We start from the raw sequence: 115,831 nt of genomic DNA on the forward strand, positions 1-115,831 counted from the left end.
ACGAATCTAAAATAGATATGCTCAAAATATCAAAGAGGGAAGAAAATGAAGACCAAGTAGTTCCTTCTAAAGAAGAAGCACCTATACCTAACTAAAACTGCCAAACGTTTAATGGATGTAGGTAATTTCATCTACTAATCGCCAGGTCATATTCGCTGAAGGAAAGTTCCTCACACATTACCATCTATCGTAAAATTCTATGGAAGTGTATCGTTATGCTTCGACCCTAAGGCGGCGAAGTGTTGTCGTGTCGTGGACGTATATATCAGCTGGGAGACGCAGCATGAGGCCAGCCAGCGGGATAATGTGGCTACTTTAACATTTCTGCGAAAATATACCTAGATTTGTCAGGCGATCCACCTAAAATGTCTGGTTATATTGCATTTTCTAAATAGCTGAGGTATTGTGAGTTTGAGGTTTCGAAAAATGCTTTAATGTGTCAGGAATTGGGGCCATATTTGGTGTCTTGTCATCTATTATTTACACAAACTATCTTAAAGGAAATACATTGAAATAATAATGATAATTACGAAATGGCATCTAAAAACTCCTCATCGTTACCGTACAAGTTACAAGAGAGGCTGGCAGCACTGCCACGTTGGATGGCAATGCTTAATTTTTAACCAAAATAAAAACCAGCCCTTTTGTTACTTGATAACTATGTTAAAATACAGAATAGAAAAGCTGAGTAGGAAAATTCCAAACTTTTTACAATAAATACCTACCTACCACATTAATTCAATTCCTAAACGCGTCTCCCACATTTACCTACGCACGTTTGGCAAACGCTTTAACAAAAGCTGTCGTGAAGCGAACACGCCGGGACTGGGGGTCATAATCTCACAAAGTGACGTCACAAACAGCTCCTAGGGTCTGCCTCTGCCGTCCGTAGCTTTTGATCCGCACAAAGGGCAAAGGGGGTACGCTATAATGCCTGCGAATGTAACGAGTTCGTAATTAAATTAAGTGCTCTTTTTTATATGCGAGTTGTTTGCTTTGTTCATTATTTTATTGCGGTCCTAATCAGAAGGACCAAACCAAAATAAAAGGACCAGACAGTTTGTTACCTTTTATTTTTGATATAGTCTGATATAGATAAGTCTTTATGGGTAATGTTTTAACATTATTAATTTTCTTCAGAAAATTCGCTGGAAAATTAAAAATGATACATATTTTTTGTTATATCATATCATTTTTATTTACATTAAACATTCACAATGTTATTTACTCTACTGTCATCACAAGCCTCCTCTTCTGAGCTTCCCTGATCTATGCTATCACCTTACCAACCACAAAAAAAAACAAGCAAGCCCAATAAAATGACCACATTTTTATCGTAAGAATCTATCGCTAAAGCAAACAAGCCTACATATCTGTAATGTTGGCAGCCCAGCATGGCTTCGCGCTCAGCATGGCGCGAAAATTATAACCTCTCGCGGGCCGGCTCGCACAAATCAATTTGTGCCGTTATGTTATGTTAACGCAGCGGCGACACGGATGCACGGCTCCTTGTAAACGTCTTTTTGTATTTAAATAATATGCTAATGATATTTAGAGATGATTAAATTATGGCTTTTGTTGTAATGCTGCACAATAAAAACGTGGTTACAATATTGCGATATTGGTAACAATGTGATATTACTGCGTTATTAATGGAATTAAACATGTAAATACTTTATTTATTTATTTATTTTGCAAAATACTTCTAAACGACACGGTGGAGTGATGACTTGCGCAAGACGGCTGGCAGGAGCTGGATGCGAGAAGCCGAAAACCGATCTCAGTGGCGTGCACTTGGAGAGGCCTATGTCCAACAGTGGACTGCGATAGGCTGATGATGATGATGATGATGATACTTCTATAACTGCAGTAGGTACCTACTTAACTTTTCGAACTAAATCTGCCGATGTTTCGAATTTTATGCCTAGAACTAATAATACATCAGTCAGAATCTGATTTGCCTTTGCAAGTACTTAGTCAATGCTACTATCGACAATATCTCAAGCAGTATAACAATCTATTACAAAACCATTACCCATAACGATGTTGATTTTAACTAAAAATCGCGACATCTGGCCATAACTTCTCCACACCATAGTGTTTGCTTTCTAAAAGTACTAGGGCGCCACACAAGACAGGAGGTCGTTGGAACAATACTGTGTACAGAGCGCGCAAAGGCACGACTAATGACTGCTGAATAATTTAACGGAGAAGCGGCGCGACTTGCGTTGCCGACTGTACCTACGCTCTGAAGAAAACGCCGGAGATTTTTCATATTTTTTTCCCCAGTGTTTTTACATCAGTTTGATACCTAGAAAAAGTATGTTCATTTTCTTCCATATGCTGCATTACTAAAGTTCTGGTTAAAGTCTTCTGATGCCTAAAAGGTCCTAAAAATTTTTTTCTGGTCAAACATAACCACGAGTGCAGCTACGATAACTAAGCAAGTTTCACTTTCTTATTTTTAACTGGAATTCAAAACTTAAATACTTTACCTATCGTTCTTCCCGTTCACGATGTCAACAAAACTTTTTTTACCTTCGAATAAAGTTAAAGTATAAATAAGTTACTCAATGTGAGCAGCCAGTGTTATGATGCAGCGGTCTTCCTCATTCGTCACGCTATTGCTTCGCAAAACTTCACAATGAACCACTTAACCTACCACAAAGAAAAACATTCTAAAAACATCCTTTTTATTGTGAAAAAAATTGCAAAGGTTTTTTTTTCTGGCACTCCAAAAATGCAAAGATAAACACACTCCATTTTTGAATTTGACAGAATAAACACCCACGCATTAACAATGGTTATTTTTTTATTGTCGATGGTATTATGCCCATTGATCCTCAATCGAATCGAATCGATAGATCGAGCATGAAATTCATTATAAGGGTTAAGCTACCTGAGTGTTATATTGTCGTTTTAGTAAGTGTAACATTAATTTTATTAAATGTGAGGTGTTTTTTTTTCAGGCTCTAATTAGACCTGTGTAGAGTACTTTTTTGTGAAAGTGCAATGGACAAGCAGACAACAGAGCTACTTTTGCATTTAAACTTACCTAATATTAGTAAAATTGTTTTGAGTATCTACAGAAAACTATATACATAAGTACTTAAGTTCCTCTAATTCTACAAAATCGCGCAGAAACGAATACACTTACCAACTGGTAATCGTCTAGGAGGAGTCAGATTTCGCGAAAAACACTACCTATTTATTCCGATTCGTGAAGTAGGCCGGAATCAAAATAGGTTTTTTTTTTTCTTTAATTCGCCTGTCAAGTGTCGAAATTTCTTCACATACACTTTGCTATCACAAAAACTAGCATGTAATCAGAATCCCCGTGGTAAAGTCCGCAGGTTGTACGAATCTAATGCATTTTGCACAAAACTCCGCATGTAGTAGGCGCGTAGCGAATTGTTGAGAGGTGTGCCGAATCGAGTGGCTAATGCCAATTTTGAAGATTGAATACAAAGTTGCAGGTATTTTTTTGTGTGTTATTTTTAAATAAAGCTTTAATGGATTGTATTTTTTGCCATTGCAATAAAGATTAACCTTGTGATTGATCCATACGTATGTAAGTATTAGATACGTAATTCGATTTTAGATTGTGAACGTTTTTCAAAAATACTTGTGCAAATACTGTGTCAAATTGTTAGAATTAAACTCGTGAACGGCGATGGTGCAATTAGGTAGTACTTACTGCTGTTTATGTTTGTTTAATAGCTCCCAAGAATTTCGCTGATAGTATCTAATATCTTCTCGAAACCATAAGAGTCAAGGATATACTTAAGAAAGAAAACCAAACTGCATAGTGATAGGTACATGTATAAAAATAAAATAAATTCCGTCTTTCCCTCTTGAAATAGCATCGTAAAAAGACAATATAAAATGCGCCTATACCTACACACTTACACAATACCGCAGTAGGTATACTTCAGTTCAAAGTATTCAGCAGGGAGGCCGAATCAAAACGGACTTGTTATTACAAATTATATTTTTTTTCTCAGGGGGAGGATGTTTGTACGATTCCTTAATAGAAACGAAACACTGGTCTGAAAGAAATCTGTATAATATTAAGAGTACACTGGAGACTTTAAGTCGGCCGATAGTTGGTTTGGGCTCTTAAATCAGTATGAAGATGAATTAAAGTGATGATGATGTCCTCTTAGCTAATTATCGGCTAGAACGGCTGTTCTCAATAGGTATGGAAAATAGTCTACTGCGTAGGACACATTATAGTGCACGAGCATTTGCGCAGACACAGGTGCACTCACTATTCCTTCACTCTCATAGACCGATGGGACGGCAGTCCGACACTACCGGAAAAAGATCAATCGCAGGACCGACATTTACAAAGTACACATATAACAACGATCAGGAATTTAACTGGTATCAGATCGACTAAATTCTAAATTTTCTAAAAAAAAATTTTTTTCTATCGATCAGGCCAACAGTCGGCCAACTGTTTAGTGTACAGTGTACGCGCAGGTTAAAGGATTTGTACAAAATTGAACTTTATTTTGATGCGAATAAGATTGATGTGGCTCGTTATTGTAATGTTATTTGAAATCTTCAGGTCTGGCAGCGACAGGTTTATTAATTTTCTTTTTTCTTCCTTTTTGTTTTTCTTCGGTTTTCGTTTGCCGAGTTTCCTTATTTCAGTTATTTCTTAATGTACTTTCCCTGTCTTTCGTGATTTGCATGCTAAACGGATGTCAGTGGTAGTGATATCCTCGATCTTCTTTTGGAGATAATCGAGGTTCTATTTGAACTAACTACTTTATTTTATCTGTTACTGTAACGATATTTGAACACAAATAAGAAGTAAACTAGGTTTATTTAATAACTCTTCTTGGCAGTCGGACGAAAAAGTTCCTTATCCTATAAATAATATATCTTTGAAACAATTAATTAAGCATCCCTATGTATCCATTTTGCAGCGACTGGCAAAGAATTAGACCTAAGTGTTCCATTCACTCCAACTTATTTTGTTTTGCGTCTATCTTTCAGAAAGATGTTATATCTCCTAAATTTTAAATTACACTTTGCAGCAATTAGTTGAGATTCAATAAAAGTAGCTATCCCAAATTACTTCTGTGTAACAAATTACAATAAAGCTATCTCTCAAGTAAATCGAGTAATTCATATCTCATCTATTGAGCTATCAATTGACGAGTCACGACTCACAAACTTTATGGTAAAACCTCAAAGCCCGATTTGCTAACCTTCCTAAATATTATATCCCACAGCTGCAATTCGCAAAAGCTACTACAGCAGCTTTTATAAAACTAACAACAAAAATATTTATCCATAAAACTTCAGGTATTTTTAAACGCAACCAAAACATCGCGCTCTCTGCAAAGAGATGTAACTGTGAACGTGTAGGTGTAGTTCGCAAATTTCAACAAAGCTTCCTCTGACAGCAATTCCGTTTTAGAGCCTTAATCCCGACTCTAGTACGAATAAAAGGCATATTTCGTTCGCCGACGCTCGCAAAATTGTCATCGCAAATAGCTTTTGCCTTGGGCGTTACAGTTCCCAACTCCAGAACTTTGTAACTCCCCAAAACTTGCAGCCAACTTTGAACTTTGAACTTCTGGTATAAAGTCTAAAATGTATCCCGCTAAACTCTCCTGGGCATTGTAACAATGAAAATGCCAGCATTGCACACGTAAATACAATTCGTTGGGACGCTTCGATCGTCTAGATTTAACCGCTTAAAGAATAAGGTCCACAATCGTTTGAATTGGAAATCTGAACTTGAAAATCGTCGCCTGCCTGACGCTCGATATCAAATAAACATTATTGTGGGTGCAAAATGCCTCAAGCGACGCGTTCTGTTTGAACGATTGTGAGCTTTATTTGCCTTTGTATAAAGATGGTAATTGAGAAATAATTTCATATTGCTAGGATTTTCGCCGGGGGAAGTAACAAGGATGGCCGGATGCGGGTATCGATAGGAGGAAAAGGGAGAGCAATATAGCTCGGAGCACTGTGATTGGTCAGGAAGGCCGCAGGCTGTGAACAGTAGCCCGCCCTATGTCTACTGTAAACGATGACGCAGGTGCCACAAAAAGACGTAACTGGACCTGAAGTGGCAACTATTATTTTTGTTTGTTCACTTTCATAACGTTTGATAGGTGCAGAAATGAATATGATTTTTAGCTGTGTACCGTATCAACATGAACATTTTGCAGTTCTTATAATTTTTGTTTTTATATTTCTTTTGCTGTTTTTGAGTATTCAAAACCACTGTAACAGGAGGTAACTTATAACAACGAACACCTGTTCTGGTTAATGGAAACCTTGAATATATGAATGAAAACGTACGTACATACACCTCTTTATGTACTCTTATGCACTCTTATTCGCTTTTGTAATTTTACCTTTCGATATTTCACATATACATGGCAGGAGGATGATGAAGTTTAATAATGTCTAGGTCCTACTAGACTTTGTGCTTGTAAAAACACGAAGTCTTCACAATAAAGTATCTTAACTACCTAAGTAAAGATTTGCGATGAATCTTACAAAACATCTAAGGAATGCAGTAACCCATCTATTCGGGAAAGCCGTCGCCGCCGGCGTCACCGAGGGCGCTCATAGCTCGGGGCGGGGCGCGCACACACACGCAAAAACACCCTCCGTACCTCGTACATACACGGAAAATCCTTTAAATGTGTGCGAATTCCACGCACATTCTTGCAATTTCAAAAAAAAATCTTCACAAAACCCGCGTAAGTACAAGGAGACTTATCTGTGTGAGTGAGCCTCCTATAGATACAATAGAAACTTTTTGGAGCAAATACATGAATCTTTTTATATTGTTCCACTCACACATTGACGTGGAGTTTTTTCCAAGATCTCTATTTCCCTGAATACAGATACTTATACATTTGTCGTACAAGCAATTTGGTTATATAACGGGGCTATGTAACGTATAGTTACTTTTTCAAATTAAGAGATTGTGATATCTGTTTATATAATACTAGCTTCCGTTAGCGGTTTCAGTCGCTTCTTGAGAAAGCTAAGTATTTCCCAGATTAATGTAGCCTATGTGGTATTTTGATGTATTTACCAAGTTTTATCCAAATACTTTCAACAAATATACACACATTCACAAACATTCGCTTTTATTAGGTGATTACAATAAAAAACTCGCTATGAACTTATGTTTTCTTCACGTCTGTCAGAGCTTTTAATATGTAGGTACCTACGTAAGCTTCTGGATGTTGGGAGTTACCTTAAGAGCTTTTGGCTGCAGTCTATGTAGAATTTTATTCTTGGAATGGTTCATGGGACTTGATACGGAATAAAGTAGTTAGTTGAACTTAAGTAAATAAGCAGGTGACACGTGTATTTACATAAGTAGATGATAGTTGTAGTTTTTACCCGAGTGCCCAGAAGAGATGTGTTTTGAAATTAAAATACCACTCGACAAATAAACAGGTTCAGCGTTATTACTTATTAGATAAAACGCTTTAGAATAATGCATTATCAAACAGTTTAAAAGTTTTGTAACTTCTGCAACAGATGTAGGTATTTACACGGAAAACCGCTTGGTATTCATTTAAAACCGATTGCAACAGAATTTAACCAACCTTCACAAAAAAACACTTCGGCACTGAAAAAGTACGTTCACATCGGACGAACAAAAACAAAATTCCGTTAACCTTACTTAAAATTAAATCCAAAATTTCAAGTACTTCATAATATTATCGATACAATTCACAGTATATGTAGTTATACTGCATTTGTTTCGCCGCTCCGTTAGTTTCAGCCGGGCCGTCCTGAAACGCGGCCATTGCGCGACGGCGACGCCATTTTTGTTTTATAAATAGCATTCTTTATTTGAATTTGCTTTCTCTTGTTTTTGTTTTTGTTTTTTGTAATTTGCAGTTGCGTGGTTATTCTTTATGGGTGTTAAATGTGTTAAAGAAATGGACGTGTTATAGGAACAGAAAAATATGCAGTTCACCATTAGTGAAAAGTCACATAACTATAGGTACATAGATGATATAAAATGTGATCTAACGTCGAAATAGCCGGTAATAACTGAAATAAGCTTATTTTATAGACTGTACTTATACCTATCATGTTTAGCTTTAACCGGTGATTAAATTTAGGTTACAATAATACATGACTAATAATAGGTATACTTTCACAATACCTAATATTTAATCCATAATTGGAAATTCCTGTATTTTCAACTGTGTGTAATGCGAACTCAGCTGCGTGTTAAAAATAGATTTAGGTACGTATTTCTTCTGCAAAGCATAATTTGTAGGTAATTATTATAAATGATGAGTGTATGGAAAGATTGAAAAGCCTGTGTTTTAAGCCGTTGGCGTTAGTAAAAGGATAAATAATAGGTTGTTTATTTTCTTCATGAGTTTCTACATTCTTTCTCTTTTCTAAGTATACCTATGAATTATAAATTGGCCTATGTCCAGCAGTGGACTGCGATAGGCTGATGATTACCTACTTATTTAAGAGCGTTCGCTTTGTTTGGATAAAACTTTTTACAAAGAGTTTATTATTTTTGGCTTTTCAGTGACAAGCATAGTTGTCACTATCTGCATTTGTGGAAAGTTCTCATCAATACCAATAATATAAGCCCAAACACGAGGTAGTTTACATATTTACCTAGTTGTCGAGTTCCTTCGACCTTCTCCGGTCTCCATCATTAGGTCAGCCCCAAACCTTCACAGTTGCAAATGTCTCGTCAATACAAATAATATAAGCCCAAACACGAGGTAGTTTACACATTCAGTTGTCGAGTTCCCTCGACCTTCTCTCGTCTCCATCATCAGGTCAGCACCAAACCTTCACTGTTGCTTAGTGTTATCAGACGTACACACCTTATTGTCAAGTTTATAAACTATGCACGCCTACAATTTTCGAAAGTTGCCCCGATTTCTCAGGGTTTCCATCATCAGATCCTGACCTGCTGATTATGGGACTACCTGGGAGGTATACTCTATAAAACAAAAAAAATTTTGCAAATCGGTCCAGGCGTCTTCGAGTAATCGGTGAACATACATAAAAAAAAAGATCCCGACGAATTGAGAACCTCCTCCCTCCTTTTTGGGAAGTCGGTTAAAAATAAGTACCTACATAAGTATTCATAATTAAAGTACTGAGAAGATTTTAAGGATATAAATAAGTTACTTCCATTACTAAATCAACGTTGTCCCTGAAGTTTATAGATATTAAGAGACATCTTTGAAGGCGCATTTACATTTCGCTAATTAAGCTAAAATCCCATGTCCTGTCTAACAAGAGAGCACAAAGGAATCATATACCCACCTAATTAAAAGTTCTACGAATTACAATCATATTCTAAGATACAAACACAAGAAACTTGAAACAACAGGCAAATTAGCGTAAAAATAAAAATTGCGTAGATAAAGCCAAAAGGTAATCATCGCTGCCAGTAATCTTGTTACACAAATGTTTGCCAAAATAAAAGAAGTATAATTATTTAAGAAATTCACAAAGGGTCGGTTCTCCCTCCCCTTGCCGACTGCTGAAAGGGGGGGCGCCATTGTAATTATTTTTCTTAAAAACTTTCCCGTTACGAATTTGCTTTTCAAAAGGGAATCGTTGGATGTGGTTCTCCGTAATTTTGTGTTTTACGAATAAATGAGGTTTATTTTTTTTAGGAACGAACTATTTATTTAAAGTACATTATGTAGTAAGTATGTGAGTGTTAATCTTTATATGCTTAAGTGTGGTTTTAGGTCATTAAATTAACATCGGGTACTTATGTACTTTAATGGTACTCTTACATCTTGTACCTATCTACCTTGTTCGAGTATACTTGCTTGCTACTTACTGCTACGTACGATTGTGTAAAAAATAATCCTCTGGAGGTTGGTACGTACTCACTGTTTACCCATACCTATGTAGTCTAATCGGGTTGATAAATCCAATAACATTTTCCCTAGACCTCATTATATTTCGTCATGTATTTAAAAGTAGCAGTAACTATTATATAATCTGTGGTAGCATTTACGTTAAACCTGAAAATAAGTGACAGCTGTAGCGTATGTACATAAGTAGGTAAACTTTAAACTATGGTAGTTAAAATACGAGTATGTGACATATTACACTATTTATTTAGTCCACGCAGGACGAATGTTATGTGAAACTTCATACTTGCTTATGTACAACCCACCCTTTTAACTACGAGTAAAATAATAGGGTTAAACTCAACTCAAATAGTGAAAGTTACGTAACAGTTTTAACTGTATGCTAACTAACCTAAATACTATTTTAGGCGCTTTTAATGTTACCGTTAGGCGCTTTTAACCGTGGAAACTCAATGTATTTCGTGTTGGAATAGAATATTGTCGTAACGAATTGTTGAGTTACTAGTTTGAAATTATTTTTTTGGGAAACACTTTTTATAGCTTTCTTTATTCGTGTCTAGACCAAGTTAACCTGGTTTTTGTAATTCCCTTATTATAGGGAAATATTAAAACTAAGTATCAAAATATTCATCCGCATCGCTGTCAGCTGGGATCGTGCCCAAAAGGCTGGCTGCATTGCCACGCTGGATGGCAATGCATATCCTTTGACCGAAGTATAGGCCAGCCCTTTGGTCACGAGTGGACTCCACTAATCGCTTTCTTTATTACTTGGTAGCTTTTTTCCAGCGGTTCCTCCGGTGTTCCGGGGAAACTGCTTCCCGTATCGGTAAATGTATCGGATAAAATATAGTAAATGTAACTCGAGGATAGTGTAGAAGATTTTTTCAAACTAGTAAAGTAGATCCAGAGCATAAGCAATATAAACAACTGAGAAAAGGCTAGGCAGAAGATGAAAAAAACTGATTATTTTGCTTCCAAAAACTTAATCAAAAAAGATAGTCCTATTCGATAATATTAAACATAGAAATAATCTAGAATCTTTCCTCTTTATGTAGTAAATAAAATAAAAATAGACAAGTAAATAAGTACAGAGTATAGAGGAGATGTAGATAAAGTAGGTATAGACTAGCCTAGTATAGATGTAGAAGAAATTTTTCGAGCGATATTTGAGGGTAGGTATTCTAAGTTCTCTATTTTCTCATATTGTATTCTTTTTCAGGCAGTGTTCTCTTATGAAGTGAAATAGACATAAAACTCTTTAGTGAACTTAGAACTATGGTTGTAATGGCGTGCAGACTGTATTGTGATGTGACTCCTCACGTGTGGACATTGTGATGACTTACCTGGCCCTGGAGAGTAACGGATGGCAGGTTAGTGTTGTCCTACTAACTTTATTTATTTTTTTATTTTATTTATTAATTAATTCATGGGAAACGTGAAGCGGACTCTTAGAAGAGAAGGCAGAAAATGAATCAGTCCATTCATATGAAACAAAAGAGATAATACCTATTTGCTAAAGTACCTACTTACAGCCAATTTCTTCATCAAAAGTAAAAGTCAAAGTAATGTCTAAAGTAAAAGTAACAGTCAAATTCGTTTTTTCTATTAGTTTTGCTGTCACTTTAGCCTTGAAAAAACAAATTTGACCGTTACTTTTACTTTAGACATTACTTTGACTTTTACTTTTGATGAAGAAACTGGCCGTTAATAACGATAAGAAAATCCGCATAGTTAGTTTCATTTTGGAATTCACAAGTTAAATTCATTTTGGAATGTACAGGATATTATGTTCTGGAGTCGTGAGATTGTAAGTGATAAGTAAAACACTTTTTAGAAGGAAGAAAAAAGATGTGCTTTTCTTAGAGTAGAAACGCAATCAAATATAGCAAAATTACATTTCCGAGGTCTTTACTCTAAATTGTTTGTAGTTTTGGCTGTGATAACGAATCGTACATACCTACATACGAGGTCCACATTTATTAAGTTCACATACAAACTTACTAAAAAAACCACGGAACTGTTAATATACCTTCGAAACGGCACATCGGAGAAACTGGCGTAAAATCACATTTTCCCACTGAAAACCTTATTTCTTCAGCGGAAGTGACGGCAAACTAAATAGTGGTGCCACCTGGCGGCCCGTGGCGCCGGAAGTGGGCTTTATTGGCGGAAATGGACCGTCCAACCGGATATAGCAATTTACACGGCGTTCGCTACAATTTACTCTGTTGACTTTGTAGGAAACACACTTTATTTTGAGTTTGTTAGCGTTATTTGTGCGCTGTTTATTGTTTGTTAAGAGTTTTTATTTGTTAGAAATCGTTGTTTTTGTTAGATTTGAAGTTTAAGCAGTTCACTGCCCACGGTACAGAAACAATGCGAATGAAATAAGAATCGAAGGAATACAGGATCGTGGGACAGATAAGTTATCAATTACGTGTACGAGGGTCAAACTGAAAGTTCTTAGAAAATCAGAAACTGATTACATTAACCAGTTATTAGTTTTATTATATGTTTTATTGTAGTGTTAGAACGTCGAACACAGCATTTGAGTCACCTCCGTTAAATCTTTCAATCATTTTACGGCACCAATCCACACTATGGAGTTTATGAGCCTCAGTCAAATTATGAGGTATCCACCGGGCGCAAAGCTTCCTGACCGCTAAATGTTCGTGGAGGATTTTGTGCACTTGACTCATAACGATGCCTAAGCTTGTCCGAATCTGCTGATAGGTCACTCTTTTGTCAGTCTCTATCATACGCCGCACAACACAGATGTTATCTTCAGTCGTCGCCGTAGAAGGCCGTCCCTCACGTAAATCATCAGTGAGATTAGTGCGACCACGTTTAAACTCATTAAACCAGTTGTAAACAGTCGCACGAGATGGGGCTTCATCGTGAAAGGCCAATCGTAGTCTATCATAACTTTCTTGTTGACTTAAATGACATCGAAAGTCATAAAAAATCATTGCACGAAAATTTTCTCGTGTTAAATTCATGTTGACGTGACACAGACAATTTTCAATTTGCCGCCAAATCGTAAAACAAATGACAAATGAATTAAATATATACTCAGTAATATTGGCAAAGAGTTCTATTTTCAAATTATAGAATTATTTTTTTATTATATTGTTTATAAGTGGCCAGTTCTAAGAACTTTCAGTTTGACCCTCGTATTCTAGGTATTAGGATAAGTCCTCATAAACAAAGATTTCTGTTCATTACTGATACTTACAAACCTGAAAAACATACACTGAAAATACAATTAACTTCGTGGAATTCCGTTAAACTATTCTTTACATAGGTATAAACAAATGGACACATGCCTCAGGCTTATAAACCTATCTCTTTCTACGATTCCTCACTTAAATGGAAGACATCTTAAATTCTTGACAGGTGTCATAAATGTCAAACTTTTTTTTTTATTCGAAATTGAAAGTTAACGGTCGTCAATTACTTTTCATTACCAGCCAGCTTCGTAATTAATTTAAAACTATTTTGCAGGACCTTTTTTAACACCATTAACCCCTCTGCTCGACAAGATTTTGACATATGACTATACCGTTGATTCGGCGGGATATTTTGAATCGCGACATGGAAGTCAAAAATTTGTACTAACTTTCAACACATGAATTCTAAGTCCGTAATGCCTGATTAGAAGTATTTTACCTATAACTTTAGAGCTCACTTATTTGACAACAGCGTGCAAAGGTCAAATGGGGTCAGTTAATTCAGAAAAATATAATAATTACGGTGTTTTTAAGTCTATCGAAAAGTTAGGCATTTCAAATTTGGTGAAAACTTACCAATAAATAATCGCATCACTTTCTCAAACACAACACAAACGTCATATTTATAACATTTTCAATCCATTGCAATACATTTCGTGCACTTATTTATGTTCAATAACTAAAAAATCAGCACATAAAATACACAATAAAAATGAACAATATTTACAAGATCAAAGTCACAGACAAGTAGAGTTTGGAATAGAGTTTTATTTTTTTTTTCAATCATCGGTGTGCATTCGATACCTAAATCGGATATTTATTATAAATAATCGAATACCAATTTTATATATTTTTTTTAATAGCAACTTATTTCAATTTTATTTATTAATTTTAAATTATAGGTTCAATTTGTTTTTGTTGTTAAGAAAAAAGATATTTAAGTTTTATGAAAGTTTTTAGCATTAAATTTTTATATGTATTATTTATTTTGGTGTTGCGTCATTCGTAATAATTTTTAACTTTAATTGAATTTTTATTACCTATTACGGAATTTTAATTTATTCTTATATTATTTCTGAACAATTCTAAGATTTTTGTTTCGGCGGAGGGTAAGCCTGCTCTTAGAGGTATTTAGCCTACTTCAATCGATCTCAGTGGCGTGCACTTGGAGAGGCCTATGTCCAGCAGTGGACTGCGATAGGCTGATGATGATGATGATGAGGGTAAGCCTGGTGTTCTGAAATATAATGCAATTTGTAACTACCAAAGTAATGTACTTATTTGATGATGAGAAACAATAATAATAATTGATTGATTTTAAAGTCACCAAATATTTTTAACCGAATCCCAAAAAGGAGGTGGTTCTCAATTTGGATGTTTGTTTTTGGTCGAAAGAGTATATTCCCCATATTTGTTATTAGGTCCAGGATCTGATGATGGAAACCTTGAGAAATCGAGGGCAACTCTCGAAAATTGTAAGCATAGATAAGGTTATAACTTGACACTCAGATGTATGTCTGATAACACTATGAAACAGTAAAGGTTTGGAGCTGACCTGATGATGGAGACCAGAGAAGGTCGAGGGATCTCGACAACCGAACTTCTCTTGTCTCCATCTCCTTCACTGTTGCAGAGGCCTCGTAAATACGAATAATATAAGCACAAACACGAGAAAGTTTAAATATTCAGTTGTCGAGTTCCCTCGAACTTCACTGGTCTCCATCATCAGTTCAGCTCAAAACCTTCACTGTTGAATAGTGCTAACAGGCAAACACCTGAGTGATAAGATTTCAACCTATGTATTTCTGCAACTTTCGAAAGTCGCCCTCGATTTCTCAAGGTTCCATCATCAGATCCTGACCTGATGATAACGGGACCACCTCGGAGGTATACGCTATCAAACAAAAAAAGAATCATTAAAATCGATAAATAAATGGCTGAGTAATCGCGTAACAAACATACAAAAAAAAACGGTCGAATTGAGAACCTCCGCTTTTTGGGAAGTCGGTTAAAAATAAGTCGGCGGCGGCCATCTTTCCATCTTGGACCAGCTTTCGATGAACAGCGAACTATTTGCCCTTTCAAACAATGAAATCGTCATAAAATTTTGCGATAACTACACCTAACTACGGCTCTCGTCAAATAGCTTTGCCGCTCAGTTAAAAAGTTGGAAGTAACGAATCGCCATTAAGTTTGGCAGGTCTACAGGAATCCTGCACATAAAACACCCGAAGAAATAAATAAGTCTTCATTTGCCGTCTTCAGAAACCCTAAAAACCGAAGATTTTTTTTATTCCGGCTACAACGTATTTTCTACCACTGATTTTCTAGCATTTTTTTCAAAATAAATTAAGTCATTTTACTTTTCCTAATTTATTTTCAGATTATGGTAAGTACCTATACAAAAGTGCAATTTAGTAATATTATAATATAAAATTATTAAATCGATTCTTTATTTTAACGAATCGGATCATTCGATGCAAAACTTCTATCACCGTCGCCATCTTGTCTATGCGTCTTCAAAATACTTCAAATTAAAAAAAACAACTAATGTAAACAAACATGGCGAGTTCGATCAGAATTCCCGGTAATTACGATTGGATTTTAAAAAGGTATATTTCTAACGGGATGCTAAATATGAAAGGTTTGAATGCGTAAAAATAATTTAAATTTATTTAGTTATTTTATTTAGTACTCACAAATGTGGTTTGATTGGAAAGAAAATAAATATGAGCGTAAATAATTAGGAAAGTGTATGACTGATTCGCAGACCCCAATTGGGGTCTAAACCGAGCTTACGGTGACATTGATGTTCAGACCCCGATTGGGGTCCGCTACGGATTTGACGGTTAACTCGATGTTCTTGCTAACGATTATCACCTTTTGACGTGTTCTTCAAGTGTTGCGACAATTTGTCAACTGTCATTTGTTTAGCTAGGCGAATAAATGACGGCTGTAGTTGATAGTGTTGGGGTGGTATCGGCAATTTCATAATCGGTAGTTGATATCTGACAGACAAGAGACGGGAATGCAGTCTGTTTTTTATTTAACTTGTACTTTGGTAATCAATTACATATAAAAAATGCGCTGACCGGCCCCATCATTTACGCTTTCTTTACTTTTTATATACTCTAAATAAGAAGATAAATGTGCCTTCGAAAGTCGGCCATACAATTTGAATATCGACGCGATTTCTCAAAAAATATAATTAAATACCTAAGCACCTTATGAGTCTTCACTGTTTGGGACTGGAGACAAAAAACTCTTAAAAAGTTAAAAATAAAGCAAAAACAACCCCTGCATTTTCAAAACGACCATGTGGATGTTAACCAGCAACCAAAAAACGACTATTATCACAAAAACATGACCAGTTAACACATCAAAGTGACCCAAAACTAACAGTGTTTAATCCCCCAACAATCGTAGATGTTATCGAATCGTATTAAAATCAAATTGCACGTTAAACTCAGCAATTTGTGGCGGCGATCAGATAGCGCCCCCTAGCGAGTGCAGGCGCGCAACCGTGACTAAACGACCGAAGGCACTGGTGATTGATGACAAATATAAGTAAGTACGTAAATATATGGAGTTAGTGGAGTAAGGAAAATCAAAGGTTAAGCAGCACTTGATGCAGGTAGTTAGTGGCTCGTGGCTAAGGAAATTCGAAGGTTAAGCAGCCCTTTGTACGGCCTGTCCAGGACTACTGAACATCTGCCTAGCTATTTTGCCAAACAAACCTTAGATACTACCAATGTAACGTGCTTTCCGATACACCGAGGAACTCGACCAATAATGGCATCCAAGGCCAATTTCAACCACGGCGGCTGTTCTCATATAAGGAGATCAGCCTGCTGCGTAGTACATACCTCTATTATGGTGCACGAGCATTTGTTTCGAGTTTCGACTAATACACAACAAATTATAAGGAATTTGTACTGTACCTTCATATACTGTGTCTGATGGTTTGATCATCAAAATTCAAGCAGCCAAGATCCGATAGTAATTTTACCCCTGATGCTGTAAAACCCCAATTATCCTCAAAAGGCGATCTAACTTAGCGAAAAATGCCATGCACATGATCTAATCTAACAAACTTCACAGCTTCCTTGCACAAAGATGTCTCTAAAATCAATTTGATAACAACTTAGTTACACTGACATCGAGTTTTCATTTCTGCGTGCAAGAGGCATGCAAAATCGCCTTAGGGGACGACCAGCTCACGTTGGACTCCCGCTCATTGAAAATGTGCTTTATTTAGAGAAGTCAAGGTTTATTTTGCTGGGTTGCAGGGTTCTAGTTAAGATGGGTGGTTGCCAGAAGATCATCAAGGTGTGTTTGTGGCCGTTTGGGCAATGCCACGGTTGGTATCCGCTGCTGAGGGTTCGTAATAGGCGAGGCAATGACGTTTTATGCTTACGCCGTTTCCATGGATACGGAGAGATATTGATTTTCGAATGTTTTGCTATTGAGCGATTGCTTGCATTTTAGACTTAGTTGTTGCTTAGAAGAGTTTAATATCGCATAGTTTCGCGAGGAATTTAAGTACCATGCATTTAAAACAATGAGCGTTTCACATAGATAGGTAAACTGTATTGTTGTTACAGCCTTTTTGTCGTCCCATTGCTGAGCACAGGCCTCCTCTCACAATAATCAAGGATTGAGCATTCACCCCGTGAGAGGAGGCCTGGGCCTGTAGGATATACGGAAGTAAAATATAAATAGGTCATGTAGCTACATTTTTCAATTTTGTCCTAATGTTGACTGCTGCCAAATATCAGGCCTAACATATGATAGCCTACCAAGTATTTGTAACTTACACAATACACAATAAATGATGTAGTTGTTATCGTTATGTATCACAAAAATTCCTACCAAATTGTCCTTCACCAACAACCGAGTACACAGACCACAAGCTTATATTATACATTTCGCCGAACAAAATCGCTCAGCATTAGCATATCCCTATAGTGTCCAGAGCGGTGCGATACCTCGTCGCAGGCGCACTACCCGCGCCTCGGGCGACGCGCGCAGCTGCCGGGACCGGTAATGAACGCACCCTGTATGCTGACGGCTTAGGAGTATAGGGGGTGGGGTCATATTGCGAGTGTTGTTTTTAGGGGGGAATTTGGTTAAATATGATATTTAGAAAATTTTAAAGAAATAGAAAAAGAGAGGTTACAAAGACTCTAAAAATCCGTCGTGTTTATTCGTAGGCCTCTTATGTACCAGGACGACGCGGGCGGTAACTCTTTCGAAAATCCCGCAGCCCTGGCAGGCCTTGGCCCCGCTGGGGTTTAGGTTACAAAGACACTCATTAGTTAATGCAGAATATGGTCTGGAGACAGCACAGATGTAAAGAAGGTTGGAAGGTCCAACTGTAACTACCACCACGTGCAGCAACTACTAAAGTCCGAGTGAAACTGCGAGAAACAATTGGTTCTTCATAATTATAATTGCAAATTACTTTGCCGTGAGCACATGGTGAACTGATGCATTCAGCTTCATTTGAGGTCTTGATCTAATTAACAACGGATATATAAAACTGTATAAAATTATTTAACCCTTTCCTACGATAGTTATGAACGCTAAATTATTTAATGGCATGTACAGGAAAATGTCTACATACACAATAAATTGAAAAGTCCTACAGTTATAGCTTCTCATTAATTCATGTCCGTCTGATGTATGAGATCGTTTACAAAACGGTAGTAATTCCTCTTCCTTCTATTAATTTATCCAGGTTTTATTCGTCGTTAAATTAATAATTATTACTGGTGGCACTAAACTTATGCCTTGAACTATTAATTTTCCAATGAGACTTAGCTACAGCAGTTGACAGAATTAGACGTAGTTAGTACCTATGGGAAATCAACTTATCTTTACTATTAATATGATATAGTCTTTGTTACATTGTATATTATATGCGAAGATGATTTTGGTTGTTTTATCGTTACGCTTTCACGGTCATAACGGCTGAAACAAGTGAGAAGGGAATTGAAACAATTGAAAGGTAATGTAAAGAAGTGGAACTATAGGTTTATCTGGTAATATAGTATGGGGTACACACTTCTATTACCATCTTAAGCACCATGCATTTCTTTAAATCTAAACATTTCACAATCTAACTCTCGAAAAACACTGAAAAACCAAACTCATAAGCATCAAACACCATGTGTTTTGTGTTCCAGAGCACATTACATATTCGTGCGCCATAATAAATGTATCCGCTTAATTATTATTTTGAAAATATCCGCGCCTCGGGCCGGCCGCGCGCCGCGCCGCAATCATAACTCTTGGAAAAATAAAAGTAAAATGTACCCATGTTCACTTGTTCGTGGCTACACTTGTAAATGGGACAAAAGTTTGGTAAGTTATGGAAGAGTATAGTAGTGGTAAAGGTGAAAGTTTGTGTGTACCTATGTTAGTGCTACAAGTGCAAAAGTCTGGGACCCGATTCTCCTAATTTTACTTAAGCGACATACGATTCATATTCGACTGCGATCCAATCCCGACTCAATTACGATTGAAGCGTATGTGGCAAAAATAGCGGAATCTATTTTTTCTTTGAAATAAACGTTTTTATCCTTTTTTGTCATTCGATAGTGAATCATTTTGTCTGCAAATGATTTACGCTTCCATATGATTGTAGAGCAAACTACCGTATAGACCAAAATCACCAAAATAGCAGACCTATCGCAAACCAATCGAATGTCGTTGGAATACGATTGGTCTTATATTAGTAGCAGAATGCCCGATATGGTTAAAACTTAACACTGCTATTGCGATCATATTGCGATTCGATTTCTATTAAATTTTGACATTATTAGATAACTTAGGAGAATCGGGCCCCTGCAAGCTGGCAATCTTGATAAATTATATCAACTTTGTATACGGCTTCAGGAGTGCAGGCTTTCCTTTGGGATACTTTTCTTATTTGATCGTTTCAGGCGTCCAAGTCTTCTGGAAGTCAAAGCTTTCCTATTTCTTACTCAATGCTCAATTCATCAAATCATTTTATACAGGTGTTGTATTCTATGATCTACATAGAAACAATATAGATGCGCAAGAGTGTATTGCGATGATAGGCACATAGATAATTAGTCATGTTAGAATGAAGACATTTTTAACCGATTGTACCTGAAAGAGTATCTATTTATATTCAAATTCATCCATGTTTAACTGTGTTCATTACCTACCTTCAATTAATCCTAAAAATTAAACATAACTAACTTAACATTTCAGTGAACTATTTGCTAGGAAATAACGAGGTAGGTACCAGGAGATTAGTTATTAAAGGAGGTTCCGTACAACGGAGAGCTCGCCTTGCCATATTGTAATGGCTGCCGAAAGGGAAAGGGTTGCTTAACCCTTTCAAGCATAGACTTAGAAACGAAATAGACGTGGTTACCTATTTTGTATTTATAGCAACTCATTTTATTTATTAGACTGTAGACTCCACTTAAGACGGAGGAGATAATGAAAATAAAAGCACTGGTACTCAGCTACATCCGGTTAGACTGAAAGCCGACCGCAACATAGTCGGGAAAAAGGGTCAGAGGATGAATTTAGATATACAGTACCATAGTATAAAGAATATACTATGATAGTACTCTATTAAAAGCCCGATAATCATGGATATTTGCACAGGTAACAACAAAATCCAGAGGCCTTTCAGTTTTCAGTGACTAAAAATTGCAAGCGACTGAACTTTTAATAGTACTTAGATACATACATTTCCACATTATTGTGTCGGTTGGGTCTGCCCATAAAAAAGTGTGTGTGTTTTATAAAATAAACAAAAAACATGTGTGTTTGACATTAAATTACAGTCGTAACCTCTTAAAAAATACTTTTACTGTCTTCTCTACCAAAATAACCTAACACAAGTCTACATCGCCCTCCGTACCGAGGGCATTGTTACCGATCAATAGCTCTCCCGCTTAAATAACAATCATTCATTCACTGGTTCCCGCTGCAGATCGGTTACATTCGTATTCCGAATTCAAATAGCTGCACAATGGTGCGTGGTTATTTTAATTTTCATTATTTTGTGGTAGTGGTCTTTTGAGGCCAGGTCTTATAACAGGAATTATGTTTCTGAAATGTTTTAATTATGTATAAAAAGAATTGGTTTTACATACGTAGGTAATTAAGTCAATAATTTGGAGACGAAAACTTTTTGCGATAAGTAACTAAAATGTTAAGATTTTAGCGAATTGAGAACTTACTCCTTTTTGGTCCATTTTCCGAGTGATTTTTAATCAGTCAGTACTAGGTAATATATTGTTGTCAATTGTTTGCTGTCGCGCGTATACCGACAGCGCATCTCGGAAAAATCGATCGGAAAATGTTTCAGTGTGAAAGACCTTTTTTGTGAAGGATTCTTACTTACAAAGTTAAATATATAGTAGATCGAAATATATATAGATATAATAATAATAGATCCGTTCTTATTCCTGCCGAGTGAGCTGCAGGTTTATTGTTCTAACAAGCCCTAGTGTCAGAGTTCCCAAATCCTCCTGACGGCCTCTGACATGGAATGCACACCAATTTATACTTAAATAGTGTACTTAGTAGCAAGCAAACCAAAATTTTAACAATATCTAATTTTTTTTTTTAATCTTTATTTAAAGACGGGGTTTTTTCTAAAAAGAAAACGACACCCCGATTATTGAGTACAAAATTAAAAACATAAAACTAAATTAACCCACCCGTAATCTACTACCCACAATAATAATATTAATAAGAATTCTGGCCTCATCCGACAGTGGCGAAGCCAGAATGCTATTATAGTAGCCTACATTATAATTGTTGACGTCAAAAGCGTGACGTCTTTGGGCGTCAATACGGCTGCACTCGCTGAGGATATGATGAACATCTTCGATCACTCCACAAACAACACAATTGGGGGAGTCCACCTTACGCATCATAAAGCCAAAGCTGTTAAGCGGGACATGACCGGATCGAAGCCTCAAAGCCATCACAACCTCCTGTCTGTTCATGCTGCTCATGTCGAACCAAAGCGTACGAGGAAGTGAGGGCTGAATGGTTTTGTACCAAATGCCTTTTGTCAGAGACCTTTTGTCGAAATATTCTGACCAGGACTGCAAGCATTTGCCTCGAACAGTTGGTATAAGTTCCGTGTGCCAGGGTAAACAAGTAAAAGGATCCCCATCAGATCCGGCTTCATTAGCGAGGCGGTCGACAATCTCATTACCCTTCAGTCCAACATGAGAAGGTATCCATTGAAGAACAACAGTTTTATGTTTAGCTACAATTTTGAAAATAGATTTTAAAATAGAATAAGCCAGTGGAAGCCCTCTGAATGGTGACGTGCATTTAATAAGATGAAGAAGCGCACTTTTTGAATCGGTAAGGACAACAAAGTAATCACCGTCTAATGATTCTATATAAGCCAAAGCTTCTGCTATAGCTATTAATTCCAAATGCATTATTGATAATTTTGACTCGATTTTGAGTTTAACAGAAGCACCTGTCTGAGAGTCATAGAAGGCTACGCCACAGTTATTTTCATGTTTTGAACCATCCGTGTATATACAATAAAAGCCACAATATAATGAATTAAGCGAATTGGTACAAAGTGATATAAGTTGATGAACATTGAAACAACGCTTTGGTTTATCAACAGACTCCAAAGTAGGTTTTACTATATTTGATAAGTCCATATTGCTGACCCAAGTATCCATGGAAAACATGTGAACTGTCGCACTACAGTAAATGAGTTCTCTATTTAGAACATCGTGAGCTGTAACAAGGAGGGGTTTTTTCTTATTTCTCCAATATATTTTGTTGCAGAGTTGATGTAACTTGTCCAGTAAATTAAGAAGAGGGTAATTTAACACTTAGATTTCACATAGAATTTACAAGCTAAGAATTGGCGCCGAATAAATAAGGGAGGTAACGACAACTCTGACTCCATCACGTGTATCGGCGTACTTTTGATGAACCCGCCTATCAAACGTAGACAGGTGTTTTGCAATCTATCTAATTTCGCCAAGTGTGAGTCAGCACTATTACTGAATAGAAAACTACCAAAGTCAATACGACTACGAATGAGAGCTATGTATGTCTTAATTGTTTTGGGTGAACACCCCATCCGGGGCCAACCAAAACCCTGAAGATGTTAACTAGTTTTAAGACTCGTTCACATATCTCATTAATGTGTTTTTTCCACCGGAGACCTCTGTCTAGCCATAACCCTAAATATTTGACATTATCAACTACCTGTAGTGATGTGCCGTTTAGTCGTATGTCTATATTAGGTACACGAAAACCTCTACTAAATAAACAAATTTTACTTTTATCCGGCGCAATATGTAATCCTACGTCTGTAAGTATACTATTGACAATATTGAGGGCAGCTTGGATTTTGTTTTGTCCCTCGCTTACAGACGAACACGTCACGTACATCGCGAAATCATCCGCGTACTGGCAAATAGACACCTGATTTTGAAGTTGATTACAAATGTTTGCCGTTATTATGTTAAACAACAATGGTGATAAAGGGTCACCTTGCGCTAACCCACTACCTGAATCTCTACTAATAAAACTATTACCAGTTCTTATTTGAAGTGTTCTTCTGTGTAAAAAATTCCACAAATAATTACAAATCAGGGATCCTACTCCATATTGGTCTAAAACATGAATTAAAACATAGTTGTTAACATTATTGTACGCACTATCTATATCTAAAAAACAGCCCATAGTTGTACAGCCCTCAGAGAAACCGGTTTGAATGGAGGATATTAAGTACGCTAGACCATCTATACACGATTTATTTCTACGGAAACCTACTGTGTTAACAGAAAAAACATTTAGTTTTTCAACAAACCACTCCAGTCTCCTAAATAAAATGTAATGAAATATTTTGCATATGCAAGATAACAAAGAAATAGGACGCAAGGACGTTACATTGCTTAGATCACGACCAGGCTTTGGAATAGGCACTATACAGATGTCACGCCACTGAGATGGAACAAACCCATGATAAAAGAATTTATTAAATAAAGTAAGCAACACCGATTTACCTACGTCAGGTAAATTTTTAATCATAGAATACGATATGTCATCGCATCCAGGAGATGTATCCTTAGATTTAATACATTTATTTAATTCCTGGATAGAGATCTCACATTCTAGTAATGGGTTGTAGTTTTTAACTGTAGGGGGCATTGGGGACACATAATCTGGTGTTAAAGAATATAATAAGTTTGTGGCATTCTGAGGGTCTACATAACTAGGAGGAGATCGGAAACCCTTTAACCATCTCATTTTCTGCCACATTTCACTAGCCGATGTCGTATGGTCAACTGAGGAGCAGAAATTTTGAAAGTCCGTAGCCCTAGCCTGACGGATTAACTTCTGTGCAAAGTGTATTCTGTCATTAAGAATATCGAGATTATCGGGGGTAGGGTTGCGTCTAAATTTTGATAAAGCTAGCCTGCGCTGTGGTACTGCGTGTGAGATTTCTGCTGTCCAATACGGTTTAGGTAAAAATTCTGAGGTAGGATTCTGGTTGAATTTTACAAACGGGATGAATTTGTTAGCAGCGTCATTTACAATAACTAAAAAACTGTCGTACGCCTCTTGCAGGTCACTCGGGATATCGAAACTACAAAAACGTTGTTCTAAATATTTATTATACGATGTCCAATCGGCTTTGCGGAAATTTCTTTTCTTGAGTGAGGGTAGATGAGAATAAGTAGAAGTTGAAATTTTAACGAGTAAATGATCACTACCCAGGTTTTCATTTAGAACAGTCCAATAAAAGTTGTGTGCAATATCCATAGATACCAAAGATATATCAGGAGAAGACTGTTGAAGGTAATTATCTACTAAACGAACACGTGTATGAGACCCATTGTTTAAGACGAAAAAGTTACTATCTAAAAGTGCGTCATGGATGAGTGACCCTCTGTGATCAGTTTTATATGACCAACTGACGTGATGGGCATTAAAGTCGCCTAAGATTAGCGTTTTGGATGAACATGACGCTAGCAAATTACTCCAATCTTGGTGAGTGGTTAAAATTCTGGAAGGGCAGTAGATTGCAACAATATTTTCAAACGGTTCACAATTAAAAACCTTAATACAAACTATTTCAATACCACTATTGTTAATGTGAATGAATTTCTGTTGCGCTTTAATGGATTTGTGTACGAGTATAGCTACACCGCCATATGAGTCATCTCTATCCGCACGATAAGCACAATAACTGTTTACTTTAAAATGACACTCCGGCTCGAGCCACGTTTCACTAAGGGCAGCAATATGAACCTTTTCTTGGCGCAAAATTTCGCAAAAGGAGATTAACTTAGGCTTAATACTTTGGGCATTCCACTGTAAGATGTTTAACTTAAGTCCCTTAGTAGCCATCACAGGGTCGTATTTATAAAACTAAACACAGATTTTATCCAAGGCCAATCTGAAACAAAACTAACGGAAACTAACATAAACCATTCTAGGCACAACTGTAATATGGATCTAATTTTAAAAGAAAGGTTATGCTGTTTGAGAAAAATTACTTCCTTGATTCTGGCCCAAAGCTCCTTAATGGACGGACACTGTTCCTTTTGGCCCTCATCCTCATCAGACGACATATAAATGTCCTTACTGCCTCCATCTGAATTCCAAAATGCCCAATCCTCCTCAGTGGATTTCTTGTGACGCTTAGATGACTTAATGTTAGGATTTTGGGGGCGAGGAGTAGTTTTAACTGCTGACTTGACTTCATGAACAATGGGTTTTGTTTTGACGGTTTCGGCATAAGTCAGTTGACTAGGTGGATCAGGACATATATTCTTACTTGGTGTCTGCTCCGTCCTAAGACGTGGAAAAGTGTCGCCACAGCTAGGTGTAAGTAGGGATCGTGTGACAGTGTTTTCGGGGAGAATGGGCCTTTCAGGTGGGACATACATTTCTAATGCTTTTCTGTAAGTGCATCCAAACTCCGCCATAATCTCTCTCAGCTTCCTTTCTTTTTTGTACGCAGGACAAGCCTTGCTCAAAGATATATGGTCGCCTTTACAATTGACGCAAGAAAACGAAGTGGTGTCGCAATTCTCATGATGACCCCCACACTTGGGGCAAATTACGTTTTTAGCAGGACACATTTTACGGGTATGACCTAATTTCCAGCATTGAGAGCATTGGGATACTTGGTGTATATAGGGGAATACCCTCACGTTTATGTCACACACGCGAACAGTTGCTGGTACATGGCTACCGTCAAAACATAGTCGAAGAGTTTCACTCGGGCACCAACCGCCTTCATCTCGATTCCGTCGATTAAGCCTATGAACTGATATAAGCTTTGTTGGGGCTGGACAAGAGATATTTTTAAGGATCTCGTCATCGGTGAGTTCAAGGTCAACATCTTTAACGAGACCATAGGAAACAGAGAGTTCCGTGGCCCTCTGCAACCTCCAACCTTTCGCTAGAAGATTCTCGCATGAAAAAAGACTCTGTGCAGCTGTTTCGCTGTCAAATTGCAGACGAACTTTAAATGGGCTTAAATACTTTACTTGGTGTACCTTGGTTATGTCATTTTCCTTTAAAATACGTGCCATCGCAAATTGTTTAGGAAGACGTTCTTTATGAGAAATGTAAACTTCATATTTCATTTCGTCCTTAATTGTGTTATTGCCACCGTATCGTGACTTCTTTTTTCCCTTTACTTCCCTCCATGTATCTTCATCCTCCGTACTACCTTCTCTTTGTCTCTTGGCTCCTCTTAACAGTTCCTCATTGGTCTCAAGGTCATCTCCATCATCAATAGCTTCTATATCGAGAGAATTATTCAAAAGGTTGTAAACATCACTCGTAGCAATCGGCGTAACTGAACGCGGTGATGCGTTAGCGTTATCAGTCGTATTGCATCTAAAACTCGGTGACTTTGCCTACAAATAAAACCCGAGAACGGCCGGGCGAACCGGCGCACACCGGTAATGTTGTTGTTGTTGCTTCGTAACAGCTGCGCGGGCGATAGCCAACGGAACGCGACGAAAACACGACTAGGCCGCGCGAATGCCGCTGCGGAACGAAAACAATATCTAATTTGTTAAAAATAATATTTGCTATAGCAACCCTCTAAATGAGAAAATTACATGGCAAAGGTGCGCTGCAATAATGCCTTATTCAGATGCAATTATTTATTCGATAAACTAACACAACCTCTTTGGAGGCTAATAACTTCGAACTTTATTTGCAAAACAGACGATTTTCAACCTTAAGTTGGTAGAAATAAGGGTTTTTAGAAAGGCAAAGTTAATTTTGTGTTTCCTAATAATAGGTTATCGATATAAAATAATAATAATGTTTGTTATACGACATATCGCAATATTATAGTCACGAAGTTCTGTTAGACTGTTATTTATTATTTAAATTATCGCCATTATGAAATTATTGAGGTTTCTTATCCTCAATCACGGATAGATTAGAGTAAAGATTATTTATTATGATTAGGTAATTATATGTTATTATTTATGTTAATAATGGCTATATGTATTTGACGTTTTAAGATGACACAATTTAACATTATCTGTGCTATTACTTGAAAAGTCAATACTGTTAACATTACACAACGAATAAAATGATCTGATTCTTAAGCTTCTTAAGTTAATTAAACAATAAAAAACACATTTTTACTATTTCTAAATACAAAATCAGACCGAACATATTTTTTTGCGATAATGGAACACTGACAGCCCGATTTTCGTTCTCAATTCAAAATCCTTCGAAGAACCTACACCGATTGCCTACTTACCTTTTATACAACGCGCGTTACCTGTTTGCATGCATACTCGTGCAAAGAGCTAAGGCTACAACCACAAACAAAAGTCAATGGTATCACATTATCAGTACTACATAACTATAGAGTATTGTGCGATGGTTAGTTCGCCATAAGCACCGGTGGAACGGCTTGGAAGCTGACCACGCCTTGAGACGCACACCTTTCTCTAACTATGTACTGTATGTAGCTTTGTATAGGGCACTGTACATTGTCGACTGTATGGTTGGTACATGGATAGGAACTTAGTTTGAAAATCGAATTAATAGTTGGGAAATGTGCAAAATATTTTGGGAGACTTGATAGGTACTGTGAATCCTATAGGAACTTCGTACCACCTAAAGAACGCTTAGCAAGGAAGTTGAAAATAAGCTTGAAGAAAACTTCGTAAAAATGTTGAACTTAGGTACATAAAGCGCTCAGGTGTAACCCGTATTTAAACAAGCTCTATTACAGAGTGAAATATTACCTTCATATACATATTATATACTACAGCTTATGGCATATGAAACTTTTGAAGCTTGCGTTATCGGAAAATTTTAAATGCTTTTTATTTTCCCGGACAGTTCCGTGTATAGTTCATAAACCAATTTATACGCAACGAATAACAACAAACACAAGTAACAGCAACTTTCAGAAATTACACACGGCAGGCTTGCAACATTACCCAGATGAGTGGGTGCTGCCAACTGCAGAGGCTTAATTGTGGCCCGGTGCCCTGTCCCAGGGCGGTCATGATCTAGCCACACGACTCCCCCACGGCACTCGCTAAATACAGCCAACATAACAACGAAAAAATTCCCCACTTTTAATTTGACGTTTCGTAAAATTCCCGCCATAAACGGTAAAGGATTGTTTCAATCGTGAGAGTTTTTCGTTCATGGAGAATGAAATGATTAGCGGAGGTGCTATAACGGAAAATTTACTAAGAAAGTAGCGCACCAAAATGCGGGTGTGCGGGGGACGAGGATTGTTACTGTTTTCGCCCTAACACGCTATCTTTGGACTCGATATTTTTTTGTAATATCTTGTTATAATGTAAAATTGTTGTCAGATGTCTCAAGGATACCGAACGCCTCGTTAGTTCACTCGTAACTGATCGTTTTGATCATACCCACCATACGAATTTGACCTAACAGAAGGCGCCTGACCTACCTGCATTTTAGCATCTCCGCTGGACTTTCCTTACTCCGTGGTTTCGTCAAATTCGTGAGTTTTTATTTTAGTTTACCGATGTTTTAGCCTTAGGGTCGGTAATTAGAAGGTCGATGCATGCATGGTGCATGTGACGGGAACTTCACGAGATCGTGATGCTGTTCATCAGGGATCGATGTCAATTGTAGGGATCGAATTGTTTTGGCTTAATGATGGCTGCATTCCAGACTAAATTGTTGTTACGTGGAAGTGAGGAGGGATTTTCGTTTAGCACGATTTTTTAAATGTCTTATTTGCGAATGGTAATAAATTGTTTCGTATACTCTGATTTCATATATCGCAAATTAATGGCATGTTCATTGGGCTAGTATCATGTGTCTAGCTACATGTTAATATATCCAAGCTATTCCTACGTACTTAAGTATTTTAATTTCGCACTGAAAATGATGTTAAATTTTAAGTAGTAGGTGCTTATTAATTTGTTCACAAAAGGTTTAAGGACTTACCCGTAAGAATGCGCCAACTGTACAAAATAATTGTAAATATGTAGATTAGGTAGGATATGTAGATAGGTAGAATATGTGTGTATAAATAGGACATAATATTTACTTACGAGAAAATAAATAAAAAGTCTTCAAAATCATTGTGAAAGATTTGAGACTCGTTTTTATTTCGCCCACGATTAACCACAGAATTAATAAAACCACGTCACCACAAGCCACGAGCGTGTTAGCAGACGCGTTTGTTTGGTCAGTGACGTGACAGCTCACAGCTAGTGGGAGATCAAAGACGCGACCAATGTGTGCAGCGATGCGTTCCGTGTCACGAAGGGGTGTCACTTATTACGAGACAATGTTCACTAAATGATTTCTAGGGTACAACGATGTTTGTACAGTGAATAGGTAGATGAATGATGAGAATGCACTGAAAAACCTTAATTATTTATTTCTTATTTTCTCTAAACACATAAGCCAGCTCGTGTAAACGGCGTCGCAAGCGTTTTTTTATAAAACATAACCTAAATCGTATTGCGAAGTATCATAACCGTTTTCTGGTACAGTCTTACTGGACATAGGCTTTTTTCAGAGATATTGTAAAATACGTCCGGTAACTTAAGAGATACACAATACAGACACACTTATAAATTAAAAACAATCATCTCTTCAACCTATTTTTGATAGCAAGAATTACAAAAAGTAGTTTACCTACGCAATAAGTCACCAGCGTGTTAGTAACGAGTTAGTAACTCGTGTGATTGCGCGTCGTTTGGACTATGACAGGCTGGAGATCAAAGGAGTGTGCTCCATTTTGTTATGTGCACTGACAAACGTGTAGGGGAGGAGATGGGATGCAGTTTCTATGTATCGATAGAATTGAATTAGGAAATACTGTGGAACGAATTAGATAAACTTGAATCACAATAATTTCAATCAATACTTAGTTCTAAAATATTTCGGAAAAAAATAAGACTTATTTACGTATAAAAAATGAAAATGTTATTTTAATTTATTTCTTCGTATCCACTTTTCTGCTATATCAGCAACTGCAAAATTTTTCAGCTAGGGATCATCGCAATATGCGACTGACTCAACTTTATAGTAAAAAAAAAAAACATACAAACAGCTGTCAAACACAACAATCGACATTAGTCACAGCACTATTAAAAAAGCCGAATGCACTGATAGAAATTTGTTTTTAATCGACCTCAAATTGGGCGCGAAATGACTTGGACCCTCCGGTGGGGAACGATGGCTTCATTACAAACGCAGAATTAATATTCTAAACATTTATCATGTTCGTTCCTCCTGCCCTTATACTAATTTCGTTGAGGGTTGGAACAGCCAGTCTTCTTCCATACGTGAAGTACGTAGTCTATTTCAGATCTTCTCACAACTACATCTTGCCTGCCAACCTTTCATGCCATATCGTCTACATACAAGCCATCAATAGTTTCTTTGGTTGTCCCCTTTGTCGGTATATATTTCCAACATTAGTAAAAAGCGGATTTTCTCATCAGTCTCTTTTTAGTACAAATACGAAATAACATTCGTAGCGTACAGATTTGAATTAAGAATTCCAAATTCAACATCATTGTTTCCCTCCAAAATCTGACAGCTCAATTACATTCGGCCTCGGACGACATTTGTTCAAATTGCCCATGTTTTATAGATATTACCACGTTACATTACCATTGCAACAAAAAACTATGACTCTTATGTGTTACCATATAAGGTTGGAATTACAATGACAATTACGTTTGTAGAGGTAAATACAAGTTGGTGAAATAGGTTCTTTTTACGTTCCATTTCGCGGTTAACACAGCGTGTAAATGAGTTCTTTATCATGGCGTGTTTTAAGCGGTTGTTGATAAAGTTTTGTTTCGGGTGACACCGGAGGGTGAATAAATTAAAATAAAAGCTATAATGTAAAGGGAAACGGCTAATTACCATGTAGGTGTAACTAAATTACTTTGAAGTATTTGTGGGGATAATATAGTGCAATGTTTGGATAGTATGCTTGCACCCTTGCACAAAGCTACCAAAGTCTTTAAATTTTTCTGAAAGACAAAGAGTAACTACATAAGCATTATTAATTATTTATGGATTATTCATCTGCCATCTGCCTAGCCTTTTCTCAACTATGTTAGGGTCGGCTTACAGTCTAACGGGACGCAACTGACTACCAGTGTTTTAGAAAGAGGAATTTTATGGATCATTATTAATTTAATTTAATTATTTGCCATAGGTACAAGTACATATCAACTTTAATTTAAATAACAAAAAAAACTATTCACAAACTGCTTCAATCGCTTTTGGACTTTCTCTCGAACTTTCTACTTACAATTTTTGTTCTACAACAATAACGCCTTGGTATAATTTGCCCACTTATATACAGTTTAATACATAAAGACATTTCTCAGTGGATACATACGTTCATCTTGCACCTGCCATTCAAATCACGCCTACAGCACTTAACAGCAATAATGCTAAAGCTAAAACAAGCGATTTTCAACCTCATCGACTGGCAATAAAGACTAAGAAATATTAAGCACTAGTAAAGTATTTGTCTTAGTAAAGCGAGTTACAGACAAAGATTAAGAATTCCATATATTTACAGATGGGCATTAAATAAATTGTTTCTAAACTTCAGGCTTCTTATTTATTAATCATGTTCCCCTTCCTAACTTGTATAGGTACTTATTCTCCTATTTATTTTAAGATTAATATTTTGTCTGAATATTGATTAAAAATCCCTACACCTTAAAACTCAGACCAGATATTATAAAACGTGGATTTAAAAAGGTACCAGCTTTTGAACCACCTTTAAACCACCGTCCCGAACAAAATTAGTGCACTAAAGCTATTACTAAAGCGGATACTTCTTAAAACCACGTTTTATAATAAGGTGGAGAAAGTTTAATCTTTTTTTCGCATATTGTACATCATAATTCTCTTGTGCATTTCTGGTAATTTGTGAAGTTATTAAAATTAAAAAAAAATCTAACACTTCTTATTCTTCTCTATACCAGAATCGATGACCTAAACCCAGTATATTCTATTAGGCACAATACATAACGCTATTGCCCAGTCCCATCTGCCCCACTCTCTGTCAGCCCGTGGCATACAGTTACCGAAGTGGCAGATCGCAAGCGAGGCCTGCAGGCATCACGGCGCTCGCTTCGTACGCAAACCGCATACGTTACTTGCCAGCTATGAAAAATATAACAATATCTGTATTGTTCAGTCAAGGTTAACTTTATTGCGCAAATTAGTTGAGCAGGTTATAGGAGAAGAGGTTTGACATGTCTTGTCACATTGGGCATTTAAAAATGAACCTCTAGTTACAAGAAACTGACAAGCTTTATTCTTCTTCCCACCAGACTTTTGGACCCCGCGTGACATCTGGGCACAATATAACCTATTAACGAGTCAAATCTACCAGACTTATGGACCACGCATGTGGTAGTAGGCACAAAACATCGCCTATTACCGAGTCCCATCTGTGGCACTCTCTGTCAGCCCGTTTTAAGTTTTGGTCTTCAAAAGAGCACTTGAACTGTTTGATGACGATAGGTGTGTGCCTAAATTATTTGAAACAAGTTTCATTGGACTCATTAAATTACAAATAAGATCAGCAGAGAAGGTCTTAATCATGAATGTAAATAGATAGAATAGGTAGGTGTATAAGTAGAGGATAAGGATGAAGAAAGAGACGATGAAATGGATGGCTTGTGGAAAAGAGACGGCTGGAAAGAATGTCACTTTTGAGATTAAATGAGACAGTGTGGAAGAAGATGATACTAAGAGCAATATAAAATCAGAATAAGAGCAGGATGATGATGATACATAGCTTATTAATAGGAGTCGGAAATAAAGTTATCCTGTTAACGAGACTAAAAGACAAAAGAAAGACCTTTATTGAAAGCAGTTCCAAAATTCTGAAAGGCCTATCCCAGAAATAGCTCTATAATAAACAAAGTCTTATTATAAGGAAAATTTTATTTTCAATAAGAACAATAATTTATAATGAAAAGCTAAACAGCTAATAACTAGTTGGAAATAGATTCCGAGAACTTAGGAAATTCTAAGACATTGTTATGATTCAGTTTATGAAATCATGGAAAAATAATAGTTAACTTCTTGATATAGGTAAAGTTATTCTTCGTAAACAATGTATTAAAAGACAATATGACTTGAACATTTGATCTGGAGGATTTTCAAACTTTAGTTATAAAACATGAGCCAGTTTATCACTATGGGAATCCACCGACTGTCGGCCACGAAAGCTGTTCCCTCGGAAAAGATCAGCCAGCTGCGCAGATCATATTATAGTGCACGAGCATTTGCGCAGACACAGATGCACTCACTATTCCTTCACTCTCATAGCCCGATGGGACGGTAATCCGACACGACCGGAGAGAGATCAGGCGCAGGACTAATACTTACGTGCTCTGCGTTGCACGGGTATATCACCACCAACTTTCAGACTGTATCTTTGCTCCAGACTGTAAAATGTTTTCAGAACAAGACTGACATACAGTTTCCCTAAGCAGATACGACACGCAAACTAAATCTTAAAATTTATTAAAACGAGACCAAGCTACTGTTACTCTACAATTGTTTTACAACATACAACTGATTTATAACGCTAGCTACATAATAAACACATCAGTACTACAATAGGGCAATAATTACGTATAACGTATTGTGGCGCAACTATTCAATAGGTTCCTCAAGTACTCTGTAGATGTTGACTGATGTTCCACTGTGTAGGCTGTACTAGGCTTTTGGCGTGGATTTCACTGACTAAAACTAATTTTTGGTTAGCTTGGTACTTTAATGCCTTGAGTGAGCGAATGAGGTCTAGTGTTAACATTCTGATTACTTGATTATTTTTGGTCCAAGTTTAATTTAGCATTTTATCGCACCCTCTTTGCGAATTCTTGCCGTCTAAGTTTTTAAAGATTATAAGTGTGTTGATTTGTGTATCAAACAAGGTGTAACGTGGGTTATTTTACATCCCATAACCATATCCAGGATATCCATATCCAGGTTACTACAGCCAGGCCCGAGTATTACAATACCAGATACACCATAAACGATATAAATACATAGATATAATCTGACAACAATAAGTAAGACAGAATTAGCAGCAATACCGTTGTCGTCATTAGTCAACCACAGCGGTGGTCTATTTACTAGTACACAGTACGTTATGTACTTACAGGTAATTTCACAATATCCAACGATTATATATTTAAGTAAATAGCACAGATACAGTTTATATTCTGCTGTACTGAGGAAGGTAATAGCCGGCGTTAGGGGGACCATGAGATGGGGATTTTTATGGAAAGTGTGGTCTAATTTTAATGACAATGGGTTTATTTTTTTAACGGAAAAAGCTTTATTTTATTGTAGAACAAAAACTTCAGAAATACATTGGTCAACGTTTGTAACACCTTTTATAGTGGTACACCTGTGGTTTGGTCAAGTCTCTCAGACTATCACATACCTACTTACTTTGATTTTTTAACTGTTTGCAAACTGCACATAGTTAGATCGAACGAAAAGCTAACATAAATCGGAATGTCGGGCGATTCTGTTCTGTTTTTGCAGTCCCAATAACCACTTTCTAAGATTTTCACTCAATCATCAATCTTTGAGTTACAGTAATTTCAACACCTCAAAACTTCAGTACAAACAACCATACCATTAATTCGAAATTTTCCTTAACATAACACCTTAGTTCTATCTTAAAAACCTGTCAACCATTTTTGCACTAGAAAGTCCATTTCAATATTCTTTTCTACCAACACCACAGTCCCAAAAAGTCCCACATCTCCTTACCCCATGGTATCCCCACTCCGCAATAGTGTAGGTACAGTCAGTAGGTACGCTAGCCGCGGGCTGTCACGATGAATGACCCGCCACGCCGCCCATACACAATTTCACTGGACTGCGCTCATGAAAAACCTTTTTTTTTCTTTCAACCTTTTTTGTAGCATGATGAGCTCCTTTTTTTTAGGTTCGGATATTGTCTGTGCCTGTTTTGTCTTTGGTTCGGGATGTAGGTGAAATGTGTTGGGTTAGTTTGTGCTACTTTTCTAGTTAACTGGTTTAGATTTGGTAAGAAGTGATAAATGGGTCTACTGGTTTTGCGAAAGATGATAGAGATACAGAATATGTTTCCGTGAAATACATCAACAAAAGAGAAGTACACTGGTGCCTTTTACATATTTTCTTATTAGGTACTATTAGACTGACACGTAAATAAAGCCTCATTATGTTCGCAATTCACTGTAACTGAACATAGAAAATGATAAAGTTCCTTGATCTGATAGTGTGTCCTACAAAGTCCATCTGGGAATCCAAATTTAAAAAAAGAGTGTGTCCTGTAAAGTCTATTTGTGAAATTCAAATTCAAAAATTCTGAATTGAAACGTCAATACATCAAATCCGCAAAAAAACGACAAAAACAAAACGCAATCACGAAAAATCAATCACCACATGCGCCACAAAGTCTAAACAACAAACACACGAACAAAATAAACTATTCTTTTAATAAACTAGCTAAAAAACACAAAAGGGGACCTCCTTAGACCCCAAAATTATACCGTGGCCCGACTATAATCACCCTATCTGGGTTTTTTATCTGGGACCCACAAATCTAATATGAATAATGACAGGATCGCAGTGGACGTTACAAAGCGCCTATTTGGTACCCCTAGTGTCATATCGACGATTTATATCTGCCGTAATAATAATGATTCAAGTTTAATGTAGTTGTCGAACTAAATGTTATGATTTTGCTCTCTATTTGAGTTATGAGGAAATCGTTACTGTCTTTCTTGTTTAATTTGAGTTTCTTGGTTTGGTTTTGTTTGTAGATTTTAGCTTATTTTGGAAAAGTTTCAGATTGAATAAAGGCAGATAGATACCTACGAGAAGAAAAAAAATGCTGCGTCGACCCCAAACAAAATTGAGATAAGGGCAGGAAGATGATGATGAACTTCCAAAAGTAATAGAAGCTATATGAATTTTATGCTGCCGCACACCGCTTTCTTACCTGTCATAATTTACATAAAAATAAAGAATTTTGCAATCTACATTAAACTCTAAAAAAGTTCCGATCCTTCAAGAAATTATTCACAACCCAAGCATAGGTTGTCAACACATTTCTGGAATCAATCAATTAAGCTCAGTACATACGGCGCACGGGTGCCGGCTCGCAGCGGGCGCGCCGCGGGGAGCGAGCGTTGGCGCCTTTGTCTTAACGCACCTACGTTAGCGGGAACCTTTGAAAATAGAACGTCTTTGTTTTAAATTTGGAACTTGATGAGGACAATATGCTTTTTGGAAGGAATGATTTGAATATGGAAGCTTTTTTGATGTTTGATTGTTTTTTTTTTTTACCAATAGGTCGTGTTTTTCATTTTTCGAAAAGCACGATAAACTGTAGGTCCCGGCTAACATTTGAACATCTTTGGCTGTCGTTACGGCTCGAGAACGAGACGAGTCAGAAGCCAGTAGGTAAGTCTGACACCAGTCTTACCAAGGGGTACTGGGTTGCTGGGTAACTGGGTTGAGGAGATCAGATGGGCAGTCGCTCCTTGCAAGAAAGAGGTAGGTACTCAGCTGAATCCGGTTACACTGGATGCCAAAATGCTAAGTTGGAAGTCTAGGCAGGTGATGATGACCTAATTATTATGAAAAAACTCAGACAGAAGAAAAACTTAGATAATTGTAGGAAACTTATTAAGGCGGGTCGTTTGTATAATTTAAATGAAAATATGATAGTCGATAGGTAAGCAAGTAATAAAGACATGATTATTTACGGTGGACGTATCCGAAAGTAATTAGCTTTAATTTATTGACTTTCAGGGCGATGAATTGTAATTAACTTATCGATACTTGTATCTAGCGTGTTTACCGAGAAATTATAATAAAATTATCCTTGTACAAGAACTGTTTAGCTCGCATTAAACACATCTGCTCGGAATTATTTCAAAGGGCAATTATATTTACCACACTATAAAATAAGGCAGTGCTATCTGCCTTGATCTAAAAGTTTAGACTTTATAAGAATTTCCTATGCCATCTGAGCTATTTGTGGAACTTAGCGGGTCCGGATAAAAGTATGAATATGTTTTATTCGGGTTCGCCCAGTAATATCCCTGGGGGTCTTGTAAGCCAAATTTCATGCAAATCGATTCACCGTGAAGAGTAGTGTGACAAATGATTAGATAGTCATTTTACTATTTGTAACTTTAAGGATTAATCAGATTAATAATTTTTTTTTTTTGCGATTTTGCCTTTATTAACGAATGACTGAATGTAGCGACGCTGACTTTGCTGTTGACTCTATCATCATCATATCAGACCGTTGCCGTCCACTGCTGAACGTAGGACTCCCCTATGAGCGCCCATCATCCCGGTCTAGACTAGAATTGACTAGATTCATAGTTTTTATTGAAAATACATTGGTGTATTTATTTGAAAATAGGTTTTTATGGGCAGACCGCATCTATCCACTGCCTCCTTCTTCAAATCCTTTCTTTGACTACTGCTTAACCGAAGGTGGTAGTTTTGCATTATATAGGTACGGGAACATTTTTTATTAGAAGTCCCTTCATCTTCCTAATTTACCCAGTAAATTCACCCACGGTAATTACGCCTAGCACTAACAAGCTAATGCTGAGAGCTGTCAGAATTAATAAAGTAGAGGTATCGAGTGTCGCCGCGTGGCGCATAATGGCGCACAATGGCGCAATGTTTTTTATTCGTGGCGCGTAATGGGCGCCGCGTGGCGACACGAGGGCGTATTGTAGACCACGAGTGACGTTACTCTATAAGCTCTATGATACCGTAACAAAGTAGGTAAGTACTTACTTAGTTTTTATTTTGTTTCTTACATTTTTGGCCACGTGTGTTTTGTATGAAAAAAAATATTGAGTAGTTTTTTTATGGAGTGTTGAGATAAGGGTGTGGTCTACTTAACAGGTCATGGATAGGTTACGTTTATCTCGTTTCATGGTATGAGTAGTTTATTTCCCCTTATGTTCTAATGTTACTCTGTTATGTTTATTTTTTAAACATATAATTTCACAAATTACACACATCAAAAGTGTCTAGGGATCAACATATATTTTTGCAATAACTTTTCTCCTGATTGATATTAATTAAAATTTTCTTTAAGGATTCATCAAATAAAGTGTTTTCGTTTGTCACAGTAACGATAAACCAAGTCACCTTTGCACTAATAAAGAAATTTGCCATTTTCCTAATAAAGGGATTTTTGACATTTGAAACACTAACACAAAAGTTCGAAAAAAAAGACTGAAATAACAGTTTTCTTTAAAAGTTTATTGGGTAACTTAAACAATTAATAATCCGTGTTTCTACCGCGAACACTAACAACACAAGAACATCGGTTTGGCATACTCAAAATGAGTTCATCCAAATCACGATGTGGAATGGCCGCCCATGTTCGTTGCAACAACAAAAAAAGGTCTTCTTGCGACTGGATACCCTCCATATTCGGCAGAGCTCTTCTCTGTAGCATATCCCATGCATGCTCAATCGGGTTCAAGTCTGGCGACTGAGCAGGCCAGGGCAGGACATTGATGTTAGCTGCCGCGAGTCTGTCTTACAACTCTTGCGGTGTGCGGTCGTGCATTATCATGCATTAACTGAAATAAGGGACCGATTTGCACTTGTAGAGGAACGATGACGTCTGATACAATCGTCTCAGCATAAATTTGAGCGTTGAGGTTGCTTCTGATCCAAATCAACTCAGTTCTTCCGCCGATCCAAATACCCGCCCATACCATGATGGTTCCACCACTATAAGGATGGACTTCCTGGCAGGATTTTAATCGCTGTTGGCGTCCAGGGGTTCTCCAGTGTCGTATACGTCTTGTATCCGGTCTCATACCAAAACGAGACTCATCAGAAAAGCACACGAAACGCCATTGTTCTTCTGCCCAATTTCTGTGTTCAAGAGCCCATTGATATCGAATCCTACGATTGTGCATTGCTATAGGTGGTACCCGTAGCGGTCTTCGGGAATGAAGGTTCACTTCATGCAAGCGGTTTCTGACTGTTTGGTCGCTAATTAAGTTCCCTGAAGAGTGATGAAGCCTCACGGCTAACATCATGGCGGTTATTGTTGGAGCTCTTCGAGTTAAGATTTGAATGTATCGGTCTTGTCTCCGTGTGGTGCAGCGATACCGTCCTCCATGGCGCTCAGCTACGGTACCAGTGCTTCGGTAACGTGTCCAAAGTCGACTGATAACACTCTGACTTGTATTCAGAGCTAAAGCCACAGTACGTTGCCGGGAACCAGCTTCTATCATTCCCACGGCTCTGAGCATTTCTTCCCTGCTTAAATGACGTCGCCGCTCCATAATAACGTTGGTTTTAATCAGTAGTAGGGAAACAGTAGCACTAATAATGTCTTCAATGCGTTGTATGTGTTTATAGGGAAAATATTGACAGCTGATTTTCATCTTTTACTCGAATTTGATTCACAGTTCCTGATTCAAATTATGAAATGCACCAAAAAGGATCCATATAAATTTATAAAATCATAAATTTATTACAAAGCCACATCTCAATCTCAAGAAATCCGCATAAAAATGCTTGATCCCTAGACACTTTTGATGTGTGTACTTAAAGACGACTTATTCAAAAAGATGCACATGAACTAAAAAATACAGATCTAGATTGTACCTTATTAGGTACAATCTTATTATTATAATAATCTTATTAATATAATTATTTGGGTCTTATTAGACCCAAGAACAGAGTAAGTATTTACATTCTTGTATAAGTAAAGCGTATTACACCGAATGGCTTTAAATCACAGTTTAATCAAGTTTATCGCGTTAAAAAATACTCGCTCTTCAAGATTCTTATTTTACACATTCATAATTCGAACCCCGTATGTAACCTCCGTACATTTTTCGCGGAAATATGCAAAATAAATGCATAGAGCACGCGCCACCTGCCAGTTCAATTTGAATTTTGAATTTGGAATGCTTTTAAAACTTATCTGGCGTGATGCGATTTGTGGCACGTAAGTAATGCGAGGGCGCGAATCGGAGGGAATCGATGCTTGAAATCACATTCGATTCGCGATTTAAAATCATTTTTGCTCCTTTGATATTTTGTGCTATCTGACAATGTCTTTTTGAATCGAAAGAAAATACAATTTATGATTGTAAATATGTATGTATGGTATGGACATACGTGTGCAATGTTTTTGCAGTGGGTGTTAAATGGTCTTCCGTTTTGGAATTAAGAATTATTAATATCCTTTTAATTATAAATATTTTCCAAGAATATATCGGGTGTGTCGTTCACAATCACATTAAATCATATCGCATATACTTTATGATATTCTATGGCGAATTGTAAAAAAAATAACCTAATCCATTCAGTGGTTTAACCACAGGAGTCATTTTTCGTTTTTATAATTTACAACATCATGTGTAAAGCAGAGATAAAGTTAGGAGTATCGTATGTTTTGATCAGTTGACAGCTGTCAGTTTTCAAGGGAGAATTTCAGTTGTTTGTAATAACTGACTTTTATATGGTGTTCTAAATTTTGCACATTTTTATTCCATTTACTTTGTTTGAAAAAAACATTTTTTTATTTTTAGGTATTTTTCTTTTATCTTTGTGTTAATCGACATATATTAACCAGTATATTAACGCATTTCATTTAATGTGATTATGAACGACACACCCGATATATATAGGTAAGTAAGTAATTTTACTTTCAGACATTTTCCAATATATTCAACTTTCATTATCATCATCTAAGGACAAAGCACCTAAAATAATTATTATACTTAGGTACTTATTATACCATTCCATTAATGCTTCGACATGATCCATTATCTGACCCTTTCTAACAGACTTGACGTCCATCGACACACCTGTTCGATTTCGAGTATCGAATTAACATAATCGATTTGGGGGTAAGCCACGGAATGTGCTCTATGATAATGCACAACCCTATTTTGATACTTATAAGTAGTAGGTACCACAGATTACTTAATAGTATAAGTAGTACTTACCTACTTGGAATCCAGTGCTCTATGGTTGACATTTTAAAGACATATTTTTATATAAAAGTCAGAATTACAAGCTTGAAAGATTGAAAGGTAGAGTTATATTTTTTCGTAAAACTCAATAAAAGTCATTTTGCGGTTTGCCTGTAATTTACTAACAGTCGGCTTTGTCGACCTCTTACTCCCACAAAATAGACCAGACTATTTTTTTTATTCAGAGCATCCATGCAGGTTCTCACAAATAGTTTTAACATCAGCGATCCCGGCAGAGTCATTTCAGATTCATGCCAATTATTGTATTAAAAGAATTTGGTAGTTAATTCGCTGTATCGTAGAGCTAATAAATCAGCAGATAATGTTCCCGTACATGAGTGATCGCTCAACAGTCATAAATCACTTTTTGGGGATGAATGTGGTCAAATTGCAGCCATATCTCAATGTTGTGAATTCTCTAAAATTAGATTTTTGAATTTCGAACGTTTTTAAGAATTATGACGTTGACGGTCCGAGCTTTTATTAAAAAAAAAAAACTTAAGTATTACAATATTTTGGCTGTTTGTGTTTTCGCATAGAAAGTTTATCCCATAAGTGCTTAGCTGTTATTGTCGCAAAGATGATTGTATCTTACATTTAAATGAAGTTATCATTATATTTCTGTCCCAAGGAAAAAAAATAAAGTTTGAAAGGAATAAATTGCCAATCAATGGTATAGGTGTATTAAGATAGGGATGAGTGAGACACACTATTGGAGTTTTGGTAGCTGGTCGAAAAATATAGCAACTTACTAAAGAAGAGATATCTACATTGGTCTTTAAGCTTAACCGTTTCAATCCACTTTTCTCGGATCTACATCGCACATTAAATAGCAATTACTCTGAAATTTTCGAAATCCTAAATTCTGGGGACTTGCGTGCGTCCAAGCGTTCAAGATGGCGGTGCAATCAATCAGTCAAATTATATTGTCTTAGAGAATCGAGCCAAATCGTCCCGATCCGGGCCCCAAAGTTTACCACGACGGATTAAATTGATCTAAATGGTACGTAATTGTAAATATATTATAGTATTTTATAGATTGAGTGCGTTTTACGTTTCGTTTTTTAGGTTATTTTGATGGTCTTCGTGACTTATGGATAAGTCGGAATGTCTTCTCTGACAATATTCTCGCCAAGTAAGTGTTTCTGTGGTCCTATGTAAAATCCATTTCACGAAAGAAGTCTGCGTCTGCGGGACTTCTTTCGTGAAATGGACTTTAGTCAAACATTTGACGTCTTGCGCATGCGTAGTAGTATTTTGTTCGGTTTTGACTATGGTGCATAGTGCCCTAAATAGGTACAAAAATATCACCATAAAAATATAAAATTGGTGTTTGCAATATCTTTTTATAGCATAAAGGTTTTACTTAGAAATCGAATACCAAGAAACGATCCCTGACATTTGACGAATTAGCGACTAAATCGTGACAAAACCAACCTCTTAACACAAATTAGCATAATGCACTACAATTTAATATTATCACCAAATAAATCAATGGTCAATTACTTAAAAAACTAAGACGAAATGCAATCGTGCATCAAAGTTTTTTGTACAATCAAAATATGAGAGGTTACCACGGAATAAAGAAAGAAGAGCGGAGATGCTACAATGCAGGTAGGTCAGGCGACTTCTTCTAGGTCAAATTCGTACAGTGGGCATGACCAAAACGATCTGTTACGTATTAATTAACAATTCTTTCGAGTTCTTTAAGACATCTATCAACGTTTTTGGTATTTCAAAAAATGGTCCAAAAAAGCGTATGAGGGCGAAAACAGTAATGTTTTGGCGCGCTACGCTTTCTTAGGCGATTTTCCGTTATAGCACCTCCGTTAGTTATTTTCTTATATCTTCATGGAGGTTACAGTCAATCGGGCTATTATCAGATTAGTCAGATGATCCTTTAGTCGAATTATAATAATTTAGATTCGTGTTAGTCGATTCTTTTTGTACTCGACTAAAATACTCGGATCGTTTTGAAGAATAGATTTTGATTGATAGAGTTAATTTTGTATTTTTGTTAATGTAGTGAGATCATGAGGTTAACTTGCGTGTTTGGTATTTATTTACGGATTTATACTTATGTGTATGTGTGATCTTTATTTCTTGTGTTAAGGTGCATTTAAGTCTATTTGTTCGCCGTGGTTCCACCAGTTTTCAGAGGAAACTAATTACCATATCCAGATGAAAGTCGCCTATGTCCTTTTTCAGGCTCTAGACTATATTTGTTCCAAATGTCGTTTTAGCGTTGAAACCGCGACAAACAGACGGAGTTGCTTTTGCATTTATGTTACAGTGAAAGTTTATGAAGAAAGATAGTTGTTTGATTACCAAAATAAGCTTCCTAACAGATTTGAGAAAAACTTGTCTCAAAGAAGGATCAGGCGAATTTACACGCTCTCCTCCATGCACGGATGTAGCAATCACCAAATTTCAGACTTCAGACTGCTTTGTGAAAGTTTCTTAAAACAAACCGATCAATTAGGGCCCAACCCGGGAATGGAACCCAAGAACTCGTGCACAGCCGTCGTGCCTTGCGACTACTAGACCAACGAGGCACTATCTGTTACAAAATCACAAAACAAACGCGTTAATACTTAGTAACAAACCCGACCACACTAACACCCAAAATCAACGTAATCACATTATGTTCACAAAAAGACTTCGGTATTTTAATGTGCCTTTAAGTATAGGGTTTTCACCCATTAATGTCGCAGACCACGTGGTGCCCACACTGACCCGCCATAGTTCAACACAACCTTTAATTCACCACATAAAATGTTAATAACATAAAAATTATAATTTTCCCTAATTATGGATCGTTTCAACAAAATGTTAGTGGATTTATATGTTAATACAGTTTCAGCAGTCGGCGTTATGATGATTCTTATCTTATCATGCCCAAATCTGGCTGGTTGTATTCTTGTACGCATTAAAACCTTTTTAGAAGTTGCCTGTTTTGCTGATCTGCAAAAAAAGTTGACGTAAACTTTCCCGCCCAAGTTGTTATGTTGCCTAGCAACGGTGGAGCTGAATTCAGTCCAAATATTTACAGGATTGCATGTATAAATCAATAATTAAAATGTCAATGTAAGGCTATTTAGTAAAAAAGAAGAAAATATAAGTAATTTTAAATAAATAAGACTTTAACAAATACAACTAAATTATTTCACAATACTAAATTAAACAAATAGCTAGAAGACATTAGACAAAACGCAATAACAAATCTGACATTTCTACCTTCAGAAAAAAAACACGACATCAAGATTTAAAAGGTGAAGGTGCCATACCGCTCACATACCAAAAAACCGAAGTTTTCACAAACAATATATTTATTGTTTTAGCCATAAACTAAAGCCAATGACTATGTTTAGCTCAATTACAGGTGTGGTCCAAAGAGGCGCAATTATAAACCGTTTTGTGATATACCCGACCTCAATTATGAGAGGTTCCTATTGTTTTTATGCATTTTTATTGATTTTCTAACCTTTGACGTCCTTTTGAGTGGTACTTTGATTTTAGAAGGCTGTAATTATACAATGTTGAGGTAAGGTAAAAAAATGGACATTTAAAAAGCAAAGTTTCGAAGGAATTGTTAAATGCTGAAACAATATTCCGTTACATAATGTTTGGTCGTATCTAATGAAACAAAACTGCTACATGGACTTTTCAATCATTTTTTTATTATGTAGGTATCTACTTACAACAGATTAAATTATTCATTTTTTCATAATACTTACAGAATTTTGGTATTCTTTGCGGCGTTACTATATGCGATAAACTCAAAAACGACTGCACAAATTTTCATGCCACTAACTACTATACTCTCGTATACCTACCCAATAAGCTAACATAATCATCTATTCTAGGCTAGATTCACCAAAAGAAACAAAGCTTACAGAAAAAAAAACTCAGCATTGAAGACACTTGACGTTTCACGTTTCTTATACTTGGAACTATGCACCTAATCAGCTGACTATCTCAATTACACATTATCATCAGTATCATACCCTAATTGTGACCATCACATCATACCCGAGTAATAGAGGTGTACCTCGCGTGCGTCCCCAAATACCTCAGTAATTGTACCCAACACGAATCGTCGGATATTTCGGATTTCTACCAAATTATACAACACTAGTTTGACGGAATTCCTTCTCATAATTGTCAGGTGGCCTATCGTTGATCTTGTTTTGTTTTTAGTTTCTTAATGTTGGTATTCAAATCGTCGGCATTCCGATCGAAATTGAATCGGTGATTAATCGAGAATTTGAACTTTAATTTAGGAACAATGTGATTTATTGGTAACGATTTAGACTTGTTTAAAACTTAAAACGTCTCGGCATTCTTTTACGGTGAATGTCAAGAAGCTACAACAAATTAAGTACCTTATTCTTATTTAACGAAAATATTAAACTAATTTACAAAACACTATTAATAAATTCGGAAACGCGTTACGAAAGGCTAACGATAAAAAATGGCGACCTTAAAAAAATGCAAATGACAATCTAATTCCTAATTTAAAATAGGCTTTCCAAATTCGAAACACAAAAACAACCGTTAAAGAATTTATTCCAAAATTGAAAATCTAACGGGACGCGCGTGACTAATAGGTCGGCTAAAACAAAACAGATATAAGTAAGAAAATGTGAATTTATCAAATGCATCTGACAGTTTTTAAATTTTTAATTGATGACCCGTGGGTCGGGTCGCCGTGGTGAATTAGACATTAATGAGCCGATAATGTGTGAGGCCATTTTTTTGTCAGAAGTTTTTAGTATTTTTTTTAATTTTTTGTACTGTGGTACTGTGTTGATGTTTGCAGACTTCTGTAACGCCTAAAGGTTTGTTGTGATATTACCTATGGATGGAAACTTTTGTTTTCGTTTTGTGTAAAGTTGTTTGTTTGTTCTTGATGTTTTGTTTAGACAATCTTGTTTGATAGTTGTGTTGTTTACGTTTGTAACTGATCTTCATACTACTAAGCATACCTACATATGTACTACTTAATTGAAATCCCTACACTCAACTGTACATAGACTACATTAGGTATACTTATTATAACATTCTTCTTCTTCTATAAAAAAATTAAAAACATCTTGCTTTTCATAATATTCTTACAATTTCAACCCTTACAAAACATAAAACCGTATTAAATAAATTAGCTATTCACTCATAAAAGTACGCAATTATCCATTGTAACATCAGAGAGGGGCTTATTTTGAAAACTTTCGATATAATGAGAGAGTTCCCCAAAGCCCGCGCCGGCCAAATGTCCAACACCTCGGGGTAGTTATTAAACACACGGGGAGAGCGTTTCCACAAGAAATTAATTATCGCAAATTATTCGCAATGGCAAACCCGAAAAATTGACAATGTCGCCACCGCAAGACCACACAATGGATTGACAGCTGTCATCTGGAACTTAATTAGAATTTAGCTCAAGGCTGTCAGCGGTTTCTGTTTGAATCTTAGTGTTTTTGTCAATGTTTGACTTCCTTGCCTTAGGAGAAGCTTGCGATCTGTCTATCTGTCTGCACAAAATATTATCTATATAAAACCTTTCAATGTAAGCATTTCCCACCATACTAAATCAGATGGTAGTGCCGATAGGATTTCGATAAACTGGACAAAAAATACTCCATTAATATGCATACCAAACTTGATCAAAGCATTCTGTAGTTAGGTACGAAAAAGCGAAACAAACCAAACACACATTTGCACTTATAAGTCACGATACATAAAACATAAGTTTGGAGAAAAGCACAAAATACTTAGACCAAATCAGGAACGTTCGGTACCTATATCATGTTTAGTATAATCTTATCTTGAAGAGGCAATTATTTCAATACTTTTAGTTTAAAATACTTATGGCTTTATATTACAATCATGTCAACACAAAGAAAAGACCCAACTAGCCAAAGCATCTCCAAACTTACAACATTTCACATCTTCATTCCAACATTCAAACAAGATATCAAACGTATTTTCCTTAACAACGATGTCCCTCTAATTCTCTACTTCCTTACATTGTTAGGTAACATTATATTCCTTTCCCCTTTCCATTCTCCCTTTAGGAGGAAAACCCGAAATCCGTTCCCCGTACTTTTGCAAGATAAACATAGTGAGATGCGTCCGTATGAGGGAGGTGGAATATATTAATAGCAACCTCCTTCCTATATGTTTTCACTGTATTGTGTTTTAAGACCTTGGGAATAGGTCTGCTTTACTGTGTATTGTTTTGGGAAGTATTTTGTTTTTTGGAACAGTACCTAAAATGTGCGATGGGTTGTGTTTAAAGATTTGTTCTAAGATGATTTGCTATAAACGGACACTTTTGTTGTCCATTACAATTTTTTGTGAAATGTTTGTATAAAACAAACTTTGCACATCATTCTAAGAGAGGATTTTAAAGAATATTTTTTTTTCCATAAAAGCAAACTTTGCACTTAAAAGGCCTTTTGAATGAAAACATAAAGTAAACAGGAATCCAAACTCGCTGACATCGAGCTTACACAAATACCAGCAAAAAACGAACAAAACGATGCGCCCGCGCAAATCTGACACAAGGAACGTATCCACTACAAACGAGCTATTCAAACATGGAACACAAACGTCACGTATAACTGCTCACTTAACCCTACAATAGCCATAAAGAATTACAATTAATCGCCGCGACGAGAAATGCCACCGCGCCGGTAAAAAAACGTCAAAATATTGTCGGTGGATGCGACACGGTACCCCCACCGGCGGCTACCGGGTAGCCAATAGGGAGGCGCGGTCGAGGCCCGCTACCGCTTTTTAGCCAATGGCGTTCCCTGGGGCGGAGCCTCGAGCTACGCACGGTGTTTCGCCCCCAGCTAAAACCTTTTCGCCTGCAGTCGTTTACAGATAAGCCCGCGGGATGGTCGATTATTATTACATTTCATACGCGTGATTCTGTGATCTACGCGCGTCGCCTCGGGCGGTTACCGAATCAATAGCGATGTACAAAGCGAAGTGCGATACTAGAATTAGTTTCGGAGATATGATAGAACTGGCGTTGTTGTGATATGGTAGAGACATATTGTGCGTTCTGTGATATGTTTGCCTTAGTATAGATATAGCGTGCGGTATGAACCTATATATGCAGTGCCATCGTGAGGTATGGATGTATCTATCTTATATGCTTGTGTTCCTATAGCGAGATGAAGCCAGCCTTGTTACAGCTCGTGATGGATGCCACCAATGGTTGCTCTGGCTTTATAAGTTGGTGCATTTCGATTTTAAGTATTAATGACATGATTTTTGAATGCTATTAAGATATCAATAAGTGAATATAGTGATCAATGCTTATTTATACGATTTTTTTACATTTGCCATCTTAATCAGTTCTCTTAATTTTATACCTACTATCATAATTATTTATTTTCTCATTTGAGGTTAATCACTTATTTATTTGTTTTGTATTCTTTAACTGACTGTTTATATATTGCCTATTTAATTTAAACCAGTGTTTAATTAAAGTTCTGAAAACCAGCGTTGCATCAAGAGGGTTAGAAAAATTAAGAAACCTATTAGAATTATTACAATCAAACTAATTACAGTTATAAAACTAGACTGCAAATAAGCAATTCAGACCAAACTACAATTTGCATTAACTACTTCATATAAATAAACAATCGATCCAAAGGCACAAGTTACAGTGAAACCATTAATTATAAACAGAAACAGTTACAAGAAACATTTTAAAATAACTAAAATTTATATTCGACGACAAACCACAATTAAATAAACAAAAAAAAAACAAAAAATATAAATAAAAAACAAAACTTTGTAAGAGCAAAGCGGCCGTTGCTACATTTAAAGCATTCCTTCAAAGGATATAATTAAATAGCCCGTATTCTTCTCTAAGTTATACTTTAAACTTATAATTGGCGGTCCTCGACAAAAATTACACGCGAGACATCCCTTTGTGGCTCGTCTACGGAAACTGGTTTGTTTTTATACTTTTTTTTTATAAAAAAAAAATATGGATGGGTCGTTTAGAAAATTTTATGAAAAACCTACGAGTATAAAAACTTTTTAATGAAGGTGAAAAGGGTGTCTAAAAAGTGTGATGTGATTTTGTAGTTATGCCACTTTTGTATTAAATTTGCAAAAATAATATTTAGAAAGATTCAACTTCTAAACATTCAAAAGAATAATCATTAAATCTAACATAAAACTTACCTTTTTATCCCTTCCGACTGGCATGTTGTACACAAACAAGTTAAATGTATTAATAAATTAGGTAGGCACGTATTGACTAGGGCATGCAATACCGGTTAACCGGTTTCGTTTTTACCGGTAAATCGCCCATTTTTGCGAGTTTTAAATTACCGGTAAAAATAATATGAAACCGGTAATTTACCGGTTTTTACGTTTTTCTGATAAAATATAGCAATTGTTCATTTAACGTCAAATCTTTGTTATGTAGCCTGAATATAATGTAATGTTGCATACATTACGTATTGTAAGAGTGTTAAAGTTGCTGTTTTTTAGAAAAGTAAACTTGTGTGTCCTTAACTATCTCTAGGTTAGATACAAATCTTCTTTCTCATCTTAATTTATAAAATCTAAACAAATTGTATTCATTCGGTTATTCTGTTTTTCCTCATAGCTGTCAGCTCATACAAGGTACAAATGCTTATTGCTTATTTTACCTACTCTATGACCTTACTGAGCAAGGGCTTTTACTTCACCACCATGCGGACAGCTCTGAGGACACGGTGGAGCACACAGTCCAGGTGCGCACTGCCTGGGAAGGGTACCGCGGTGTTGTCGTCGAGGCAATAGGCAGCGGCGACCTTTCGCGTCCTTCCCTGGTTCAAGCTATGGTCCGGAGCTAGAGGGAATGGGAAGCCGTCGCCCCTTCTGCGAAGCAGTCATGCTCGAGAAGGAGACGGCGGAGCGACTGCGAGTAGCACCTCTCATCCCAGCCGCTGTAGTGGATCAGGAAGACACCACGGGCGCCAAGGGTCGAGAGACGACTCCCGGCCACCGTAGGCGTCGGTCTGTGGGCGGTGAGTTCGGGTGGCTCATCGTTCCACCGTCTGCATAGACAACAGACCCGTGTCAGCAGCGCGAGTTGTTCCACAGGCTCCTCAGGGAGATGTCAGCAAACCCAGTAGGGCCCAGCAGGGCCAAGGCCTGCCGGGGCCGCGGGATTGTTCGAAAGAGTTACCGCTACCCTGGTCCATAAAACACCTACTAAAAACATGGGTTTTAGACAGAAAGAGTCTGTCATTTGATGATTTACCATAAAAAAGGGCTTTCCCTTCAATGAAAAATATATTTTTTACGGTAATTCTTAGCGTTTATCCCGTCTTGTGACGGGGTCGGCTTTCCGTATCTTCCTTCTTCCACTTCGCTCTATCCTCCTGAATAGACATCTTCCTCTTCGAGTTCGCAGATTTTCATGTCATTCATTACGACACTCAACCACCACGGTTTCGGCCTGCCTTTGCGCCTTTGACCGAGTATATTGAGATTGAGTATCACATTCACACTGCCGATGTCCTCAGGTGTCACTCCTTCTTGCAGCCATTTTTCTTGCATTTTGTCGGCGACATCGCGTACGGATGGTACTGACATGTTTTTTGTTACGGCCCACGACACAAAAAACGTTTATCACCTTATACTTTGCATATTTATTTAGTTTTTGCTTTAAGACTACCCAATCTTATTGTTATAATATCACATTTTAAAAAAATTACAAAAATTACCGTTTTACCGGTTTACCGGTAAAAATATTTTTATTGCCGAATTTTTACCGGTAATTTTTGTTTTACCGAAATTGCATGCCCTAGTATTGACGAACTCATTTAAAATCCTGTATTTTGTTCATCCGTCGATTGAAGTAGCAAAATATATTTTCGATCTGAATTTAATCTTTTGCATAAAATAATCCTTCTCCTTGACGTAAAAAAGTGCAACTATGTCATCTAAATATTCGAGATTTTTTTAATAACTATTGCTTTATTATTGCTATATAATAAATATTGCTAATTTCAAATTGCACTGTGTTCGAGTAAATAAAAGATACATAAAACTTACTTAATTATCCACCACTAAATAGTCAATATACCATTTTTATAATAATTCACACATTCCATTTATATTTGACAGTATATTTATGCTGAGTCTGTTGAAAACAATTACTACGTTTCACTCGGAAAATTGCGAATTTCTTAATGCTACGAACTGTTTAATGTTATATTTTGTTTTAACAAAGTATATACAAACAATTTGTTTAAGAACATAACTGCAAAATAAAAAAAAATACTACTTATCTGACTGAAAAAAAACAACTTATGTCGCTTTACTTTCTCTTAACACGCTCTTTTATTTTAGTCAAATATAGTGAGGTAAGTCAGCTTTATAACACTGTTTTTAAATCCTAAGACTTCGGAGCTAAAATATGTAATTATACCTACTCATTTTACCATTTTATATGAACTTCTACGAACTTTACTAATCACATGTTAATATAATCAAACAATGATTCACCGATTAGGCCGCAGACCATTCCGACATTCCGTGAGATCGGATGGTTGTGTTCTGTCTCGGCCGACGGACTTCCAGACGGTCTGGAACGCCTCGGTAGGCGCTCACCAGTCAATACGAGACTATGAAGTTTTGCTTCAACCAGTTGAAATATTTACTTTTGGTCAGCATGTTTAATGTTTATAAGCACCTTGCTTGACTAAGCAATAGAATTATTTTAAATGACAGTATGTTTTCTGTGTAGCTTATAGAGGGTATTACAAAAGTACCCATAAAGCCGAAACGGGGTTTTTTATCTATTTATTTACACCACTAATTTAGCATTATGGGCTTATCTTAGCTCAGTGCTATAGATAGAAAAGAGTCCAATGGGTTTATGTTATTTTTAAATCGTAATATTTGATACATTTTTACAATACTGTCATAATTTAAAATCACGATAATATCGAAAATGTTTCTTGTACTGGAGATCTCGTCAACCTCAAAAGGCTTTCTTAAAAAAATACCCTAACTCCATTATCTTATTCAGATTAAAGTAATAACTAAATTAATTTCCACATAAACAAAAGGGAATTAAAATCAAAAAGGAAAATAATTCAAAACGAAATGGAAGGCATTATATTTTTATGGCGGTGTTCGCGATCCCATTAAGACGCTGTCATCGCTCGTTGATAAGATTTAAATTAGCCCCACAATAAAGCTCCTGTCAAATCCGCCATTAATTTCGAATTTTGAATTTGGAACAGAAGCGGTGTTTGATCACACCACTGGCTGGTAAAGCCTCTATGGTTGGACTTAAATAATGGAAGAGGTTTAAATGAATTGCGTTTGTCAAAAATAAATTGTTAACGTCAAAAAGGTATCGTTTATTGCCTATGTAATTTAAAACCTACGTACTATTGGGCAAACACTTATTTTCATTATGATGCATTTTGACTCTACTCATTTTGAGTCCTACCTGAGCTTTCACTAGTTTCATATGCGATACTTTTTTAATCAATACTTCTTATTAGATTAAGTAATAAGCACTACCTGAGTACTGCAACTGACAAAAAATCTGTACAATCCTTAAAAAAAATTACCAGTACAATCCGCAGCACGCTCTTGTCAGAAAAGGTCCCTGAATGTAATTTCAAACTAATTAATTTTGCTCCGCCTGTCTGCTTTTGAATAACACTATTTGGACTTCAATTGTCTGCATGCCAAATAATAAAATAATGGCGATTTTGATGAAACACCACACACGAACCGCGAAGGTTTTTATACAATCAGAATGCACGACCATAAAGTTTTTAGTTATTAATGCCACTGAAATGGCAATAATAAATCAGATTTTTTATCAAATGCAATTCATGTTTTTTTGTGTGTCAAATGTTTATCGGAACGATGATATCTGCTTTAATTTTAGACTAGTAAAATGTATTTTATATTTTATAGATTCAATGCACTCATTTCCGTTCTTCTACCAGTGCTTCAAAAAGTTGAATGTAATTTTATCCTCTACAAAAAAGGAACGTCGAAGTGAAACAATGTATCATGCGGTTACAGCTTACGTCACATCGTATAATAGATATTGTCAAAAAGATTTAACGACATGTCACTCGGGCCCCGCCCACCGGCCGACCATAATCTATATCGGACAACTCGATATCCGACTAATTGGCTATTTCGAAATTCGTTTTTCAATAATCATTGCCGATATTATATTTTAATAGGCAATAAGAGCAAGGATAAAACCGTCGATTCTTTTTTTAAATAGTGTACCATCGACTAAATGAGCCAGTCGTTGTTTTTCAATTTTTTTGATTTACTGCCTATGGATTGTGGACGGCAATTAATGAAGTATTGAGTAGTGTCGCGAGGATTATGCTCCTTTTATTTTAAGTTTTTAATGGGCATCTATAAACATAACTCTTGTTGTTTGCGCTCCTTTATAATTCAAATGGTTACCGACTGTTCGAAGTTCCGAAGTGATCGTTCTTTTTTAAGCCTGGCACGTTTGATTTGAAAATTCAAAATTAGAATGTTCTCATTCGCTATTCAAACAATAATAACTTTCTATGAAGCATCAACAAGGCATTGTATGAAGGTGCTAGTAATTTTTCACCGTCTAGTTTTTGTAATAGCACATTTATAACAGCAAATACGTAGCTATTGTGTGGCTGATGCAGAGGTCAGGCGGCGCACGGCCATCGCTTTTCTAAGCCATAACCGGAATTTATACCCGACATTATTCATGCGATGCTGTTCGGTTGTTTTCCTCTAATTAGAATCCATTCAAGCGTACCCCATTAAAACTCGTCTAAATTAAAATTCGAATAACTTACTAACTAGACGTATAAATCACATCCGTACCTAAAGACAATAAAATATATTGTCCAGCCAGCCGAGGATACGACGCAACAATAATTAATACAACAATACACTCACCGCAGTAATTAAAATAAACTAATTTCTAAACGTGAATGGCTTGGCTTTTATGAATGAATATTCTATGACTTTTTTTTAATACTGGCAACATTTCTCATTCTTCGTCTCGCGCACTGACAGTTCGGTTGACGGCGTTCTTTTTTTGAAGCGCGACCTCTCGCAGCGGGGTGCAAGCGCATCCGTTGCGCGCTCGAATTATCTCATTTTAATTTAGGAATCGGCACTTTTAATGGCGTTATTGAGCTAATAATTCATTTTAAATCGGAATCAATTACGTGGATGGTTTTGGTATAATTTGGTGCGTTATTACCTACTGCTTTCCAGTAATCCCTTTGTTTCTTTCTCACGCTAAGCAAGGGTTGACTCCCACGAATTAGTCTGCTAAGGATTTTTATTTGCGAGAACATCGGATCGGGATGAGCAAATCGGTGTTCATAATTACAACGTTGGAGTATTTGGGCGATGGCGGCCGCGTGCACAGTAGCAATAACGTGCAATTTAAATGTTTCACATTTCAAACTGATTCTTTTTTTGAATGCGAATCCGTTGCGTGTGAGCACGCAGCAGAAATATTTGGTTATTGCTGGCTGGAAATGATTGTAGGTATTGAGTACTTATTTGTTTTTTTAACTATTGCATAGTGTTGCATTCGGGACATCAGTTGAAAGACTTCAAACTATAGAAGATTTAATTAAATCTTGATTACCATAATCTAATGATTAATATCGGTATTAACCGTCAGTTGCAGAAAGATCCATTAAAATTAAAGCTTGTTTAAATCTATTGCTAACACTTTTTATCTTGCTGACAAAGAAAGAGTCAGCAATATATTTACAGAAGTTTTAACTTTACTGAATCTTACTGCAACTGACAGTGATTAGCATAAAAAGCTTAAATGCGATCAACGCTCTTTCAAGAAAAGCTCAACTAAACAGCATTCTTGCAGTCGAATCATGCGCAGAACGTTCTCTCGGTTACCGAAATGATTTCATAATTACAACAATTTGCATACTTTGCAGATAAATTAATCGTTACTAGCTTTCTGAATTGGGGGCGTGTTATAGCGCATTCTAAAGCATTATGTATTTCATCATAAAATAGCCAAACAGATTTTATACTAGGTAACTATAAGTTATATATGATATTATAGTAAGTATCTAGGTAATGGAGATCAGCCTAGCCTATTCAGTGATCAAAATATAACTATCTATACTTACACTTATTATACAATTTTCAGCACTCTCTGCAATTTGATTGAGTTCAATGGTGGCAAAGCATTGATGTAACAAGGGAAAAATATGTTGACGATTTGATATAGTCAGTGGTGCTAGAAAAAAAAATGCTATTATGTAAAGTAGCATTAAAAAGGCTTAGAAAAAAATACTCTAAAAAAGAAAACTAGAAGGGAAAACTCCATAAACAAAAGTACGCATTATAAATAACTTCTTTCAAACATTACATCTGGCAACACCGTAACGGATTATTAAAAACAGACCATGATTACTGGCCACTAACACCGGAGACCACTGTGCTGGCCATCACGTACACACAAATAATAGTAGCCTTTTGTTTTGAAGAAGAAATGATAGCTTTCTTCGGTGCTGATGTGCATTTGAATTTAGATTTGGAACTCTGGTGCTGACTGCTGAGATTTAGGACGGTGTAAGTTGTATAATTCTTTATTTAAAATTAAAATGATAACAACATCGAATCTCCATAGAAAATAATTTTTACCATATGCTTTTTTGTGTTTCTGGTTTATAAGAGATCACCTAGGATTTTTTTAGAACTGTTGTTTTCTATATAGCTATATACTGCAAAACGTTATTTTTCTTAGTGATAAAGCCAATAATGAAGTCAAACTTTTGTAGCACAATCTTTCGATCCTATGCCCATGCGTCGATCTATTGGAGCAAGAAACCTCTTATGCCAAATCAATACTTATGACAGTTGGCAGGTGGTGTTTACGTCAAGAATCCTGTAGGTAATCCACTTGACATTTACTTACTCACCAAGCAGGTTAATATATGTGCTAAATTGTCTGTCATCGCTGTGTAGTAATTAATATAAATAATGAGTGTGCCTCTAAGCTATAAGTCTGAAGCTTAGCCTTGTAGCCTATTACAAGTTACAAGCGATGATGGGCTGTAAATATCATATTTTTATAGCTTTCTTTTATTTTAAACTCATTTTAATTTGCTTTTCTGATAGTTTTAACGTGTAATTAGTTTCTTATTGGTAGGTCGTTGTGGAAAAATTAAGTGGTGTATTGAATACAGTTTCTCATAAAAATTATGTATCTAGAACCCATTCGTCCGATTTTGATGTCGGACACTCAAACATTATTTACTTCGTTATTTAGGTCACAAAAAAAAATTAAAAGGCAAGATCTGTTATAATTTCATACTTGACATTTCTCATTTCAGTTAGAATGCAATTTTAACATATTTTTTATATTTTTTTTTACGCTTTCTTACAACACCGATTAAAAGTTTCATATCTATCAAGTTGTTAAATAAATCAATAATAAATAGTTTCACGACAGTTCTCTTAAAGATAAGCACTTTCATAAACTTCGAAACAAAACTTTTTAATTAGTTTATTTTATAGCTTTAGCTTTTAGTATTTGCAATCTTTTAAACGAGCTATGAAAACTTTTTGACATTCGCACCGGAAGACATGACACATAATTTTTGCATTTAATTTAGTTTTCAAGACTAAATTAAAAGTGTTCTTAGATACTTTATTAAATAAAATTAAATGATCATTAAAATTTATAAGCTGCAAATAAAACTAGTAATTCATCTAATTACCAAAAATCTACACTAAAGAAAAAAACACGTTTCTTAACTGCCAGTTCGTGAGCATCGATGTTGCCAGTTCAAAAAAACAGTATTCCCAGTGTTACGCAGTGCGCTGCAACCGGGCATCGGTCACGACCTGACCCGACCTATCAGTTTCATTACTTTATTAATGGCTACTAATGAGCTACCTTCTTTTAAATTTTAATTTTATTTAAATTGTGTTACTGGCTTGAACAGTAAACTACAAGCTGTTGATTTGCATCCGTGCCATATTCAAGGAGGTAATTATGCTAATGATTCTCGACCCAAATCAATAAAAAAATTGGTACGTAATTTTTTTTCTTTCATTTTTTTTTCTGAATTCCGTAAATGTCATCCAGCCTTATTTAAACTTGGCGCGTATATTACTGGCGTTAAAACCGTGCTGCACCCTCACACAAACGCAAACACAAAGCATACGCAACGATCACTCATAAATTTCATTCATAAAATTGGATTACTTCGGAAATACCACGACATTACAATGACAAAAAAAGCAGTGCATATTAGTCATTTCCAATCTACTGTAATTCCAATCGATTATTTACGTATTGTATGTCCTCCTCCTGAACTATGGCACAAATGCAAATCAACACCTTGTATAGCTAAATATAAAAAAAGTTGAAGGCTAAAATTTTTTGAAACAATTACTAAAACAAAGTTTCTTAAATTAGTGCATACATTTTGATGGCTTTGAGATGAGAATACCCATAAGTAGGTATCTAATAAAAGTTCCAGTTCTATTTAGGTAACTACTTATTACTCAGCCAATTAAAAACATGTATGAGTTAGTGCTCACTGCTCGGTCATAAGCCATGTTGCCACACCGATATTGGCACTGGGCATTCAGACAAAGCCTATTTATTATTTATATCCCTTCGTTAAATTAACGACGTTAATAACGGATACGACTAGCAACCAAGCACCATTTCACTATACACATGATTGATTTTATCCTCAAAGACGCAACCTATTTCCATTCCTTAACGAAAAACATTAATCAGCATACAACCTTTCTAAACACCAATTAACCACTCCAATATTCCCCGATATAGGAAACGCCTACCCATAAAATCATTGCCAGTGTAAAAAATGTTATTACCGTGTTACGCCGGGCGGGCCACGCGCGTGCCCGAGTCACGACCCGAACCAACTGATTTTATTACTTTACACGAAGCGCGGGTAACAAGTAATTGAAGGTTAACGAACAAGTTTTTGAATTACGAACACTTGCGGTGTTCGAGGTTTGAATTTTTTTAAATTCGGCCTGTGTCTGACATGTGAGCTTCAAGTTTAGAATTGCTTTTTAAAATAAAAAATAATTTTATTTATTCTCCTTTCAGTATAATAAATGAGGAAGAAACAAACAATTCGGTTCCCATATAGTTTTCTTATCTTCCAGTGCTCTGGGATTTTATGAAATTACAAAAAAAAAATGTACGAAGCACGTTTTTTCATGTCACTGCCTGAATGTTATCGACTTCTGTGACAGACACCTTTATATTCTGTATTTGGCTTAATTATGATAACTATTTTTATGAAATTCATGATGACTCTACATTTTTACCTTCTTCATTCAATAAATATCATGATTTATAAGTATTAGTGTACCTACTTATACTCGTTTGCATTATCACTATCGTTACCTATACACTATCAAAATTAAGGTCCTGCGTGACGGAGCATCTTTTCAAGTTTCAGTTATACCCTCATAAGTAGATGTAGGTCCTGCGTGACGGAGCATCTTTTCAAGTTTCAGTTATACCCTCATAAGTAGATGAAAACTGAATCACTAGGTGGCCCTACGTGGAAATACAGTGCCTGAAACCCTGTAGGTATTGATAGCTACATGGAGTGAATGAAAATCCCGTATGACGTTGTTTTAGTTTATATTTAGCAGAAATCTGCGATAAGCAGAAGATATAGATATTTGAAGAATTGAGGACAGTCCTTATCATATCATATTATGATGACTTTTCTAATCCGATGTACTTTGATGATGGCTCACCGTGACGTCAATAAATATGTAAACCGGATTCGAATCATCACTGATAAATTGATGACGATGATATACGGTTTAATCCCTGTCATATTTATTTCTGACCAAGTCAGAAAATGGGTCTCAATGGAAACCCAAGTCGACGACATAAAAATCCGTGTTTCATAAATAATGTTTAATTCAAAAATTGTACGTGAAAATTCACAGTAAACAGTTGTTTTGAGAAAACTGACGTTAATATTGTCTTTGTACTTGGGACTAAAGCTAGGTACCATTTAAATAAAACTACTTTTACGGATTTTATCGCGTTATATTAATATTATTTAATCCCGACGTTTCGGATCCTTTACAGCATCCATGGTCACGGGCAGACTAAGGTGTTGGTCGTCTTGATATATTAGTTACAAACAGCTACCCTACATTTTGTTGATTATTATTGACAATCCACGCAAAACGAGCTCACTGTATCCATAGGTAGGCGATAAAATCCGTAAAAGTAGTTTTATTTAAATGTCTAATATTCGCGTAAGTGTCAGAAATCAATAGGTACCATTTGTTTAAAAATTATAACAGGCGAAGTGGTATGTTAATGATACCTACATATGTATTCCTAGGATTTGAAGCTTTCTTTTGGCCCGGAAGAATGCCTGTACCTATCCAACATTTTTAGACCTTATAACCAACTCGGATTGAACGCACGCGGTAATTAGCGCTTAATTCTTTTCTGTGGGAGAGAAAGCCTGAGCCCAGCAGAAGAACGATAAAAAAGGCTGACAATGTCAAGACGATAAAAGTCTTAAAAAAACTATGATATAATATGACCTTCATATCTTATGATTTATAGGAAAAAAGCAATTACAGGTCAAAACAGGTTCTTAATTGACAGATTTCTTACTAATCTAATCACAAATGGATAATAATACAATTTCAATTCAGCTGTTATCTAAATAGATAAACAAGATACTATATATAATTTAATGGCAAGTTTCCGGTGGATTGTAGCAAACTTGACTTGGCTTCCACCATGGCAGGATCTAAGTTTGAAGGTGACATCCAAAATGTTACCCAGCGACAGCTAGAATACATCAACACTGTGATTGAACAGGAAGGCTTCAAAAACAGCAAAGTGAAGTTTGAGCCAGTCGGAGCAGCAGGTGACAACTACGTGGCAAATGTAAAGAGAATCATCGTAGAAGGAGATGGTGGCAACTTGTCTATCATCGCCAAAATAGCACCTTCATCGGAACAGATACGAAACAACTTCCAAAGCCCAGTTGTGTTCCTCAACGAGATTTTTATGTACACGAAAATCTTGCCAAAATTCCTGCAACTTCAGAAGCAAGCCGGTGTGCCAGAAGATGAACAGATTAAATTCCCGAAATATTATGGATCACTTAGTGAAGCACCCAATGAAATCATTCTGCTGGAAGATCTGAAGGTGGCAGGATATAACATGCTAGACCGATTTATTCCTCTGACTGATTATGTCGTGCGAGGTGTGCTTAAAAGTTTAGCAACATGGCACTCCCTGTCCTATTTGTTGAAAGCCAAAGAACCCGGTACCTTCAATCACTTCAGAGACTCCTTGGTCGATTATTGGGTACATTTCTATGAATTAAAAGATAATCCTGTAATTGACGTCTTCCGTCAAATCGAAACTATTGCTATTGGCATCCTAAGCGATTATCCACAGTATCAGAGTATTATTAAAGACAAAGTAAATGGTTTTATGGAAAGAACCGTTAAAATGAAGAAAATTGAAGATGGGAACAGATTTTCAGTTATTCAACATGGCGATGCTTGGACTAATAATATTATGTTCCAGTTTAGAGAGGTAAGTGTCATTAAAATATTCAAATAATTGCATTTGTAAGAGGAAAGACTCATTAGTCATTTTTAATTCAATAGCAAAATATTTAGTCATTCGTGTTCAAGTGTCCGTTACTAATCATATATATTTTTTATTTCAGGACGGCACATTAAAAGAGTCAATGTTGATAGACTACCAAATAGCAAGAAATGCGAGCCCAGTGAGTGATATCCTGTACTTCATCTTCAACTGTACTCACCATGAGGCTAGAAACGAGTATTTCAACGAATGGCTGGATCACTACCACTCGGAATTAGACAAATCTTTAGCCAACTTCGGTATTAAGGCTAACTATGTTTACCCTAGAGATCAGTTGGACGCTGATTTAAAAAGGTATGGTAAACTAAGTGTGGGTAACGTTATTGTGACAAATATCATGACGTCATTGAAACCGGAATTAGCCAGTAAGGTTAAAGATCAGATGGATTCATCGGATCTGAGTAATTTACTCACGGAAGATGATATGGATGCTGGAACTCTGACTGCACTTAGAAAGAGGCTGGTCGGTCTTGTGGATAGCTTTAATAGATTTGGTCTAGTGTAATCACTGTTGTTATTTTTTTAAATGTTAATTTATACATATTATTTATATTTTGACCTGTTGTTATTATAAGTTGTCAGAACTGCCCAAGCACACCGTTATTTGGGAAGATGAAAGAACATCATCGAAGATACTACAATTTACTTTACCTTCCTGCGTGCGTATCTACTTACTACGATTCATTTAAGCTTTATAATATTAATTGTATTAATTACATTAATATAATATTAAAAATAAAATAAAAAAATATTTTTACCGCCTTAAAAATGTTGTTTATTTTATTTCTTCCCAGGCTTTTCCCTTTAAAATATTATTTACTTTAATTAGTTGATGCTTATGATTATATTAAGTGTATGCTCATAAATAACAGTTTACATTTACAAACCTATTTAAAAGTTTTTTGTGATTAATCGAAAGGTTTTGATAACGTCTGCCATGACTAGTTTTCCATGATGCACGGTCGCATCACGCACCTCTTAATGAGAACAACTATGTTTAATTCAAAATGTAGCAATTATAATTAAATATGAATGATCTCATAATATTCACGATTAGTTGCAATATAATTGTATATTTTTTGGAAATTTTAGGACAGTTATAACCTTGGGTGTACTACAGGGCAAGATAATGGGTTCATTCTTATTTAGTAAACTTTGAAAATATTGTTGGTTACTTGCATTGGTGTCGTAGTAGTGTGATAAAATAGCTAAATCAAATATTGTTTCCAAGACAGGTTTACATTTCCTGAGCAAAAGAAAAGGAAGTCCGAATATCTTCCGAATATCTTGTGGATCTCGGGGCTAAGTACCTAAAAGCCGCACGGGTCGATCGAACATAAACCATTTCCATTCCACGTGATGACTGTCATTTGAAAATTTCGGACAGTCGTTACTAGTTGTCTTGTACTGGGTTATCGTATTGCCCAGGAAACCGGGCTGACGAGGTCAGATAGGCAGCCCCTCTATGCAAAACATTGGTACCCTCTGAACTGCATCAGTTTATACTGGAAGGCGGGCCAAACATACGTGGAAAGATGAGCCTGAACTTACATATATGACAACAAGACAACTATGTCATTGAGCATCTGATAATTTTATTAAATTCATGATGAATATTCATTCATTTTTTATTCATTCATAATTATCATGATAAGCCTAAGATTAATGCTGATTAAATTGCATAATCCTTATCGTTACAAATATCTAAGTCCTGCGTGACATAGCTTTTAATTCAAGTTCTAGCTTGAAACCGTTTCTTTCATCACATTTTGTAATTGCTTAAGACTAATAAGTCATTATTTACCTAAGATATTGTTTTGAAACTTAATAGTACCTCGACGTGAAATTCGATTCTCAAAATTTGCCTTTCTATTACTATGGTTGTCGTATTTTATCGTTATTTGTAAAACAATAGCAGTTGAAACACTAGGGAATAATTTGCCTACATAAAAGCCTTTTTAACCAGTATAAAACATAACCAGATATATAAACAACCAGTTCTAATAAACACAACCTCTTCCGTTATTAACAAAGGACACTGACACGCCACATAATTGTTTCGGAGCTCATAACTCAACGTCAGAATAAACTAAAACAAATCCAACCGCAGCTTCCTTCATTATATAGCAACTTGTTAGTTCGGACCTCCTTACCAAATGACTTACGTAGGTACTGGCTGAACAGAAAACATAGCAGTTCAAATGTGGAATACTCTGGAAAGAAATAAAACATTAAAGGAAGAATAAGGTTCGCTTCAAAAAGTTATGTTGGTATCAATTTTAGTCTATGAAACTTTCATGTTAGTTGATGGGGGTATAACTATTTTTACCTATTGCTTCATTTACCCGATTTAGACTTTCAATCAAAGCTAAACGTATTAATTAAATTAATTATTTACTTATTTAGGTCTTCAATTATTGTGTCTTAGAATAGGAATTGGTAGGTACGGTAGACTGCACATCAGTGGTAACTGTCATGCACCTTAAATCCATAGTAATAAGTACGATTTTCCTATAAAACTGTTACCACTGACCTGAAGTTGACTGTACAGCCTCCAGTTTTTTACTCACGATACATAAGAATGTAGGGACACTTTTTTATATGTTTAAATGTTTAAAGTACAAAAGATACTGTAACTTACATAACATTTAGCAGCATTCAACTGCTTAACCCAACAAGCTGTCAGTAGGTTCTATTTTCAAATCAATCTCGAGCAGGACAGTACCGACCAGCGCATCGATCATAAGCCGTCTACACACTCGCGCGCGAACCGCGCGCGAAGGCGCGAAACACCCGCGTAACATGAGTGTAGATCCGATTCGCATATTCTTCGCGGCTTCGCGGCTCGTTCGCGCTGTGTTCCCCGAAAATTGTCGGTTTTTTGTCCCGCGACAAAGCGCTCGCAGGCGCGAAGCGCGACGTGAACGCGACAAGACTATACATTCGCGCCTCGGGCAGCTCAGTCGCTCAGTAGCAATTGACACGGATGGTTGTGTTTTAGTTTTTTTTTAGGTATATGCTACGATTTTGCTTGCAAAATGAGTAACGTGTGGAGCAATGAATTAGAACTAACATTTATGGTAGTGCTGCTGTAGTGGTTTCACTGTCCATACCGACTACAAATAAACTATATTGATTAAATGCTTGGCGTGCATACGCGTCAAGTGCGCGAACTATACTGAGAGCCCGGCGCGAACCTCTGCCAGTGTGGACAGTTGGCAGTTCTTGCTCCAATTCGCGCCGCGATTCGCGTCGCGATTGGCGCCGTGATTCGCGCGCGAGTGTGTAGATGGCTATAGAGCCACGCCCCGCGGCCGCCGCGACAACCGGCCGGAGTTGAACCTTTTTGAATCAACCTCTTTCGAACGTGGAATTTGTTAATCTGTTTTTAGGATTATCTCTGGTTTTGACTTGGCTTTGTATCAGGTTAGGTACCTATCAATAAATGGTTGTTTGGAATTTGCAGAACTATAAACGTTTTCAATTAGGTATTGAAGACCTTATCTCACTTCTTTTTGCTTTACCTACATAATATACTACATAATGAATAATATGTATCTATTTACCTACCTATTTGTGCGTGGTACACAGGGCATAGGTATATTTCTTCAAAGCTAAGATAGGTAACGAAAATAGTCTTGCGGTTCTTAAAGCAGCTGAGTTTCCTTTTAGTCTGAAAAATATTATTCAAAATCCCAAAACAAAATTGTTTTTTTTTTTCTTTTTAAATAAAACATTTCATCTTATTTCATCTACTGACACGAGTTGAACAACAAAAACAAAACGCTGGCAATTTAAAAACAGCACAATTTAAAAAGAGAACGGATGGAATGTTGAAATGAAACCCGCTACCATTCCCGAATACGCATCAGAAACGTTTAATCAACTTTCATCTTTATCCCAATAAAAATAGAACTCTTTTTTCAGTAGAAAATTTTTGCGATATACAACGTTTTTAACATAAATTCTTTAGTAATTTGGACTTCCGTTCTTATACACCGAAATAATGTAATTTAATCTGTAAGAGAAAGCAATTAAGTCGAAATTCATTTGTTTAGGGATAAATTGTTAATATTAATTTGATTTTTTTGTACCGACTACCTGTATTGGAAGTATCGAAAGTAAAAATGTTAAATAATAATTTAATTGTAGGTTATAACTGCTACCAGTAATAAAATTTTGTAGGGAATGCACCATCAATGAATGTGATGAAGATCATGCACCTACAGCATATTCGGAACTGGCTTCCCCCATCACCCCCATCGTCATTCGTGTTATAACAGCCTATAGGTTAGTAGGGTATATATAGGGTTAGGGGTTATAGGGTAGTTATTCGAAAAATGGGCTATCTAAAACTGAAGGAACTTCCCAAATTGGACCAGAAATAGGTACCCGAGATTAACACGTTCTTAAAACGAGTGAAAAGTGAAAATTTGCCTGTCCTGAATAGTCTGTAGTCCGTAGTTTTTAGATCAGTCATAACGTTATCATCAATTCATCTTGCATGCATACATTAATCTCTGTGCTTGTAAAATGCTAGAAATTACTTATTGAGAATCGTCTATAAAGTTATAAGTCAGCTTATAACTAACTAGGTAGGTTTGTAAAAGGGCTCTAGCGGATTATTCAGAACTGTAAACTGAAGCGCGGAACAATGGCGGCCAGTTGTTAGCGGCCATGTCGACGCTACCAACAAACCGTCGACATGGCCGCTTTGCCTTTGTTACTAATTTCAGCTCAACAAGACATTCGGAGCAAACTCCGTTACACGGGAGAAACTACCAGAGATAGTTAGCCAGCACGAGCCAAATTATTATATTTAATAACGCATTACATGGCACAAATATATCTATTCTATTACACGCCGAGCTACATTCCGCAAATACACTAATTAATCTTTCCGAAACACGCAAAAAATGCCAGCATAATGATAACTCAGTGCGCTCTACAATGAGGCATAAAATTCTTGATGTCTGGTACTCACAAAAAAGGGTAACTTGAAAAAAGCGACATCTGTTATCGAATAGTGAACCTAAACGCTTTAGTGTAGAGTGTATATTTGTGAGTGGCAACATCGTGTTTTGTTTTTTTGGCGGTTAAAAAATGGTGGTGCTGGCCGTTTTGCCTCGGGCGTGGCACGGGCCGCGCGCGCTCTGCCTAGAAATCTTCACTTCAAATCTGTGCTTAATGATTGCGTACAACTTAAAATTACCTGTCAATATTAACTGTGGGCTATTATTTTTATGATGTAGACTATTTAATTTTAGGTGTAAAGAATGAAATGTATTTTGGTTTGGACGTAGCCGGATGTTTTAAAATTAATTTTAGTTTTACATTACGGACCGTGAAAACATTAGATCGTTCCGCTTGAGCAGTTTCATTTAATTCATAATACATACCAAATATTATACTTTTTCTAATACCATATTTAAAACTGAAACACCATCTAAAATCCTTAAAAAAACTTCGGTATTCAACCAGTCCAGTAACTTTTTCTAACCCACTAGAACACGTAACATGTTTTGTACCCCTACGCCTAAATCACTATAAAATTATACCACCAATCATATACCGATCTAAATTATGATTGCTCCAGTAACGCTGATGGACGCGCCATGATGATTGGCGTCAATTAACCCGTCGCAAGTCAGTTATCTATAAATCAATAGAGCTGAAGGCTTTTAAAACGTTTACCTTATTCGGCATGGATTGTCTAGAACTGAGTCTAAATTGTTGCAATGTAATTAAGTGACTGTAGGAGCTTTCGCATTTTACGGATGCATGCAATTTTTATAGCAGGCGAAATAACATAAATTACATAATAGTCTATTGAAAACTATTCCATTTTTATGTGGTTAAGTTAATCTAAACCCTCAAATATGCTCAAACTTGCTAAAACTTACAAACCTATTACAAAAATATTGGATAATCAACGATTAGATTGAAACTTACTGCTGGTTATTTGTAAGATATTACCGCAAAATATGGCTAATTGAGATTTCTATTTGTATCACTAAGTAAGTGTTTTGTTTTGTTCTAGGTAAGCTGTGAGAAGAAGTTTATTTGTAAACAAACTGACCAATTTTGTGATATTTAGCGAAAATGACTTTTCGGTGTGTTCCTACTTTTCAAACTGTATCCAACGATAGCAACGCCACCTGGGTAAGTGACTTGAAACTATAACTTTCTCTTAGCTATTCGATACTAGATGGCGCTATACGGTTGACTTCTGACATTTGCATCAAAATAATAACTTAGTATTTCAGATACTTACTCAAAATTAATTTCAAATTTAAGTAACTAACCGCAACTTGAAGTAATTTTCATTATATATTTTAAGTTTACGTGTAGATAACTGTCTATTCTGATAATATAAAAGTAGCGCCATCTATCACAATAGCTTCGAACTACTACAAATCAAGCCTGACATACTGGTTAGTTAGTTATGCTATTCGCCACTAGATGGTCAATTTAAACAATAATGTTAATAAAAACTTTTGTTGTTGACAAAATTACCATTAACTAATAGTATTGCATAATTATTATTACTGAAACAGTGCCATTTTAGTTTATGTTTTATTTAGTTAGGTAAAAAAATCTTTTCATATATAGGCCCAATTCTTAACCCACCGAGATTCTGCTTAATCATTCCGCAGTAATCATAAAAAGCAATTAACAAGTTTCATTGTCGATGCTCAAGCGTGTTCAAGCCATTGACACATGAAGTGTTGTCTCGTTGACATGTCGATGAACTGGTGCTGTGAACTCAGCCATCGCCCACTCGCTGCTTAACCTAGAAATAACCAGTATATCTTGGTAGTTATAGATGGCGCCACTCGTCTTGTCTACAGGACAAATTCTGTTTAGTTCCTAGAATTTGCAGGTGTCAATTTATACTGGATTTTCTAGTAATATTACATGGCTTCTTGAGAATTAGTGACCCTATTACTCCCTGGGAATAAAAGTTAGGATCGGCACGTGGGCAGTAGACAGTTTTAACACTTATAACTGTTATTATTAAATTCGTGTAAGTGATTTATTTCTTTTTGCAGTAAATATTAAATTGTTTCTTTTTTAATACGATGTCTGGGATGATTTAATTAATTTAATTTGTATTCGCGTGTGGGTTGTAATTGCAGTTATTAATTCTTAAGTTAAGATTTTAGTTGTAAATAGGTAGGTATTTTGCAAGTTGCACTTTAAAAATGTTTTTAGAGAAAACTTTAATAACGGCATCACAGAAAACATTCCAATTTGTTTATTTATTTTTTAACCGACTTCCCAAAAAGGAGGAGGTTCTCAATTCGGATCTTCATATATTTTTTATGTCTGTTAGCGCATATCTCCGTCATTTCTCTCAATACTTGACATACACAGCATCAATAATTTCATCTATCTGTGCAGATCAATACGTTCTAAGAACTATCAGTGAAAGATAATTAGTTGTAGTCGAAGATAATTACAAGTTTCATGTTCATCAAACGCTTGTCATTGCATTTGTACAGTTTAAAAACGTTTGTATGAACGGACTCGTCATTTATGATTGGTTCTCTGGTACCTACCTGTACGTGCCAACAAAATGCATTAATCTAAATATTGCTTGAAGAATTAAACAATCATTTTAATTGTTTAAAAAGTTCCCAAGATCCAGGCTTTATCCAAATATAGGTAACCTAGGTATCTGAAATCGGCGCTGTCTGCCTGTTACAATTCAATTTCAGAAGACATCGGAATTTTAATCTAGCTTGTAAAAATAGTAAACTCATGAGATAAGACAAATGATTACTTTTTAAATGTATCGTGTATTGTAGGTATGTTCTGAATCAGCTCGAAATAAGCTTACGTTGAAAAGTTATAAGTACCTATCTGTCGATATCTATAAATAGATACAAATATTGTAAAACTGAAGAATTTGTTTGTTTAAAAATGCTCATTTCAAGAACTTTTAGACCGAATTTAGTTTCTTTAATTTTTAGGTAGGTACACGTAGCCATTTCATCGAGGAAGGCTTTAGGCTACTTTTCAGCCGGATGCGCGGAGTAAGTTGATAGAACGTGGATGAAACCGCTTGCAAAAACTAGTTCTAAAAAACTTGATGTTACAGAATAGATAGATATCATGTAAATAGTTCTACAATGATTCGACTGACGATGGTATCATAGCCCATCGAGCGATCATTCAAACAATGCGTGTAACCTCCCGCCGCGACAAACATTTGATACTGCTGCACAATACAAGAGGTTATTTAAGCTTTTAGAAGTAGGTACACATTGCCTAAAATAAATTAACTGTTACATTTTGTAGGTACATTAAAAATGTAATCTTCCAATGTCAGCTTATCCTTTGGTCTCTGGTTAAATAGGTACTGCCCTAACTTCCTCAGAAATGATAGATTCTAACGGCAACAATATCTTTGAGTCTCCTTCAATCTTGAAGAAAAAACGTACAGGTTAAAGAAGGGCAGAACACGGCACAGTTTTTTGTAAATGTTTCAGAAATTTCCAGGCTTATTTCAATAGATTGTGGTCAGTAGCTCGTGTCTGTCGTGCGATAAACCTGAAGTTTGATGCCAGGCTATACTTATATCTACATTATGAAAAGTCTATATCTAACAAGCTTTTCTTACATGCTGGTTTCAGCAAAACTTTCCGCTTAACTCATAAACTAATAACTCCTATTAAAAAGCTTCTCGTATTGAACTTTCTAAGCTACGAACAACTTGTCATCAGCGTGCGTACGTACCAAAATCATTTCACGCACACACGCAAACACGGCGTGCACGTACACTCGCACCTCTGACGCACACATGCGCGCGATCACCTCACAATCAAACCTGATATGAGAGGAACAATGATACACATTCGCGGCTAAGAGCGAGAAGGAGCTTTTCTTGTAGTATATGGAAGAAAAACAGATGGTTTTTGTATGATGTGGTAATTTTGCAAATGTAATTTTTCGGGGATACATGATTTTTCGAGGGTACGTGGTGCTTTAAATCATTCGTCTTCAAGTTACGGACATTTTGACTTTCGCGTTGACCTAACTCATAGTCATAAGTTGCAGGAAAGAAAAGGACGTGTTTTGAGGTATCTTAATCTTTAAACCGATAAGCTTTTTAATTGAACCCCATAGCCAATAGTTGGGAAAAGCTTGGGAGATGGAATGTTCAAAATTAATCAGCAATCTAAGCTTCCAGGTTTGTAAGAAACCCAACATGTAAATTCCGTCGCGTTGTAATAGACTTATTTATCAAGTCATTCATTTAAAATAATTACATAACAGAAAGGACTGCATCGTATGCACATACAACATAGTAGTTAAATGCAAAATTATTCAAAAGTGACAACTAAAAATAATGTACCAAAGCATTGACGCGATTTAATTATGCACCCAATTAATCCACGTTCGTCGAGTCATCAAGTTTATTAAATGTTAATGTATTTCTTGATCTGCATATTTGCGGTGGTCTGTGGTACTGCGGAGTTATCGCGGCGCGTCAGCCGCGGACACTACATGTGATAGCCGCGGGCAGCCGCCGAATGCTCACGTGGGCCCCAACACGCGCCAACATACGAATTTAAACTTCGAATTTAGAATACGAAAACTTTTTTTTTGGAATTTGAAATATTCGAATTTTGACAGTGATTGTGTTTTGTTTTTAATTTTTGTTTAATTAATGGCTCTTTTGTGTTGGACTTTGAGTGTATACTTTTTATGCAAAACTTTTTTTTAATTGTGTGACAGTGTTAATTTAGTGAAGAGATTTTTTTCGTTTTCAATTTGATTGATATAGTTATTAACGGCACGAGAATAGAACCCGCACCAATCAGGAGGTAATCACATATTGGTCGGCAATTTCCTATACCATCAATAATAACGGGGCAAGTAAACAATAACATTATTTGATGTTAGAAAGGAACAAACGTACACAGAAAAGCAGGATAAAAGTAAATCAACGATCTAAGAAAATAGAATTCTCATACGAATTGTAATGGCGGTACAATAATCGTGTAAAAGTTCACGATAGTTGCCCAACGTGAGGCGGTAACAATACAATAGAGCCAGCGTATGCAGGAACTAAACAAATCGATTTATATATACATGGTGTACTGAAATTAGAGGTCGTTGTAAACTGGCCGGTTATAGCGGTCATCTCGGCCGATAGATAATGATCTGTCGATGATTTACGCCGCGTTAAACCGACAATGGCACGAGATAACCCCCGGCCGCTGCACAATGTGACCAATTAGAAACGCGGAACATTCGCCACGATGACTAAAATGAATGGAATCAACCTGCCCGATATGACGGACCGGGATCTCACCGTCGAAGACATTTTCAACGAGAACTTTAACCTGAAAAGAAAGAAACTACAGATAGACTACGAAGAACCTAAGAAAAGCCACATAAGTGACGACCCTACTAAATTCGTTGAAAACAACAATGTCATAGACAAAAGCGAAGCACCCCAAAATATGAAAAGAAAATCGAAAACTTTTGCTGATAATTACGATATCGATAAAATCGTGCAATCGACCATGTTAATCGATAAGGAATCGAGTAAACTTAGACTCGAGGTGAGACAGATTGGAGATCTGGATTACAAAACAAACGGGCACGTCGGTAATGATATTACCGAAGTTGGGTCTGTGGTAGATAGTAATGAGTATACTATGAAGAACGGTAATGATATTAGAATGGATGGTGATGATAAGATGATGAACAACGAAGGAGGTGATTACATCAATGGGAATGACGAACATGGGAGCGATGTAAGTAATAAAACCTACTTAAATATTCATAGACAAGTTTCATAAAACAAATGGGCTAGGTGCATAGACTTTGGTAGGAAATCAACAAAGGTGCAGCGTCCCTCACGCTGTATCAGACTCTGACTGACTAAAACCCACCATGTTCCTTCTTGAGCCCTTTATGTACCTAACAGGGCCGCGATAACTCTTTCGAATCATCCCGCAGTCCTCAGTATATAGCTTTTTAAAAAGTTTTATGCCTTTTAAATTAAAATTTAAGTCTTTAAATATTATGCAAGTTATTGCGATTGTATAGACAAGTTGTTTCTTCATTAGCATTTAAAGACTAATTATGTCGAGCGTCTATCAATTAAAAGGTTAGCGGATGTTATTGTCGCAGCATGGTGGCTTTTTTAAGCAATACGTGCCTTGTGTAATTATATACTTATTAGTCTTTAGTATTTTCTTGTAACTATGCGGGAAGTACAAGTACCTGCTGTTTTTATAGTAGGTGTGAAATGATATAGTGACCCCTTCTCCTGTAGGTGCAGCGGGAGGATCTCTATGACCTAGTAACCATGTTCCCTTCTTGCTTTCAAGCATCCCACACCAATACTCTTTCCTAGGATACTTATATGTATCTGAGGACTTTACTAACCAAATCTACCAATACCTTTTTATAAATAACGGATATAAAACAACATTATTCTTAAACGAAGTAGAAATAATTCATTCTTAACCATCTAGTTTACATCAAAGCGTATAAAATTCGTCATGATTCGATTCTTATCTCGAGAACGCGCCGAAATTCCTACAATACTCGACTAATTTCGACAATACTCGACTAATTCCGACAATAGTCGCCTCGGTGCCGTTAGTCGATCACAATGGAGTTATCGAGTGGAAATAATCGCAATCGGTTAAGAATCGATACGGTAAAACTTGTGGATAATCAGGTCCTTCCTAACTGTCGTATAAATCTGCGGAGCAGGATCTAGAATCTAAACTTTTTGACTGAATTTAACTGGAAAAGAATGTTAGCTCGATTTTTCCTGTTTACTTGAACTGTTTTGCAAAATTTGAAGAATTCTGTTAACCAGACAATGCGGTATTAGGTATAACCTAGATAGTCAAGTATGTATGGTTTCTCTTGGTTAACCTATACCAGATAATGTCATATCTAATTGGTTATGTCTTTGTTCTACGAAACATCTAGACAGACCTACCCAAGACACAAATTAAAGAAAGATAGGAAAGCCCATAAAAAGTTGTGAAAATATCTCCAGACAAAAACGTAAACAGTTAATCAATCAATTTCGCGCCATAACGCCATTTATGTCACTCTATTTAAGGTCATAACCATAAAGAAGCATAGACAATCGCGAGGTATTTTTTTTATTCTTGCCAGCCTGTGTTAAACATAAAATGGTTAACAGTACTCTGATGCACTTGTGGAGGGAAAACTTGACATCTGCGCGTGACCTTAACGCGTGTCAATTTTTTTGCAATATAATAGAATTGTAGCTGTGTAGTTTTTTTTATTCATCTTCAACTTACAAATACAGTATGACTTCGTCTTCCATACTCTTCTTTTAAAAGTCCTACGTCCCTCCTTATATTGCCTTACTAGCTCATATCCCGCGGTTTCTCCCTCTTCCCGTGGAAACTACCACAACAGAGAAACAATTTTTCAAATCTGTTTATTTGTTTCGGAGTCTTTAGTTTTCAAAAAAATGAAATTAGTTAAGATAGTCTTACAAATTCGTCGGACATTTTGAGTATCTTCATGACTTCTTCTTCCACATTCTTCTATAAGACGTCCTCGCAACCTTTATACCAACACTAATTCTTACTAATGACCGCCCATACAAATGCGCAGCAAGTCAAAACTCAAACACTAGGTGACTTGACCACGCACGTCAAAGCTAACTAGGCCACCAGTTCTAAGGGCATGAACAAATTGAGCTATACAGGTATAAAACCTTCAATAGGGTATTACATGCATTTTTGAAATATATCTTAAATAAATTCTTTAGTCTTAATATATCTCTAAAAAATTAAAAATATTTTTTTTTCTCACGTTATGTACGAATATTTAAATTAATTGTTTTATCATAATTTCAAATTTCGCGCGTATTTCGCGAAAACGCGGCACACAACGGACGCCATGATTGTTTTTTGGTCATGACGTCATTACGCTACTACAGCTGTCAGTAATACATATTTTGATAGGGTCATTTCGCCTGTTGGCGACCATTTAGTGCAGTTGGCAAGTTTGACGGCGATAATAAAAATGCTCCAGCACTCATTTCCATGTCAAATTTGTGTAATGTATTCCTTATATACTCTATTTTAAGATTAACTTTCAGTTGTATAAGAAATATCTTACGTTTTCTATTTAAATCGATAAACCTCAGAATTAGGCGTTTTACCCAGTTTGCGTCCACAAAATCCAATTCGCGTCCACCCATGGTCCAGTTTGCGTCCAGCGGCTTTGAAAAGGAATATAGGGGTGAAATTGTTAAGAATTAATAAAGAAAGATTGTATTTGAACAATTTCTTTATTTAACAATACACTTAATTATTAAAAATCAACATTATCATCATTTAAAATTCACTTTACAAAATAAAAATAATTCTTCTCAACATTGGTTTAAGTAACTTAAAATTAGGCAATTAATTTTGAAACTTGAAGAATAAACAGTAATCAATTCTGTTAATTTTACTCTAAATCACAGGGAATGCTTAAGATCCGCCTTGATTATACTAAGTTTTTGGCCATATTTTTTTTTTTATTAGCCTATGCTGTCCCACTGCTGGGCAAAGGCCTCCCCCATAGCCTTCCATTTTTCTCTGTCCATCGCTATTTGTGGCCAGTCCGAGAGGAAGCTGTCCAAGTCTTCTCTCTAGCGTTTTCTTAGTCTCCCTCTCGGTCACCTTCCATCCTCAGGGATCCAGTGTGTGGTGATGTTGGCCCACTTGTCCGGGTGCATTCGACTTCAACTTTGCAGACTTATTGCCCACATCTACTATGCCCGGATCTTGGACCGGATAATGGTGTTGCGTAGGTATCCGGTCACTAAGCCGTATGCTGAGCAGGCTACGCTCCATGCTCCTTTGGCATACTTTTAGCCTGGACTTTTGAGATTCGGTCAAAGACCAAGTCTGAGCGCCGTAGGTTAGGATGGGCAGAATACACATGTCGACTAGTTTCCGCTTCAGACATAAAGGGAGTTCTCCCTTCATGGACCAGTAGCTCTTCCAGGCGTTTTCGATCCGTAGATCGATTTCCTTTCATATTAAATTAACAAAACAATTTAATAATTTTGTGTAAACATACAACTAAAAGAATTGTTGAGTCAATAAATTATCAGACAAGGTAGCATATTCTTTGCATATTTTTTATCGATTTATTCTTCTCTCGAATAACATTTAACGCTTTATTTAAATCTTCTTCTGTGTATGTTGTCTTTTCCTTCTTTTTTCCTGTATCGGAAGAACTTATCTTAAATGAAATTACTTATATCAGTTGATAATTTAATTATAACCACGTATATATCTTAATAAAAAAATGTACTGTTTAATATACTAATATTAAACAGTATGTTTTAATTATTTTTTATAAGCAAGTATTTAACGAAAACAGTGGACGCAATTTGGTTTATTATTATAGAGGATAGTTTTAGTTCGCGTCCATTGTGGACGCAAAGTGGAAGTTTCGTAAAATTCGATGTAGTAATTCGCGTCCACCTTATTTTACTCGTTAAATATAAAAAACATTACCAAATTCATAATAAACATTATACTTTTATTCATCATTAAACTGTTGAAATAGCTATCTATCCTAAAATTCACATAAAACAATATAAAACTTACCATCAAACACGCCGCTGCACACTAATTTTTATCTAAAATTCTGCGTGTTTTCGCTTTCTTGTTGAAGAGCCTAGACTAATTATTTTTTCTAAAAGGATTGGTTGGACGCACAGAACGTTTGTCTATCTGTGCGTGCCTCTTATACATTAACGTATTAGCGGTAATGACTTTTCGTTTGATTAGTGTGTTAATTGACTTGTTTTCGAGGATTTTTAAAAGGAGATCGGCAAAATGGACGCGAACTGGGCTATGGACGCGAACAGGCGAAATTACCCTATGTATTGAAAATTTTAACTGACACTTTTGTGTACTACCGTAATGACGTCATTAGCATGGCGGCGACATTTCGTAGTGTTCAAAGACAGATAAAAAAACCTAAAAACTTTAAACTGCAATAAAAAATATATTTATGTACCTTACGAAGTGAAACTAACATTTCCCGATTGCTTTTCCTCTAAACAATCATTGTAATTCACTTTTAATTTTTTTCTCATCTAGACTAAAATACCCTATTATGATGAGATAGGTAGCTTCATAAACTATGAACTTCTATTATAGAGGATTTATGCGCAATTATTTTGGTGTATAATTGAGCTTTTATGATGGTCGGTCGTTTGTAGAATGACATTTACCTAAATAGTGTGGAGTAGGTTATGGTAGGAAATGTTCTGTGTTTGAATATGGAATAGTTAAAGAGAGACCTAATAAAGTCTGTGTAAATGAAATAGATTAGAAGATTTAAAGGATCAGATAAACTAATTATGTAATTTGATAAAAGGATAAGAGGACAGCACCTTAACTTGAAGACAACACCTCGTAAGCTGGATATGCATTGCCATCCAGCGTGGCAATGCAGCCAGCCTTTTGAGCACGATCCCAGCTGACAGCGATGCGGATGAATATTTTGATACTTAGTTTTAATATTTCCCTATCATAAGATCATTTGTAAAACTATTGAATAAATCTAACTTGTTACTGGAGAAATTCCTAAATATATATTTTCGGAGAGTCTCGATAAAAACTACTATTTGTCGCTTACCCAGATAACAATATAAATACTCGAAGATAAGTATTGAGTTACGCCTTTGTTATCTCCAATGGGATCTACAACTATGAGATCAGATGCAATCCAAATCGTCACTCCATTTAACTATTACCTATTATATGTTTGTCACTACACTCTACACATAAAAACTACGGAACGGAACAAGATTTTTATCCTAGTGCGGGAAGTAGTATTTCCTCAGGTAACCGTAAACGAAAGCTGAAACTTCTTAGATTCTTAGACATTCTTAGATCAACTTTGAATTGCGACTTAGAACCATCATTACAGTCATTTACACTAGAACCTCGATCCTAAATTCTTGATCTAACGCACCCAAAAAGCTCTTAACGTCACCTCACATGATCAACTTGATATATTGTTTATGGTAGCATAGTGAGTTCTTTAACCTTTAACTCCAGTAAATGTGTCACGGTGGCCGGTTGACGGCGCGCTTTTTGCGAAACCAAACCAGAATGCTATGTGCTTTGGGTAAGAGCTGTGATTGATATTATAATAATTATTATACACCGTGACTTTTTAGTCGTCTTACAACGGCAGCCCACTCCATGTATCCAATGACTAGTAAACATTCATATAAAAAAAAAAAAAATATTTATGAGATTTGAAAAAATTAAAAATAAAAATTAATTCATTATTATGATGCATGACGTAGATTATAAGAACACCCTGTTGTGAGCGCTGCCCGAATCTTGTATCTAAGAAGGTACCTACTTTCTACCGTTTGATACGTAAACTTTTTTTTCAGTATTTTTCTTTGCACCTATTATCTTAATTAAGTAAGGCTATAAAATTAATAATCGTGTCTAGTGGTATTTTATGTCGGATAGATTGAGTGGACCACCTTTGTAAGACGACTAAAAAGTCACGGTGTATATATCTTTATTTCAGACACAAGTCCGTTTCTTTACAAATTAGAAAAATAAAGAAAATAGTAAATAACAACGACAATTATGTCTTATTTATAATATATCGTGAAAATTGAAGTACTTAGGAATGTGAACTTTTCGTAAGAAAGTTCTCTCTAAGATAATTTTGACGTCTCGTAAGGAAAGGTTGGCGATTTCAAATATATTTCTGTCAAATAACTTGGCTTCTCGGTAGGCTTTTTTCATACAACCGGACTGTAAATAATTTGCTTCTTGCCAACTTCAGATACACAAGGGTACTCGAGAGGATCTGTACTTAATATCAACATATAAATATTTTTTTGGGATAGACAGGATTTTGCACATGTGTGTGCAGTGACAGCTTTAGAGAAAACACAGGACACCTTTTGTCCTGTAATTAAGCCAATACTTTGATATTCATAATAAATTACATTTGAATTCAATTAGGTATTCATTAAAAAGCAGTGATTTGGAATGAATTAGCTACGTTTCTTTTTAGGTAGGTATTTAGATTTAAATCGAACAAAAATTCAGGTAACACCACATTATAATGTACGCATTCATATTGCATACATTAAAATAATGACATCATTTCAGTCTAGACTGTATGATAGACTGTACGTCTAGTTATTGTCCAATCTAGTCAGACTGACAATGTATGTACTTGTTCTGTTATTCCGTCTGCAAGTGGGTGAGTGTTGATGATAGATTAGTGTGCAAAGATTTGTGGTGTCAGATCAAAATTTTATGCACTCCTTTTTAGGGTTCCGTACCCAAAGGGTAAAACGGGACCCTATTGATTTTGCTCCTCTGTCCGTCCATCCGTCCGTCTGTCACCAGGCTGTATCTCATGAACCGTGATATTTAGAGAGTTGAAATTTTCACAGATGATGTATTTCTGTGGCCGCTATAACAACAAATACTGAAAACTAAAATAAAATAAATATTTTGGGTTGGGGGCTCCCATACAACAAACGTGATTTTTTTGCTCATTTTCTGAATAATGGTAAACTCGCACTTGGCCGGTTTTTCCTATAATTACAACGGTACCTACTCAGTTTATAATTCTATGGTTCATAAACTTTTCCTTACTTTCTTCTTTCTTAGCCTATGTACCTTTTATTTGCCTCTTAGCTTATCGAGCTCGCGCCGTTTTTTTAAACGTTTTCTTTCTTAACCTTTAGACTCTTTTTCCACAGCGCATACATTTCCGTAGAAATTACCATCTTTATTTTGCGTTCAAATGGATGATGCCTCGTTGACATCTCACAGTACAGTGTTACCAACATAATAAATAGCCAGTAGACGTTGTACCAAAGAGTTTCATTGTACGACTATGACACGCCACCCACGCACGCACCTCTGACTCGAAGTTTCACTAGACACTACTTGATTGCGAAATATAGTTATATTTTGATTATGTTATATCCAAGACTGAATATCTATGATAAAACTTATCTTTAGTTCCTTCTCTGGGTCGTGTTTAAGCTTCCTGTGAAATGCCATCAAAATTGATTGAACGGTTATAGTTCAAAATACTAGGTTAACGGACACACTTAAAATACTGGTTACGCGTGTTGAACTTGAGTAGCTACTACTAGCTTCCGAAAGCGGTTTCGCCCACGTCCCGTTGGCCACTCCGAGCACCCGGATAAATCTCCTTCGATAAATAGGCTATCTAACACTGTTTTTTTTTTTCAATTCGGTCCAGTAGTTCCTAAGTTTTAGCTTTATGTAAAGAATAGCTTTCCTTTCGCTAGGTAGATTAAGCTTTTCGTACGTAGGTCCCGATCAATAGTCAGTTATTTTCATTCAATCGTCTGAGTTAATCAAAAGAGTTATTTTAGAATCCATTTATTTTCACTTCCTATTCGATAATACTCTCGTAACTCTCTAAAACAATCAAAAACAGCCAAAACCCAAATAGGTGTTGGCAGACACACCAAAAAAGAGTAAATTGTGTTTTGATACCAGCTCCAACTATATTGAAACACGTATTTCAAATAATTGGGATCATTAGGCAAGTCCAACTTCCTAGAAACAGATATTTAGATCCATTTTGAAAGTTCTGTTAGGTCCAAGTAATGTTCAGTGTTGCCAAAGAAAAAAACTGAAAAAACCGCAAATCTTATTTATTCGATTTAAATTATGTTTACTGTAAACTTAATTGGGTATCTTGTTGGGTTTTTGTGTTCGTAAATTTTCGTTTTTATTTTTTGGTTTTATATTTTGTGAGATCGTTGGAGGGTCTAATCCTTTGCGTTTAGAAGCCGATAAGATAGGATTATAATTTGAAGCTTAGTTAATTCTTTACATCAATGTTTTTTTCTTTTTCTGCCTCATTATCTTTGATATCATGTCACAGATTCACTCTTTTCTGCCAGTCATAATTATCGGCATTTTTATCGTCCCACTGTCGGGCAAAGGTCTAAGAACTATTGAGCGTTAATGATTTGACTTTTCTAATCGCGCGTCCGAGGCACTCCCTTAATTTTCGTAGACACGGAACATAAACTAGACCATCCAGGTCGTCAAGAAACCACCCAATCAAGATTCTGCGACACCACAAACCCGTGACGTCAGCCACCACAAACAAATGACTCTCGTCATCACACCCAGGACATTGACCTCTCAAGTGAGTGACTAATGAGTAACATAGTGGCTATCACTCGCTTCGGTCAGCCAACAATAACATACCTTCAGGTCTATTGTGTTTTTATAGCCACTAGCCACTCAGCCCTGTGTAAGAGAAATTGCAGAAGTATTACCTACTTTTGTACGCCATTGGGTGTGGTCATTGTCTATAGCTAGAGAAAGTTACGAGACTACAAACTTTTTATAGAGGAATAGGGAAGACTCTTCTTCTCTATGAATGAACCTTAGTTTAAATGTTTAACAAACAAAAACAAAACGTGCACGTTTTAATACTGTAAAATTTCTAAATCTGTTCATAAGCACGTTATGATAATTATGGTTCATTAATGCAGTCATTTTTACCCGAAATAAATTAAACAGTATTCCAAAGCAAAAAGGCTAAAACACAAGCCATTACTAAATAGAATGACAGCTGTCACTCAGATGTCAATCTGTCAAACGATTGGAATCTTCGCGCGCCATCGTTAGCAAAGTTACGGCTGCGTTCCTGTTTATTGTTTTGTGATAAATAGGTGATATGCGATAACAAATACATTAGCCTATTAGAACATAGGTGAAGGCTGTATTGTATTCTTTTTTTATCCGTTACTTCTAATACTTTAAAGTCGTAGCAGAAGGTTAAAATGACTATGAAAGAATGCAAACACTTGGCCGGGAGTGGAGAGACTCAACTTTATGATAGCACGATTCAGTTTGGGTCAGATTGTTACCTATGCAGACGAGCAAATTGAAATATACATAGATCCAAGAGTTTCCATAATTAAATATTAAATTCTAAGAACAACTTCCGAAGATTCTTTTGTTTTTTCTTCATGCCAAAAAGCAATACAGCATACAGCGAAACAGCCAGTGTCATACGACACTCATGGTCACACGACAAAAGCATGTTTACACAATGTGAACCTTCTGCTTGATACTTACATAATGACACCATGTACCAACACTCACTACTTTTCCGTTACCGTCTCTAGCTAATAAATTATCTTTAGATAGGTACACACTTACCTATTCTATTATTTATTTATTTCTACATACATTTTCAAACATAATGTAAAAAATACCTATCCAGCGATCTTTATGCGTCTTTCATGCAATTGTTGTCCAAATTTCAAATATTATGATTTATTTTCCTCCTACACAAGTCTGGCTGTCATTGGATGCAAGAATTTCATTATGAACGAGTTATTTAGTCGTATCGATTAATCATAATGAATCGATATATCTTTTTGGCTATTCGTATTTTAATGCAATTGTTGGATTAGGGCATTCTTGAGCTAGATCCTTTCAGTTTCATCTGCAGTCAATATTGAGACTTCTAGTAAGTGTTTAGAATTTTTCCATTAAGCTAATTACTAAGCTTTCCCGTATTTTATATGTCCATAAAAATTGAAACGCGAAGAACGATTGAAATAATAATTATTTCTCTGAAGCTGCAAGTAATCCGTGGGAAAGATTATAAGTGAGCTTTCAAAGTATTATATTTTTCAGTAGCAATTAAGTATAATGTAATGGCAATAAACCGAACAAAAAAGCTAGAAATCTAGTCCAAATACAATTAAAAGCAATTTATTTCAATTTTAACGACATTAAATAAGGAAACGGTCTAAAATAGACAAAATTAATTACGAATTCCAATGACTGTCCATCAAATCTGTCATTGAAGATTTCACATTCAACTTGTAGAGCAAGTTTGTAATTTTCTAAGAAAACTATTCTAAATCTAACCAATAATAATATGCGAAAGTATGTTTGTCTGTAATGATTTAGGGCCTATGCACACCACGTTTTTTAAACGCGCCGTCTCGACGCGGGTTTTGGGAACGCTCGTCGCCGGCGCGTTTTTATCCTGCAGAGCAGTTTGTTGTCGTTTGTATCGATACACACGCGCGGCACCGGCGCGTCTGTATCGATACAAACGCGCGTTTGCATCGCATCTGCATCGCTACAAACGCGCGTCGACGGCGCGTTTTTATCCTGCAGAGCAGTTTGTTGTCCTTTGTATCGATGCAAACGCGCGTCACCGGCGCGTCTGTATCGATACAAACGTGCGTTTGCATCGCTACACACGCGCCTTTGCATCGCGTCTGTATGTATACAGGTGTGCAAAGGTCTACAGGCTGCGTCTATCTAGCGTGCGTATCGCGACTGTATCGCTACAAACGCGCGTCGACGGCGCGTTTAAAAAACGTGGTGTGCGTGCATAGGCCCTTAAAAGACGGCTGGATCAATTGATATCTAACGCGGACATAGATAAAGCCCAGGAGAGCATAGACTACCTTTTATTCGGTTTCACTCGATTTCAGAAAAACAAATGTTTAGCGGTTATATGCCGAAAGAGGTTAGGTTCTACTGAACCCAATTTGGAAATCTCTGGATCAGATACAACGTCGGTTATCGAAGAAGAAGAAGAAGTCTCGTGAAAGCAGGCGAAACCGAATGAAATAGCTTGCGTGTTAATATTTTTAATTACCAACTAATGTTTCCTGTTAGGTAAAAGCTGATCTGTTGCAGAATTTTGGCGATAACCACATAAATCGGGCAATGATTTGCCAGTAACTGTAGTTTCGTAACCAGGTCGTTTTAGTAATTAAAATTTAACGTGGGATGGTAAATAATAGTGCGTCATCAGAATATAAGAGTAATGGGATGGTGTTGTTTATCTATTTTTAGAATTATTGAGAAGATCTAGTTTTTGAGATATCTTGATAATTAAATTTTAAATTGCAAATTACCTTACCTATAGCTGGATACTGTTTAATTATCCTAGAGCTTAATTTGTGCTGCTAAAGCACGACTTTCAATTTAATTATTAGTTTTGTTCCAGACCAGGCTTGTCCCAATTGTAAAAACGCCTGAAAGGTCATTCTTTACCTGCATGAGAAGAGTGCCTTGCAGTGGGATAATAAATGCCTGATCGTAAAACCGTGTTTAAACTACCGTAAAATAAATTCAGTAAATGGGAAAAATCCTTGTGACTACGAAAACTTTTTACGTGAAATTAAGACTAAAAAATAGCAAGAGTCAAATTTATATACTTAAGCGGTTTCTTTCAAGTAAAAATATAAGCCTGTAATAGCATCAAATGCACAACATAATGAAAACAACTAATCGTAAAGTTAAAAGTTAACCCCAAATGACTTATGCAAGTGGTTAAGGAAAATATCGCGTATAAACTGTATAACACTTTCTACGTTCGACAACACTTGACACAGGTGTTATCGTGACTCATAAGATGCTGAAGTATTGCCAAATAGTAGTCGGTAATCTTTACTACAGACTTGTGACGCCAAAAAGATTGCAGAGGAGGTATTAAAGATTGAAGTTAGAGTTACTTGATTTTTAAGTCTCGTTTTTCTTGGTTTTGTCCTAAGTTTGGGGTAATCTGTGGTCTGATTCTCAAAGTAAAAATTTACTTTAAATAGACTTATGTAAAGTTAAATTTTTCTCTGTCGAAACGTCAAGCTGGTGGCACATTTATAGACTAATAATAGTACGTCTATTATGAATGTACAAAAGCTGAAATTATTTGGACCACCTAGGTATGGGAGGAAGTAAAATATTTCCGTCGTGTAGCGCTGCTTGTCCAAAGTTGTGTTTCGTGGAGTAACTATAATGCTAAGCTCTTCAGCTTATAAGATGTGTATTGAAATATTGAGTAGGTTAGCATGGAAATATAATCACCACCACTATTATGATTTCGATATACCACGAAACGAGCTCTTAAGACTGAATGAATGCTAAAAAAAAAAAGGCCTATGCCTTCCTGTAAAAAGGCTTACAGGAAGGCATAGGCCTTTTTTTTCGGACGTCATAAATCATCAAATGACCCCTCCCGCTGTGGGTTAGCAGTGGTGAGGGAATGTCAGACTCTTACTGACTAAAAACCGTCGTGTTCCGTCATAGGCCTTTTATGTACCCCAGGGCCGCGGTATCTCTTTCGAACAACCCGCAGCCCCGGCAGGAAGCCTTATAGCTCAAGAACTATTGAATTGACTGTTGTTAACCATAATGCAATTCTCTGCAATAGAGGTAACCATAAACACACAATTATAAAGAGGATCTATTGATTCCTTGGCGCCTTATTCCACTAGACGGAAGTCAAGTTAGGTCTAAATAAGGTGGAATTTATTCAGACCTAAATTCAGTGATTAATGTGGTCAAGTGAATTTAGGAATATAACATTCCAAGCAGAATCCTAAACGTGAATAAATTCTTATGTGAATCGCTTATTTAAGACTCCTGAATTTCTGAAAAATTTGGAAGCCGACCCCAACATGCTTGGGAAAAAGGCTCGGAGTAAGAAGAATTTCTGAAAAGTTTGTTGAGTGCAATATAATTAAGGCCTTTAGCTTTTCTTAAGCTTTTGACCCAGGCTTCATACTGGTTACACACCTATAATAATGATTATGACTATGACCTATAATAATGATTATGACCTCACAATTTATGTTATATCTGCTACTTATTCTCAAAGCGAATTAATTTCGAAACTATCAATTTTATCGTCTCACATATGAATGATAGCAATAAATCTAATATGTTCATTGTTTGTGGGTTTGTTTGTCACACCAGTTTTATCATTTAATTGGCACTACGCTAGTGGCGTAATTGCTGGTACTTTTCTACTGAGACTGTGGACTTCAGAACATTTTTTTTTTGGATTGATGAATCAGGATAGGATAAGAATTAAGAAGATAAAAGTACATATATAGATATAACTTTATGAAGAACGATCATACTTTTAGTCCGTAGTTTAGTAGTTTTCCTAATTAATGTGATCATGGTTTATCGTAAAAAGATCGTAAGTAAATGGCAAAGAATAATTTCATGACGAGAATTTTTTGAAAGTTGAAATTAGCAGCGATTTATCATAAACATCCTGGATATGTTGTAAAAAGAAATTATTTAATCCTGTTTTTTTTTTAACAACTGCAGCTTGATAGATACTGATCTCTATTGAACCCAGGTCTGCGCTCTCAGTAGCAGCACCACATACAAATTTCGACAGTCGTTACGTATTCCACATACACATACAGACATACAAGACACTCGTTTATACTTATAGAAAGTTGCTCCCAAATCAGCCTGCTTGTCAACATTACTCAATACAAACCGAGATAGATTACAATCAGGACACTGTCACTTGCAATATCATCTTTATTGCCTACGACTTAAAGGTCAATGTAGATTTTATCGGCCGCAAAAATAAGTTTGTCGCGAATGCCTTCTGATTGGGACACCGATTTTTAGGATTTGATTTGAATATAATGTAGTGCATAATAAGATTGGTGATGGCGATTAGAGTTTTTGATTTAATTATTTTTTCATCTGTGCTCTTGGCAGTGGGAAATTCAGAACTACAAGAAAATCTTAGAAATATGTAATGTAGGTATTTTACTCAAATTCAAGTTCCATGCCGAAAAAATCTGAATAAAAATTGGAATTCTACACTTTCAGTATGAGATAAAAAAATGCAAAAAATTATGAAATAAGTTGAAAAAGTATGAGTTACAAGCATTAACACCCAAAACCTTACCAAAAACATTACTAAGTGGCCCTTTTCCGTAGGTAGGTATTTCTAAGTATGGAAATCCAACACTGCAGTTCCCACTACTTCCATATAGTTTTATTTGTTTTATTATTACATACCTACATAGTTCCCGTACACCATCCAGCCAGTGCTAATTGACCACTATTCCTAACGCCTAACCCGCATTCCATTTTCAAGCAGTTTGCCCACGCGCACGATCAGCTGACCACAATGGGCGGGCGCGCGGAATCAATCACGTACTTCCAAGAACATAACGGTCGCGCGCCTTTTTACTTTCTTTATGGCGTTCCTTTTTCGAAATTTCGTAATTAAGACCTTTTTTGTGAACCAAAAAGTATTTTGTTAAGAACGCGCTTTATTTCCTTGCTGGCTGATTTATCGCGCTATTTTGATGCCCTTTGCTGTATGAGTATTTTAATTACATAATTTGCGGAATAGGTCGTTGGGTTGTGTCCTGCTTTGTTTTAATTTTTTAAAAGGCGAGATTCTACCGGTATGCAATGTGACGCACGCAAATGTTTCTTCTGTACTTCTACTCGCCGTGGAAATAGTAACAAATTGCGTACGAACATTTCTAAAATATCCGTGAAACTGAAACCATTTTGCGCGAACAATTTGGATGGAATCTCGCCCTTAGATTATAGTTTTACTTTTTTTAATACAAGGTAATCCCGGGCTTTTCCATATGCCGACGAAATTGACATTTCCATTCCATTTTCCATATGCAGCAATCACTTTTCAGATTATATCATAGAGCTTCAATGCGCTTTATCTCTTACATTATTTATAGTGTTTCTGTGAATCAGTGAAACTCAGCACGATATGCAATTAATAAAACGAAAGCTACTCAATTACTTTTGTTATTTTAATATGTTTTTTCAAGTGCTCATTAATGTTTTTTTCAACTTGCAATTCTATGACACGCTTTATTCGAAAATCGAAAGAACAAATTCGAATTAGGAAGGTCATTAGACAAACAGAATCCATATTTCCGGGCGAGAGGCTGGCAACACTCGGCACCCCGCCATCTTGCCCGAGGCGATACAGCCAATCGGCGTGCGTTCTTTATTCAAAAACTACTTTACAATGCACTTTTATTATTTTATATTCAGTGGACATTTTCATTGTGATTGAAAGCAATTGGTTATTCGTGCTCACAGTTGAGTATATAGATTTTTCATTGAATAATTTTACTTTTATTAAGTATCCGGGTATCCCAGTTAATAAATGCTGTAAGTCTACCAATGCGTAATTTTTGCCCAAAAGCGTTCTTTTTATGTAAAATCTAGTACATAACTAGTGAACAAATAAGCTGAGCATGTCAATTAAAAAACTCAAATATCTCATCAGAAGATAGGTAGATAGATAGATGGATATTCTTTATTAGGTACACCAATTTTACATTTTTGATCTAAAACTAGTTAAAGTAGATCGATTAAAAATCGTCCTTACGTCAAACGTGGCCTATTTTACATAAGGGACTCATTTAGACTCCATTATTGATCACATAATTTCGAACGCAAGCCATCAAACTTCCAAATAACTTTAAAGTCTAGTTTGAACTATCCCTCTCTGGGCTATTAAATAACACATATACATAAATATAGTATACTTTGTATATGTATACAGCCGGAGGGCACGCGGAGACAGGGCGGCACTACGACGGAAATTAACGAAAGTGGTTTCAAATCCCTTCGTGTCAACCGAAAATATCGGAGGTGTTGCCAATTCAAAAAATTGTGAATATGATTCAATTTGACAGTGGGAGAATATGGTGATTGAGAATTTTGGTAATAGGTAGAAAATCTCTTACGTACCTATATGTAGGTAGGTAAATACTACATCCTCGTGTGTTCGCTTGTAGTTCTTTTTTTATGGAAAATCCTCACGCTGCACCCAGCGGGAGGAACCATGTTTCTTCTTACACCGTTCATATACCAGGGTAACTCCTGAAAAATACTGCAGCTTCCCTTGTAGTTTTTTAAGAAGCCAAGTAGTAATTATTCAGACAGTCGATTTTCAACAATATACCTACAATTTGGGTACGAAACACCCAAAATAAGGATACCTACTCTACCACACCTCTACCTACAAAACTAACGTCATCTATTTTAACACTAAAAAAAATCCACGTCATTCTCTCGTAACCAACAAGATTAGCATTAATAAACCCATTAAACAGTAATACTGTAACATTGTCGGTACATAAGGCGCACTACACACGACTGATCACCAATCGCGGCGTTCGCTGTCTACTAATTAGCGGCCTCAGGGTGGGGTGAGGTCATACTATCGGTTTTTGCAATGTTGAAAAGTTGGGGCGAGTTGCGATCGAGTTTTGGGTGGAGTAGTTTGAGTGGTTAGAAAATATTGGGTTTTAATAGTGTTTGGTTAAGGTGTCATCATTATTTAAAAAATCGGAATGTTTTAATCATACTTATTTAAAATGTTGATATATTTTGTGTCCTATTTCTGTTTGTCACAGATGGCACATGAATTCATATTAAATTAATGTCTCCTGGTCGATTACTAAAACTTCTCGTCTTTTCATGTCTCTCATAATTTTCCCTCACTCTGAAAGAACTAAAACCATTCGAGAAATTCTCACTAGAAATTCACTTACCCAAACATGAATAGTGCAAATAGTAACCATTTCAATATTAAAAAGGGTCACATAAATCGAATATCAATCGTAAGGTCGAGAGCACATGGTTACCCCGAGGGCGGAACGCCCGCCCTCCGGCAGTCTGAGCCGAGCACGCGACGCGCGCGATCGTAAACCGAGCTTTACGATTCCTTTACGATTTTACCGATACATCGATTAAAAATCCGATTCCCAATCGATTATTGTGATATAAACTCTAAATATAAAAGTCAGCATTCCAAATCATGTTATTGTTTCTCTCATTATATTAATCACAACATAGGTTTGTTAATTAAAAAATAGTTGTCGGTTTATAACTTCCCGTTATGTAGTAAAATTGTTCATCAACTACTAGTTTCTCTATTTAATAATAATTATTTGATACAGCGTGCTGAATTGGTTTAATCGATTTTATTTGCAAACGATATTAAAATTTAGTGATGGGCACGAGCGCGTATCAACGTAATTAGTCGATAAACGAAATTGTCTGAAATTAATTACTTGTATTAAATGAAAAGCTATTGCTAGTAATTAAAATATTTTGTTAATAGTGCGTTCGTAGATTCGTTTGAAATAACTTTTGGTCGTTTAGCTGTAGGTATATATTGTATAGGCCGAGCGGCATTGTTTATCTTTTGTTTTTACATTCGCAATCGTCGGCCGACCGATTGATTAATACGTTTCATTAAAATATCATTAGTCACACTTTTTATCTAGATACAATTTAATGATAGTGACTTTTGTATTGCTAATACCACCAGGTGTTCAAATAACTTTTATAGTCGGGGCCTAGTTTTTACGCGTACTCTGTATTATTACAAGAATATTTTAGTTCCGCCCCATCCATGTAGGTTCCTAACCAAATAAATTGCAAGCTTAAAGCAACTATTAAAACAATGTCTATAAGCACCGCTCATAGGCTAATTCTGACATCATCACGTATGCTTCTTTAGTACTATTAAGTGTAGATTGCATCTCGTTTTGAACTTAATAGGGTAGCACGTGAGTCGACAAACTATCGACATAAATCCGCCACTCGGTAATAAATAAAAAAAAACCATCCAGTAGTCGGTATTCGGTCATCGAGCCGGCGCACAAGCCACCAATTTAAAAAGCAATCACTAACCGATTGTAGCCCGAATCGCCCGCCTTTTAAGGGACCGGTAATTATCGATACTCGAACATTTACATATCAGTTTTTTGACATTCGCTTTCACCTCACTATTATGGCAATAAATTGTTTTAGCCGCGTATCGACTAATTCATAATTATCGCGATAATCCGACGCTTATCGCGATTTAAATTAACTTGATGAATGAATCGGTAATTAATAATAAATTATTTATTGATATATTTGTGATTGCATTCCTGTTTTGTTAAAAAAGTCTCATGAATGAATAAGAACATGTTATTTTGTGCTGAAAGACTCGATCGTAAATCATTGCTAACATTAGTAACTAATATTGTTGGAATATAATACATAATAATTTATTTTTGAGTAGATAAATTATAACTTCTATAAAGAACCTAAATTAAGTCATTAATTAAAATCCAAAGATATCACCAAACTCCAAGTTGTTTAAAAAATACCTCTAAATACCAAAAAACATGTCTAAAATAATCAAGTTATGTTAAAAAGAACATTATAGTGCTCTTAACATAAGTTAAGAGAAATCGTTTTTTGTGTGAAGTGTATCAAAAGCTTCGGCGCTGGCGTACGTGGATTTATCCAGTGTGATCGAGGTGCAGGTAATTAAAAAAGATTAAAAATAATGTAGATAATAATTAGAAAAATTGCAAAAAGATTCTCTCCGGCGGGGAATCGAACCCCGGTCTCCCGCGTGACAGGCGGGGATACTGACCACTATACTACCGAAGACTTGTTGTGGAAACTTGAAATAGCTGGTCTATTGTTACTATAACTGTTACAGCCTTTTTATCGTCCCACTGCTGGGCACAGGCCTCCTCTCACACGGAGAAGGATTGAGCATTAATCCTTCTATTGTTACTATGTATAATATTATTTTATCATTTCGTGTAATGAAACACATGTGCAAAACAATATTCTTCCAGTAAGTAAAGTAATCGTAGAAAATCGTTTATTTTCGTAAATTTGTACTTATCGATAATTTCTCTACCTACATTCCATTTGATAAAAATATTTTTTTTTTAATTTAGCTTAATTCCTATCCTCACTATTTACTTAAATGAATATTGAGGCAGCCATGTTTTATTTTATTTTACATAAGTACTTATGTACTTACCTGTTTAGTTTTATTTTATGAAACAGTAGATATCTGGTAGATTTTCATATAAATAATAATATGAATTAGGTACCTAATAAGAAATAAGAAAATAATTTCTATTTACCGAAACATAAAACAAAAATTCTCCAACTTTCACCATATTGTTTCACCAACAAGTCAATGATTAATAACAGAATAACTCCAAACAATGCATAATTGCTCGATTCCACTCGGTATGTTAATGAGACATACATCCGAATCGATTTATTATTGCATTCGAATAGAGACGTACACTTAATACACATTCCACGATTGATTGATGGCGAGTATCCGATTGTAACCGTAAATCTATTCGATTAGATTGGCTATCGATACTGCAATCGAGATTACGAAGCTTTCCTTTGCTTGTTTGCATGACTGAGCCTATTTTAAATAAAACCTTTTTATATGTTTGTGAGCTGAAAAAATATTCAGATCTCCAAAATATTGTAATCAATTTTACAAACGGTATAATATGATGTTTAAATAAGTTACTTTCTGATTGTACCTAATAACTTAAATTAGAAAATTACTGACTGTACCCAATAGATTAGGTACATAAATAATTTGTATTTTTATCGCATTACACATCAACTAAAGGCGATAAAAAAGAAACTGTGCAAAGCCAAGATTGTAACACACAATACGAAAAGCAATATATTTTATTTAACACCGCCAAACAATAGGATTTCAAACGCCATCATTTCGCATTTTATCTCAAAACACAGTCACATACATCATATAATATTTTCTATTTTGACAGCTAAAGCTATGAAATACAGTTAGGCAGTATATCTGTCTATTTATCACGTCACCGATTTATATGTGTGTCTATCAAGCTTCCTAAGTAATGGGTGTAGTGTCGCCATGGAGAATAAAATGACAAGCGGAGGTGCCATAATCTTCTAAATGCGGGTGTGCGGGAAGAGGAACGTTACTCCTTTCGCCATAATACGCCTTCTATGGACCCGGTCATTTTTTGTATAGTAATCAAAAATCGTTGAAAGATGTCTCAAAGATCCCGAATGCCTCGTTAGTTCACTCGTAACTGATCGTAGTGGTCATGCCCACCGTACGAATATGACCTAGAAGAAGGCCTGACCTACCTGCATTATGGTATCTCCGCTCACCTTCCTTATTCCGTGGTATAGTGTCTCCATCTTAGTCACCCAACACGCGTTGACCCCGCGACCTGGGTAAACAATACCTCCTTTCACCTCCACGCATAGACAATATTAAGAACGTATTTATTTTTGTTTTATCAAGATTGTCTTTTGATTTCCCAATCGGCCTTTTGATGATATCGGTTGAATACTTTTTATTGTAGGCCTTTTTGATTGAAGGTAAAATTTAATTTTACTATTTATGCTCAGAGAATAGGCAGTCGCTTCTTGTAAAGCACTGGTACTCAGCTGAATCCGGTTAGACTGGAAGCCGACCCCAACATGTTTGGGAAAAGGCTCGGAGGATGATGATGATGCTCAGAGACCATTTTGCAACGAAAATAAGAAAGTAATGTTTTGGTAGATAAATCAATTGAATAGCAAAATTATGCGACATTTGTTCGATTACAAATCATCAAGCAATCATCAAGCCCACTAGTCATGTCTATACAGATCTACAACAAACTACCTGAAACACTAAGAAATGAAAAAAAGACACATATATTTGCAAACAAATTGAAAAAAACTTCTAAGCAAATGCTACTATAGCGTTAAAGAATAAATATCTTGACGATAAAAAGATAGTCGAATGAATAACTTGCAAAATAACGTTTTCCTAATCTACTATTGTATCTATTATTATTGTATCGTATTGTATCTACTACTGTAATTAAACTTTCTAGCCTTCTTTTGCTGTGCCCTAACAGGGTCCATAATATGTACCTAACTTTAAGCCCCTTGTAACATCCTTATAACTTTATGGTATGCAAATAAATATGAATATGAATTCTTTTCATAACTGTATTAAAACGATTAACTTTTATTGAACTATAACTTACACCTACCTACTTAATAAATTATAGCTGACGATAGTCGGATATAATTAAATTCAATGTATCTAATTAAGGCTTTAGTTTTAATGCAAAACTAGGTAAATTGCTTATTTTGTATACCTACATTATGTCTCACTTTAAGAACTTACTCAATCTTACCAACAAAATAACACAATTAATTATAAAATATAATATTCTAATTTAATTAAGTTCCCTCCTATCTTACTATGGTTACGCGCATAAATCAAGTGAACAAAATCAGAGCACTTGCAACACGGCGCGCGCGCACGTAGCGTTGGCAACGTCATCTTATACTTATTGGCTTGACTTTAGAGTAGCTCTAGAAGCATAGAACCTTATTACAGTTTATCAAATGTAAAACACTGCTTCCCGTGGTCTAACTCGTATTCTGAAGGAAAATTGCAAACTACCCCAAAATATGTCATCTGCTGTAGGTAGGCTGAACTTGTTTGTTATATACCTACAATTTTAATACCTTATGTCGTAACCATGACTGTTTTAATATGTATAATTCGTAAATATAACTTTTTTTAACTGCTTGGTCAATAAGATAAGTTTATAAAAGTGAAACAGTCTCTTTTGTATTTAAAGTTAAGGATAAAGTACAGAGTGGTTAAGCGGCAAATTTTCAAAGACTCGATCAAAAATTCTGTAGTTAAGTTTTTGTATAAAGGAGCTTATTCTAAGAAGTATACCCACACTTATTTCAATGACAATGACTAATCAAGGATCTACCTGTCAAATTAACCTACGTCTAGACGTTCTAGTGTTATTTTCTGCCAACAAGCTACGTCAAAGCATACATTTTGATGAAGTAGTCTATAATAAAAGAAATTCTGCGATAACAGATACTTTTGACAGACTTTATTGGTCAATCAAACTTTCCCCGGAGGCCAGACTTGAAATATCACTTCTAACCATTTACGGCTGTTTATTAGTTACCTGCTAATGTTTCAAACATTAAACTATGATGAATGTGGACCAATTAATAAAATTTAATGACCAATAAAAAATATTTTTGAAACATTTTTGCGCTACTACTACTTGACCAACAATTAAGTGTGTAGCACCTATGTCATCATATCACGACAAGTTTTCACCACATCCGGTAACAAGGTGCATAAATTAAAACAGATAATAAATAAAAAAAACTAGATCGAAAGTAATCGATTAGGTGTCGTGGTGTAACTCGATATAGATACCGTAAGTTTTGTAATTGATCTACATTAAATCGAGAATAATTTTGACGGAATGGGTTCCTCACTAGAGATTTGAAATTGGAATAGCTATACAAACTTTTTTCAGCTTTAATAGCTTGTCTATGGCTTGAGTTTTTTTTTATAGACTGCAAAATAAAGATGGCGGTCTGTTGACCGTTTTATACGATCGTTAGCGTAATTAAGTGAATACGCACAAACGTTATTGAATATATTTTTAAGTCATTAAGGAATGTAGTCTACTTTTATTAATATTTACAATGCAATAAATAAATAATGAATAAGTTATTTATTATAGACTGTTGGAAAGCTCTAAATAGTTTTATTGTTATTTTACTAGTAGTTTAAATGGCTTGAATGAAACTACTTATAATAACCCATGGCGCGATTTTAAAGGCATCAAAACATAATTATGAAAACTGACACTGTCTTTATAATGTACTATTCTACCTATAAATCATCGGGATTTCGTTTTGAGTTTTGTAGCTAGAACAAGCTAGGCATAGAGAAATAAAAATACCTTTGATTGCCAAAGCAACAGTTAACTTATTCGAAAATTCGAACAAATTACTAACAGACAAACATAGAGCACATATTCTTTTCAATACTGTTCAGTTAAAAACTCTTTTTGTATTCAAGTAATGACGCACGTGCCAAAAATCATCATCATCTCTCAGAAATGACTTAACCAATATGGCTTCCCTTACAACTATAATAAATCAAAACCCATTAAAATCACATTTCGCTTAATTCTTTGCATTAGGACAAATTGATTACTACAATCCAACGGGTATCAAATAAACTTTAAAAATAATTATAGGCCGCATATATCATAGACAAGAAGTGCTAATTCGTATATTGCGTGTAGGTTTATAATGAAATCATAAGGTCATCATTGTCTATGCTGATTGTAAGATCGACATTACTGGGGTTCGGGAAGTTTTCCTGTAGAGGAGATATGCTATTAATATACCAAAGCTAATTAAGTAAAGACTAGAATGAATCGAAATACTCAATTAGACTTAGCTTTATTTTGTTAATTTATAAAGTAAACTTGCTGTTGACAAAGTGAACTTTATATCATAATATAAACATAAAAAAACACAGACATCTAAATTGAGAACTTCCTCCTGTTCTAGAAAGTTAAAAATCCTAGACAATTTTCGCTCAAAACAAAAGACAATCATGGAATATTTACCGCCAAAAGCCATTATCTATCTAAAAATTAGTATCCCTGATTGAGCCTTTGATGTCATTAGGTATAGAAAAAAAATAGGTATGTGTTTACTGCTTCTCGTAATCAGGGGTTTTTTTAATTGGAGATCAATCAGTAACAGTAGGTACCCGTCGGCACCTCACAAAATTGGTATGATTGATTACTTACTAGTCTATTGATCGGTAGCAATTTCATCAACCATTTGCGTTTCACTATAGGCGTATTACCAAAACTTTCTCAAATATTTCATTATACATTGTATTTCGCTTAACATTCATTTGTTCTTCAATCAACTAAAAAGTTTCTTCTGCTAATACTTTTGGCAGCTAAGTCATTTAATAATCTATAAGTATATTCTCTATAAATAATTTAATTAGACGTCAATAATCCGTAATGGAAGATTTTCTAAAATATTCTAATAGTTCTTTTATTTTATTCAGTGCCATAGTTTCCATGAAAAACCTTTAAATATTATAAAGCTGAAGTTTGCTTGTTTTGTTGAACATTAATTTCAGAAACAGGCCCGATTTGAAAAATAATATCAATGTAACAAGCCCTTTTATCGATGAGTTTATAATACCTAGGTATATATTAGGCTACTAACTAAATTCCCAGAAAATGTGAACAAAACTGCAAGTTAGTTTTCAATGTTAAAATATGGATTTTTCGCATATCTCTCGTTGGACCCAATCTTTACTCCCCAATTTACTCGACACAATAGCACCAGTTTGTTAGAGTAAATGAGTGTAATACCGACTGATACGATAATTAGCCGGTTTAATTACACTATCTGATTAAGATCTCGTCATCGTGAATGATGGCTTTCAACGCCATTAACTGTAAGCAATATTATTTAGTGGTTAGAATGTTGCAATGTCAATTAAAGACATTCATTAGTTTTATTTCAACACTAGTTTAGAAGCTGTATCATTTTACAGTCAAGGCTGTTCAAAGTTTCTTCTTTTTAGGAATCGGATACAGAACTGTCTAAGTAGAACGCGGTAGTGAAGGACTATCTTTTTCTAATCTATTGGTTGGGAGATTTCACATACCTCAAAAACAATTTTTTTCCCAGACCATTCAGAGATTCATTCCTCATATATTATTCCTCATATATATTTTTTGATGATCATGTTAAGAGAATCCAAAATTTTGTTAGACGGAATAGTACGCTCAACAGACACAATTCCATGACAATATGATAGGTACATGAAACATACCGAATTGTCATTCAACAACATGCATTTTGGTTTGCCTCTTTCCTCTTCACCCAATGTTTTCTAAGGACAGGCTGTTTTCTTTGTTTGTTTGCCTATTTTCAGCAGTGTACGACCTACTTATAGCTGAGATTATAATGATAATAATATTCTTATTCTGTATTATCCAGGAGCGGCTGGGCAGTGGCGGGCTCGGGCTCGGCGGCGGCGGGTTCCGAGGCGGCACGCAGCCCTCGCTGGCGGACTTCCAGCCGCCCTACTTCCCGCCGCCCTTCGCGCCCGCGCCTCACCCCGCCAGCCCGCATCATCAGCAACAGGTTGGTACCACATGAAGAGACATGTGGAAAGTGGAAACAGCAGACTTAAAGATAGCTCAAGTGTTTTTGATGGTTAGGTATTTGGCACCAAAAGTATGTGACAGATCTATAAATGAAGTCGGATATCCCAGGTTTACGTTTAACTAGAGGACAGTTGGATGAATGACTTGAAGGACATGAAGTCCTATAGTACTTCAGGGCGAGAGTTTTGCCATTCATTGGTTGCAGAACACAAAAGTAAGTCAGCATCATCAGTCAGCCACACCGTGAGCACATTTGGGTGTTCACATGATTAAGGCCTATTCCTTGACTGGATATAAAAACCTTTCGCTTAGCAAAGGGGACGCCTAAGCCGGGAATATAAATAAATATCATACATAGGCCGTGTAAGCCTATCGTCTATAGCCCTATAGAAATTCGCAAAACTATAATCACTATAACGGGACATTTAGGAACACCCAGATCAACGACCCACTTCTGTTTACCTACGTCAGTAACTTAATTGCTAGTAAGCCTATTAGACAGACATGTGTTACTGTGGACTTGATGGCGTCACTTCTTCTTCCCAGCAAAAACACATGGAAATGGTGAAGGGTGACCGTTTTGGAGGATGTCTTCTATTTTGACGTTGAAAAGTGCTGATTTACCAGGCTAATTTGAATAAGTATTTTTGAGTTTGAGTAATGGAAAATAAAATGATGAGTGGAGAAAGTAACTTAGCGAAAATGCGGGTGTTCAGGGGGCCAGGAACTGAACTGGCAACAGTCTCATATGTACGCGTACTTTGGAAACGCGCTCTTTATTTTAACTACATCACCAATCAATCTAGACCAATTTTTGACAGATGTCTCAAGGAACCCGAGCGCATTTACTTAGTTCACTAATATCTAATCATTTTCATCACGCCTGCCGTAAATTATTTGACCTACAAGAAAGCACCTGACCTACCTCTATAGCACCTCCGCTTATCTTTCCTTCCTGCTAGTTTAAGTAGTGACGTCATAACCTTCTAAGCTACCACTCCCTTACCTCTACAGCAGAGCCATGGCATGGAGTACGGCGGCGGCGGCGGCGGCGGCGCGGAGTACGCCCAGCACTACGCGCCGCAGCAGCTGCTGCCGCGTCACCACGCGCACCATGAGCCGCACGCCCATCTGCGACATCATCGGGACCACCACGATATACATGCGCACCATGTGAGTAGCTCCTTTATTTACTTTTCTGCGGATTCCTTTTTTGAATTGTGCTTTGTTTCGGCCAGCAACTAGAATGAAACCTCTGGTCAATATCATAGATACTCATTAACTTGACTTAAATCGCTAGCTTATGGGTAGTCTTATACGCCAACACTACGCAACGCAACAACTGCTTTTCATGTCACTTTATCAAGCTACAACCAAATTCAAAATAAATGTTAAAAAACAATGTGCTGCCCTTTTCATTGATATGTCCAAAGCTTTTGACTGTGTAAAATATGACATCCTTTTAAATAAATTAGAAAGCATAGGAATACGAGGTATAGCTCTAAAACTGGTAGAAAATTATTTAAGTAACAGAATGCAGGCAACAATTATCGAAGTATATAATGAAAATACTAAAATGGTTGAGGTAATTAAATCTGAATTTGAAAATGTATTACTGGGTGTGCCCCAAGGCAGTATATTGGGTCCTCAACTATTTCTTATCTACATAAATGAGCTACCGAATATAATAAACCACCTTTGTGTAATGTATGCCGATGATGCAACTATATTTATCTCAAATGATGATGCAAATGTTACAAACTACGAAATTGAAATAAATAGAACATTAACGACAATAACTGATTGGTTGCAGTCACTAAATTTAAAAGTAAATCTCTCAAAAACCAAATTAGTCCAACTAAGAAATTACAAGAGTAAACCTATGAAACTAAATGTAAACGTGGCCAACAGAACTATTGAAGAAGTAAATCATATTAATTTTCTTGGTGTGACGATAGATCAACATTTGAATTGGAAAGAGCATATCGCGAAAATAAATAAAAAAATATCTAGTGCTTGTTATGCATTATCCATCTTGTCAGAAACTACAAATGTGGACATCACTAGAAATGCCTACTATGGACATGTTTATCCCATTTTAACGTATGGTATTATTTACTGGGGGAACTCGACAAATGTACAATCTACTTTCATTCTCCAAAAAAAATGTATAAAGACAATATATAACATGTATAGTACTGAATCTTTAAGAGATACATTTAAGACAAAGGGTTTCCTAACACTGACTGGAATCTATATACTGGAACTGTGTTTGTTTGTTAAAAATAATATGCAATATTTTAATTTTAAAAGTGACTCCATTAAAAATGTTCGTACACAATATAAGTATAATATTAATTTGCCTTGTATTAACAATATGATTTATTATAAAAGTACATATATTACTGCTATTCGTGTATACAACAAACTGCCATCAGCAATTAAGCAATTAAATGGAAATATGTTTAAAGCAAAGTTAAAGAAATTTTTAATTGATAATGTTTTTTATAATTTAAATGAATATTTTGGAAAAGTAATTTAGAAGTGTCACTTTTGTATTGTCAGTGAATCTTTTTATCTTTTTTTCTTTTTTTTTCTCTACTTTATTTTAATATTGCATGTCCGACTTGGATAAACTGTTGATCTAATTTATTGTATTTAATGAACATCAATATGTACACAGTTATGCAATAAATGAATCTTTATCTTTATCTAAATCTTTATCTTTATCTTTATCTCAAACAGTGTGAGACGAGATCAATTTGGATTTTACAAATTTTGCTTCATAAGACATCTCAACTTCGATGGATCTTAAAAAAAGGTGCTGATACCGAACTAAGAAGTGCCTGTACAATTAGGAGCAATACCAAATTAAACTTTCTGAAAATAAATTAATTTCAAAATCCCTGATCTCAGACATTTTCCTCTCCATACAAACTAATCTCTTAATTCACTAATCCCTCAAAATATTCTCTACTAAATAGATTTTCGTGCACCGCAGTATAGTAAGAAACTATGCGCTTCCCCTACGATAGCCCCACGCGAAAGAATTCCCGCTTAGTTCACCCTCCAAGCGGATAAAATTATATTGTTCATGTTATTAATTTTAACTCTATAACTATCGCGTTATAATTATATAGGAAGGTACCGTTTTGAATTTCTGAGCCGTAATTTTAAGTCTGTTTGGTTTCTATTGAATGAAATAATTCTACCGGCTTTGAGCTGAAGTTAGGCCTGCAAAAATTTGCCTCAAAAAAATGTCGTTTCAAAAAGGGTCCGATTTTTACATTATCTCTAGTAAGCAAAAGAACAGATAGATATAATATTGGGACCGGACGTAAAGCAAATGTCATGTAAACGACAGAAACAAGTCATCTCATACAATACTTATCTATAGTTACGTATTCATTTATGGTAAGAATATAACGGTTTAAATAAGCAGTCAAGTTAATAACAATAAATAAATATTGACGTTTATATCATAGACATTATTCAAGATTTGAATTTGTTTTATTGTCATACAAATAGGCACGCCATCTTGATTTGTTACCATAAAGTCAACTGATGACTTTTTCTTTGACTTTTACGGCCAATTAGCACACAAAACTTCCGTTATACGCGCTCAGAAAACAGTATTTCAATTAATTAATTGTCTAATTGGCAAAGCCAACTTGCAAAATGTTTATAAAACTAGGTTAAAATAATAAATGACGCTAAATTGCATTGCCTCACCCAAAACATTAAATCCGATTTGTGACATTCGATTTTCGAATATGAACTAGCGTTTACTTTTTTTACTGGTCCATCGACAATATTTTTAGGCAACAAAAAGGTTTGAACGTCGAGGTTAGGGTTGGGGCCACTTTAGCAGATTAGCCGTTGGTAATGCTCCGGTTTGGTACGGCGGGCTATTCAGTACAATAGTGGCCGATTTCTAGCAGGAAGATGCGATGTCATTATACGTGATTGAATGGCATTTCATGAAATAGCGACCAAGATATAAATATTTTTTCTGAAATATTGCTGAAAAGCTTAATGCCCTCAAGTGAAACTTCTTGTTCATATCTACTAGTAAATTGATTTAAAATGAGTACCTAACCTTTTCGACAGTTCGTTTTGGAAACAGTCTTAGAGTATAAACCCCTAATTGATAGGATTCTTCATTCTATTAAATATACGCTTTTACGGCTTCCCTGTATTTGTATTTATTTTTCTATCAACTTTAGGCCTTTGCCTTTACCATTAGCAACATATTTTTTATAAGAGTAATCTTTAATGATGATCTTTAATCATGACAATCATACAAACTTATAGGTACCTAACACTCAGGCCCACCGACAACATAAACGGCAGTTCTCATGAAACACGTTCAACTTTAAAGTTAAACGGTTGTTTTAAGAAGAGCTGACGTTTCTCCCTATCGCAACTATTGCCCTATTGCTCTTGTCACAACTGACCCCCATATCTTCTGCACAGTTGTCACACGGCGGGTTCAGCTACGGCGGCGGCGAGCGGCGCGCGGACTACGGTGCGCGGGAGCAGCACGAGCTCGCCTTACACCATGCGCTGCACTCCGCTGAAGAAACGCCGGTAAGGAGTATAAACTTTTTATAAACATGCCTTAGTATTAATCTTCGAAGGTGCAACAAGCCTTAGAATTAATCCTTGTAGGTGTAAGAAAGTTAACTTTTCAGGACAAAGAAATATATGGGATTTTCTTTGCAAAGTCCCCTGCCTAGAATCGCAATTAAACAATATTGTATTTCCGAGGTTTTCACTCTAAGAAACGCAGACTACTGATTTATCTTAGGAGATTTAGGTTAGCCAAGATGTCTTACTTCTAGATAGAATTGGGATTATATCCATGTGACTTTCCGGCTTATGATTGTAGTGGACATGTTTACTCTGGGGGCTACAGTTGACTGGTTTGCGGAAGATATCCTAGTATTGTTTGTCGATTCCTTTTTATTCCGGAATTTTCCCTGGGCATCAAGCATTTTCATTTAGATCCTATAGTAAAACCTGAAATCACCTTCAATTATTTACGACTCAATATTTTTTACCTAATATACCTAGTAATTAAACTCAAAAAAAATTTGCTTTAATAAGTGTATTCTACCGAATACAAAAAATGCCAATTACATATTGTTTTTATTATTTAAAATTTCACCCTCGCATCGATATTACGATGGACATTCAATATCTGAGAAATATGTGCGCGCACAGAAGGAATTTCATAATAAGCTTACTGAATTAAAATGCTTTCCCGATAGCTTGGAATGTGGGAAAGTTCATATTTCAGTTTTTTATTACACGTTATGGTATAAATATGTGAAAATAGACACAATGTTTTGTTGTTTTTACCGATTTCCCAAGAAAGAGGTTCTCAACTTTTGAGGTTTTCTTGGTCGAGTTTTCCAACATCCATTCGAAACGTAAGTTACCTCCACAGAGTACATTAATATATGGTAACCTCTAGAATAACTTTACATAGAGTGTGGATTTTTGAAGAAAACAATAAATAGACATAGTCTTCTTTTTACTTATTTATTTGTAATAAATAAATTGTTCGTTTCATTCTAGAATGCTGGCATGGATGATACTACGGGGTTCATGACTGATCTTCCACTATTAAAAAGTAAGTAACCTTCACGTACAGATTGTATTCACGTGTTTTTAGAAACGTCTTTGCAAGGGTTTTAGCCATACCTATTTAAAGACCTATGTTTTTGTAAATCATAGGAATCTCATTATTTTGTCCTCTCCAATACAATTTACAAGCTACTTTTTAACATAAAAGTGTAATAAACATAAGCAAATATAATATCTTTAACAAACGACATAATAACCCCTTCAATTTATCTTCAATATTCAAAGATTAAGTGCGTAAAATTATTCACTTAAATTCCCGGCCGCCATATGTAATATAAATTGCACGGACATCAGATAAAAAGCAACTACACATTATTAACATATCAAATATTTTATTGTTACGCTTCTAAGATGACCCCCTTAAGATAAAAGTGTAATTAGACAACATACCGCTTTTATCAAGTAGGTGGATCAATATTCCTAAGTAGATTGTAAAAAACTACCTCATTCAACGGACGAATGAATCAATATCAAATAAATAAAAGTATCGATCAATCAATCGGTATTTGAATAGTAGCATTCGATTTTGGAAGTGACTCTTTGGTTCGACCTTTTTTGTTTATAATCTCTATGGTTTTTGAGTTGTAAAATAATTATTTTGTGAAATTGTAATTATGATGAATACCTAGTCTACATATTAATAAAAGATACTGAATGTTATTTTTTGTACATAAAACTTATTTTGTGATACAATAAACATACTGGCAGCTAAGAAACGTTAGTTTACGACTGCAAGTCACACGTTCTTCAAAAACATAATTCAAAACATAATTGGCCGGTAATAAGCGCGCGCACCTTTAACTTTTTTGTGCAAAAAGCGCGGGGTGTTAAACAGCCAGTATGGTGCCAACATAATGACACACTAATGTTTATTGTATTAGGGTTGCCATATAGAAATATTACAATGAGAATGGAGATCAAGCTGGGCTCATGTTTGGGGCGTGGCAGTGATTGTTAGTGGCCCTATTGTAGATATTTGAAGCCGAGGATTTGCTAATCACTCCAATTTTGTATGGCTGTATGTTTAATGTATTTGTAGCGATTGTGTTTTTTTTTTTTGTCAGGGGGTTTTTTGTTTCTTTTTTTAGCGAGAGGTCAAAGTAAACTAAGCAATATTAGGTATTTTTTGCTATATTTATTTTTTAACCGAATGGTTTATTAAAACAAATAATGCCTTATAAGATTTTACTATCTTCTTGCTTATACAACGAGCCCACATTAGAGAATAATAATATCTACCTATAACAACGATGGCCCATTATGATACAGTCCGTAATATCTATTCATCAAACAGCAAAGTAAAAGTTGACCCGTCGTCATTCTCAATGAAATGACTACAAATACCTAGTCAAATACAATTTCCTGTTTAAATATCTCGATACAGGATGTAATCGATATGTAGTAGTGAGTAGGTAGGTACAACACTATCTATTACACGTAGGTATGAGTTAGTAGGTGTCGCTTATAAGCTTAGGTTGAAAAAAAATGTCAAGGTAACTCGTTTAGTTAGTTGTAAATATTGGAATTATTACATTTGACAATATAGTGTTTAAAACAAAATGGTGTGTTTAGTTAAAAGGATACTTACACACATTTCAGCCAGATAGAATGAGTTGGTATATAGTACCTAATACCGAATAATGTGAAACTCAGATATGCGTTACTTACTCCTAAGAAACCCTTAGGTACTTTCGTCCACATTTTCACTTTGATAAAGAAAATACTGTAGACTGCCATATTGTGTCTTGCGCCTTTGACTTGCCAAAGCTAGAAAACATAGAAGGATTTTTGATTACCTTCAAAAACGCGGAAAAGTGCCCCCAAAACTCCTTCTAATCATCTCCTTTCTTCCAGCAATGAAAGGTCGTGACGGGCTCGGCGGGACGGGTTCCTGTGCACCTAACGACGTGTTCTGCTCAGTCCCTGGTCGCCTGTCACTGCTGTCATCCACCAGCAAGTACAAGGTGACAGTAGCCGAGGTTCAGAGGAGACTGTCACCCCCCGAGTGCCTGAATGCGTCACTACTTGGAGGAGTACTTAGAAGGTACGTGGTAGAAACTTTTTTGATGGACTTCCTTGTTGAATAAGATTGGCAAGCTATAAAGTTTGAAAAAAAAGTCGAGCGATTTTTAAAAATAGAAGAAAAATGGTGGACATTAGTTTAATGGTTTATCGATTAAATGCTTTACAACTGTTGAAAGGAGTCGTCGATTTAAATAAATTATGAAACGTTTTGTTCCTGCGATTAAATTAACATTAACAACACATTTTTTATACTCCGGTGCGGGCTCAAAAGTGTACCTAAATACAATGATTAAACCTACAGCTGAATTTGATCTCTAAGTTAATTAAAATGCATAATAAATATTAAGAAGTTACAAGACAAATTCGCATCAACTGTCTGTAATATTGAATTTACGGTGACGACGCCCTGTAAGTTCCGCCGTGCGGTTGGTTTATTACAGTTTTTTTGTTCTGGCAACACTGCACAGTTTGCGGCCAGCGTAAATACATGTTTGACTTTTAAGTTCGACCGTTTTGGTTAGCGGTTGTTTAGATATTTAGGGTACCATGATATTTTATCCTGGAAATATTTAAGCTCAAGCTTTTTCGTAATATCAGTCGCCTTTCCTTTATTTCTAACTTATATCCAGTGATTGGAACGTATAGAAAGTTTCACCACTTTCTGGTGGGCGTTTGAGGGCTTTGGTTTGACAAGGTTTACGTTCAAAAAGTGCTGTTTCGCAGCCAAGTTTGATAGATGATTTTTCAGTGTGTCTTTGGAAGAAAATAAACTGTTTTTGTTACCAATTATAATGGTTGTAAAGAGCGTTTTGCCAAATATACCTAGATGACGCCCTTTCTGGCATAACTTTTCCTTTAAACATTAGCATCCCATAAAATTACCATCTCAATAAAGAAACATTAAACAGCCTACATAATCGTGGTAAAGTGTAAAAAACCCTGTAATTGAATATTCAAGTAACTAGTTTATTTAAATGACGGAACCCGTAACTGCTGGTCAAATTACGATGCAGTTTTTGTACTGCGGTCGTAAGCTTCAAAACGGTTGTTTCCTTTATATGTTTATTGAATATAATTATCGATTATTACATACAGATAACTCATTTTAATCGTGTCTTGTTTTATATAAATACCGTTGCTTTGGACTAGGTTTATGAATTAAGTCATTGCTTGCTACCTGCTTTTATTTTTCTCTAATTAGCTTTTAAAAAATATTATTATTGCATAATCGTGTTTAATGTCTAATTGACAAAATAATCAACTTTTTTCCTCTCTGTAATATTATTGTAAACATAAGTAAAATTTCGGCCGGGTTCGTCTCTGAAGCTCGGTATGTTTCAGCAAAAAAACTGTCCAATCATGATTTAATAAAAAATCCAATTATTCCACAAAAGGAAGCAGTAATGACTACCTAGCCAACTTATGAGATCATTTAAGCACATCCTAGTTTGTACGTGATCGTTGTAACATGAAGATTAAAATTAGGGCAATGTTGAAAAAGTATAATTAAAAGTTCGGTGACTATCAACGTATATTATAGTGATTGAAAATACTGCAAAGAGGTTATAAGCTAAACCTATGGCATATACCAACCATCATACCGCTTCCCGCCACAGCATGCAAGTCAGTCTTACCAACATCAAAAAAATGTAACCAATTAATACCTGTCGCGCGCGCGCAATTTACTTGTTTTATTAAATTTAGACCGCGATAAACAGCGCATCACCGAGCCCTAATTGCCGCCATTACACGACGATGGTTGTGTCAAAACGCCATGCAACCTTTATTGCGGCTTTAGGAAATAATTTATACGATGGCAACACTGCGCCTGTAATGGCGGGAGAAGGCAGCTGCTTGTATTCTAAGTACAAACTCGAATATTTCGCATTCTGAAACTGTGTCTGCTTATATGGTAATTGCATTAATATTTTATCTAAATTAAGCAAAACTAGGAGACGACGATAGACAAGAGTATTAGGTACCTATTTAATTGGAAATGTTATTCTTTTAATTTAAAAGTCAGTTATAGTTAAATGATACCGTAGTTCACGAAATAGAAGCACTACCTACTGAGCATAACATTGTAGATTGAGCGGTAAACTGAACTCAGGAACGTAGATAAATTCGAATTAAAACAATCCATAAACAGCCAGTTTATAATTATATAGCCAATTAAACACTACTAGTTTCTATTGGGTCTTCCACGTGTACTTCGTTGTCCGATGCGTGCCACATTTTACTAAAAAGAAAGTCCCGCTGTCACATACAAAACTGCAGAGGTACTTACTTCAAAACAAAATTCTAATGAAATTAATCACTCGTAAAACCTCGGTATCCGCAGCCGCTTTCCACAAAAGCTATGCTGTCAAAACACACCTATGCCGCCGACCATTATGACGAAATTCTAAAAACTCATTGTGTCGTAAGTACAAACGCCATTTTGATTTAATCAAACGCGTATTATTAATGGATCCGCCGGTTTACGATACGAAAGTTATTTTTATTATTTTTCATATCGATACGTTCGATTCAGTAATTGGAGATGAAACGATCTCGCATTCATCGAGTGGTCACATTCAATCGATGTTTCTTAGCAGCCGGTAAAAGCTAAAATATCGATTACTCAAAAATTCAATATGTCAATTTGATATGACGCCCATAAAGAGCCGCAGCAAACAACACATATGGGAAATCGGGCAACGGTACCTTTTCGTCATAATTATCTTACTCGAATCAAAGACGTACTTGATTGATAATATCTTTAATCGGACACTTGAGTATCCGATACATACTCGATATTCGATGGCCATTAGTTCTTTCCAATCTGTCGATTCATTCGATTTAGTTTTTCCATTGATTCTAAATTCAAATTCATTGTTTGGCTCGTTAGCGGGTCGGATGAGTCTTGCTTCTTTTGTCGTTGGTTAAACGAACGTGTGAAAATATTAAACTCGTGTAACGGTGCTGTCTAATTACAATTGTGATTATTTTCACCTTAACTATTGTGTAAATAAGAAATAGTAAAATCATTGGTCACGGATTCTGTTGGAGCTTTGCGGCTTCTTGATAGCCAATTAAAAGTAAATTTTGAAATGATATTTTTATTCGATCGGTTGGCTTCAAACAGCATGTAATGGAACAGAAATGAAGAGCTTGATTTGATTACTTATTTCTTAATTACACAGATTAATATCAGATTACGGTTAGACACGCTAATTTACTTTTCATTCACAATTGAAACACATACCTAAGAAACAATTTATCTTTATAATTTGAAGGAATATGATGGTTCTATAAATATTCTATAAATAGACGGAAGTATGTGTGTAGTATGAAAATTCTTTAACTAATAACAATTTGGTAAGGAATTTGTTCGCATACCAGCCCAGTCCGTAGGGGAGGAAGACGTTAATAAAATGAAGCTAATCTTAACATGACTGCAGATATACATTGAAGGCACGAGATTTGAAATATGTAGCTAATGGATATTATGAAGAATGAAGTTTATCAAATAAACAAAGGAAAATAGCTAAATATTTATTCTTGACAAACACAAACTCGAAAAACTTTGAATCAACTATTTTTGGTTTTACCATTAGAAAACTGAATTCTAAAACATGACGACAAGACAGAAAACAATATTTAGTGCATACGAACGCAACTATACCAAGATCCGTTACAATACGTTAAAATAAAATGCCTGTCAAAATTGAAATAATATACAAACATAATATATATGTAACAGGAACAGCGAACCCACATTCTTGAGCTTCATACAAACTATCAGTATGTCCAAAACAATTTCGATAACGAGCTTTAATTTCAAAACTGGTAGCCATTTTTAAACATCAATCCAAACCAACCGAATTTTGCCGCCGAAAAAATTACTTTTTCTCAAAAAGCAACCTTATTCGTTACTCCATAAGAGACAAAGTTATATATACTGTAGAACAGTTATGTTCTCTATGCGTCAATCACGAGTTACAATTTAGACGGTAATCGATACGTTATCGGTAGCTCCATCTAGCGGTCAGTAGCTAAGTTATTGACCCTACAATAAAAAGGTTGCAGCGTAATTCTTTTTTTACTACACATTTGTACTTAATAAGAAGGGAAATGGTAGAAAAAATCTTGTTTTGTGTTAAAAAGTTTCTAAATATAATCGGACACCGATGACGATATTTCGGAGGGTACGAAAATCTGTAGGTCCCGGCTGTCTTTTGAACACTTTTGTCAGTCGTTACTGGTAGGAAGAAGCCAGTAAGTCTGACAACCAGTCATACCTTGAAGCCGACCCCAACATTGTTGAGTGGCTAGGCAAATTATGTCAAAAAACAACAAATATTTCTTAAACCTTTTTTAAATGGCTCGCATCTTTTACCGCTTTCCATTCAACATTTTTAACACAATTAAGGGCAACGTGCTTAAACCTACTACCTACTACAACGTTCTTAATTACTCTCAATTAATAATGACGTCTTTATTTCAGAGCGAAGAGCAAAAATGGCGGGAGATTACTGCGTGAAAAATTGGAAAAGATTGGTCTCAACCTGCCGGCCGGACGACGGAAAGCTGCCAACGTTACGTTGCTTACGTCTTTAGTAGAAGGTTAGTAATTAAAAGCTTTCTTCTTTTATAATTAAGTACCAACCTATAATATTTTGGCTCAAGTTCATTGACAACATGAAACATTGTTTTTTTAATTCTGGTATTTACTATGATCTTTTAAGTTCAATTTGCAAATTAAAAAGTTATTTTAAGGAAAACGGACGCTTATGTTGACAGTGAACTTGGACCTTATTGAGTAATCCAATATTAAGAGAACCGATTTCCTACTGGATACTATTAGTCCCCAGGCCGGCGAACAAATTTTTTTTTGATACATATACATTTAAGACTTTGTGAGTGCCTTCCTTACGATGAGTCGGACAAACTTTTCGAATGCGCAAATTTTGGTGCCGCTGCGTTTTTTAATGCTTGACTCCTGAAATTGTCGATATGACGTCACTATGGCTCTTCGTACATACACGTTTCATCTTTTGAGATTCGTTTAATAAAGTTAACTAGAGAATGGTGGTCAACTTGTCCGATAAAGATCGTGCTGCGTTTGGAGTGTCCACTATCCTGAAAATGTCGATATGACGTCACTATGACTCTTCGTACATACCTGTTTCATTTTTTGAGATTCGTTTAACAAAGTTAACTAGAAAATGGTGGTCAACTTGTCCGATAAAGATTGTGCTGCGTTTGAAGTGTCCACCATCCTGAAAATGTCGGTATGACGTCACTACGACTCTTCGTACATACCTGTTCCATTTTTTGAGATTTGTTTAATAAAGTTAACTAGAAAATTGTGGTAAGCTTGTCCGACAAAGATCATGCTGCATGTGGAGTGTCCACCGTCCGGAAAATATAGATATATTTTAAGATTTGGTATAAAGTACTGACAATTGGTGTGAAGTATATTAATAGTAAATGTTGCATTTAGAAAGTCGTTTCGAATGATATATGTATCATTACTACAGGAGGGATTTATTAACTTGAAAACACCTATCGATAAAATAATCTTATATAAGCTCTAGCTTCTGAAATACTAACAATTCGCCGAAGTTTTTTAATATGAAATGTTGCATTTAAAAACGTCTTTTGAATGATGTATAACTCATTACTAGAGATGGGATTTATTTAATTGAAAACATCTATCAATAATTATAATTTTAAATAAGCTCTAGCTTCTAAAACTACTAACAATTTGTCGGAAGTATGTTAACACGAAATGTTTCATTTGGAAAGGTTTTTCAAATAATATATAATTTGTTACTAAAGAAGTAATGGATTAGCTTGACAGAACCTACCGATAATATATTCTTAGAAAAGCTCTAGCTTTTAAAGTACTAACAATTTGTCGGAGTTATGCTAATACAACCTTGCGCTTAAAAAGATCTTTTGATTGAAATATGGCTCATAACTTCAAGTGAGATGTTATTCCTTAACACAATGTAAAGTATCAATAATATGCCTTAGATCAGTTATGTCTTCCAAAATACTAAGAATCGGTAAGTGGTATGTTAAGACGGAATATAGCGCTTAAAAAGATCTTTCGATTGACATATGGTTCATACCTAGAGGTGGGACATTATTCCCTAACATAGTAAAACCTATCGATAATACGCCTTATTTGGGCTATATCTTCTAAAATACTAAGAATTGATAAGTGGTATATTGAGACAAAATGTTGCACTTAAAAAGACCTTTTGATTGATATACAGTCCATTAATAGATGTGGGATATTATTCCTTAACATAATATAAACTATCAACAATACGTCTTAGTCAGGTTACTTTTTCTAAAATAGTAATTAAAATTGGTAAGTAGTATGCCAATTAATATACTTAAATAATGCACGTGAATATTTAAGTCAGAAATTGACAAAAAGAATAAACTTCTTCCAATCGTAATATTTTTTTCTCATTTTCTTGTCGAACTGACTATTTGCCTCACTACATTTGTCGAACAAGTCGATATTTGCAATAAGAATAGTATTATCTATCATTGTTGTATTTGACCGACATGTATGTATGGGGAGAAACACATGACGTCATATCGACATATTTCGGATGGTGGACACTCCAAACGCAGCATGATCTTTATCGGACAAGTTGACCACAATTTTCTAGTTAACTTTATTAAACGAATCTCAAAAGATGAAACGTGTATGTACGAAGAGCCATAGTGACGTCATACCGACATTTTCAGGATGGTGGACACTCCAAACGCAGCACGATCTTTATCGGACAAGTTGACCACCATTCTCTAGTTAACTTTATTAAACGAATCTCAAAAGATGAAACGTGTATGTACGAAGAGCCATAGTGACGTCATATCGACAATTTCAGGAGTTAAGCATTAAAAAACGCAGCGGCACCAAAATTTGCGCATTCGAAAAGTTTGTCGGACTCATCGTAAGGAAGGCACTCACAAAGTCTTAAATGTATATGTATCAAAAAAAAATTTGTTCGCCGGCCTGGGGACTAATTTATCTTTAATACCTTGTTGGGTCTTGTTGCTATGATTGTCATTATATTTCGCTTCAAATGCTAATCCATTGTTATAAATAGGAACTAAAGTATACTTATTAGTAAGTAAAGATAAAATAATTTATTACTAACACAATCTATTTGTGTTAACTACTAGTTTGCATACAGTTATTAATGCGTTGATTTGCTTATCGAAGTGATTCATGATTGAGATTTGTCTTTTGTTGACTCACTGACCAATGGTCTAGTTCAGGGTTTAAATATAATCAAGATATCTAGGGCCAGTAACCAGATAAATATCCAGTGAACCTAGGAATAAATGACTGAAATGGAGTTGCGATAACCTTTCTGTTGTAAAACCTCGTTTATAATTTAAACTAATTTTAACCAAGCACGAAAGCTTGTTATTTATAGGACCCCGTTTTAAAAAAAGAGAGCGTAAGTTCCTTTTCACTTCGGAAGTATTCTAAAAGATCATGTTCCTAACGCTTTTCCTCATTGGTACAGCGGAAGCAGTGCACCTAGCCCGCGACTTCGGCTACGTGTGTGAGACGGAGTTCCCTGCGCGCGCGCTCGCCGAGTACCTCGCGCGACAGTACGCCGAGCACGACTCCCGGCGCCGGCGCGACTTGCTGTCCGCCACTAAACAGGTACCTTTTCAAATGAAAATTACATTTATGTTCCCATACATATACAACGTTATTTTTTGTTTGTGCGAAACCTGAATATAGTTTGTTCAGAATCAGTAACTGAATCGATTCCAATCGTTTTTACACCATGTTATATTTTTTCCCAAAATTATCTAAAAAACTTTGAATGTTGGACACCACAAATAGGTATTTATTCTCGCACAACAAAGGTCACGGTGAGTTCATAGCGGGCGCGAGCGCACAGTGTTATCGCGTTGCGCGGCATGTGCGTTTTGTGGTGATTATGTATTTTTACGGACAGTCCCGTAACTTAACAAGCTTATAACTTTGTGATTTTTCATGATACGGTTTTGAAATTTCGTACATAGATTCTTTACAGAAAAATACTAGATAGGTGTATCAGGTTTCGCATAAACAAAAAATAACGTTGTATACCTTAACTACTGGCTAACAAACTGGCTACAAATCCATACTAATGTACCTTTAGCCAGCCAGTGTACCTAATTTGTGCTGCATTAGATAGTGTGGTTAGGTAAGCTTTCCTGAGTTCTCTTCTCCACTTCGCTATATCACCGGGTTTGCTCCCGAATATCTGCCACTCCCTCAGACCTCTTACCACTACATCCTTCCAAGAAGTTTTGGGGCAGCGTCTAGAACTTCTACCGGGGATGGAAAGTTGCAGCGCTTTTCCCACGTAGTCCAGTAGTCACCTCTTGACGTGGCCATACCACCTTAGTCGGCTCTCCTACAATTTTTGCGCACCCCTACCTCGCACTTATTCAATACGAATCGAGCCTGGTGGCCGGGTTTCCCAACAGAGTTCTTATATTATATCACCCTTCCAGGTAATTAAAGAGCTGATGGACCTGCTAAACCAGGACCGGTCGCCGCTATGCAACACTCGGCCACCGCACCTACTGGAGCCCGCCATACAGCGCCATCTCACGCACTTCTCGCTCATCTCGCACGGCTTCGGCGGGCCTGCCATTGTGGCCGCGCTTACGGCTATACAGGTGTGTATGCGGCTTTATAAAGTGTGAAGTGGATGATTGAGTAAATGGAGAGATTGGATTTTCTTTTCAAATCAAATGGCAATTAAATAATTAGTAAAATGTTATCAGTGTAAGTAAAAATAAATACAGTAATTACAAATCATCACACAAAAAAAAATATAAAGTCACAGTGCCCATAACATAAGAGTAACAAATTATTTGAATCATGAATTTTAACCATATCAATTTTTATTTTCAGAACTTCCTCAACGAGTCACTGAAGCACTTAGACAAGTTATATCCCCAAAGCGGCATGGTGTCATCATCGATGGACAAAACAAAAATGGACCCTGACATCAAGAAGTAACACTTGCGTGACGGCGATGACGTCGGTCTCTGCAGCAAGGAACTCGCGCAACGAGAACAAACCTCTTGCGAACACTGGCCACTACAGTGTGCCCTGTATATCAAAATTAAAATTAAAAGTACTGAATTTGACATTTGTCTTTACGCCCGCCATAGATTGCCAACGGCGAAAGACGTGTCAATTCTAGAACCAAGGTTACTATGATATCTAAGTAAAACTGCCATACAAATGTGCGTATGAACGAATGCATGGAGATTGCGTATTTATTTTTATGATGATCTTCGTTAGAGGCGACCCGCATACAAATAAAGTGCAATTATAATACTCATGATTGTGAGAATCTGTAAATATAGCATAGAATACAAATAGTGTTATTTAAGCATTTATAGCGAATAATTTTCAGCTCAACCAGTGATTTTTGTAATTTCAAAATGAATATTTTTTAATAAAAAGTAAAATACATATTTCACATCCACCGCAATAAAGACACATATCAATAATGTAAATAGTATTAATTATAGAACGAAAGTTTTATCGTTTGTCACGGAAATGATTTCATACTGTTTTTAGATTAAAAGAATAAAACCTCTTTAGTTATTAATTAGCTATAGTTTTGCTAGTAACTCAATGTGAAAGTGTGCCAATTAGTTTTAATTATGGAAACACCATAACGGGTTCCCGAAAATTAAGTATTTAATTAATATTTATTGTGGCTTGTACATAATACATATAAAATTACTATTCACTTGCCTAATATTTAGTTTTTTTCTAAAATTATTCTAGTATTCGACATCTATCTCTTACTCCAAACTTTTATTAAAGTGTTTGGTGTTTGTATTTCTACCTAACGTACATTTAAATTTTATTTGATCCAAAGTGTGATTTTTGAAGTTAACAAACAGATTTCGAATTATCGCAGGAAAACCACAGAAGCGAGAGATATATACCATTTTTTTTATATATAAGCACGTTTATATTCTGCGACCTGTACTTATGTGCCACAATTTAGACAAAATATTGATTAAGACTAAAGTCCTGTCAGTAATTATAATAGACGTGTACAATGAGGTAAAAGATAGGTATGTACCACTCGTACAGTTTTGTGTAACCCCAGGGTCGGAAATTCACCAATTTAATTATAACTGATGAGCCGCTGAAAAAACGCTAAAATGGAGTTTTCATATTTCTATCATAACCTTTTGTGATTAAACTTTTTAAGAACGATTGTAACCGGCATCTTTCGTCTGAGCTACAATATTTCACTGTGCTCTCTAAATGTTAATAATCTGTGTCATTGAAAATAAAGAATCTCTGTTAGAAAGGATCTGCTTGTAACAAAATAAATCCCGATAAAAGAGAATATTATTTTTGTATAGTTCATAATATAGTAATCATATTTTTTTAGCCAACAGACTAAGTCAAAATAGTTTTTGAATATAAAATGTAATAAGCCTTGGTAACACTGAAAACCAGGCAGTATTCACACTTTCAAAACATTTTCGAATTAAATTTTTATATTAAACTAACGAGCACTGTAATTTTTAAGATTGTCTTAATTTGTTTTCATTTTGTAATAGTTATAAAATTTTGAATTTAAAATTTACCATTGTGTACTTAAATTTTGTTTCGTGGAGTAAAGAATGATGTTAAAAAAAAATTGTTTTATTTTTTATTTCGCACCCAGTATGAAATAATCCTCGCAGCTAAGCTAAACTCATGAAGATAACTTATTGATAAAATGTCCAAGTGAGGCAATCTTGTCACCGACCCATAAAGAATATAACTTACTTTTTAAGTATATGTGGCGCCATCTATTATCGAGTAGCAAAACTTCCAGACACGTAATTTCTATGGGGACAACTTGCAATGTATTTTCTTATGTACACTCTATGTACTCTCCTATGTTTCCGTGTCCGTTACCCAGGCCAGATTTTGTCGACAATGGTCATTTGAATCTTATAGATAATTAGTATTGCGGCTTTTGTAATTGTTGCGCACATTTATA

The 115,831-nt window shown here is 35.8% G+C and overlaps 2 protein-coding genes and 1 non-coding gene across 3 annotated transcripts; 2 read left to right on the forward strand and 1 right to left on the reverse strand.

Moving 5' to 3' along the window:
- The first annotated feature begins 60,468 nt into the window (after nt 1–60,468).
- On the forward strand, nt 60,469–62,150 carry LOC124641556. Its single transcript, XM_047179656.1, has 2 exons — nt 60,469–61,306; nt 61,443–62,150. The coding sequence occupies exons 1-2, from the start codon at nt 60,497–60,499 to the stop codon at nt 61,884–61,886; spliced, it is 1,254 nt and encodes a 417-aa protein (XP_047035612.1). The 5' UTR covers nt 60,469–60,496; the 3' UTR covers nt 61,887–62,150.
- Nucleotides 62,151–71,467: 9,317 nt separating this feature from the next.
- LOC124641545 (transcription factor AP-2-epsilon) lies at nt 71,468–115,483 on the forward strand. The gene is made up of 10 exons (XM_047179645.1): nt 71,468–72,153; nt 96,934–97,080; nt 98,118–98,276; nt 101,580–101,693; nt 102,687–102,741; nt 104,610–104,799; nt 109,270–109,388; nt 112,325–112,467; nt 113,313–113,480; nt 113,719–115,483. Exons 1-10 carry the CDS (start codon nt 71,653–71,655, stop codon nt 113,824–113,826), a joined length of 1,704 nt encoding a protein of 567 aa, XP_047035601.1. The 5' UTR covers nt 71,468–71,652; the 3' UTR covers nt 113,827–115,483.
- Trnad-guc lies at nt 90,619–90,690 on the reverse strand. The gene has a single exon. It is a non-coding gene; the product is annotated as a tRNA-Asp (tRNA).
- Nucleotides 115,484–115,831: the final 348 nt, after the last annotated feature.

The sequence above is a fragment of the Helicoverpa zea genome, chromosome 22, assembly GCF_022581195.2.
Source record: "Helicoverpa zea isolate HzStark_Cry1AcR chromosome 22, ilHelZeax1.1, whole genome shotgun sequence".
NCBI lineage: Eukaryota > Metazoa > Arthropoda > Insecta > Lepidoptera > Noctuidae > Helicoverpa > Helicoverpa zea.

Bases quoted from the DNA above. Each gene is read 5' to 3' on its own strand.
- LOC124641556 (XM_047179656.1), top strand. From the start codon at position 60,497: ATGGCAGGATCTAAGTTTGAAGGTGACATCCAAAATGTTACCCAGCGA. The intron at 61,307-61,442 runs GTAAGTGTCATT...TTTTTATTTCAG, and splicing joins TTATGTTCCAGTTTAGAGAG to GACGGCACATTAAAAGAGTC.
- LOC124641545 (XM_047179645.1), top strand. From the start codon at position 71,653: ATGACTAAAATGAATGGAATCAACCTGCCCGATATGACGGACCGGGAT. The intron at 72,154-96,933 runs GTAAGTAATAAA...TGTATTATCCAG, and splicing joins ATGACGAACATGGGAGCGAT to GAGCGGCTGGGCAGTGGCGG. The intron at 109,389-112,324 runs GTTAGTAATTAA...TCATTGGTACAG, and splicing joins GCTTACGTCTTTAGTAGAAG to CGGAAGCAGTGCACCTAGCC.